The sequence below is a fragment of the Chaetodon trifascialis genome, chromosome 10, assembly GCF_039877785.1.
Source record: "Chaetodon trifascialis isolate fChaTrf1 chromosome 10, fChaTrf1.hap1, whole genome shotgun sequence".
Classification (NCBI taxonomy): domain Eukaryota; kingdom Metazoa; phylum Chordata; class Actinopteri; order Chaetodontiformes; family Chaetodontidae; genus Chaetodon; species Chaetodon trifascialis.
In genome coordinates this window covers 18,226,878-18,371,056 of record NC_092065.1, presented here as the reverse complement: position 1 = coordinate 18,371,056, position 144,179 = coordinate 18,226,878, and the positions used below count along the sequence as shown (strand labels likewise).

General features: G+C 41.7%; 5 protein-coding genes across 8 annotated transcripts in view; 2 read left to right on the top strand and 3 right to left on the bottom strand.

The window, feature by feature from the left end:
• Window positions 1–6,036, bottom strand: part of ptpn5 (protein tyrosine phosphatase non-receptor type 5) — a 14,448-nt gene extending 8,412 nt beyond the window's left edge. Inside the window, exons 1-3 of one of the 2 annotated variants that reach the window (XM_070972067.1) lie at window positions 5,680–6,036; window positions 1,870–1,979; window positions 349–625 (exon numbers count right to left, since the gene is read on the bottom strand). In XM_070972067.1, the coding sequence (XP_070828168.1) occupies window positions 349–618 (270 nt within the window). In that variant the 5' untranslated portion in view covers window positions 619–625; window positions 1,870–1,979; window positions 5,680–6,036. The other variant, XM_070972068.1, reaches the window with a different exon arrangement.
• A 17,808-nt stretch (window positions 6,037–23,844) lies between these two features.
• LOC139337035 (receptor-type tyrosine-protein phosphatase eta-like) lies at window positions 23,845–59,663 on the top strand. The gene is made up of 37 exons (XM_070971324.1): window positions 23,845–24,047; window positions 37,236–37,257; window positions 37,481–37,669; window positions 37,869–38,117; window positions 39,280–39,540; window positions 41,264–41,524; window positions 41,878–42,138; window positions 43,860–44,120; window positions 44,473–44,733; window positions 45,184–45,423; window positions 45,573–45,833; window positions 46,080–46,340; window positions 46,740–47,012; window positions 47,238–47,504; window positions 47,681–47,944; window positions 48,080–48,343; window positions 48,474–48,728; window positions 49,419–49,679; window positions 49,828–50,088; window positions 50,180–50,431; window positions 50,991–51,260; window positions 51,372–51,632; window positions 52,290–52,556; window positions 52,970–53,119; window positions 53,294–53,495; window positions 53,986–54,104; window positions 54,207–54,294; window positions 54,380–54,424; window positions 54,532–54,540; window positions 54,650–54,737; window positions 55,310–55,400; window positions 55,582–55,658; window positions 55,881–56,015; window positions 57,367–57,483; window positions 58,116–58,276; window positions 58,513–58,648; window positions 58,756–59,663. Exons 1-37 carry the CDS (start codon window positions 23,982–23,984, stop codon window positions 58,912–58,914), a joined length of 7,065 nt encoding a protein of 2,354 aa, XP_070827425.1. The 5' UTR covers window positions 23,845–23,981; the 3' UTR covers window positions 58,915–59,663.
• Window positions 59,664–63,216: 3,553 nt separating this feature from the next.
• Window positions 63,217–111,260, top strand: osbpl5 (oxysterol binding protein-like 5). Of its 3 annotated transcripts, XM_070971785.1 has the most exons (23): window positions 63,217–63,447; window positions 78,589–78,650; window positions 95,426–95,581; window positions 95,822–95,895; window positions 97,151–97,231; window positions 97,584–97,685; window positions 98,031–98,234; window positions 99,330–99,414; window positions 99,499–99,661; window positions 103,982–104,195; window positions 104,452–104,636; window positions 104,764–104,845; window positions 105,641–105,739; window positions 105,922–106,018; window positions 106,177–106,275; window positions 106,656–106,753; window positions 106,854–106,943; window positions 107,273–107,409; window positions 108,062–108,241; window positions 108,424–108,553; window positions 108,849–108,963; window positions 109,057–109,159; window positions 109,494–111,260. In XM_070971785.1, the coding sequence occupies exons 3-23, from the start codon at window positions 95,446–95,448 to the stop codon at window positions 109,627–109,629; spliced, it is 2,610 nt and encodes an 869-aa protein (XP_070827886.1). In that variant the 5' UTR covers window positions 63,217–63,447; window positions 78,589–78,650; window positions 95,426–95,445; the 3' UTR covers window positions 109,630–111,260. The 3 variants fall into 3 exon arrangements, with proteins under 3 accessions (XP_070827886.1, XP_070827888.1, XP_070827887.1); XM_070971787.1 differs by lacking the exon at window positions 95,822–95,895; XM_070971786.1 differs by lacking the exons at window positions 63,217–63,447; window positions 78,589–78,650 and adding an exon at window positions 90,070–90,088.
• An 18,458-nt stretch (window positions 111,261–129,718) lies between these two features.
• Window positions 129,719–130,769, bottom strand: phlda2 (pleckstrin homology-like domain, family A, member 2). Its single transcript, XM_070972623.1, has 2 exons — window positions 130,203–130,769; window positions 129,719–130,057 (listed from the first exon to the last, which is right to left on the bottom strand). The coding sequence occupies exon 1, from the start codon at window positions 130,657–130,659 to the stop codon at window positions 130,243–130,245; it is 417 nt and encodes a 138-aa protein (XP_070828724.1). The 5' UTR covers window positions 130,660–130,769; the 3' UTR covers window positions 129,719–130,057; window positions 130,203–130,242.
• Window positions 130,770–142,298: 11,529 nt separating this feature from the next.
• The window catches only part of nap1l4a (nucleosome assembly protein 1-like 4a), a 12,557-nt gene continuing 10,676 nt past the window's right edge, over window positions 142,299–144,179 (bottom strand). The window contains exon 14 of the mRNA XM_070972436.1: window positions 142,299–144,089. Within this exon, the coding sequence (XP_070828537.1) occupies window positions 144,051–144,089 (39 nt within the window). The 3' untranslated portion in view covers window positions 142,299–144,050. The remainder of the gene's footprint in view (window positions 144,090–144,179) is intronic.

The window sequence follows — 144,179 nt, the reverse complement described above, 5'->3', positions numbered from 1 at the left end:
TCCAGTTTTAGCCCCAAATTTTGTAAAGTTAGCTGTCGACTAAACTTTAGAGAATATCACGCATGTAATACGAACATATGAAAAGAAAATCCCTGTGGAAAAATAAAGGTCAAGTTGAGAGAATGCTTTGAGCTCAAGGTGTCATTTGCAATGCTAATGTTGCTATTGCACTACTGTGGATTTGTTGCCTGGGTCCAGACTTTTGAATCTGCCCACTCCACCGAGCTGACTGATTTGTCTGGCATCGTCACATGAAACGTCAGTTTCTTATCTGAAAAAGCAGACTATCTGATAAGAGTATCCGCTTTCACTTATTTTTCTGCTTAAATCTGATGTCCATTCACATACCATGACTTGGGAGACGACAAACAGTGCAGCCCAGCAGTGAATCTCAATCACCAGCGTGTACACCTTGTGTATAAACACTTCCTCTCCCTGTTGGCTTTGGCCCCCTGTGGGCCCGTCTTTGCAGTTTGGTAGTCCATCTTTTTTAGGGACTCCATCGCCTATTTTTTCATTCTTTGTGGGCTCATCCAGCCAGACGGGGTCCTCGTCGGGCCTCAGAAAGATGGAGTCCTCAGTATGGGAACGGGTGGAGCTGCTCAGCCGGCGGGTCATGATCCCCCTGTTGAATGAGGACCCTGTGTGTTAAAGGTATGCTTACATGTTTTGTCAACTGGATTCTGACTCTGCTTTTTGACATTTGCTTACATATCATGTGTTTGCCATGCACTCCTCCTGAAAATCCAACAGAATACTGAAAGAATAAGAGCATGTGATCTCAAAGAAGTTACAAAAAACACTGCTTGAATGAAAGTACAGTGTGTGCTTTAGCTTTAATGACTTACAAACACGAACAAGGCCAATGAGGGTAGTGTTGTTTTTGAGACCTTTGACACTTTGTGTGAACAATATTTAGCATTCATACTTGCCAGACATGTCTCAGACTTCACAAAATAAAAGTTTTTTCTGTTCATGTCACCATTAAATAATTGCATCTTTGTGATTTTTTCCTGTATCTTCATTAATAATACACGTGCACAGAAAAAAAAAAAATCAACAAAACTACATGTTGACTTCCAGTTGCTCGCTGTGTTTGTCAGGTTGTGTGTGTCTGTCTGATTGGGTTTTTAAATGAGCGTCTATGTGACAGAAAGAGTTGTGTTTATTCCACAGGCCTATTCAGATGTGTAGCTAAGCGGGTTGGAGTGGCTCTCCTCTCCGGATCCTCTTGTCTCCCCCAGATTGGACTCTATTGTGTGTGCGTGTGTGCGTGTGTGTGTGTGTGTGTGTGTGTGTGTGTGTGTGTGTGTATGAGAGAGAAAGAGAGAGAGAGAGAGAGAGAGAGAGAGAGAGAGAGAGAGAGAGAGAGAGGCTCTATTGTGGAGAGATGAGTCAGGGGTAGCGTGTTTACAGCCCTGTCCGTCGCCTTGGCAACAGAGTGGCTCTCATCCCTCTCATCCATCCTGAGCATTATCATCTACTGACAACACACACACACACACACACACACACACACACACACACACACACACACAGCCTCTCTGTATCAGTCAGCAGTGTATTCAAAGCCCTTTACGCCCGACACTTTTGTCCTTCAACCATTAATAAAGGTGTTTTGTACATTTGGCTGATTAGCACCACGTGGTTTGTGCGGATGTGTGAATGTGGGGGCCTGTGAGAGAGGTGGTGTGCTGTTTTGCGCACATATCACTTTTGTCTGAATGTGTTGCTGATGGCTAAATTTGTCACGAGTGAGTTTGGAAGCAGTTTTCATCAATGACCACCCACCAACAACGCAGAGGAAAACACTTTCCCAGTTAGCTTACTGGAATATTAAAACAATATACAGCCCGTCACATGACTCACCTATGATAGATGGCAGGGAACTGGGGAGGGGAGTCAGATCACATGATCAAGTTAAATCCTGTATCCTGTGGCAACCAGCCGTCGTCAGCCATTGTGAGGCAGAGTCAAATCTGAAGGACAGAAGACGACAGTCAAACATTTCCAAATTCAAAATCGTGTCCTGAAACGCTTTATATACGTTAGATACACCTTGTGACTCAAAGTCAACTGGCCATGCTGAGACAGGTTTGGTCATCTAGTTTCATCTAGAGATGGATTAGAGTAGCACCCTCGTCAGCTCCCAGCTGTGCTTTCATGAGCGGAGGATGGTGATGTAAGGTGACACAGTAAACTGTCAATATTTCTTCCCCTCTCTGTCTTTCTCTGCCTCCCTAAACGGCCGCGATGATTGGAGGCCGACCGAGCAGACGCCCTCAGAAATACATTCACAATGCTGGAGTCGAATCAGTATGCATGAAGTCAAGCCTTCCCCTCGCTCTCATCTCCCCTCCTCTCCTTCTGTGCCACTGGACCCTGTTGAACGAATGAGGTGAGCTCAGCGGAATATGAGACCACACCAGTAGCTGGAGCCATATGCATGTCTGCGTGTGTGTGTGTGTCTGTGAGCGAGAGAGACAGAGAGAGAGAGAGAGAGAGAGAGAGAGAGAGAGCAGGTGTTGAACAGAGGGGAGCTGCTTTGACTCCTTTTCTATCTCTCTTTGCTTGCTGCGAAGGTGGTTTTGAAGTGATGACGCCAGTTAGCCCGGCCCGTTGTTATGGCAACGTGCATACATACAATGTACACACACATATAAAGCACACACGCACGCACGCACGCGCACACATACAGATTGTGTTGTATAAGAGAAACTGCTTCCTTTTTTAAACAATAAATGTACATGCAGATGAGTGGACGGAGGGATGAATGGGAGGGAGAGCAACTCTTTTCTGCGTGAAGGTTGTCTGAAGCAATGACGCAGTGAGGTTGGCGTTTTGGTAGCTGTGGCAACCAACATACTGTAGCGTGCACACACACACACACACATACACACACACACACACACACACACACACACACTGCCTGAAAAATGAAAAACACAAACATTTATCTGCACTGGGAGAGCAGTGACAATATTCAGGTTTGTCTTAAAGCTCCTCTCTTTTCTTTTATTCTTTGAGGCAAACATCTTTGTTTTTCCGTCACTTCCTTTGGCTGCTGAGTGCTTGTTTGGTCAATTGTCTGATACATTTAACCAGGGCCCGAACCCCAGAAAAGTTCAGTTACATTGTCTGTATTTTATCTCCTGACATGCTGTGCCCAAGTCTTCTCTCACAGCCAGGAATGAAATATTGAATGAAATATTTTTTAATTCGTAGGTCTTAAGATAGCAGAATGTACATATGATAGTATTGAGAATACTGGAGTCAGAATATAGAACATAATGTCCCCCACGGACCAGAAATAACACAGAGGACATGACCTCAGTGTCTTCAGTGGTAAGTATGGCCCTGCATTTAACCCTTTAACAAGCAGGGTTTCTCTTGTTTGACATAGTCAGATTTGCCTATTTCAACTGTCATGTTTGGTATATATTCTGTCAGCTTGTCCTAACTCTTCATTGAAGCTATAAGATGTTAACATGGAAGAAAACATCAAGACTCCCGTCAAACCCGTCAAATGGAAATATTCTAGATGTCTTCTGCATCCTTTTTCACACATTTCTCCAGAGTTCAGCCTTATTATAATCACATTTTTGATATGTTTAGAAACCTCAGGATCCCCACTAGAGTTTAAAATGAAGTTCTGTGGGTCTGAACAATGTTTGTCATTGTTATTAATATCTAGATATCTATATTTATAATATCTAAAACTGGCCCTTTTTTATCTTATATGCAAGTTTTGTGGGAGACACATTAAAGTTATCATTCAAAATTTCAAAAAAACACAACCAAGCACGAAGTAGTTTCGCTTAAATAAAAAATAATGTACATGTGTATCAGGCAAAGTGGATTCATGGCACATAAGTCAAACCAGAGCAGATTCAGCCTCATTCCCCGCTGAAGGTCTACTGTCTTTGGGTCCTTACAAACGCCACCCCCTCAGTCTTCAAATAGACTATGTGTGTAGTGTTTCCATTAATTTGAGCCCATTCAAAGCACCCAACATTCAGCTGAGTCCAAACGGAGCGATACAACAAGCCTGTGGCCTCTGTCCCAGGAACGAGGGGAATTAATATGGTCTATTTTCATATTCTTTTGGTGAAAGCTGGCTTGTGTTTTAATGGACATTCCTGGCGCTTCAAGAATCTCTGCCTGTAAAAATAATGTGTTCAAATCTGCTTTTCCACTCTATTTATTAAAAAAAAAAAAAAAAAAAAAGGTTTGTCTGATGCGTCCCAATCGTTACAGCAAAATCTCAGGCACAACAGCATTTCCTGTTTCCAGGTGAATCAAAGGAGCGTAAAGTATCGAGCACGCTGCTGAAGTGCTGAATGTGGCAGGGAGACGAGGTGAGAGGAAGCTCTTACTGAAAGTGATGATGGGGTGGTAACGTGAGATGAAGTCACGAGGTCCAAGACCTGCCTCATCAACCTTCCTCTGTCACACACACACACACACACACACACACACACACACACACACACACACACACACACACAATATCGTGTTTCCATCATATTTGGGGACATTACATAAACTTAGATTCATTTCCTGGTACTTACCCAAACCATAACCTGCTTGCCTAACCTGAACCTTGACCCTAAACCTAACATTAATTTAACCCAAGTCTTCAACCTAAATCTGAAGGATTTAAATTATGGAGACTTGCATTTTGTCCCCATAAGGAAGGCAAGTCCCCACAATGTCACTGTGTAAACAGATTTGTGTCCCCCACAACATGAGTAATACACTTACAGTGTAGGCGCACACGCACACACATAATCTTGATATCAATCCACACATAAGCTAACAATGACCTTAAAATTAAATACCCAGCTCCTGTATAACACACAGACAGATAATCAGCTCCATTGTTTACATACACTCCTACAATCTCCTGCAGCACCTCCAAGGCCATTTTAAAGAGAAATTTCATTTTTTATAATTTTAACCTTTATTTAACCAGGAGAGGCCCACTGAGATTTACAATATCTTTTTCAGCACACGTATCAACTTACAATTCAACCAAAGATATACTGTATGAATAATTGAAATCTGCTGCATAGCGAATTGATTTACAGGCTGCTGGAGATAAATTTGGATTCCCGGTGACAAAGGATTATGTTACATGATTGCACTGCATCAAAACACCAGTGCAGGAATGGCATTCTCTGGCAGTCATTCATACTAAGACAAAACACCATTCATATCACGTACATGGCTACGGTGAGCTGGAGCGACCACACAGTGCAGAGCTAGATGGATTAGTAATGAATCACCCAGGGAGGTGGACTGTTGCATCTCTCTCTGGTAACCCCCACACTGTCACACAGACATGATACAACACAGAGGAAATCAAGCTTTGAAGGATAATAGATGAGAGAGGAAACGCATAGTTAAACCAGCATCGAAGAACCAACCTGTTGGCAAATGATCAGTTTTAAAACTGAAAATAAACACACACATACGTAGACTACAGCGCAGACTACAGCCTACCTTTTTCCAGCCAGGAAAGCGCAGCAGCCATATGAACCGTGGCTTTGCTGAGGAATTGGTATTCACCTCATGTCGCACGGGGAGGGGGGGAAAGGGAGAGACAAGGGGTGTAGAGGAGGGCTGGAACAGTCACTCACCCAGAGCTTTAAGTCTGGTTAGGATAAGTCCTCTTACCTGGCTGAGCCTGTCTTCACATCGCCATCTGCCGCTCTGCTCCCTCTGAGCCAAAGACCAGGAGCCAAACACCAAGAACCACGCCAATCCCTTTACTGCTCCTCTGTCTGGGAGAAGAAGGAGTGCGTTTGCATGTAAGGAGACAGACCGACAGTGAAGAGGCAGGGGACGTGTGTGAGGTTAGGAGAGGAAGGATGTACGAATGTGTGTGTGTGTGTGTCTGTGTGTGAAAGAGAGACAGAGGTAGAAAAGTCTAATGGGTTTTCTTTTGTTTGTATCCCGGTGGAAAGAGAGATCCACAGGCGGCAGCTTCGTCTAGGTATATGCAGCAAGAGGCTGTACGGTAGCCTTGGCAACAGAGCTAGAATGAGGGAGAGCGAGCAAGTGAGGGAGCTGGAGAGAGAGAGAGAGAGAGAGAGAGAGAGAGAGAGACACGGTGTGCGTGTGTGTATCTATCACACTGTGGGCACATTAATCTGTACATACAGCCACATTAAGGGGACTCATTTCCAAAAGATGGTCCCCACATGATAAACCATTACATTTTAGGGGTAAAGGATAAGGCTGAACAATCCATATAAAAATGCCAAAAACAATTTAAAATACCTAGCCTAGACCAGACCTTGATCAAATACCCCAAAACTATTAAGAACACAGCAGTCAGTTATAACACTACACTGGGTGAGACGGTCCTTCATTACCATGAACATGGGCACCCATTAATACCCAACAAATGTGTATTAATCCGCAGCTGAAAATTGTCCCCAAGAAATACACCAGTTATTTGTGAAAAACTAGCGTCCAGCTGTTCGAGGAAATTATTTAGTCTGCTTTTTGTAATGAATAAATGCATTACTCTTTCGTTCAGGGTCATGCCTTCAGTAAGACTGAATTGGTTTGGCACAGACAGGATACAGAAGACAGAAAGTATTCAGATGGTGATGGACTAACACATTGTTGGTTTTGCTCACAGTAAGAAAAAATGGAATATTTCCAGTCTTATCATTTAAGCTAAGTCCCCATCAATGCGATGTCCTCCTCAGTGACAAAAACACGCTAGTGTGTATGCAGGAGGGATGGGGGGGATCAGATCATAACACATCACTGAGCAGCGAACACCCCCCACTGTCACCTCCTCTGCTTCCAAGTTGTAGGCTCTGCCACCCACCTCCCTCACCCTGTGTCTCACTCATCTTCAGTGAGAAACACATCATCGCCAGGTCTGCACTCTTTTTCCGGTCTCCAACGTTTTTGGCGTCCCCATGCTGTCGCTGCTCTCGCTGATCCTCTCGCTTGCTTCCTACGCTCTCCCCCCTCCCCCTCTAATGCTCCCTCCCTCTCTCCCTCTCTCTTTCATTACTACCTCCTGTCATTTCTTTTCTCTTCCCCGTCAGTGTGTTATGCTCTCTCTCTGTCTCTCTCTCCCTCCTTCCTGTCTTGCCATATGGCAGCCTTTCCCTGTCAGCTCTCTGAACTGACCAGCAGGAAACAGACACTATCTGATCAACACAAACACTGGGGAACACAAACACTACGTCATTTTCTTTTTTTCAATTTCAAATTTGCTTTATTGGCATGACCATTGCAGCACTGCCAAAGCCCCTCCTGTTTGCAGGTTTACAAAGTAAATATAATAAGTCTTAATGTAAAGGGGGAAAACACTATGCTATATAACGTAGGTGTACATTATTAAAGTATATGCAGCATAGTAATGTTATGTAGTATATTATAATGAAAGAAAAGAATATGCAAATCATTTAAAGCTGAAGTAACTGATTTTTTTTGGCCACTTGGGGGAAGCGTAAACAAGCTATAAACACAACAAAGACATAACATCATCTTTGATTTAATATAGCAAACTACATACAGTACACACTTAGCACACACAGAGCAACACTAGCCCTCAAGTGGAACTGTGTTTTTGGTAACATGGTGAATCTCTGTTTTTGGGCTCCACCAAATATCTGTCTCTTTAGCTGCTACATGATCCACAGTGTTCACCAGCTTGTTGCTAACTTTGTCTGCTGTTTGGTGGGCAGGTAGCGTACAGTGGGATTTCTGAGCTTTTTTGGTGCCTGCTGTGTCAAATGAGAGCAGTAAGAATGAATTAAACAGAAAAGTTTGTAGCTGAAAAAACAGAGCAATGAGCTGAAAAAGGCTAAAAAGCTCAGTAGAACTGAGGGGGTTATTCTCTGTGGGTTTGTCACAATGACAAACTCAAAGTAAATTTCACCGTGATACAGCACTTACCAGACAATGCTAAGTGGCAGATAATCTGGGCACAATGAGTGACCAGAAATTAAGAAAGACATTAACTAAATGCAGACTGAGTGGCCATAACCTGAGCAGGGTGAGTGTCAGTTCTGCTGACAGCAAGTAGGAGACAGAGTAAAGCTTCACCTGATCTGACCCTGCAGGTTATGCAAAAACAAAAAAGTTAAGGTCTACTGTATATCAAAATAAAATTTCTCTCTCAGACCAAATCAAAATTCAATATTCACTTGAATGACAAAGCAGACATTAAAGTCAATAGAAGAGTACCAACACACCAGAATCAGAGCTACAGCTAAAGGAATAGTTCAACATTTTTGACACATCCTTTTCTTGCTGAGAGTTACTGGAGATGAGAGGATTGAAACCAGAAACCAATGTCAAACCACTATGTGATTTTTTTTTTACAGAGTTTTACAGAGCAAGCAATATATAACGTGTTAATCAGTGACCTTTAGAGCTGTGGGTAGGCAAATGTAGTTACCACTGGACAGAGCCAGGCTAGCTGTATCTCTCTGCTAACTTAAGCTAAATAGGCTCTGGCTCTAGCTTCATATTTACCATACAGGCAACAGGCATGAGAGTGGCATTTCACTCTCTGCAAGAAATGAGCAGATTTCCCAAAATGTTTATGAGAGATGTCTCAACCCAACGTAAGTCTTTTGCAGGCAAAGACCAAGTGAAGAAGCATCGCTAACAAAAACTTAAAGTCTCGGATGTGGATACAGCGTTGAAGCAGGGCTCTGTTCATCCCTACGAACGTTGCTCAATAGTGCATGATGCCAAAAAAGCCACTTGACCCAGGTAAAGACATTAGAAAAGTACATTCTGCACGTGCCCTATGGACCACAGTGCCTATAGAGCATGCACAACAGCAGAGTGTTACTGCACTGAATGGACCAAACTTAGATAAAGAAAAGAGTCATTTCACGGGGGTTGTGACGCTCCAAAAAATAAATTCAGTCTTTTTGGGTCATCACCTAACATTGTATTTAGGCCATATGTTTTGGCCACTATATCAAATGCCCAGCACACTTCCTGGGGGCCTATCTGATTCCACATATTTACATGTTTCCTGCAGTAACAGGAAGCCAGGGACTTGTCACAGATTTTGATTGGCATTCACAGTTGCCAATAGTGTTGACTGTGTCTTACACCCCCGCCACCATGCAGCTAGCTGTCCTATTAGCAGACTCTCTCAGACTACATGCCCTTCTGGGCCTGCTGTGGGTACATGTGAGTTAAGTGTGGGGCAGTGTGGACAGGGATGACCCCCACTGTGGGCAGCCCACACTGGGTTGCCCAATGAAAACCCACACGGCCTCCCCATAGGTTACTGGCTTCGGCTAGTCCTTGTCCTTTGTAAGTGAGGAAGATAAACATTCCCATGCATCTGACCATGCCTGAGTGTCATGGTCACAGTTTTTTAAACCAGTTTAATTATAGATTAATTATTACTCATTACTACTTTGTTAATTTTTAACCATTAGAAATATCCCCACATCTGCAATGACATCATGCTACAAGTGTGAGCGCACGCATAGCAGCTCAGTGCAGTCACAGGCTGTATGCAATATTATAGAAATATATATTATCTGTGATGGCAGATTTGAATTTTTCACTGTGAAACACAAATCTTGAGTTGATTCCCTCACACAGACTGCAGCCACAATCATGAACGCAGAGCTGAGTCAGTCCCTCTCTGGCATGTTTTCAAGTAGTTGAGTAAGAGAGTTTTTAAGTAGTGACAAAAGCCCTAGTGGGGCCACCTGGTTTTCTTTTGTTGGGTTTGGCCCCTGGCACCCTGGGATTGACTCAGCTAATAGGACTGCTAGCTGCATGGCTAACCAAGCTAATTAGCTAATTGCAGCTACAGTTTGCAGCAGTAAGCAGTCTGTCTGTGAGGAGATTACATAAATCACAGTGAGCTGAGGCAGCTCGAGGACACCAGTAGGAAAACCAGAAAATATTTTCTCCAGAATACATGATCCAGTTTCACCCATCTGTGAAGAAAGTTCTAACGTTGTGTTTCTGTAAAGCAATCAGTGAGGCCTGGCTCCCAGACACACTCCGCTCCAGCAGTGTCATAAAAATTTATAAAAGTTTGGTTTGACACAAAAATAGAATAAGCGTCTGAGTGCATGATGACTCAGTACCATTTTTTTTTTTAAATCTGAGGTCTGAAGTGCCATTAAGAAAACCTACAAAATGAGCTTTTTGTCTTATTGGGCCAGATACTGGCATAGAGATGACAATCAGCACAAAACACATGATAAAGAAGCTTAAACATCTGCTTTGATTAGATGGAAACTGTAAGAGAGCTATAATTCCAGAGTGTCGATGCTTTACTATTACTCATTTATTGGTTTAAGGAGATGCACACGAGAAGATGAATATGCTTCAAAATCCTATTTTTGATTTTTGAATGTATTTATCAATTCATTAATTTTTATATTATTTAGACTATTACTATTGAAGTCAAGTATTAAAATTTCATCTCATTACACACACTTTCCCTCCTTCTTTCTCCCTCCTTTCTTCACTATTTATGACCTACTTCAGAGTCCTCTCCGTCCATATATCTCCCCCACGCATCCTCACCTCCCCCCAGCTCCAATCAACTAAGTGAACTCCTCTGTCCCTCTTTATCTTCTCCTCCTCATCCCCTTTTAAAATGACCTCACCTCCACAAACACACACACACACACACACACACACACACACACACACACACACACACACACACACACACACACACACACACACACACACACACACACACACACACACACACACACTCAACACAAAGACAAGGTCACTGTCACACAGTGTAAACGGTGAGTGTGAAAGCATCATCTAACCTAATTAATGATACAGGAGAAGAGGTTGATATTCGGCGGCCTTGAGCTGTCTGTGTCCTGAGCAGCTACACTGAAACATCAAACTGTTACATCATTTCCTCTTTTCCTCTTGCTGCGATACACATTGGCATTTTTCTGATGTTGTTTAACTGAAACAACAGCAGTTTAAAAATAGTTACTTTAAAATTTTAGTCAATAAGAGATGGTAGAGTTACAATACATCAGTATCAAACACTGTAATGGGTCAAAATCAAAATGATTATTATATAAAATTGAAAAAAAAAATGTGTGCGTCAATGAGACAATGAGCAGCATTCCACTAGAAACAAATGGAGGCATCTGGCGGTCCTAATGGCTCACTGCTGGTTTCTTATGAACGACTAGAAGCCAGCTGAGTGTGTCTCATTAGCACACACCTCTGGAGTCTTTAGCAAAGCAATATTTAGTGCGGGGACTTTTAACAGGCTAATTGAACTTAAAGCTTTCCTGTCTGTTGCTTAACTGATGCCAATCTCAGATTTGACTGTGACTCATCACATCCAGATGAAGATGGCAGCTTCCAGCCTGCCTATCTGGAGGCATAAAACACAGTCTAACACAGACTGACAAGGCTAATCTTGCTGCACATTTGCATTGGTGGGCATCAGGGAGCTGTTCATCAGATGACCGCAGGCTGCTGCAGTCAGCTTGTTTCCTGTAGACACTCTGTGATATTACAGGGTGTTAGATCTGTGCGGAAACCGTATTTACTGGAATGCTAAATTTGTGCTATAATGAGTTATATTCAGTCACAGGGTCAAACTAAACACAAATCAGGCATCAAAAGAAAAGGGAAAAGACCAACTCATTGTCACAATGGTAACACAATACAGCAAGGCTCCAAATACCTGTGTGTTCAGCAGCTGAAAAGAAAGAAACAAGGAACTAATTTAAGAGGAACTCTCCTGATTTTACACATAAAGATCAGATTACTAATCCGGTCACGCAGAGACGTCGTTGGAACTATTTTCTGGAGGGCGGTGCTGTAAATATGGGGGTGAGGGAGCGTGGTGCTGCTTCACCCCTTGCACCACTATCACTTCTCTTGTGGTCAGTGTTGTCCAACACAGTAGTGCTGATAAGATATCATCATGAGAATACAAAATGTTCATATGAGCCTGTGTCATGCATGCTCACGTCAATCATGAATCAGTAGTCATTTGGTAAACCACGAGCCCCTCATTGTACAAATATTGAATAAACAATATCACAATAGACAAAAACACTGTTTGGTTCACTGACACTCCGTCCAACATCTGTGTACTACTGAGCCACTTTTATAGGTGAGTCCAGTTAACATTATCATCTCAGTTCAGTTAAATCTGAGATGATAACACCTGATGATAAATGAAAGCCTGACTTTGCAGTGCAGAGGTGAAATGTACATTAACAGGTTGTTTGCAGTTACATGACCTTAAATTCACATTAACTTACCATCCACTGAAAAATGAACTTCCAAGGCCTCTGCAATCACTGAGAACTTCAGAAAACACATCAAAACTTTCAGAAAATTTCCTCTTATGAGGTTGTGAATACCACATATGGACTCTTCCTGTGAACACTGTAAATATGACCCCGTTTGAAGACAGCATTAGCAATGCTAACAAATGAGCAATTGCTAATATAGTTAAAAAGGGCAAACAGTTGAAGTTATCTTTATTATGTTAGATGCAACAAAAAGAAAAGTCTATCTAACTGATCTCCAAACTGCAGCAACTATATTCAAGAATTCTTGCCAGACATCTTTGCATAATGAGCGCCATTGTCTGGGGACTGTTTTTTTCTCCTTCTAGCACAGGATCTTACAAGTCCCAGCTCACTCTTGTTCTCTAGTGCCTGGTTCCACAGGGTCTGATCCATGTTCCTCTGCGAGGAATGGGGTGGGGGCGGACATGATAGTCGGAGAGAGAAGTTTTTATTTATTTATTCTGCTCCTGTCTGATTCTTGAGTGTCCGGTATCCAAGCTGCATCACAGTCCTGAGTGGTCTTCTAGTTGACAAAGTTTGACAAGAATATACAGTATATTCGACAAATTCTGTGCAGGCAGCCCCTGTGTTTAAGTGCTCCTGATTATTTGTGTATTTATATTTATATATATGTCCATTATTCACTGCAGGTCCAATCAGAATATGCTCCCAAAAATTAGGGAATCAATACTAACAGCTTCTACTGAGTTTTGTGAGTCCTTCCAAAGAGGTCCATGACTGTGTCCCCACAAGAAACTGGAAAGACTGCCTTGTACACACACACCCTGTGCAGTGCTATAGGGGTCAACAAGCTGGTGCCCTCCGCAAGGGGAGGAAGCGAGGACATTTTTCCCAGCCATCTGCATGTCAATTGTCATGTGTCAGCAATGTATTTGCTGATACTGTATGCTCATATATCAACTCCTGTGAGCATGTCACATAGCCTTTTACACTATGTTTGAGAGGCTCCCTGTCACACACAATGATGGCCCACTGACTACGTCCCCGCTGTCCACCCCCCCGCCTTCACTCTCACCTTCACAGAGATGGACGTCCATAAGCTCTTCACAGAACGCCTCCATCCGGCTGCAGGTTTACCTCCATCAGCACCCAGCACCAGGAAAACCAGACACATCAGCTCTTGGTTCTAGACCAGCAATGTGTCAGTGCAGCTCTGGGACCATTTTTGGCTGAGAGCTACTTCTTTGGCTGTCGAAACACAAAGAACTGCCTCAAGATTAGGCATCAACTCTGAACTGGTCCTCAAACGTGCTGTCAAAGACTGATGCCAGACTCATTCATCACTTTTTAACATATTGGGATAGGGGGCAAAAGTTCAGATCCATTAAATTTAATTGTTTTTTTTTTATAAAGTAGGTTTCTATGCTCCCTCCTGCTGTACAAGCTAATTACATACTACACTATCACAGTCATGAAGGGAAGAAAATAAAACATTGTTGACTGTCTATCTAAATACTATTGTGTCATGTACAGGGTTGTTGCATGAGGGTGTGTGATGACATGAGTGGATTAATAACAGGGTTTCAGTTTGCTTTTGTTTATGTGATGTACTGAAAGTGACACAATAGTTTACGTCTGTCTTTAGCCGGGATTGAGTGAGGAAGTCTGTGGAGTCTCCAGACCAACAATGTATACATAAAGTGGGTAATGTACAGAGAAAGAGGAGTATGGTTCTATGCAAGGCTAATCTGGGAAGTAAATGACATGCCTTTAATAGAGTTTTTAATGGAGTGTGCAGAGATAATGTCTTTCCAGTGTGTCTCCACCCTCGCTGGAGGGCTCTGTCACAGCGACCTCAGCACCCCATTGTTGTTAGAAACTTCTTTTCAACATTGTAAGATCCCATCGTGGGACAAGACTCCAGATTGGACAGTTTCAAATGCGAGATTAGGAGTCCCTGTTTACTCCAGTGTTCAAATCTAAACCACAAGCTCTGACAGCGAAGATGTAAACACACATGTTCGGTCGTCAGAGCAGCAATTATGTCTATTTGTTTAACATAAACAAACAAATGATGTAGATGGAGTGATGGAGAGCAGAGTTACAGTAGGAATATCCTGCTCTGGTAGTTTTGTGCACAGGCATAATTAGAAAGTGTCTGTTTTCCCCAAATCTAAACACAGATTTAAAGGGAAACATCCCTTGTTCACCATTTATTATGATAGCATACTTTCAAACAGAGGGAGTGTGATCCATGCTTCGGTTATATGTAAATCCTCTGTAGTTCCAATTTATCCATTATTTTTAGATGCAATACCAGCATGGGGTGATAATGATAAATGTAGTATAAAGGGCCACAGTCTATCTGAGCCCTAGAACATCACCCATTGTTATTACCCAAAGTAGTTTTGGTGCCAAACTGTGACCTTCACCTAAAATGTTTCTCAGCAAGCTTTATTTTGAAGTCTAAGTGGATGTTGCATATTCATTATTGCTAACTTGCCTGCTGCATGGGAACCAAAGACTAAAACCTGACACATACAAGGTGGACCAGTGAGCCTATTACACAATTTGGTGGGATTCTAGGTTGCCCGATCGCTCCCTCCACCCTCCATGGCTACCAGTCATAGGTGAAAGTTAGGAAATTGGTGGGCATATGTAGATGCCAAGTGTTAATAAACCTTTTCAACAAGTTACAATGTCCGTGCTAATTTTATTTCTTTTAATGTGTTTCTTTGTGGCAATTTTGAGAATCATTGTTCCACTAAGGAAACACTAACACTTAAAAGGAAGTACTGAACTATATGGTTCACAGCATATAGCATTTACTTAACTGACAGTTGTCTCAGCCCATCACAGTCAACTGTGGTGGTGACTATCATGCTACTTCTCCTTCACAGTGCTCTGAATCTGCCAAAGAAATGCGTCACTGCAACATTATTCAACAAACTTTCTATCAGTGCTGTTACCAAAGCCACAAAGCTTTAGTACTTGTAATCGAATAACAACAGTCTAACATGGAAAAATGTGGAGAAAGAGAATTAATTGGGTATTTCCTTGGGTGTTTCCTTTGGAACCGAAGAGAAAAATAATCTCAATTGGCAACAGATTGTGTGAGCAAACTTCAAAAACTTTTTTTTTTTCTAATTCCAGCAAGTTTCAGGCCAATTTCAAAGGTGGTGATCATTCATATTAGAGAATCATCACTTTATCACCTACATAGCTGAGGAAAAGGTTTCACTTGGAATGCATCCAATGAAAGGCAAGGCAAGTTTATTTATACTGCACTATTCAGGCATTAGGCAATTCAAAGTGCTTTAAATGGGTATAGAAATACATTAAAAGTATAAAACATCAAAAAGAATCTAAATTGTATTTATAATACAATAAAACAAAAAGTCAAAATAAGCAAATAAAAAGATTAAAATGAAATTCCCCTTAAAAGCCAACAAACACAAAACCAAGCAAACAAATACTGTAGTTACAGATTAAAAAGAAGTTATGCGTCTAATTTATTGCAAAGCTATAGCAAACAATAGTGTTTTCAGTCCTCATTTAAACAGTTTTAGCAGACGTTTGGCATTCAGGAAGCTTGTTCCTCGTGTTGAGAGCATAAAAACTAAAAGCTGCTTCACTTTGCTTAGTTTTGATCCTGGGAGTAAACCTGTCCCAGATCACCTGAGGAGTCTGTATGTATTTAGGCTCGAGACCGTTTAGTGTTTTATAGATAAGTAACAGGAGTTTAGAAGTGGAGTATTCACGTGGCTGTTGAAATTCAGGTCCGAGTCCATCAGTACACCAAGATTCTGCCTTGACTTGTAGATTTTAGGGTCATGGATTCAAGGTGAACACTGACCTTTAATCTCTCTTGTTGGGGGCCAAAAACAATTATTAGAAAATCCTGCCATGTCCACTCATTGGTTTGTTCAGCGCACGAAATGTAAGGGACTGTAGTCATGTGGTGGACTGTGTATCATCCATACATAAGTATGGTAGGAGATGTTATAATATTCCATAATCTGAGCGAGGGGGAGCTTGTAGATGTCAAATAGAAGAGGCCCAAGAATGGACCCCACATGTGATTCTTGCTTGCTCAGATTCATGTTGACCAATTGATGCAAAATTGTCCCTATTTTGTAAATATGATTTGAACCAGTTATTGTCAAATGCAGCACTAAGATCCAGTAATACCAGACCCAAGACCCAAGAGATTGTTTCAGTGTCTTTTGACATGGAATAGAATTTCTCATATGCTTAATGATGTCTTGATCCCTATCACTAAAATGAAATAAAATAATGGCAAGTTTATATGAATGTAAAATGTCTACTGGGTCAGCAAAAGTGATGTATGTCAGAGATTGATTTGATTGATTTTGATACGTATATGACCTTTAACATGCCAAACGACCAATCACTCCTACTTATTATACACATTCTTGAAGTGGAGCACTTCACTATCTCTGATAATCACCTCCAAGTGGATTTTGTGGCTGACAGCCAATGTATATACAGGAACCGTTTGGCTTAATTCCTCCATTGTCTTCATTATTTAGTTTGGAACAAGAAATGCTTTGGTTTCTTCACTGCTTGTAACTTCTATCAAGGAGAGCAAAGATTCAAAGATTCACCTTTTCGGACTGATGTTTGAACTTGAACTGCGTCCATCTGTGTCTGCTTGTGTTGGTCTTTGAAGTTCTTCCAGCTACTCTGATAAAAAATGTGTCGTCAGAATATACAGTCAGTCATCATATAGACATCATCTTATGTAATCAGGCCATTTTGTTGTTCTTTTCTTTCCTTGTTCTTTGATTTTTATGACACAAAATCCAACATCGCAAAATGGCCATTGCAGCTACTTACACAGACATTCAACAGGTAGTGAGTCTTTAGATAAAAACAAAGCAGTTACAGACACTGTCCTGGACAATAGCACTGGATGTGATGTGTATAAATCGGCTGAAAACACAATTTACATAAAAACCGGACTTTATAACTTCATGTAAATGTAATGACTGTGTCTGTTTTGCATCATGTCACGTCACACATTGAAGCCTACGCTTGCTTTTATTTGCGGATAAGAATGAAAACTCAGGCACGTCTGATACAGGAAAAGAACAAATATGACATTCATTTGCATTTGGTTTGCATTATGTGACTAAATAACACAGTTTCTGTTCACATGAACATGATGAATGTACAATCTATTCCAAATAAAGCCGTCATGCAAATTTTATACCTTGATAGCTGTTATGCTTTACTGAACAGTAACGGATAGTTCAACATCAAGTCAAATTTTAACTTGTGCAGTATTTTGGTTTATGACTAAATACTCGTAAACCTGTTCCCACCGGCCTCACCTGTACTTTGTGTTTACTGCAAATGTTAGCATGCTAATATGCTAAACTAAGATGGTGAACATGCTAAACATTTAGCTGTAGCAATTAAACATCAGCATGTTAGCAATGTCATTGTGACCATGTTAGCATGCTGATGTTAGCATTTAGCTCAAACCACCATTCACACAACTGCTAGCATGTCTGTTGATAACTTTTCCTGTTGTTGCTGTGTAAATTCACAGCGTTCTCGTTCTGCATTGTTTGAATGTGTCTCACTTTATTTTGTGGCATCTTGCATTGCAAAACCATCAGTTCTGCTCAGTAGGCTTTCCACAAACCTTCATTGATTATCTGGAATGTGCGTGAATTAACAACAATCTCATGTATATCTAAATGCAACAGTACAATCAATGCGTAAGTATATCACAATGAGGACAAAAAACACAAGAGAGAGGGAGACAGAGACAGCGGAGACAGTGGAGAGGGAGTTAAGGGAGGATAAAATGCCACCAGGATGAGTGGAGCTCCTGATGGGGCAGTTACAAATGATACTCTCCATTATTTGAACTCCATCATTGACATTTTGGAGAGTTCTGTGGGAATGTGAGTGGCCAGAGCTTGATAGTGAAGTGGTGTGGAGTAGACTGCCGCGCTTATTTCTGCACACGTTCAAAAGGTCAACAAAAGCAAACCAGATGAATAGCAAATGCTTGTTCACAAACACTTGCAAAACCAATTCTGTTCGTAATGGATGTGTCTTGTCATCCAGTTGTAATACAGTGCACGTGCGGCTAAATGTTGAGACAAAGTTAAAAAGCAGCGGTGTCATGTCATGGTTTTGGATTTTAGTTTAGTTATTTCTGTTTTAAGTCGAAAGACTTTCTCCTAATTTTACTTCCTGTTCCACCTTTGCCGCTGACTTTCGGCATCGCCCTGGGGCCAGCCCTGCCTTCACTGCCAGTCTTGTCCACCTGTCCTGTTGATACTGATCATGGTATGTGAAATGTGTTGTAAGAGTCAGACACCAAACCAAAATTGAGGCTGCTGCTGTATGAGCAGCTCAGTACGCATGACCACAGTGTAGGCTGGGATGTTGAGGGCTCAGGTTTGAATGATGTGTGCATGTTTATGAAATCAAGCAGATAGCATAGCATTCCTTCCCCGCATCTCTGCCTGCACAATATCAGCATCATCTCACCCATGAAGCTATTGGACTCTTTCTCTTGACACATGAAGGTGAGGAGATGGCATGAGAAAAGCATTGGACAAACACAAAAAAAATATCTGGCAACAAAAGCACAAATGGAGAGAGCAGGCCTGCAGAAAAAAACAGACAAACACGCTGGAACCATCCCCAGAGGATTATTACATAACATTTCCTTGGAAGTGGTGGGTCATAGTGACCAGTTCATCTCATCTCTATCTCCATTAGCATCCATCATCAGCAGGCCTCTTACAACAGCCATTATGAAACTGTCTTTCACAGAGCGGTGGCAGCTTCGGCATCCAGTGAGCTATTTAAAGGTCAGAAAATCACCCACATCTTCCGCAAGGCAACACTAGTATTAAGAAGTGTTGATGTTGCATGAGCACATCAGAGCCATCCACAGCGAGATAAGGTATTCAGCACTTTGAAGTACCAGTAATTACAAGGTTTTTCCAATTTTGCGATACTTAAATATTCCACCCAAATGTTTTAAAAATGAAGAACATACCCCTTGCTAAAACTAAAAAAGAAAAGCTAATCAAAGTCTCTTCTATACTTGTATATCTTTTAATATGCCTCTAATGCTTTTGATAGAACATGTCTTAACGTTCATGCTTTAATTGTTCAGGAAGGCCGTCTTGTTGATATGCATCTTTAAATGTACTTCTCAATTTGCCTCTCAACAACTCATTCACTCACAAACCAGCGGCAATGAGCTACCATGCAAGACGCTGGTCTGACCAACAGGAGCAATTTGGGGTTCAGTGTCTTGCCTGAAGACACACGAAAGACACTCATGACTCGTGGATAGAAGGAGCTGGGGATCGAGCTGCCAACCCTGTGATAAGCAGGCAACCACAGGCTGGAAGGTGGACAAGCAGGAGACACCTAAAGCTAACGACCATCACCAAGTGAGGGGCTGGGTCCTGCAAATCTTTTGACTTTCTGAAACCAACAATCCAACATTCACCGTCTCACACGGTGACTGGCCAGGTGTGCTGAGGTGAGAAAGTATGCAGGGTTTGAACTCTCTCAGACTTTTTCTAATTCTTCACACAATTATTTACGTCACTTTTTGTGCACTGTTATCACCTTTTGTAAAGTTCAGTGATTCTTGTCCTTATCGATGACGGCTGTCCTCTTGCACCGCCCACAGACACCAACAAAGCAGTTTGTTTAATAAAGCATAGTTAACCCTTTAATGCCCACCTGCTTAGTGGTCATCAGATCAGACTGCGGTTGTTAAAAACAGTTTTTTCCAAATATTCATTTCTCATCATTGATTTTCCATCTTTCAAAACATTCGGTGCCTTTGACAATCACTTTTGTGATTGGCAGCAACTCACTGAAGTCATACTGCACTTCTTCTCAACCATGTTCTGCCGTTTATACCAGGGTTTCCCAAACTTTTCCATGGCCCCCCAAACAGCATTAGCTTCTGGCCGGGGACCCCCTTTGCAAACCCACCAACAATGCTATATGTAAAGAAACATCAACTTTTAGAATGATTTTCTTACTTTTATTCACTACTCAATAATTATTACATTTGTTTAGCATAAGAATATTAACCAACATGTTTTAAACACTGTATTATATTCCCACTGAATAATGAACTTTTCAACAAACTGTTGACAAACAAAAACAGAACAAAACAAATCAAACCTCTCTCAATTGTGTGTGTGTGTTCACTATTCAATAATTATTCAGTTTGTTTAGCGTAAGAATATTATTAACTGACATGTTTTGCTTTTTTTTTTTTCTTAACTTCCCTCCAATTTTCTGAGGCCCCCCTAGCGCCCCCTGGCAGCCCCCACTTTGAAAACCAGTGGTTTATACAAAAGTGTAGCATCTGGAGTTTACTTTAAGCATCCCTGTGAGATACATTTCTAACATACAGAGGCTGCTTAAATACTGGATCAAGATTTCTAGTTTGACTTCAAAGTGAGGTGATGATGATGTGAAGCTGGAATCCTGGTCCCGAGTCAACTGCTGCAGTAATAATCATGTTTTCACTTCCTTAGCAGCCATGGCTCTGCAGTGATAGATTAACAACGCACCCAAACTGAAGACAGATAAAGTCTGAAATACACTTTTCAGCTGTGCTGGAGTGGAAGCCAAGCAAAGCAAAAACCTACAACAGCAATCAAGCATGGGAGATGAGGGGACGGAACAAAAGCAGAATACCAGTTGAAAGAAGGAGTATTTAGAGGATTTATTGTCATAGTCTGTATATTTAAATTGAATGCTTGCACTCCAGCAGAGTTTCATGTTCACATATTCATTTTAACCATTGAAATATCACCACACTTTCGTATTTTCTTCCTTCTATGGTGTCACAAGGTGGATCCCCTGCTGTTTTTACAGCCAGCCATGCAACGACAGCTGCCTGTTAGTTGCTGTTTCCTGTACAGTGCTCTGTGGCAAAGATGATAAAAATGCTCTATAAATAAACTTAGCATGACGAGCCACATTTCGCAGGCCCCAATATTTTATTTTATTCCTAATTCTTTAATGAATAGAGATGAGGGGTCCTTTTAGTCCCTTAGCAGACTCTGAATCTTAACCAGCTGCAACACTGTCCTCGTTGAGCCTGACATCTGACAAAATGAAAACTACTTCAACAGAACTGTTGCTTTCAGTCTTATTTACAGAATTTACCCAGTGTTCAGTCTGGTTTTGAACATCCTGTGGTTGGAGATGTTGACTACCTGGGGCCCAAAGTGTCTAACTAAAAAAAATAAATAAATAAAATAAATAAATAAATTAGAGCAACTGGTGAATTATTTGGAACCAAGCAACAATCAGGATTCAAAAACTAAGTTCATATGCAGCTGAATGAGAGTGATCCACTTCAGCGCACATATAAAGTACAGTTGTGCCATACTTGACTACTCTCTCGGGCTGCTGATCTAATTTAAACAGGTGTTTTCATTTATTGCTGCTGATTAGACCTCTTTTCCTGTTGAGCGAGTTCTGCTGAGAATTTATCTAGCCTTAACCACATGTATAAGGATATTTTTAAAGGGTTATTTTCTCCCTAGTTTTAAAAAAAATAATACGTCCACACAACCTTTGTTTTATAACATGTCTCGGTACAGAAACGCAAAAATGACTCCAATGCTCAAACAAGCAAGCCCAGCAGTAGGTGACGTTAAGGTTTACATCAACAATCCATCAAATGTCTTAAGCTTATTTTACTTTGGTGACAGTAGCTTGATAACTTATTTGTAGTTTTTTTTTAACATCTTTCCGGCATATGGTCTCGCTCTGCAAACCAAACATAACCTAACCAGTTATCTGCTGCTGTTTTATCTGCACTGTTTCAGACTGACCGTCAACAGCTGGATTAAGGCTAGCTCGGGTGACTGTTCACACTCTGTCCTTACAGTGGAGCTACCGGGTTCAGATGTCCTCCAAGCCTGAACAAAACCAGCTGATTCTCGAATGGCAGCTTCAGGGCCACCAACTTTTTAATTTAGGTTGGAGTGAGATTTGTATTGGTGAAGTCAGGGCATTTTATGAGTAGGCCTTCATTACCCACTGCAGGACTCTGGGTCATTCCTCCTCAACTCCCAAGAATTTTGTTTGAAGATTTCAGCAGCCAAATATACTATTTTAAAACATTTACGGATGAAAACCTCAAGACATCATAGCTTAAATCAGGTGGCAAAACCTAGTCAGGGTATCTGTCCAGAAAATTGTTAATTTCTGGGGAAACTGTCCCACATTCTTGTTCTTGTAGTCATGTTGCAGAAATGTGGGGTCTGGTCAATGGGGGAAAGAGGGCATTGAGAAATGTGGCGCTTAAGAGAATCTGGAGTGCTGACAAAAACAAACAGTAACATTGTAAGATAAATAAATGAAGGAAAACGAGATGTTGCTCAAAGACAGTGGATCCTGTAGGACATTTTTGTCCAGAAAACAACAACAATTTCAACACATTGATGAGTTTCAAAGCTGCACTAAACTAATCTATTGAGAAAATGGTCTCATTTGCATGAGTCTCACAGTCAGTGCGTGAGAGTGGCAAATGTTAGCAAGCTAGCTAAGAAGACACGACATATAAGTACGACAACTTTTGAGCTAGCCGCCTCCCGACGTGCCAAGCTAACATGTTCCAGACAAGTCACTTCACTGAAGGCAGAGCGCAAACTGATATCAACCCTGAAAATAACTATGATGTATCCATAAAGGAGGCTTTTCAGTTTTCAGTTGTCCGTCTTGTGACCGTCTGACAAAAGCAAAACAGTGTCTATTTTAAACAAACCAGCTGTCTACGCATGGTCGTCTGCTCAAATATGTGGAAACACCTGTGTTGCATCAATCTCTGCAGGTGCAAACTAGCCTACAGCAAGGACAGCAAAGTTTAATGCAACATTTGTCAAGTTATTTCGCCTTGTTGTTGGTAGTCGTGAAACAGGAACATACACAGCGGCCTATGTGTGTATATAGACATTTTCACATTCATTTGATCACAAATAATTTATCTAGACAAAATGTGAAACCTTCTCTGGGTGCAGCTTCTAAAGTGGGAGAATTTTCTGTTTTTCATCACATTGAATGTGAGGAATGGGTTCTGGGAACCAGGAAGCCCCAATTTGTCCCTCTGCCTGCAGTCTGCCTCTGCTCATCACTGGCTCATCACTCGTTTGCAACAGCAAAACTAGGCCAGTAACTTAAGGGAAGTTCCCCAAACAACATTTCCCTGGACAACTCGGCTTTGTGTCACCAAAGCACTTTTCCACCCTGCGTGTCCAAGTTATGTCAAGAATGTGGGATGACTCTTTTTCATTTCTGCGTGACCGGGCAGCCCTTTGCTCCCTGTGCAGGGTCAGGCTGTTGAAGCTGTGTCACAGCGGTGGTGATACTGAGGCAGAACTGATGATGAGAGGAGTGGCAGACCTCACCAAAAACTTCCCGGAGTGACGCGTCCGGCCGCCGCTCCTCCCCGTTAACAGCGAGGAGGAGAGAAAAAGTTCTCCTCTCCGGCTTTAATTCTCCTGATGTAGCTGCCAGTCGTATTCCTGTTGTAAGCCGGAGCGGGTTCGGAGTGAGAAAGTTCAGGTTTTTGTCTTTTTCAAGCGAGAGAGAAGTGTGGACATGAAAGCGGTCAGCTGGTGAAGAAGCGACTTGAATCTTTTCGCCTGAGTTTGCGCCATCATGAAGCCAGAGCCGCGCTTCAGCGTCTGTCTGTGGACTCTCCTGCTCTTCAGCTCCCTGCTCGAGGTAAGAAGGCTGTCATTCATTGTACAGTCTGCGCAGAGTTAAACGGAGGTATTGTTTCAGCTCAGCTTTAACGCGCAGGTGTGACTGCACCTGTTGCGCAGGTAGCTGCTGCGCTGTCAGGTCATTTGCTTCTCTGGAACGAGGATTTGGTGCAGCGGACTTGAGAGAAAAGTTACAGAACACTTTGGTGTCAGCAAAGATCGCTCGGTGGCAGATAGAGAATGCCATGGCTTACAGTAAGATGAATGATGGTCCTTTGAGAGCTGCAATTGGATTCAAATTTATGTCCGCGCTTAATTAATCCGCCGACCTTCAGTTGGGGAGAGGTTTAACAATGGTGGGCTATTTACTGGAAGACATGGAGAGAAAACATAAGGTCTGACGACTCATGCATGGATATTCATTCTGTAGTAATCATCAATGCAAGCGCTCTAATGAGCTGCTTGAATGTTTTTATTGGTCACGTTCTTACACAGGACTGCAGGTCAGTATCCAGTGACCGGACCTGTGCAAAGCTTACATAACAGAGCATCCAGCAGACCCACCTGTCCTTGTTCCACTGGTCTTTCTGGAGAGAGAGAGGGACAGGGTGAGAGAGGTTGAGAATGGCATGTGGAGATATGTGTGGCCAACACAAAGGGGTCAGGAATGGAATGAGGTGCAGCAAAGTGTCCCTGTCACTCCAGCAGCCACCAGTCTAATTCACCGCTTTATGAGGTACAACTGTTGATGATTGAGTCCAGTGCTGCAGGACTGTTTGGATAACTACAAAGAAAAGTTCTATTAAAAGTTTAAAAAGTTCAAAATAGTAATATTTGGAGGCATTCCTTATGAATGATAAGCACAAAGCTAAATCCTATATACCTTGCTACGAGGAACTCTTTGTGAATAGTGGAAATGAAATGATGATGAGAGTCTTATATTGCGAGAAAATGTTTTTAATGTTAACAGTCACATCGTGGCCCGATCCACTGAATAAGATAAGCATTGACAGTGATATCCGTCTGGGGAATCAGATAGATTTTCTCCACTGTCAGTCAACTCAGCCTTTTGTGGCAGAAGTGGTGCGATGGTTTCGTACTGCATAAGGAAAGAGGAAGGAGGTTGGGTGGATATTTATATGCACAAAACATAAAGTTTGAGAGCAGAGAACATGCCTCGACTAACTTCAGTGATGGCTTCCTTTCACATATTCGCCACACCTCAACCAGAACTTCACTCACAGCTTTTAGGTGTGAGGAGAAAATGGAACATCTAAATATACACACACACTATAATTTTCAAACCTGGTAAAAACATCCTTTCAGGTTTTTACCAGTCAAATCTTGGTATTATCACAGTGGACAATTAAATAATTCTCAGTTTGACAAAAATAAACTCCATTATTCTTTGCAGCACCACCAATAATATTCCACATCTTGCACAGGTCAGCAGATATGAAACATACTGAAACATATTTATATTTTGTGCCCAAGCGGCCTGAAAAGTGCATTGTTTTCAGTAGGGAAGTAAAGCCGCACTGGCCTGTGAGTGTGGTCCACTTCTATGACGAGCACACATGTTGATCAGAGATGAACACAGGCTACACAACACCCATGCAAGTGTAAAGCTGCTACCGCACAGTGGCTTTTAATACTGTGACGAGAAAGCAGGTCAGCTGTAAATACGAGAATTTTCAAAATGCTGACAACACATTTTTAGGGACTATTAATAAATGTGGTTCAGGTAAGAAAAAGAATGCCTAAAGCCGTGATCAGAAGTGATTTCCCCCAAAGTTCAGAGACATGACAGTCAGGACTTTCTCGTTTGGAGGTGAAGCCTGCTGTCCTGCTGAGAGATCAGAGGTCTGACCACTCCTTTGCAGCTTTTGAACACTTGAAATTCAGCCCTCAGGGTATTAACAGTGTGTTTTTTTCCCCCATGGAGTGTTTGTCATTTTAAACGAATAAAGAGAAGAAAATAAGTCATTAAACACCTTTAAACAGAAGAATTAATATAGACATTTTCGACTTTTCCCAAGTTTCCTCCAAATTAGATTCCTGAAGCCTCACTGAGGAAGTGATCTCTTAAATGATATCATAGCAGTTCTCTGTGGGTGGGTGGGGGTTGGGGTGGGGATGGGTGGGGGGGTGTCTGAGACGTCTGACTTGAGCTATTCCTTTGTCATTTTTTTTTCTAGCAGCTACACTCAATATTCCAAATATTTTTTTTGTGTTCATGTTTAATATTGAAACCTAAAAGGGGGTTCATCCAACTTGAAATATTTTTTGTCCCAGATATTGTTCGATTCTAATGATTTTTTAAATAATAATTTACATGTGTCAAAGTGTTGTTTACCACACGCAAGAAAAAACCTTGAAAGGTTTAAACATCTTTGTCCTCGATCCTCAGTGCCTTGCCATGTCTCGCCACTGAGAATGTGTGTCTGTGTGTAGTTGTGGGTGTGTATATGTATATGTACATACGGAGAGTGGGAGGTATAGGTTTTCTCTGTTTCCCTTTATAATGTTTCTAACTGTTGTAAAGCACCTTGTGTTGCATTTTATTATGCATGAAAAGTGCTATATAAATGAAGTTTGATTTGCTTTGATTTGAAACAACTGCATGCCACAGACTGATTTAGAGAATTTAGAGAAATGATTTATTCCAACGTGGCCCGAGACAGGCATTTTGAGACGGGATCCTTTCGCGGTCAAAAGTTATTGATGCTGATGGTGACCAACACAACACAGCCATGCAGCTGGAAACATGCTTCCAAAGCTAAATGTTAAGCATGCGGAGCAGATAGGTGCAATGATATTCGGTGCTGCTCTCTGGGATGGCTGATTTTCTATCAGTGTTTTGTGGAAATGTTTTTTAATGCTTTTCTATGAGGAACAAGTGAACCATGATGAATATATCAAAAACTCTAAAGGCTATAAGGCTAAGCATCAGTGAACAGCTTCCCCATACTTCAGTGCTTCAGTGATTTAGTTTCTCACAGTCGGATCAAAAAAACAATGTACCTTTGGAAACAGAGTCTGGCTAAATGCACAAAGGAAGTTAAAGTAGAAGAAGGGGAAATATTATGCTTCCCTCAAAGGAAATTTTTTGCATACTGACATTTTACATACCGTACATGAAGTATTTCAACCATCAAAAACATTAATAGTCCACCACTACGTCACAGACTGTGTGTTAACTACGCCTCTAAAGCGAATGTTTCTGGTAAAGCTTCTGCTTTATTTAGTTTGTGTCTTGGTTTAAATTTCAGTTTGTTTCACTGTCGAGTGAATTTTCAGTGTTGTATTCATGCAATGATTATACCTGAGCCTGTCATACACCATCTTATGATATATGACAAGCTGACTGAATGAATAGAGTTTTGAGTGTATTACAGCTAATTTTCAACAAACTGGTACTGTAGCTATTATTCATCATGATAACAGGACACTTTACTGTTATAATCACATTGCTATATTCCCTTCCGTTACATGAATGTGTTGTAAAAGATGTCATTATTTGATGTACATGGATACAGTGTTATTTCTGTCACTTGTTCCATCCCCAATTAAACCTGTTGGGCTGAAATAATGTGAGGTCACCAAACTCCATGCAAAACAACATGCGGGTGAATGAAGAGTGTGCAGGGCCTTTAAGATAAAAACATCTGAAGTGGTCAGCTGAGCATCCAGCGGTTCAGACAGCAGAGTCTCGCCATCTTATTCCTGATATGAAATGAAACTTAATTCTTTTGTGTTAACAAGCCATTGTCAGTTCACAAGACATGCCAAACATGCTTTATGGAGAAAAGCTTTTATGATGAACACACCTGTTTTTGATTCTTTTTGCTGTCAGTGCTTCTGCCTCACTTTTATACAGCATAAATACAGTTTTAAGTTATATAGAGCTGGTGTGCTAAGATCTAAATTGTTCTCTTCAGAATTCTTTAATGATCCTGTCCTTTCCAGTCCATAGAGACACAGCTCTTTTTTTTTTTTTTTTTTATTTAATGAAAAACATCAGGGACAATACATATTAATAGACACTTTCGTGTAAATACATAGGATTGTAGCAAGCAGCTAATTTCCATCCTTTGTCCCTTGGCAGGTTGCTGTTAACATGGAGTTAATAAAAAAAAGATACATTATCAGTAAAAGGTGTAATGTACAATAACAATAGGAATGACAGGTACAGTACTTCGCATAGACAGACAAAAAACCTTGTTACTCATGACAGACAAATAAATTATTCCGCTTGGAATAATGTCCTCACAGTAGCTAATATGTTATACATCTTTCTCCTGTATTGAACAGCTTTTCATGGCATTTTTCCGTCTGAAATGTGAGTAAAAGTGGGTGAAAAAGTAAAGCGGGGCAATCTAGAGGCCGTGCGTGCAAATCCACAGCTTGGCCCTCACCCATTAATGACCCAGGAAAAGTACAACACTTTGCATGAGTTTTGGAACGGAGCCTTTTTCTGTTCCCATCCACTGTATCTGTGTCTTTGTCTTTCTTTGTCTGTGGTCTCCTCGCAACATGCCAAAATGAGAGGATGGTGACGTCGCTATCAGTGGGAAGCATCTTGGAACAAGGAAATGTGACGTTTTCTAACACTTACAAGAACTGGCCCGTCTGTGGCTATGGACTCTGTGTGATGAACACTGTCCTTCTGGCTAGCTGCTACTCTACTGCCTTGCACCACAATAAAATGTGGGTGATGAGCGATGACGTGTGCATCTGAACACAAGCGTCCATCTCCAAAATGTGTTCTTCTCGTTGCATCCAAATTAGAAAGCATAAGCCCTCTTGTGTCTTGTATCTCATTATTGATCTAAAGTGCAAAAGTCACAGGTCCTCCTTTGTGGAATGCTGCTCCCTCCACCCACTCTCAACCGCTCTGTATGAAGACAGTCCAGTCTCAAATGAACATCCCAGAACGCGCTGCCTTCGACCAGCGTTGCGAGTGGAAGCTCAGCATGTACACGATGAATTACAAAGAGTCACAGTTCCCCAGTCCATGTAAATGAGACACAGGCTCCTCTCCCGTCCTCAAAGGCCTTATTGTCAGCAGATAGCTATCATTTTACCTCCGGCCTCAGAGCGAGTCATGGTCAGGCAAGGCTGCAGTGGGCATGAAAGTTATTATTTCACTCATACTGTTTTTTCAGAGTGAGTGCGAGGGTGCTTTGAGCAAGATTTGTAATGCTGCATTAGTACAAAATGGCTGCAGCAGCGTGCCAGTGTCACAGTGTACTGGGGTGTCATAACTGATGCTTATCATACCATGTACATTTGCTTATCTACATTATTGGATTCTACCATCTTATTAAAGTCAGTGAAGTTGTTCAACTAAAAAGAGTTTTTTTTTTCCTTTAAGGGTCATTGTAACGGATAATAATAATAGCTAATAATTGTGTAATACCGGGATCCTCATACTGTTGCAACCCTAGTGCAAAATGACCATTTAACAGGCCGTCAGTGGCAGTTTCATCAGCTATTGCTCAGTATTCTGAATTCCGGATGTGGATCTTTCTCCTCCAGAAGATTCAGTCTCTCCTCTTGTCCCATGCTGTCCTTCTCGGCATGTTGTCCACACTTGTTTCCTTTGTCCTGTCTGTGGGAATGGTGTGCTTGAGCTTCGCCTTTGGGAGTTTGTCCAGGCTGTCCAGGTATCCATGGTGGAGAGGAGGCTGTGGGACTGAGGGCTGCTGATGAACACCTTAAGTTGCTCAGTGTCCACCTGGGGCCATATTCTTCCTATATGTTTACAATCAATGCAATATTTTGTCATTCTGATCGTCCACACTGCAAAACTACTCGGTTTGGTGGAAGAAAGGATTGATTTATGATGTACAGATTTACACTGGAGTAGAAAGACCAGTGAGTTTCATAAGTGATAAGAATCAGAAGTTAAAAAGTTAAAGTTGTCCAGAACAGATGAATCTTAATGACTTTGGAGATGTCCTGACTTTTCCTGAACTTTTCTTGACTTTTCCAAATTCCTGAACAACTATTGGATGGATTGCCATGAAATTAGATACAGATAATCATGTTCCCTTCAGAATGAATCTGATCACACTGTTAAGGGTCAAATGGGGTGGGAGCCTGTCCCAGCAAACACTGTTCTTCAGAGTCTAGATTCAAAAAGGGAAAGGTCGTGTAGAGTTTTAAACTCTGTTTTACTTTGTTTATAGCTTTAAGGCAGTAATTACACCCTTTGATACAGCACAAAGAAGCCAGTCACTAGTAAAATACAATTTACACTATGTTTTCTCTGCTGTTCTTTCCCCGCGGATGAGCTCACATCACACCCCACACTCCCCTTAAACACATTTCTAACATCACGCTGATCACTTTTCTGTGGTCAGTGTAATGGCCCAGCCCTCTGTGTCCCAACTCTGCTGTTGGCACGAATGCGTCCATGCACACTTTCCTCCTGTTGCATGGCCAGCAGCTTTAGGAGGAAGCGCTAATGTGCAAGTACATTGTACTCAGATGGGTATCTGCAGCCAGGAGCTCAGCACTCTGCACCACGCAGCACACTGTTGGGGATGGTAAATACTACGTCACTCATTTCCATAGTCTCTGATGTGGCCCATGATAGCAGCGGCAGGACTGTGGTGTGGGAGGCTGATACTGTACCTGGAGACAAACACACTCACAGCTAAAGCCATTGTGTGCGGGGAGTTTTTTGAGGCAGCGGATATTTTTAGATGTGGCTTTCGGCATTTTTTTTTATGATTCATGTTCCTATAGTATTCCACAGGAGGACGATAAGATTGAATTTTTCTTTCTGAGTTTTGTGCCATTGCTCACAGAAATACAGAATACAAATGTATAAAACACGTCGGGATGTAGAAAAAGAACAAACCAGCAGTAGATTTGGTCGAAATTACAGGAACCAATAGAAAGTTTTTGAAAGTTTCTATAGTTCATTTGTTTTCTCACCAACTTAGATGTGTATAGAGATGTTGTTGCAGTGTGTCAGTCTTGGCGCTTGACACCAGAAAATTGAAGACACCCAAGAAAAGTTTAGCCACGCTGGAGGTGTGAATGAGGACGTTTTTGTAATATGTGTGGACTAACCCATTGAGAGCTACGCTGCGGCACAGGTTCCCTTTAAGTGCCTTGTGTAGTCAACTGTTCATAGCCTTGTAGCTTCAGAGGTCCCCTGGTTCCCCTGACATGATGAAATTGTTTAATCGAAGGCAAAGATGTCAGTGTTGCATGGCAGAATCAGTCAGTTGATGCAATTAAACACAAACTTTAATACATGACCAGTTGTGGTAATATTTATTTTTTAGTTAATATAAGTGTATGACATTAAACCTTTTGTCTTGTAATTTAAATTACTATCCAAAACATCAACGGTTCAGATTGACGTGAGAGGATTGCATATAGAGAGGAAGGAACAGTACAGTCTGTCCAGTGATATGGTGGCTTTAACGGACCCACACCACCTTCAGTTGATTTATTAGCCAATGTCGTGTGGCTCTTGTCTTCCTTCATTTGACCTTAATGAGCCGGGGGTATGAAGTACAGCGCGAGGTCCTTTATGCTGTTCAGACCTGTTATCAGGGGTCTCTGGGTGGGCTCAGGAAGTGCCAGGAAGTTATGTTCGAACAGAAACAATGAGTAGGTTGACCATGAGCTACTGAGGCAATGCACTGAAAATAGAGAGCGAGCTGCCAATTCATTAGAAACGGACAAAAGAAAGTGAGAATTGCAACTTTCACAGATCTCACCACACATCTGTTTGCATCAAGACGTGATGCACACACACACACACACACACACACACACACACACACACACACACACACACACACACACACACACACACACACACACACACACACACAAGCAGTCTTTAAAGCTGAATGCAAAGACAATTGTTATGAACTTTAAAAAAGCATAGTTATGGAAATGAATCATTTCCTAATTCATCCTGCATTTTCAGTGCGTTCTTTGATTCAGTTTGACTCCACCACTTACATTATAAGCGTTCAGGGTTCAGATATTAACAGGTTGTACATACCTGTATGTATGTATGTGTCATGGGTAAGTTAATGCTGCTTGTAGAGGAGCGCACCAGATAGCTGAAAAAGAAATAAAAGCTACTACAAAAGACCGGAAAAGATAGAAGAAGGAAAGGAAAAAACAATAAAGTAAATGAGACAGAAAGAAAATGGACTATCAACACCATTACGCATTTCTTCCTTGTGAACTTTGGGTGTTTTGCGTGCACGTGCACACACACACACACACACACACACACACACACACACACACACACACACACACACACACATACACACACACACGCATGCGTTTTGGTTTGAGTCAGACAACATGATTTTGCAGAAATTCCAGCTGTGAGGGGAGGGATTCCACTTTCTCCACTCAGCAAGTCATCAAGTGCACCACCAGCAACTCCTCAACCCTGTGCAGCTTTGCGTAATTCAAGGAGCAGAGATGAAGTATCGTGCATTTCTTTTTTCTTCGTGTTTTTGTTCCAAGTTATCAGATCGCAAGGAGCTAAGGTCAAATAGGCTGATCCCTGAGCAAACAGCTTTTAAGGTGATTTCTGGATTGTTTTTGGGTCTGAGTGTTATTATGGAGGAAGGAACTGGGGCGTTATCAGGAGGCGAGCAGCAAAGGCAGACTGCTAGGAATGAAAGGGAATCAGAGAGTGGCAGGCAGGCTGCCTTAAGGGTTGATGTAATGTTTATATAGTGGTCAGTACAGCCATTTCCTCCTCCTCGTCCAGACGGGCCCAGTCAAAGGGCACAGATACAGTACACAGGGCAAAAGGGTCATGTTTCACACTGAGCGCTGAATATTGCTCCTCAAGTGAAAGTCGGCTACAAGGAGTAACCCTGGAGAGCGTCTAAGAACTGTATATCTTCATACTTTGAGCTACAGCTGGCTAAATTATCGTTCTCCTTTTCTTTTACTGGCTTCTGCGGACGAATAAGCTACTGATTTGAGTGATTTTAAACATAGTGAAAGAATAGAAATCTTAAGGAATTGGCCGATAATCAATGTGATCCTGTAAGGTCCTTCTAAAGCATGAGACCGAGACTCCAGCTGAGGATTAAAACAGGGAGGGAGGATGCACAGATGGGTGGAGCTGAGTCCCAGTGGATGCTTCGAAAATGATGTAAATCATTTGAACTTCAGCATTTCTAGGGCTGTATTTCCCAAATGGGACTTTGAGCTTGTGTTATTTCTGCTCTCTGAGTCAGCGCCAAGGCTTAATGGCCTGAGACATTGTTTTGTTTATTTAGTCAGGAGAAAATAAGTAAAACTTAGTATGAGCGCCAAGGGAAATAAAACATTTGAGAATCCCAGCTCAGAGGAGTCACAGCCCCGCAGGTCAGTTTAACATGACACTGTCACAGTATTGAGATGAAGCTTTCACATTCTGGTATGTGACCTTTACCATACTCTTGTGGAGCTTGAAGAGGGTGAATTTGTCAGATTCTGCTCAGACACAGACACTTTTATATCTGCAGTCGACAACAGCTGTTCAGTTGTAATGTGTTTACCGAGTTTATGCACGACTAAGTTAAAATGTCTTTTCCCGCCACAAAGCAGTTCTTATCACTTTAATGTCTTAACGTCAAGCTTCACTCTTTGACAGCATTACGACAATAACCTTAATCAACCAATAAGAATACAGATTTGAACTAAATCTCATTAAACAGGCCATGTTAAAAGAACAAAAGACAGAAGCAGATAAAAATATGATCAATGTGTCTAGGATTTAAAAATGTATGCCTCTGGTGACTCCCAGTGGTGATACTCAACACACCCCCTGCCATACAAACTGCATGAAAACACTTTGGCGACTCTGAAACACAGATGGATGTACAGACCTGTTTCATGGCATCTCAACCAGTAAACGTATTGTGGTCAAAGTCTTCCTGGGATAATTATGGTTAAACCAACCAAATGTTGGTTATTCATGGTAATTAATCAATGGATGGAGCAGTGTCGGGCTTCAGTATATCTGTTTTTGTGACAAAATGTTCAAAAACCTGAGTTTTCTCTCTCTCGGATGTTAAGATATTTGTTAGTACATGAAGGCTCACCATTTCTCCTTTTGCAACAGAAAACAGCTTGTCTCTCTTCCCCTCTCTCACAACAAGCACATAACATCTTCGCACACCACTTGGCGGAGCGTTCAGGGTTCAGAGTTTCTTCTGTTCTGACTTCTGTTGTGTTAAAACACAGAAGTTGAGCAGGCGGCTTTCAGAAAGTTCTTCCTTTATAACTTGGCTGGATGCTGGTCTTCAGCATGCTCAGTGTGGCTCAGGATGCAGTTGAGTGACCCACCCGGCTGGCAGTCGAACCAGAGGGTTGGGCGTCAGAGGGTTTTTTTGTCTTGTTCCAATCCAAGGAGACAGTGTGGCTTATTTAACATTGTGTGTTTTCAATAGTTATAGGACAGCAATGGATCTGTAGAACACACAGCTACACAGGTAATACATGTACATTTTAGCATAAGAAGCTCTGTCCTCACTCTTCACTCAACTGTGCATTTGGCATATTTCTGTCATTTTAGGTAAAGTTTGTCTCTGTTGCCTCATGGTCTTCTCCCCACATTAATGTATTTGTTGGCAGTGAAAAATGTCTAAAATTCAACAAAGAAACAAACTGACATCTGTGTAAATAAGCAGTGAAAATGTAGATTTTAATGAAGGTTTGACATTGACAGAGTTGGGGTTTGATTGCATTGATTAACTTTGTTAATAGAAATGCTACAGATAGTTTTACTTTTATATTATTATTTTATCAATTCGTAATCCAGCATGGAATTCAGTCATTGAATCCAAATCCTCTCAGTTCTCTGACTGAATCTAGTGAGTGTATTGCATGCTCAGCTTCCATGCACATATAAACATATTTTTGAGAACTAATTTTTAATAAGAAAAACGAAAGCGGGTGTTCTTTAGCACAGTGAGAAATACTCTTGTCACATAGAAGCCATCGAGTATGAAGGGAAACCTTCAGCGTGTCACTAAATTATGGACCACGAGAAATTATCGAACACCCATTTACACTCTCCCAGACAGGGCGATAGTGTGAAGCTCAGCTATGCTAACACCCTGCACAAACAGCAGAAGTATAGTCATGCAGATGTACACTTCCTCATACGCTCTTCCAGTTAATCTATAAAATCAACCTGAAGTGACAGGTGTGGTTTCATACGACCTGTCATTTAAAAGTAATGGTGGGTTGGCTGGTTAATGTTCGGAGCTTTCAGGAAGACTTTGAAGGCTTTCAAGAATCAAATACTGACTTTCATTAAAGATAGAAAAAACATAGGAGTTATATTTTGTTCAAATGTCTCAGTACAGTATTGTACTGACGTCCTCCTGTGTGAACACCCTTCACCAGAGTGCACTGGACCCTTGAACTCTTCATGCACCTCTCTGTGACACCGTTGTACTACAGAAAGAAGAATAGAGTCCCACAGGGCTGGAAGGAAGGGAAGGGTCACTGTTGTGAATAAAACAAGGAAAGTTGAGGAGAGGGCACTGTCTCCAGGGATGGGTGGGTGAACAGAACAACATGAAATGCAGATTAGAAATTTTCTTTCTTGTTTTCCTGGTCTGATAACTGTCCTTCAGCCTATCCTGCTCTTTATGAAATGTCTTATTTAAATTGCTTTAGTGACATGACTGTCATTAAGGACAATGTTGCCAAAACATGCTGAACAAAGCTTATGATATTAAGTGTAATTCTGAATACAGACAGTAAGAATTGCAGATGTACATTCAGCTGCTTAGCATAATTTATTAGGGACACATAGCTAAAACTAATTTGTAATAGAATAGAATAGAATAGAATAGAATAGAATAGAATAGAATAGAATAGAATAGAATAGAATAGAAAGGACACACTTTGCTGGGAATGTCTCTCGATTTACTCGCCACCATCTGAAATATAACAAATGAAATAGCCAACAATGTAACATCATGAGTAAAATCACTGAATGCTCCATGCTAGCGAACGGTCTTAGCAGCACACTTTAGCATGACAAGCTACACTGTTATACTTAATGTTTTTTTCCTTCAGAATAAAAGCCTGTACTTAGATACATACAGATACATAGATAACGGCACAGTTCACTCCAACATTGTCACACTGTATTTTAAAGGACAACCTGATTTGATGTTTGATGCTGTAAAGCCCATTCTGTCATTGTTAGGAGTTAATGATTGACCCTATTCGTGATCTTTGAGGGGGAGAGAATGATGCAGGTTTGAGCTATGATGCCATGTGTTTAATGTTTAGCTGTGCGGTAAACAGACTGGAAGGCGACGTGTCAGCGACTGACTCTGGGCTGTTGAAGTCTTGGCTAATAAGTAATGTGGAATGAGAGGCCTGATACCAGGATACAGACGATAACCTCAGTAGAAAAAAGAAATATGTGATATTAGTGTTTGCTGTAAGCAGCGTTTATTTGTTGTTGTTTTGAAGCACAAAAGATGTAATCCTGTGAGGAGGAAGAACAGTGTTTTCAGAAGACGTTCCCCACACACCATTAACCGAGGCCACAGAATGATTATACTCTGATAATAATACTCATTGGTTGGGGTTTTACCAGGGTTTACTTCCTTGTTTGTACAAACCGGCACCCAAGCACTTTCTTTTCATCAGTTACAATGGGACTTTATCCCGTCGTACTGAGCCTTTCTGTGTTCATTTATACCACTGAAAAGGAAGTGTCATGATGAATACTAAAGCTTAATCTTTAATTTTTGTCTATAAGAATTACAAGTTTATTATTAGCTGTGAGAACTTTAGATTTTCCAATGAAAAGCTTACACATGCTGGTTATTTTCACAGGGTGGTCCCAGTATGTTTACACTTCATGTATTTAAATTTAACTTCTTATGGGCCAACGACATGAATTATTAAAGAAACAGGGCTACATATCAATATAATGTAATATAATGTTATCTATGCCCTGGACATACAAAAAGCTGGTGTTCATGAAACATGGACTGTTTAACAGCAGTTCCATTTATTTATGTTAATTCAGCGGGCTTGTACTTTGAGCTGCTGCTACATTTCCTAATGCCCTGTTCATGGAACAGGTGGTTGGGTTTCGGCTTGATGTTTTGAAGCTGTTTTAAACTCAATACTGACCTCTGCTGGCTAAACATCATTTTCTTTGCTTTTCTCTCCACAGACCTCCCAAGCAGAGTGTGACGGTAAGTACATTTTGTTTTATGTGCTACAATTCTGTTGATTTGTCTCTATATAGTTCAAGAAACATAAATCCTCACACAGTGCCATAATTTGTGTTTAATATCAGCTTATTACTTAGATCTCTCCTGTCAGTATTTCATCTTTTGCAGAGACTTTGCTCTTCTGAAACCATTTGTGCTCATTTCTGATAGTTCGACTTGTTTTTCTTCATCCTCTATCTCTTAGACACTGAATGTAACATCACTGAAACAGAAGCATTAACAAGAACAACAACAGCAATCGCATTTGGATCAAACTGCACCTTATCCACTGGGAACGAAACCACTGCAGATGGGTCGATAACTGGTTTGATTCCTGGAACAGTCTATCAAATCGTCTTTCACTGTTTGAACTGCTGCAAAGAGGTCACAACGAGTAAGTCTGTCTACTGTGCTGAATCAATGACTCTATATTCCAAATCTTAACCATGTCTACAACAATGACTCTGTACAACGTAGTATGCTGCAGATTCAGCATGTCTGACTGCAAACAACTGACCTGCACATATCAAATGCACAGATGAAAACACTGTGTTTGTCTCTTCTTTCCTCCACAACTTCTCTCTCACTCACAGAACCTGAAGCAATCAGCGACCTCAGTGTCACTAATATCACCACATCCTCCGTGTCTCTGACCTGGACCAAACCCGAGGGAAACCTATCCTTCTATAGAGTACAGTGGACTGATGGAAATGCCAGTACGACTGAAACATCTATAACCATCTCTGGCCTGACTTCTGGGGTCAAGCACAATATAACTGTCACTGTAGTGGCAGGTGATGGCCAGACCGAAGGAGAGAAAGTCACTATTTCACAGTACACAAGTAAGTACACATTTTATTTTGGCTTACATTGTGAAATTATCCATTATGTTCTTAATGTCAAACTCTATATGACAGTGGAGTTAAAGGTGTGAAGATGATTTTCCTACGCAGTGCTATTCATGTACTTTGTCATATATTAAGTACATTGTGTAGCCATTTCTTCTCCATTCCATTAGCTCGGCAGGTGTTTTTACCAGGTCAGGTGCACTTCTACTGTGAATGTCACCACAATAATAGCGTCTTAAATAAAAATTTTACCACCGAAAATCTGAGCAGGAATCTGATCCGTATTAGCTTCAGCCTCACTGCCTAGTGGGCCAGTAGCTTTACAGCTTTGAAACAGCTTTTGTATCGTCTAAAACAAACGATTTAGTCTCATATGAGATTACAGCTTTTTGTCATTTGTACCTTTTTGTGTGGACAACTGTGCTCTCCTGCCATGAAACACACTCAGTTGTGGTTTGTGTACTCGCCACAGTGTTTTTTATAGCTCTAAATTATTATTATTTTTTATTTTTCCTCATCCTACAATTATCCTGCACTCACAGAGCCTGAAGCTGTCAGGAATCTCACTGTCACTCAAATCACCACATCCTCTGTGTCTCTGAGCTGGACTGAGCCAGAGGGAAACAGCTCCCTCTATAGAGTACAGTGGACCGATGGAACGACTAACGGGGCTGTCAATGTCACTGAAACACAAGCAAATGTCACTGGGCTGATTGCTGGAGTGCAGTACAATTTCACAGTGATAGCAGTGGCTGGAGATAACAAAACAGAGAGTGAAATGGCAGAGATTTTTCAGCATACAAGTAAGATGATGAATCACAGTTTTGCTGATGACAGTGCTCCTATTTGATTTTCTCGCCTCGTCCTCACTGTGATGTTATTCCTCCTCTTTACACTGAGGAGGGACCATTAGCAACATTAGCATGAATGATGGATGAGGGTTAGACAAGTGAAAAAATAGCATTTAATCTAATTATTAAACTGAAACAAATGATTATGTCTTATGTTAGATTGCAGCTTTTTGCCATTTGTACCTTTTTGTGTGGACAACTGTGCTCTCCTGTCATGAAACACACTCAGTTGTGAGTTTTGTACGTTTAGGTAATCATTATTATTTTTATTTTTTCCTCACCTGACAATTATCCTGCACTCACAGAGCCTGAAGCTGTCAGGAATCTCAATGTCACTCAAATCACCACATCCTCTGTGTCTCTGAGCTGGACTGAACCAGAGGGAAACAGCTCCTTCTATAGAGTACAGTGGACTGATGGACTTTTGAAAAAGACTTTAAATGTGAATGAGACACATGCACATATTACTAACCTGACTGCTGGTGTCCGGTATGAAATAAGTGTGACTGCAGTGGCAGGTGATGGCCTGACAGAAGGGCAGAGTACCGCTGTCACTCAATACACAAGTAAGTAAGCTTTTAAATATGGTTCACACTGTCAGAGAGTCTGCTGAAGACGTGCTGGAGGAGACTCTCCGTCATGATTTCAGCTTTTACCTCAGAGCTGCAGTGTACATGTGCTGATTTCACGAGCATTCGTTTTGGTTTGACAGAGGCAGGCTGACGTTTAGCATTTAGCTCACAGCCCCAGAGCTGCAGGAATAGCTGTAGTCTGTTAGTCTTGTTAAAGTGAATGAACCAAAGGGTTTGTTCAAGCTGTCAAAGAATTACACTGGTCAGTGTCCTCAAGGAAGCCCAAGACAATTTGCTGTAAAGGGGAGTTTAGCCAGTTGCCCAAGTTTCAGTTCCAGGTATGATTCGTCATGTGGCAGGCGCTTTTATCCAAAGTGACATACATATGAATTCACACACCGATGGCACAGCATGGGGTGCAGTTTTAGGGGTAAAGTATCGTGCCCAAGGATACTTCAGCATGTGGACTGCCTAGGCCAGGGATTGAACCACCGACCTCCTGATCGGTGGACGACCGCTCTACCTCCTGAACCACAGCTGCCCTTGCTCAGATTCAGTCTCACTCACAGAGCTTGAAGCTGCCAGCATTCTCAGTCAGAGATGGGCAGTACGTCAATTGAATGTATTTAAAATACGTATTTATTACTTTTGATTATTTAGTGATTTACATCATGCAGGGCAATTAAAATCCAATGTGATTTGTAACAAAGTACTTTACAAGGCCATAGTATGCTGATTTATGGGTTGATATTTTTAATTCAGTTGTCTACGAGAAAAGGTTTATATGCTTTAATGTAAAAAAAAATCGAACATTATTTTTTGACATGCTGCAGCATAGCTATTCTGTCTGAAGTGCTCAACTTTAGCTGCCGTTCTCCTCAAGGCCCCCCTCCCAAATAGCCGTCCGCTCTAATTGGTGAGCTCATGCAGGTCAGAGCAGGCACTGCTCACTGTGTTTCCCATTAGCTCGGCAGGTGTTTTTACCAGGTCAGGTGCGCTTCTACTGTGAATGTCACCACAATAATAGCATCTTAAATAAAAATTTTACCACCGAAAATCTGAGCAGGAATCTGATCCGTATTAGCTTCAGCCTCACTGCCTAGTGGGCCAGTAGCTTTACAGCTTTGAAACAGCTTTTGTATCGTCTAAAACAAACGATTTAGTCTCATATGCGATTACAGCGCTGCACGGTGGCGCAGCAGGTAGTGCGCGTGCCTCACAGCAAGAAGGTTGCCGGTTCGATCCCCGGGTCAGACGGGGCCTTTCTGTGTGAAGTTTGCATGTTCTTCCCGTGCATGCGTGGGTTCTCTCCGGGTACTCCGGCTTCCTCCCACAGACCAAAAACATGCTCATTAGATTAATTGATGACTCTAAATTGTCCGTAGGTGTGAGTGTGAGTGTGAATGTTTGTTTGTCCTTTCATGTGGCCCTGCAATCGGCTGGCGACCGGTTCAGGGTGTACCCCGCCTCTCGCCCATTGTAGCTGGGATAGGCTCCAGCCCCCCGCAACCCCGAAAGGGATAGGCGGTATAGATAATGGATGGATGGATGAGATTACAGCTTTTTGTCATTTGTACCTTTTTGTGTGGACAACTGTGCTCTCCTGCCATGAAACACACTCAGTTGTGGTTTGTGTACTCGCCACAGTGTTTTTTATAGCTCTAAATTATTATTATTTTTTATTTTTCCTCATCCTACAATTATCCTGCACTCACAGAGCCTGAAGCTGTCAGGAATCTCACTGTCACTCAAATCACCACATCCTCTGTGTCTCTGAGCTGGACTGAACCAGAGGGAAACAGCTCCCTCTATAGAGTACAGTGGACCGATGGAATGACTAACGGGGCTGTCAATGTCACTGAAACACAAGCAAATGTCACTGGGCTGATTGCTGGAGTGCAGTACAATTTCACAGTGATAGCAGTGGCTGGAGATAACAAAACAGAGAGTGAAATGGCAGAGGTTTTTCAGCATACAAGTAAGATGATGAATCACAGTTTTGCTGATGACAGTGCTCCTATTTGATTTTCTCGCCTCGTCCTCACTGTGATGTTATTCCTCCTCTTTACACTGAGGAGGGACCATTAGCAACATTAGCATGAATGATGGATGAGGGTTAGACAAGTGAAAAAATAGCATTTAATCTAATTATTAAACTGAAACAAATGATTATGTCTTATATTAGATTGCAGCTTTTTGCCATTTGTACCTTTTTGTATGGACAACTGTGCTCTCCTGTCATGAAACACACTCAGTTGTGAGTTTTGTACGTTTAGGTAATCATTATTATTTTTATTTTTTCCTCACCTGACAATTATCCTGCACTCACAGAGCCTGAAGCTGTCAGGAATCTCAATGTCACTCAAATCACCACATCCTCTGTGTCTCTGAGCTGGACTGAACCAGAGGGAAACAGCTCCTTCTATAGAGTACAGTGGACTGATGGACTTTTGAAAAAGACTTTAAATGTGAATGAGACACATGCACATATTACTAACCTGACTGCTGGTGTCCGGTATGAAATAAGTGTGACTGCAGTGGCAGGTGATGGCCTGACAGAAGGGCAGAGTACCGCTGTCACTCAATACACAAGTAAGTAAGCTTTTAAATATGGTTCACACTGTCAGAGAGTCTGCTGAAGACGTGCTGGAGGAGACTCTCCGTCATGATTTCAGCTTTTACCTCAGAGCTGCAGTGTACATGTGCTGATTTCACGAGCATTCGTTTTGGTTTGACAGAGGCAGGCTGACGTTTAGCATTTAGCTCACAGCCCCAGAGCTGCAGGAATAGCTGTAGTCTGTTAGTCTTGTTAAAGTGAATGAACCAAAGGGTTTGTTCAAGCTGTCAAAGAATTACACTGGTCAGTGTCCTCAAGGAAGCCCAAGACAATTTGCTGTAAAGGGGAGTTTAGCCAGTTGCCCAAGTTTCAGGTATGATTCGTCATGTGGCAGGCGCTTTTATCCAAAGCGACATACATATGAATTCACACTCCGATGGCACAGCATGGGGTGCAGTTTTAGGGGTAAAGTATCGTGCCCAAGGATACTTCAGAATGTGGACTGCCTAGGCCAGGGGTTGAACCACCGACCTCCTGATTGGTGGACGACCGCTCTACCTCCTGAACCACAGCTGCCCTTGCTCAGATTCAGTCTCACTCAAGTTCAGATTCAGTCTCACTCACAGAGCTTGAAGCTGCCAGCATTCTCAGTCAGAGATGGGCAGTACGTCAATTAAATGTATTTAAAATACGTATTTATTACTTTTGATTATTTAGTGATTTACATCATGCAGGGCAATTAAAATCCAATGTGATTTGTAACAAAGTACTTGCTGATTTATGGGTTGATATTTTTAATTCAGTTGTCTACGAGAAAAGGTTTATATGCTTTAATGCAAAAAAATCGAACATTATTTTTTGACATGCTGCAGCATAGCTGTTCTGTCTGAAGTGCTCAACTTTAGCTGCCGTTCTCCTCAAGGCCCCCCTCCCAAATAGCCGTCCCCTCTAATTGGTGAGCTCATGCAGGTCAGAGCAGGCACTGCTCACTATGTTTCCCATTAGCTCAGCAGGTGTTTTTACCAGGTCAGGTGCGCTTCTACTGTGAATGTCACCACAATAATAGCGTCTTAAATAAAAATTTTACCACCGAAAATTTGAGCAGGAATCTGATCCGTATTAGCTTCAGCCTCACTGCCTAGTGGGCCAGTAGCTTTACAGCTTTGAAACAGCTTTTGTATCGTCTAAAACAAACGATTTAGTCTCATATGCGATTACAGCGCTGCACGGTGGCGCAGCAGGTAGTGCGCGTGCCTCACAGCAAGAAGGTTGCCGGTTCGATCCCCGGGTCAGACGGGGCCTTTCTGTGTGAAGTTTGCATGTTCTTCCCGTGCATGCGTGGGTTCTCTCCGGGTACTCCGGCTTCCTCCCACAGACCAAAAACATGCTCATTAGATTAATTGATGACTCTAAATTGTCCGTAGGTGTGAGTGTGAGTGTGAATGTTTGTTTGTCCTTGTATGTGGCCCTGCAATCGGCTGGCGACCGGTTCAGGGTGTACCCCGCCTCTCGCCCATTGTAGCTGGGATAGGCTCCAGCCCCCCGCAACCCCGAAAGGGATAGGCGGTATAGATAATGGATGGATGGATGAGATTACAGCTTTTTGTCATTTGTACCTTTTTGTGTGGACAACTGTGCTCTCCTGCCATGAAACACACTCAGTTGTGGTTTGTGTACTCGCCACAGTGTTTTTTATAGCTCTAAATTATTATTATTTTTTATTTTTCCTCATCCTACAATTATCCTGCACTCACAGAGCCTGAAGCTGTCAGGAATCTCACTGTCACTCAAATCACCACATCCTCTGTGTCTCTGAGCTGGACTGAACCAGAGGGAAACAGCTCCCTCTATAGAGTACAGTGGACTGATGGAATGACTAACGGGGCTGTCAATGTCACTGAAACACAAGCAAATGTCACTGGGCTGATTGCTGGAGTGCAGTACAATTTCACAGTGATAGCAGTGGCTGGAGATAACAAAACAGAGAGTGAAATGGCAGAGATTTTTCAGCATACAAGTAAGATGATGAATCACAGTTTTGCTGATGACAGTGCTCCTATTTGATTTTCTTGCCTCGTCCTCACTGTGATGTTATTCCTCCTCTTTACACTGAGGAGGGACCATTAGCAACATTAGCATGAATGATGGATGAGGGTTAGACAAATGAAAAATGACATTTAATCTAATTATTAAACTGAAACAAATGATTATGTCTTATATTAGATTGCAGCTTTTTGTCATTTGTACCTTTTTGTGTGGACAACTGTGCTCTCCTGTCATGAAACACACTCAGTTGTGGGTTTTGTACGTTTAGGTAATCATTATTATTTTTATTTTTTCCTCACCTGACAATTATCCTGCACTCACAGAGCCTGAAGCTGTCAGGAATCTCAATGTCACTCAAATCACCACATCCTCTGTGTCTCTGAGCTGGACTGAACCAGAGGGAAACAGCTCCTTCTATAGAGTACAGTGGACTGATGGACTTTTGAAAAAGACTTTAAATGTGAATGAGACACATGCACATATTACTAACCTGACTGCTGGTGTCCGGTATGAAATAAGTGTGACTGCAGTGGCAGGTGATGGCCTGACAGAAGGGCAGAGTACCGCTGTCACTCAATACACAAGTAAGTAAGCTTTTAAATATGGTTCACACTGTCAGAGAGTCTGCTGAAGACGTGCTGGAGGAGACTCTCCGTCATGATTTCAGCTTTTACCTCAGAGCTGCAGTGTACATGCTGGATGTGGGTTGTAGCTCTGGACATCGTTGATGTCACAGTTTGTTCTAAGTCAAAGAATCACACTGGCCCAAGACAGTTTGTTATAAAGAATAGTTTAGCCACATGCTTTTACTCGATACGCAAATATAAGTTACCACAGGGGTGTATGTGATGGGTCAAGGTTTTGGCTTTGAACTACTTGCAGTGTAACTTTTTTTTCTGATCGTGTTTCTTATATCCTGCTTCACACTCAAACACTTTAGTTTTCTTAAATGAGAAGTATTTAATCTGTCTATTTCCTTACCTTTTTGCTGTTTTTCTCTCCTCTCCTCCCCTCTCCTCTCCTCACCTCTTCAGAACCTGGTAAAATTGGGGAACCCGTTGTGGACACAAACACCTCCTCCATTTCTCTGAAGTGGACTTTTAGTGGGGTGTCCATGTACCAGGTGGAGTGGCACAGTGATAGATCTCCGATAATGACAAATGATACCTTTGCTGTGCTATCAGACCTGATCCCTGGTACTAGCTACACAATCACAGTCACTGCTGTTGCTGGAGATCAATATGGAGAGCCGTACACATTCACTTCAGTCACAAGTAAGCTTCACTTTCTGCATCTAACATCTCCTTATTAGACATGCGCCGTTGAATGTCACTCAAGATACCACATATACAAAGCATGTAATCATTTCCACAGATGTTGCTGGAAAGCATAGTATCATCTTGTGCTTTTCTTGGATTCACAGGACCTGCTGCAGTGAGGAGTCTCACTGTCACTGACGTTACAACATCGTCTGTGACTCTGGACTGGACCAGACCAGAGGGCAATGCTACAGAGTACATAGTTCAGTGGACTGCAAGAGAACACAACTTTCGTAACACCACTCCCAACACCTCCTTTACTATCGTCGATTTAATGCCCGGATACCAGTACACCATTACAGTGGCTGCTGTTGCTGTAGATTCCTCAAATGAAGGAGAAGGAATTTCAGTAACTACCTTCACAAGTAGGTCCATACTTAAATAAACAAGCAATTAAAAGGAAGAGAAAACAAAATCCTGACTCCTGAATATATGGGTTAAAAGTGTATGAATTACCAATATATATTGATCACATTGCAATATGTTTTTAATCCATTAAATAGACATCTACAGCAAATATATATATATATTTGTTCTGCTTATGCCATGTTAAATGTCACATTATGAAAGGATATTACATTTTAACACCCTGTTATTTCTTTATTTCACAGGGCCTGACAAGCCTGAGAACATAATGATTACAGCACGAGGAACCGATAGCTTGACCGTCAACTGGACTTTGCCTGGAGGGGGAGTTGATCACTACCTGGTGACCATCTCAAATGTGGAACTGGAATATACTTGGAGCAATATAACCAATTTAACCACAACCCATTTTACTGGTTTACATCCAGGCAGAATCTTTGTCATCACAGTGACCGCTGTGGCTGGAAACTTCAGTGACACGTCTGATCTGTCTTCATTTGCCACTTGTAAGTTCAGTACTCTACACTGTAACTGCTCTCCAGATTCTGTTTTCAGACCTTGTGCAGCTCAGTATAAGATTCATACCTCTTATAATGTTTTGCAAGTAAATGTAGTTTATTTAAATGATATTAAACCATTAAAATCAATCAGGCCTGACTCACTTTTGATTGCAATTTCTCCAGACACCATGCTAACAAAATAAATGCTTTTTAGCAGCTGTTGTGTTTTGACCTCCCCACTTGCATCATTAACATGGTTGCATGTCCTCAGAATAAGTTATAATGTGTGGTTGAAAATGTTTATTTTGGTATATATTTTATTTTTGACAGCTATAAACAGCAATTATAAGGTAACATAAACTAATAAATGTGTGTGCACCTGTACCTGTTATTCATACCTCCTAGTTCCCAACCCTCCTGGTTCCATCATCATCAGTAATAGGACAAACTCCTCGCTTCATCTCGTGTGGGCGACTCCTGCATTGATGGAGGGTGCACCACAGATCAGCTACCTGGTCATGTACCAGTCAGAGGGTGGCGAAGTACTAAATAAAAACACCACAGACAATAGCACAGTGCTGTCCCTGCTTTCCTCTGGAACTTCCTACAATGTAACTTTAAGAACAGTTGGACCTGAAGATTTAAGGAGCACGGCTGTTTATGACTCTGCTTTCACCCGTAAGTTTAACAGGAAGAAACCAGAGGACATAGAAGTGTCTCCATTGCTGGGGGTGATTTAATTAATTTCGTACATTTTGCAGTATTTGTAGAACAAGCCATTATTTTGTCTAGCACCTGAGAACACTGAACTCTTTATTACAGAAGTGCTAACTGTTACATAAATCTCTTCTTATTTAACTGCTTTTTAATTAACATTTCTCTTTTTTTTTTTTTTTTTTCTAGTGCCTAACCCTGTGTTGAACCTTGTAGCCAGCGCTAAATCCACCACCTCAGTAGAAGTAAAGTGGTCATACCCGAAGGGAGCCCAGTCTTATTTCGAATACGTGGTTCAAATTGACAATACTACAGGAGCACTGTTTCCCATGATAATCAAGACTAACAACACTGATCTACAAGACCTGGAGCCGGGAACTAGATACAATATTTCTGTCACGACCAGAGCGGCAATAGGAAGTGAATCCACGGAGGAACAGACATTCAGTTACACAAGTAAGGTCATACTTTTAAATGCTTGTCAAACTGCTGAAGGGTTAATGGATTCTGTACTATCACAATTTTTAAATAGTCTTTATACTCACAGTGATTAAGGATCCCACAGAAATGTCAAGTACCATTTTCTGCTGTGGTCTTCGGTCTTACATAACCCTCGGCTTTGTTTGCTGCAGTGCCCAAAGCAGTGACCAACCTCACGGTGGAGAATGTGAGCACTACAGCCATCCAACTTTCGTGGCTCAGACAAGCCGATCACAAGCCTTCCTACTCCTACTTGGTGATAGCGCTCCAGGATGCCGTGGTGGTTCAGAATGCCTCTACCGAGACTGAGATGCATATCTTCTCCGGTCTGGACCCTGGAAGATTCTACACTTTTACTGTGTCTGCAGTTGTAGCGGGAGTGAAGTCAGCGGTGGAAAGCACACTAAGTTACACAAGTATGTCTTCAACGTTTCTTCAGTGTATTTTCTGCATGTGTTATACTGTGCTGCTGGCTAAAAATATGAATTTATCGAATCAAAATTGCAATCAAGGACTACCACAACTCACATTATTACTTTTCTTTTCTACAGGGCCTAAAGCAGTCTCTATCAACACAGTCATAGGAAGCATGACTGACCTCTCAGTGAGCTGGACAAGTGCAGTTGGGCAGGAGGTCTCCTACTCCGTCCTGCTGTACAGAGACAGCTATTTGGCAGGAACCCACTCAGATCTGAACAGCACTGTTGTGAACATACTGTTTGTGGACCTGACGCCAGGAGTGCTTTACTGTGCAGTGGTGGTCACCAGAAGCGGCCCTTTTGAGGCTAACAGTTCAAGTGTTTGCAACGCAACTTGTGAGTCACATCAGCATCATGACCTGTGCATGGCACGTGAACAGTATATATGTTCTGTATGCAATTTCACCTAGATTTAATGTTTGTCGAAATGTCTAGTGTTTGATACTGTGTCCCTTCTCGTGTTCAGTTCCCACTCCTCCTGGACCCATCACAGTGGAGTCCCAGACTGTGGAGTCCATCAACTTTAACTGGGCCCTTCCATTGGGCATGGACCATCATCAGTACAACTTCAGTGTTTCCAGCTTTATCGGCTCCTTTCTGATTGAAAACAACTGGTTCCTGCTGGACAAACTCCACTCTGGAACCCTCTACAATATCTCTGTTGTTACTGTAGGCGTGAGGGAGTATGAGAGCACAGCAGAGACAGCAGCAAGCTATACCAGTGAGTTATTGCAGTGAACGTTACGACGTTCTTTTTTATTGCCTTTTGTTTTTTATTTTTGGTCTTATTGTATATCAGTCAGCTTTTAGTATGGATTTGTAGTTTATTTAGTCAACTATATACACATGTGATGTTTGAGTTTTGTTTTGTGGTAGTCATTATTAACATCTTTGCAATATAGTGACACAATATCATAAGGCTGTAGGACAAAATTCTGTATATTTATACACAATTTCTCAGTTAGCAATATATAAAAAGTTTGATTTGACTTGACTCAGAACTACTTTAATGTTTTTTCTGTGGCAACAACTTTGATGATGAATTCTGACATTTGTAGTGATGGGTTTTATCATGTCAAGGCAAGACCACTACTTGACAAATTATGTGCATAATTACCTCATCATAGTAACTTCTGAATGCTTATTTATAAAAACTGTTAACTCCTTATGCCTGTGTGGCAAACCATAGATACTTGTTATTCTGTATAGCCCAAATCTGACACATCAAAAGACATACCCGGTCTGTATGTTCATTAGGGCAGAACAGTTAACGGAAATATTATCAAAATCACAAAAATGTGGAAATTAAAAATTAAAATTTACCATTCCCTCTGATATTTTGACTCATATTGCAAAATCTGTCAGAATTATTCCAATATGAATATCCTCCGCATCTGTCTCATTTCCTCAGGACCATATTCCGTAACCATGCTGAGACAGACAGAAATCACCACAGATGCAGTGACCTTGATGTGGGAGCAGCCGGAAAGCAAATCTCACTACTCTTATGTGGTTCAGGCCTCTAACGGCTCCATTTTTCAATCTAACAAAGTCTTCAACACCACAGACACAATGACTGGACTTCTCTCAGGGAGCAACTACAGCTTCACTGTCACTACACAGACAGAAGATGGCACTCAGGCGGCACCTGTGACGGTGTTCTTCTTTACACGTATGTACATACAGCATCCTGTCTCTATATGCTGTCTCTATAGCTGAGAAGTCGCAAAATGAATCCCAAACCAAATGAGCAAAACAGCCAAAGTAAATAAATGTGCTTTATGTTTATTCATAAGAGACACTTTCTGCTCTGTTTGTAGGGCCTTACAGTGTGAGACTGTTGGAGGCTGAAACCATAAACACAACTGCTGTGCTTCTGGATTGGATGGAACCACTGGAGGTCAAGAATGAATATACGTATTGGATAAACACTTCAGGCTGTGGCTTCCAAAACAAAATCCTCACAGGAAACATCACACTGATCTCAGAGCTCACCCCCGGGACCAACTGCACCTTCTGTGTTTCTGTCAGGGCAGCAGATGACATCGAAGGGGAAGCAAAGTGCACCTCTCAATACACCAGTAAGACTCTGAGCCGTCATTTCTGCCTTTTTATTTCAATTTGTCAGTGTGGTTGATGAGCTTTAAACCGTCCTACTCCGTATGTTAACAGAGCCTGAGACAGTGCAGCCCAGCATCTCCAGCCAGGGCTCCAACAGTTCAATCCTGGTGTCATGGACCAAACCTCCTGGGAATGTGGATGGTTATTGGATCCATCTAAACACTTCTGAACCTATTTCGGTGCGAGATGGTAATAATTCCTGGCTATTTGAGAACCTGTCAGCTGGAAGACTTTACACTGCCATGGTAACCACATACAGTGGACCCTTCAATGCGTCATCTGGATTCATGTCTAATGCAACTTGTAAGTGTGACACATTTGTTAGTTTTTAAAGTTTTCAGTGGTGTCATATTCAGCACTTGACAGCTAATGCATCAAACAAGTGGTTTTATGCACTTTCCTAATCGCAGCATTCAAACCAGTTCAGTGGTTTTTACTTAGTTTACTTGATTTAAAGCATGTGTGATATTGGGAATCCACAGTAGTGAACTACTGTTTGCCTTTATTTTTTTCAATAAGGTTTACACTTGTGGCTGTGGGGTACAGCTGAAGCTCAAGCACTGGTGGTGCTTTCAAGGACAAGGATGCACAATGAAATGATCATTTGTTTAGTCAAGTCAGCTGTTATTGAATAGCAAAAGAAATCCTATGTCTATAAGATCACATGTTGTAAAAGTTAATCTATACTTAGTGAAGTTTTAAGTGAGGACAAATGAAAAGCTATGTTTTGAAAAATGGCCTGCAATGAAAATCTTTGTGTTTTATACGTAATAGAAAACATGCAACACTATCAGCATGGCCCTTCAAGTATTCATATTTCAGTGACCAATTGAAGCTCACATTCTACATTTCCCTCCTCCAGTCCCGAATCCTCCTGGGTTGATTGAGATTGTTGCAAAGACAAACAGCTCCATTGATGTTCAGTGGGAGGAAGCTCCTCTGATGAGCGGTGCATCATTCCAGTACCGGTTGACTTACACATCAGCCCATGGAAATGACTACATACTTACCACCAATACCAGTTACACTTTTGCTTCCCTGCTTTCTGGGACTCCCTACAACATCTCAGTGACAACAGTGGGTGCCATGCATTTTGAGAGTGAGGAGGTTCAGATCTTCATGGTCAACACAAGTAAGAATTTTTAATTCTGTATCCGAGTAATGTGTAAGCACAAGCACTTTCCTGCTTCATCTTCGCTGTCTGCTGATTTCTGTATGTCTCACATCTCTTTCAACCAATCAGGACCGTTCAGTGTGAAGGACCTCAACACTTCTACAGAAGAGAAGAGCATCACGGTCATGTGGGTCGAACCCAATGAGTACAAGGAAAGCTATCGTTACAATGTGAGCTGGCAAAGCTCACATGGGACAAGTAGTAACATAACTGAGGAAACACATTACAATATTGATGACCTGGTTCCTGGCACCCAGTATTACTTTGATGTCACCACAGAGACCTCTGATGGAACACAGAGTGCTTCGAGATTGATATCCAGCTGCACAGGTATGGTAACAACACATTGATTAGACTCTATTTAAGAAGATATTTTCAAATGATTTTGTATTTTAACTGTGCACCAGTGACGTGTGGTCAGGGGAGGCACTGCCTCACCTATTAAAATATAATTTAAAAAAAACTTGCTGTGGTTTATAAATTAATTAAGAGGAGGAAATTCGGACTTAAGCTCATGACTGTTCTATAAATTTTATGTGTAAATTCTGTATGATTTCAACATTTCTATGGTCAAAATTGCTAAAATCACGCATTTCCTGTTCAAATACGCGGGAGAAGGGCAAGGTGAGGCAGTGATGAGCTGTGCAGCAGAAAGTACTGTGCCACACTGATGGGTGGAAGTGCTGAGCTCCATCGGCGCAATGCACGTCGCTGTGTGTCCTACAAAAGAGAGATCAGCCAAAAAAAACCCAAAACAAAATTCAATTTAAAAAAAATCAAATTTGACCTTATATTATATATTCTTTTGTTTTTCTTGCTATCGTATTGTTGAAGTGTGGAATTAATTAAAGCATAATTAAAAGCTTTTAAAACAACTAAATGTTTCAATTAAGGTCAAAATTGAAATATAAGCTTCCATTTTTATGTAAGGGGAGATTTTATTCATTTTTTGTTTTTACTGACATTGATTTCTGTTTGATGCTGCAGATGCAAGCCCAATGAAAAACATTCAGTGTGTGGGTCCAAATGAAATAAAGGCAGAAGTCATCCTGTCCTGGACCAGCCCCAGTGGTCAATACTCTGGCTTCCAGATCACTGTAGACGACAGAGAGATCCTCAACATTGCAAGCACCTGTTGTAATCATACTGTGTCCAACCTTCGTCACTTTACTACATACAAGCTGAGTGTGAAGACTCTGAGCTGTGGACAGCCCAGCACTCCAGTGGTTCGCTACTGCCAGACAGGCATCACAAGTAGGATGTTATGCTTCGTGAAAATTAGAATTAAAACCTCCATTCAATAATGGTAGATTGTAAATACTAATAATATGTCCAAACATAATTACATTCAAGTTTTCCGAAGTGTTCTTGTGTAACAAGGCTCAAGGACGTCGAGTCATTTTAGATGCTCAGTACATTTCATCACATACTGTGTCTGTGGCAGGCTGTTGGTGGTTTTTTGCCAGCTCATCCGTTACCATTAGCATTACTTTAAAAAACAAGCAAAAAAAGAAACAGAATGGTTAAGGTAGCAAGCTCAAAAACTTCCTGTAGTGTTTAGTATTTATATAATTTTTAGTGTTATGTTTGATATTTCCTCAATATTTGAGTTAAAAACTTCTCAAAATCTAATATTTTTCTCATTCTTTCTTTTTTTTTTTCTGAAGCTCCACCCATTTCAGAGGACTATGAGCAACTTGTGGTCGTGACTAACAAGGTGTTCAACAAGTTCTCCCTTCAGATTAACTCCACACTGCTGAACAGCACCAATGGGCCTATCAGAAATGTTGGGGTGCTGGTGACAAATAACCTCCCTGGTAAATTTCTTTCTTTCCTCTTGTCAGTGCCACTCTAGAGTGTTGTAATGATGTCATGATATGGTAATCCAGTAGTGCTGAGGTGACCAATTGTTGTGCATGGCATCAGTTGGTTTCTGTCTAGTCTACGCATTTCTTACATTTGTCTTTATTCTATAATTCTGATCCTTTCAGGTGACACTTCTGATTGGGGAGGGTTCTTAGGAAAAACTTATGATCAGTGGAAAGAAGGGGATACTCCAGTATACCTGGCAACAGTCGCAGAAAACAACTTGGAGTCACGCAGTGGGGAGAGTCATCTGAACATAGAAGTAGGAGATGGATCCGCATGGAATGGCTACACTAATGGTGGTCTGGACAGCAATGGAAAATACCAGTAAGTACACAGACCATGTTGTTTGGACTGTAAATAGGTGTGCAGCAGCAGATAATGTACAGTAGCAACTTCTCAATGATACAACCCCAGTTCTAAAAAAGTTGGGTGGCTGTGTAAAACATATATATTTGTGAACACATGATTGTATGAAGGAGATTTTACAAGCGTCCCAACTTTTTTGCCATTTGGGTTGGAGAATAATTTGTAAAAATGTAATGAGATTACCTTTTTTATGGGTTGGAAGTGGTGGAAAGTAAGTACATTTATTCGAGCACTGTGTTTAATTACAAATTTGAGACACTTGTACTTTAGTACATTTTGGAAGCCAATATTGTACTTTTATTAGTTTTATTAGTTTATTAGTTATTTTGCAGATGACATTTTGATTTTCTCTCAAAAAAAAGTTGTTGATGAACTGCCAACTGTTAAAAAATAAGATATGCATATAAAATAGATTTTAAATCTCTTATTGGTGTGTTTAATCCTGCAGATATGCGATAGTGCTGTTCACCAGTCTGTCTCTACAAAAAGGCCTAGTGAGTGATAAGATGTCACTGGTGTCAATAACGAACTTCTATCCTTCTGTTCAACTCCCAACAGACACAGCAGGTACCACATTCACAGTCACAGTTTTTATTGATACTTTGTTTTGCTAAGAATGCTCCCATAATGTGAGAAATGCTCATGCTCTTTTTTAATCTCTGTCACTAGTCAGCATCGGCATTGCTGTCGGAGCAACATTGGGAGTTTTTGGGGTTCTCTTCATCATCCTCATCGGCTTCATTATTTGGTGGAGAAAGTGTGTCATTACTATTACAGCATTACATACTATTAAGTCAGTGTGTAAAGGACTTAACTCTAAACTCACTCTTCATGTGTTGTAGGATAGCCAACAAAGAGCAGCCAGACATCCAGATTCATTCCATCAGGTGAGTGTTTTTCATGTTTATCATGCTATTATAAGTTTAAAGTAATTACACAACAAATGGTGTTATAACTGTATGACGACTTTGCTTTTTTCTCTTTCTTTTTCCAGAGCCAAAGTGTAAGTATAAATCCCTTATGATCAGATCTATCAAGTGTTGCACATTAAGACAGAACAGATTGAACTGTGACCTCATAACTCATCTGACCTCTGGTGTCTGTTGGAGCAGAAGTGTGGCTGTGAGGGTGGAGGACTACGAGGCTTACTACAGGAAGCAGAAAGCAGACTCCAACTGCGGCTTTGCTGAAGAGTTTGAGGTGAAACATAGATTAATATTCAAGGACTCCTGATGCATAAATTATATTGCTAAGAAATATTTAATCGTCATTGCGACCAGTATCAGAACTCGCTCATTCGATTTGATCGTTCTGACTGCATGATATGTCTAAATGGGACAGCTGCTCATCATTTCTTAAAATTCAATGTTAAATATCTAACTATCTGTGCGTTTCCAATAACTGATGTGATCATTGAATGGAGAAAATTGAGGCAACAGTGTAAGAATCAGCATTTTACAGGGGAGCTTACAAGGATTTGGATGTGGTAGAAAATAACAAGGCAACAACAAGCACACTTGACAAAGTGGAGCCAGAATAAATACAGTAAGAGGTTTGAATTAATTTGTGCTCGTCTCCTCCAGACATGCCAGACACTTTAATGGTGTAATGTTTAGAAATAATGAAAATAATGTAAGTCATCATAGTAACTGGTGATAAAAAAGAATCTGTGATTGTGCATCCTAAATAATTTGGTACGGCACATGCACCAAATTTTGGTCATGAAATGAGCCATCCAATCATCAATGGTGTTTTTTTCTTTTCTTTTAAAGGACCTGAAACTTGTTGGTACAGCTCAGGCGAAATCAAATGCTCTGACTCTGGAGAACAAGCCCAAGAACCGCTACAACAACGTGCTTCCCTGTGAGTCACCTTCACTAATCCACCTCTGCTGCTTTCAGTATAACACTCCTCACTCTTTAAACAGTATCATCACCTGTCATACTGTATCTGCTACCACTGTCCCTTTTTTAATGGACATTAATTCAAAATGATCAAACACCTTTCAGTTTCTATTCATTTATGCTCTTTTCTCGCTTCCTAGATGACTCCTCTAGAGTGAAACTCTCTATTATCCATGGAAATCCATATGACGACTACATCAATGCTAACTACATGCCGGTGCGTACTGACACTCCTGAGAGCAGCTCTCAGTTGTTCATTGCTTCAGTATCAGTAAACACCACTGGACAACATAACTGCTCATCCTCTTGCTTAATGTCATGCTTTTTGAACGATTCCACCATCATCCACATCGATGTTTCAAATACTTGAGAATCTCCTAGAAGACTGAACAGGATGCATGTTTTGTGTTGTGTTCTGGCCGGGTGTTTTGTTTGGCAGGGTTACAACTCCAGGAAGGAATATATTGCAGCTCAGGGTCCTTTGCCCGCCACAGTCAGCGAGTTCTGGAGGATGATCTGGGAGAAGAATGTACAGACGCTAGTCATGCTGACACGCTGTAATGAACAGGGACGAGTGAGTACCATCGCACGCACAAGGCCGAGCAGCAGCATGTTTACATAGTTGGGAACACTGTGTCCTCCCTGCTGTCGGCCACAATACGGTTGTGCCTGAACACTGGGTATCACATCCTGGATGTAATCAGTCACATATTCCATGAATGCAACCTCCAGTTGCCCTATCATCAGTGTCAGATGTTGTGGTGTAGTAAATTCAGATCTTTTACTTCAGTAAAAGTACCAATAATACTCTTTGAGAATACTCCACTATAAGAAAAAGGCCTGCATTCAAAACCTTACTTAAGAAAAAATATGTAAGTATTATCAGCAAAATGTACTTAAAGTATCAAAAGGTAAAGTACTTAATGTGCAGTAAAGTGATCCTTGCCATTGTTTAACTATGATATCTGATGTTTTGGGGTTAATATATTGCATGTTACTGCTACAGATGTTTAAAGTTGGTCTTATTGTAATTATTTTTACACTGTTAGTAGTTAGGGTAGTTTAATCTACAGCAAGGCATCATATTCTTTTAGATTATAATATGTTGGTAGCATCACTGTCCTGTGAGAGCAGTCTGTCTCAAAAAAGTAAACTTTTAATGAGCTCAGAAGAACAGGCTGTTTTTAACTTTGTGTGCATTTACCTGCTAAACCCCAAGAGGGTTTTTAAATAGTTCATGTAACTGTAGGATGAGAATTTTCTCAGCCCATTATTGAACAGCTAATCCTTCAGGTTACCACAAACATTCACCACATTTTCACACACGTGGTTTTCACAGACAAATGCAGTGGAGTGAAAAGTACAGCATTTGTACTTATGTATAGTACTTGAGTAAATATACTTACATTCTATGAGTGTAAAGCGGTTAATCTCCATGAGCAGGGATTCATGAAGTGAGCAACGTGTATGAAGCATCTATGACCAGACCACTGATAGGTTAACCCAGATAATAAGAGAGTGAATAATACCGAAGGTGTAACAGATGTCCATATTTCACACAGTGCATTCCTAAACATTGTAAATGGGCTAAAGCAGAAAAAAAAACTTGACAAGCATTGGTCCACCAGAAACTACCTGCTGTGTTTGCAGGGCACAAACATTAGTCTTTTTAAATGAAAACTAAAACAAAGAGGAAAGCTGCTGACTCAAACTACTTCATATTTCACACAAACCAGGTGTGTGAGGTGCAGCAATGCTGGTTTGAAAGTAGCACATGAAATGAAAGTCATTTCCTCAAGATTTATAAGCTTCCTTTACAGTAAATACTGCTGTTTCTAAATGTTATGTAACTTGAGTATGGATCATTTCTATATTCTGAATAAGAATTCTGAGCACTTCACAGAATGATTGTCCTTATTTTCCAGATAAAATGTGAGCAATACTGGGATTTTGGCACCAAGCACTTTGAAAATATCACCGTGACAACAACCTCTGATATACCACTTGAAGACTGGACCATCAGGGACTTTGATGTTAAAAACGTAAGTGTCGAGAGCTTAAACACGCCAAAGAAAAACTCTTTTCAGAGAATCAGCGCGGTATCTTCAGAAGTTTGTAAAATTAGACAAGCTTTTAATCAATGTCTGTCCCATTTGACTGACCTCGATCAATATGAATGCATGTGTTAACCTTGAATTGATGTTGTCCCTTATGTTAACATCCTTGGCCTGTTTGTTGTTGATGTATACTGTAACTTTCGTGTGCTTTTATTGACTGTAATCAGGGCAGTCTTGCAGAATACAGATGCTCTCAATGGCCCTCTTAGATAAAGTTTAGAATGATAATACTAATATTAGTACTGCTGATATATAATAATAACAAGGCCTTGTGACACCAGTGATTGTTTTATTAACTTAAGTTTGGAATACTTGTTGTAGAAGAAGAGGCACGTTACATTTAAATATGAATCCTTGCAACCAATAAATCACAATTTATAAAAGCTGTCAGTTCCACTTACCTTCCGTGTCAAACAACTGACTTGGCAATAATTGTGAAAAATTGTTTCTTGGCATCACAACCTGTGTGTGTGACTTCCTAAAATCATATACTTCGTACATATGTGAGCATTCACACACGCAACCATTTTGAGCTTGTGTGCACGTTGGCCCTTCAGGTGAAAACTGCAGAGACCCGATCGGTGCGACACTTCCACTTCACAGCCTGGCCGGATCACGGGGTGCCAGAAACCACTGAGCTGCTCATCAGCTTCAGACATCTGGTCAGAGAGCACATGGACCAATACTCCAGACACTCTCCCACTGTGGTCCACTGCAGGTCTGCTAGAGCACGCATACACACACACACACACACACACACACACACACACACACACACACACACACACACACACACACACACACACACACACACACACACACACACACACACACACACACACACACACACACACATACTCACACTTTTAGGTTGAGCTTTCAAAACTGTTTCAGAAATGACAAGAAGAAATTGATCTGATGTTCTGTGTTTCTGTCCTCCCTCCTCTGTCTCAGTGCTGGTGTTGGGCGCACAGGTACCTTCATAGCCATTGATCGTTTGATCTTCCAGATTGAAAGGGAAAATATTGTGGACGTGTATGGCATCGTCCATGACCTGCGCATGCATCGGCCCCTTATGGTGCAGACGGAGGTAGGACACAGTCACATATATTTTTTTTCATCACAATGCTGCACATGTTGTTTGAAATGATGAGTGTGCTGTAGCTTAGTGGACTTTTTTATTTCATGTCCCTGCAGGATCAGTATGTGTTCTTAAACCAGTGTGCCATGGACATCATCAGATCAAGAACTGGAACCAATGTGGATCTAATCTACCAAAACACCGCTGCACTCTCTATTTACGAGAACGTAGAACCAAAGAAAGGTTTTTCCAAGAACGGATACCACAACGCATAGACCCGAGAAACTGCTCAGGTCTCCTGCTTCTCTCTTTACTCCTAACAAGAGGCTGAGTAGACATTTGTGAAGAGAACACCTGTAACAGATTGTGCTGTATTTATTTTTTATACCTGTCACGCTTTTGTGAAGAATCTTGTAGCTTCCTGAATGAGATGTTGAATGTCTGATAACAGAGGGGACTGTTCCTATCAATAGCAGACATAATTACTGACCAAAACCTTTGGATTCTGGATTTTTATGTAAACTTTAACTTGGATTCTCTCTTATTAATGCAGATTTTGTATTGCATCACAGTTTTTGTTTTTTTTAATTTTTCTGCTTGTCAACTACTGAATGTGACTTACTGATGATTATATGTTTTGCTCAGGTAATATGTTGGATGCTGTATAGGTATTATTACAGACACTTTTGACAAAGGAAAATCTGTAATTAACTGAACCCTTAATTTAAAAAAAAAAAAAAAAAAAAGCTGGTATGAATACTGTGCCTTCAAAAAACTTGTATGCTTTAACACCAACAGGTGGCACTCCTCACTCCTTACACTGCCTTGTAATAGGAACCTAAAGATTTAAGTGTCTCAATATATCATATTTTTCTTAAAGTTCGTCAGATTATCCAGCCAATTCTTTTTGCACCTCTTAAGCCAATTTGAACTGTGCAATGCCTTTCAATGAAGGAGTTTTGTTGTTTGTCACAGAGACTTTTGTACTTGTATGCACTGTGGTGACTAATGCACTGGATGCATTTGCCTTTCTACACTGTCCATTTTTAGAAACATGTTTGTTTTTTGTTTTTTTCAATTGTCAGTGTCCTTGATGACATTTTGGCCAGTGCTTTGTGAAGCTGTTTTGGACATTTTGCTGTTCCCCCCACATTTGATAAATGATTGTTAAAGTTTTACTTTGACTTTTTTAGATGAAAGAAATGTGTCACATTAAGCAAAAGCTCAGGAAGTCCAAACAATGAAAGCGGAACATTTTACTGCGAGGTATGGTGTTAGAACACCCATACTTCACCTGTGTGTACCTTGAAGATCTTTAGAGGTCACATCCTTTGTTTGTGTTTTGTTAATGTTCTTCTTTACATTGTACATTCCTCAAAGAAACAGCCATGTTATGTCACTTCCTGCTGCATCGATCTGTGGACATTTCCTGAGATGTTAAAATGACCAGCAGAGCATGGCCTTTATTTTCTGCCTCTAAAGGGCACAACCTTCCATGAGGCAGGTACGTGTTTTTTTTGTTTTTGTTTTTGTTTTTTAGAATAATTGATCGTGTGTTTGCGTGTAGATGTTTTTAAGTCCATGTTTTATTTTTTATTGTAGCATAATGAAGGGAATGATTGAAAGCACTTAATATTTTTAATGAGAGCAAACATTCACACTGTTTTAGGATGTTTTTGAAATGCTTTATGAGATGCTTGCTGGTACAATGCAATAATGTAAATAGAGCAAGGAGCATCTGTATATCCTTCAATGTGTGTAACCAAATGGGATTAAATTTTACCCCACATTTGTACATGGCTATGTTTGTGTGTTTGAATCCGTGTGAGTGCGGCCCCGTCCTCTCCTTTTTGCTCTCACCTTAATGTTATCACTCACTCAGAATATGCTCGTTTTGTATCGGGTAAAATTTCACAAGCTAATATCATTAAAAACGTGCAGCTTCTCCAGACGCTGTATTGCTGATCCATCCATTATGCCAATAGCTTCTGAATTGTTCCAGTCAAATGAAAAGATTACAAAGAGCAAACAATGGGATATGCTGCATGCTGCAGAGGAGGACTGAGCTGGCACACCTCTGCATTATTCACAGCAACTTTATGGTTGCAGGTAGCTAAGTGCACCCTCAAAGGATGAATAAATAATGCCATTTCTGTTTCTTATTTCATGAGGAAAAGGCTTTTTACACAGAGACTTCAAAAAGTTCTAATTTTACAGCTCACATCAGGCCTACACTCGGGGGATTTTGTACAATATGGAGGTGTTTTTTAGAGCAATCACTTTCACACAGTGCAGGACACTCCTGGCATGGTGGTAACATAAGACTGTCAGCATGTCGGCTTCAATAAGCCTGATATTCTCACATCTCATACAGTATGCTCCCCACCCACATCCTTTTCCCCCATTTCTCCGTCTCTCCCCTGCACTCCTCCTCAGCATCCTTGTTGCATGTCTCTCAGATCCAGAAGTTGGATCTAAAAATAGATTTTGCATGTGAATGCCTCTTTCCTATGCTGTGAGTTGCAGTCAAAAGTATACAGAGCACTGGAGCTGCTATGACAGCAATCCAACCTGCAAATGCAAAATTAAAATAGGACAAAAGATAACTGGGTGATCCAAATTTAATGATGAGCTCAAATGCTTATGTGCCAGTAAATCCACCATAATGGATTACACAGGGATTTTTCAGCTTCTGATAAAGGCGATAATAGGGTTTTTTTTTTTTTTAGCTGTCTTTGAAAGCATTAAAAACAGTCGCATATGAGGATTTGTGCCCTGTTACAGTAAGTGGAGGAACACACAAACACTCAGCTGCGTAGGGGTATTGCCTTGATCTACTTTAAGTTAAGAACCTGTAAAGTTTACACTATAGCTGTATGAAGACTTTCAGACTTGACACGACAGAACTATACAGGATGAATAGGCTAGATCCATGAAGAAGTTTGTCCTCATTTCTAAACAATTTTGTGCTCTAGTAAACAATTTAATCATAATGAACTGGCGTAAAATGTAAAAATGCCCACAAATAATAACAAATAATGCAAGATGGAGTTTAACAGTTTACAAATGGTCAACTTAGCTAAAGTCAAATTAATCATCAATGATAGCTTCTGCAGTAATATGTTTGCTGTCATGCGTCGATAATAATAAAACTGTGTTTGAACTAGTAACTGGATAAGATAATTGTAGTGGATACGAAGCTGGTCCTGATCTCTCTGCGGCCCTTTACAAAATTCTTCTCACAGGCCCTCGTACCCAGTCTGTGGTAGACTGATATAGACCAGAGTGTGGTATAAACAAGCAATTAATGTTCATGTAATTTATTTTCTGCATACAAAATGTCCCACTGCATGCTCAGAAATGCTCAGAAATGACACCAATATAATTCCATACAGTACACTGAAAGACGGTTGAAGTTTAGTAACGCGGTCAAAGCTGTTGAAAGATGTTGCTCCAACCATTGTGTGCACTGAAATGCCATATTAATGTATGCCTTGTTCTGTTTTCTTACATTGAGTTTTTTTGTATTTTCTATGTATATGTTGTATTTTGCACATGGTGGAATGAAAACTCAGACTTTGTATCAAACAGCTGTATTTATTTTATTGTCATCAAAACCATCATCAAAAAGGCTCAGCAGAGGATGTACTTCCTGCTCCAGATCAGGAAGTCTAACATGCTTCAGGAGGTGCTGATCCAGTTCCACGCTGCTATAATCCAATCTGTTCTCCGGTCATCCATCACTGTCTGGTTTGTAGAGACGGTGATGGATGTTGTTGTCTGTTCCTGTCCAAACAGGAAAGGAACAGACTACAACAGACTGTCAGGACTGCAGAGAAAATCAGTGGTGCCAACCTGCCCTACATTCAGGACTTATACACCTGCAGGAAAACAGGTAGAAAACATTACTGCAGACCCATCACACCCTGAACACAACCTGTTCCAACTCCTCTCCACTGGTAGACACCACAGAGCTCTGTACGGCTTCTTTCTTCTTCCCATAGGACACACTGATGAGCAGCTAGATCAGCCATAGTGTCAATGACCCTCTATTAGCAAAACACCCACTTACCTCCATTATAAACTATATTTTTATACTTTAAAATGCAGTTTTATATATATATATATATATATATATATATATATATATATATATATATATATATATATATATATATATATATATATATATATATATATATATATATATATTATCATGCATTATCAAGCTTTTCTTTATGTTGTTGGCCATTGGTGATTGTGCACATACGCCCATTTTTTATATACTTCATGCTTTACACACATAACATTTTTATCTGCCATTGTTTACTGTAATTTGTTCATCTTGTCCTGTTCTTGGCTGATTCCTGTGTTAGTACTTTGAAAGCAGAGTCAAATTCCTCTTATGTGCGCTCATATTTGGCCAATAAATCCAATTCTGATCCTGAAGCAAAAGAACAAACAAGAGATTATGAAACTGTGGGGGGACACATTTTGTCTTTGTGGATGCAAACAGTTTGTAAAAACGAAGGAAGAAGAAGAGGGTGTTGTACGCTGCTGCGGCCACAGGTGTCGCCAGTGCTCCCTGTGCAGCAGCAGCAACATGAACCGCAGCAGGAGAATTCAGTCCGCTCCACGCTCTCCATGTTGAAACGGAGCAATTTCTCCTCCAGCCGACTCCCACCGTCATCCACAGCCCGCCCGCTTTACCCCTCAACCCAGCTGTCTCTCTCAGCCCCGTGCTATGACGCTGGACTGGGAAGGAAGCTCGAAAACAACTGTATGAGTGCCACGCAGGTCGACACAGAGTAAGTTTGCATTTAACTGCTTCCTTACTAACTTATAGCACGCCAACACAGCGAGGAAGAAAACGGGACTATTTTTAGCGAGCGTTTCTTGTGTTTTCTTCAACTAAGGTGTGTTTTATGTGCTAACTTACGCTAGCTAGCGGAGCTCTAATAGCATTAACTGCTAACTAAAATGAGGAGGATTTGCCTTTTTCTCGGATACAGACGATAACGTTAGTTTAGAGCATCATAACGTCGCAATATTTGGAGGAATTTGGCCACTGGTGGTATGAACGTTATCTATCGTGTGTGCTCGGTTAGTCGCCTGGCTGGGTAGCGGCTAGCGTTACAAGCTAGCTCCAGAAAGTCACATTAAACCCTCATCACCACCACGTTAGCGGACCATGCCCCATGCGGCTGCGGCTTGGCTGTCACTTGTTTGCATGGCAACCGTGAACCGACGTCTAGGGTGGAGGTGACAAGCAAGGGCAAGTACATCTGTAGGATTTTCTCAGATTTACTCGTTTTACCCTCCTGCTGTCACATGCTTCAAGTGTAACGGTAAACCGGATTGATCATTTGGGAAACGTTAACCTATATGACAGTGGTTATGGCAGAACAGTCATCGGAGGAATAACCAGAGGCATTAACTGTACTTCTAAACAACCTCCATTACTCAGATGAATCGTGGACTTGACATGTTGCGTACAGTATGTAACGTTGAGTGTGGTGCTAAGGGTGATTCAAAGGAGAGAGGTGAGGCTGGCTCACAATTAAATGTCAAATATATGCAAGGCAGGCCAAGACATCTTGGATGGTTCAACTTGTTCATGTTTCCACTTCAGTGTTTCTTTTCATGACAAAGCCTTTATGACCTGAATATGACTTAGAATTACAGTTAGTCATTTGGCAGTCCCTTTTATCCAAAGCGACGTACATATGAATTCCCATACCGATGGCACAGCATCGGGGACAGTTTTTGGGGTTCAGTATCTTGCCCAAGGATGCTTCGGCATGTGGACTGCCAAGGCCAGGGATCGAACCACCAACCTCCTGATCGGCGGTAGTAGTGTGTATGCGTCAGATGATAAGTTACAAGAAATTGCACAATATGTTTGTGTCTTCATTACAAAACTTGTCCAGAGCAACAAGAAGTGTATTTTTTAACTTTAAGATGTCTTGTTTTGTACATATCTAGGTCATAACATTAAAAAAAAAAAAAAAAAAAAGGTGACGCATACGTTATGCATTTATAAGGCATATAATACTTTTTTTTTTTTTCTGACAGAGTGACAGTAGTGTCAACCTCAGAAATCCAGTATGGGTCTGGCTATACTTGTGATACTTCATCTTGAAGAGATAATGACTAAATGTGGAGATTTTAAAGTGCCACTTCGCCTCATCCATCTCTTTCCATTGTAGACAGAGATAGAAGAGCTCATGATCTTTAATCGTGTGGTATTATGTGGAGTTGAGCTTTACTGGAGATGAGAATAGCACAGAAGTGCACTTTAGTTAATAGTTAAAAGGGTGACTGGAATGTGTCATTCAAAATGCTGGAAAAAAAACCAACAAAAAACAAAAATCTCAAGAGATGGCAATCGAAGCACAAGAGGAAATGATTACCTTAGTGCTGGAAGTGAATGTCAGGTGATATTTGGGAGAATTGCAGCTGAGTGAGAAAAGACAGTCTAATAGTCTGCCTCTTTTTTCCCCCCACTTTCTCTTTTTGTCAAAGCTCTGCAAAGTCCTGATTTGCTTTGTTGTCTCAGCTGACATCATTCAGAGTTGGTTATACAGAGTAATGAAGGCCTGACCTGATATGTAGGGTTAGGATTCCCTGCCGGACTGGAACTGAACAAAAATTGATCTCATATTGACTGACCGCAAAATGTCACACTGGAAACGGTGTCAGTAGCGAGGATGGTAACATACTGTATAGGCATTTGAAGGTCATTAATACTGCAAGGCCATTGGAAATAGGTCACAAGATAAATAACTATAAAGACACTACTGCAACAACATTGATTGTAAAAAAGCAGGGATGCTGTGTAAAACATAAATAAAAACAGAAAGGAATGATTTGTAAATACTTTCTGAGCTATATTCAGTCGTACAGTACAAAGACAAGATATTTAATGTTCTAACTTGTTTTTTTTTTACAAATATACACTCGTTCTGAGTTTGATGCCTGCAACGCGTTCCAGAAAAGTTGTGACTGTGGCCTTTTTGCCGCTGTGTTACATCACCTTTTCTTTTAACAACACTCAGTGAGTGTTTGGGAACTGAGGACTCTGATTGTTGAAGTTTTGAAGCTTTCTCTTTCTTCCTTGATATACGACTTCAGAGCGACTGAGCCTTTCCAGGATGCTCCTTTCATACCCAATCGTGATACTATCACCTGTTACCAATGAGCCTGTTTACCTGTGGAATGTTCCAAACAGGTTTTTTGGAGCATTCCACAACTTTCCCAGTCTTTAGCTGCTCCTGTCCCAACGTGTTTGAAACATGTTGAATAAGCAAATATTTTCAAAAATCAATGAAGTTGATGAGGTCAAACATTAAATGTATTGTATTTGTACTGTTTTCAATTTAATATATCAAAAAGTATCAGAAAGTTATTACATTCCATTTTATGTATGTTTTACAAACATTTTAAAATGACATTGTGTTTCTACATCTGGTTGTAATCTGGTGTGTGTTGCTTTAAATATTCTTTCTAATGCCCTTCATTAGATTGAGTTTCAATCCTCTACAACCAAACAAATTAACACCCTTTTTCACCTTTAAGTTTTTCCAACCTAGCTTTTATAATGATGTTATCTGTTAACACCCAAAGTCTAGTCTTGCCACGTGACAGTCTGCCTTGCTCTAATCAGGTGGGGATATTTAATGGTGTTGGTCCCTAAGCCTATCAACTAGAACTGTGGCTTTGCTCTGCTGTGACTGACAAATGGGGAGAGAGTTGTCGCGAAAGAAGGAAAGAGAAATGAGTGGTGGTGAGAATGTGAGGAGCTTTTTCTGTGGGTGGTTAGTGCTGTTTTTTTTTTTTTTATCAATGCTTTTTCTAGCAGGAAGACACAGCAACAGATGTCCCAGCTTCCATGCTGTGCTGTGAGGAATACTCATGTCCAACCGCATACTGTAGGTCTGAGTATAGGAGACACTTCCCTCGGGTGTTCTGGTGGCCTACGGGTTCTGGTGGCTGACTGTGTAACTGCACAGTGTCTCTGGTTAAAGTCCAGCTGGGGACCTTTGTGACACGTCATCTCTCCTCTGGTTTCTAGTCTAACCTCTTAATATCTGCCATAAGAAAAATTCATAATCTTTCTTTGGAATTTCAGGTGAGCACGGTCAGGATTGTTGATTGTTTTTAAATGGCTTATTTGGAAGTATGACATTTTAGAAAGACTGGAAACAGAGAAAGAAAGTATGACAGGTGAGACCCTCCTGCCTGCAGTCAGTCTGAAATGTTGTGGTTAGCATTTCATAGTAAACTCTTTAAACCACTTGATCACCAGAATGCCTAAGCAAATGCATCATCAGGTTTATCTGTGGCCATTTTTTTTTTTGCCCATCGGAGAAGCATGAAGGCTGTCGCTGGTGTGCAGTCAGCAAATGTTTGGATTCGGGGTTTTGTTATTTTTAGGGTATCAGTGGAATTAAATGATAACAAGTGTCAGGCCGCAAATGCCACAGTCTCCACAAATAGATCTTAATCTAACTACTGTAAAACACTTTTGTGTCACTCCTATTTTACTGTGCTTCCTATTCATTCAAATGATTGGAGCATCACTGCTTTCTCTTTAACTCATTACATCAGAGTTACATCAGAGCTGTAATCAAGTTTATTATGTCCCATGTAATATTTCAGATGTTTGCTTACTGACAGAAGATAACAAGGCAGTTGACTTAAAGCTGACTGTTCTGCTGAATTGCTGTGTTGTCATCCGAGTGTTTCCCACAGGTTGATCGTTTACTTATGGCAGTGGGTTGCACAGCGTGTGACCTCTGCAGCTTGCCATGGCAAAGCATTACCAGCAGAATCACTGCAAAGTTTAAATTTAAAATAAAGAATTTGTGGACCCACCCAGCTCAATGAAATTCATATTTTAGCTACCTGGGTGGGTCTTAGTCTTCTTGGGTGGGCTACCCAGAATGCTGAAAAGTATATTCATCGACCATCATCAATCTTTTTATACATTTATATGAGGTGAGAGCTAAATTTGTATCGTTCACCTCTCTTGCATAAACATGCAGGCCAAAGTCTTTCGTTTTCAGTCGTACAAAAGTGTAAGATGTGTTTATGACGCTGTGTAACTGGTGTTGGAATGCAACTCTGCACAACCCCGCTGAGACACTGGATTAGAGTATTTTTTTTGTACATAATGTGTGTCTTAAAATTTGAATCAGCAAAATGTCACTAAAAATGCTGTTCAAAACAAAATTGTTACTGTCTACATAAGATAAAGTAATTTTGTATGAAAGCCCACATTTTTCTTAGTCATTTTCCTAGAGATACTGAACCCTATAAACTAGTCATTTGAATATGACTGCTCTTAACAATGGTTTCCTTCTCTAGGGTTTGATAAGTGGCTCAGAGCTGCTCCGGTTCCCCTGGGATGTAAACGCTTTCCCCGACATCTAGTGGGGGAATCTAGGCTAACACTGCTCCATATTGAATCTCTCTCTGCCCCCAGAGAGCAAACGCACTTTTAGCAGCCTCTATTGTGCCAAGATTCCCTTCATCTCCCATGGTCTTACAGAGTTTTTTTTGTCCCAAGTTATTTTACAGCTGCAAGTTGGCCATTATGTCTAAAAACAGGTCCCTTTCTCAGAGAATGTCACTTATTTCCCAGAGAAAAGTCATCCGTGTGAACACAATACAGCAGTACTGACATTTTCAAGGTTGTGATATAATTGCATCATTAAATGGGGAAAAGAGAGCAAACATGGTGACATATACTGCATGCTGCATGGCCCCATACATGTGAAGAAAGACAATTAAAGCTTTTAGCCAAATGGTTGCATTTATTTATACAGATGTCACACTTTAAATGCCACATTACATCAATGTGAATGCTGTTACAGTTAAGGGTGTGCTATATGTCGTTCATGAAAATTAATATCAGGCAATCTTCCTTGTTGATGTAATGACATCATACCGTTATGCACAACAACAGGCATGGCTGAAAGCGAAACAATCATTGCTGGTGGCTCCACAGTGGAGGAGTTGGTGTGAAAAAGGGGCAACCACTTCAGTAGCGTGGAAGTGGTATGTTCACAAAACCTCAACCGTGGATGAACTACAGAGCGCTATCTAAGCCTGATGTGCACTACAGTACAGCAACAGCCAATTGAAGCTCTATCTGGATGAGACTGTCATGCTTTGGTCAATGTCTTCACAATGCCATCGGTAAGTTTCATTGCATATGAAAAATTGATTCAGATGGGAAAGTATCACATAGCCTTCCTGTTGCTTTGAGGTTTAATAGAGCCCCCTCGATGTAAATGATGGTAAAGGTCCAATGTGTAGGATTTGATGATATCTAGCGATGAGGTTGCAGATTGCAACCAGAACCAGAACACCTCTTGCCTCACCCTCCCCTACCTTGGCTGCTAAAAATACAAAAAATACAAAGCCTTCGCTTGAGCCAGTGTTTGGCCTATCAAATGAACTACAAAATTCTAGAATAATTTTCACAAGGATGTCATATGAATATTACTGCTATACAATACAATACAGGAAATTCAGAAAATATTGCAGATAGGCTTATAGGAGAGAAAAATACCATAGCCCATGCTACAATAAGGTAACTATAAGGTAAGGTAATTCTATATTCAGGCATCAAATCATTGTAGTAATAATATAGAAATACAGTATATTTTCAGTAGGTAGGTGTTCTATGCCTAAGCTAATGTTGATATTGTAGAAATGTGATTTCTAACTGCTTAACTTCTCCCTCTCTTTTTTGCTGTCTCACTGCAGAAAGAAGTGTTCAGGACATTAGGGTTGACAGAGCTGTGGGAGTTTGCAAAGAGATTGTCAGTGCTTTTTCTCACAGTCGGAAGAGGCAACAGGCACTTCAAGATGTTCAAAAAGACATGGGCCTGCCTCAACACAAACTTACAGGATAACAAGAGATGGTGATTAAGGCAAAAGAAGATCCAGCAGCCAGAATGAGAAAAGGTCATCACACAGGTCTTGGCTAGTCCTGATGTGGCAAGAGGTTCCTGAGTCTGTTCGCAACGCCTGGAATTCACAGATGCTCTGTCTGCTGACAACCATGTTGCTGTCTCATGCTTGAAGTCTGCGCTTAATTGTTTAACAGTGACATACTACAAGTGAAGGAGAACGACAGGGACCTCACCAAGACAATAAAGAACTCAGTACTGGAGTACTTGAACAGAAAGTATGACGACCCTCAAGTTGAGAAACTGATAAGTCTGGTAACTATGCTTGACCCGCAGTACCACACTCAGTACATGGGCCTGGAAGAGATCCAGGTCATATGAGCCAGAGCAGTTTGAGAGAAGGAACATCTGCCTCTGAAACCCCTTGTAGAAGCTTCAGGATCAGCAGAAGACACAGCAAGTCGTGCAAAGAGACCAAAGAAGACTCTTGGAAGCTTTTTCAAGAGGACAGCAAGACAGGGTTGTCTGAAAAAGAGAAGGCTGAGGCTGAACTACAGCTGCTTACAGTGTCCACCAGCAGAAGCTCATTTGGTGGAAGCTACACAAAGTTAACTTTCCTCAGGTCAGACGTTTAGCAAAAGAAAATACATGTGCATCCCAGCCACCAATGCAGCCTCATAAGATATGTACTTTTGTTGCACTATTTACATTTTATTTTGTTGCAGTTGTATGTTCTTGAAATTAATAATAAATATTTTTTTAATATATCCGGAGTATTGTAGTTGCAGAAATACCTAAAAATATCATATATTATTTTTGGGCCACATTGTCATATTACACCTGTCTGTGAGATCTAAATCTCTGCCATATTATTGGCTGTTTTTCATGGTGACACCAGCATTATAACAGGCTGTAATGTCTGTAAATGGTAGTCTTTTGTGTTACGACCACGTCAATCTAGGGAAGCAGCTTTTCCATTTCTCATAACAGAAGTGAGACAAAGACAAACGGTTCCTTTTTTAAGACATCTGAAACAATATTTATGACTCACATGCAACAGTTTCAGTAGAAACTCGATTTTTCCATCCTGCGATTTCCATGCAGATTGTCAAAGTGCCGGTGATGTTATTTGCATAGTGAGTCCTGTAATACTTTAACTAATCATCTTTGTTGCTGTAACTTTTTTTTTACCATCACTTCTTTACTAAAAACCCCAAATTGCAGACTTTTTAACTCCATACTAGCTTGACAGTATATCCCCAGTGTTGTTATGCTGTGTGAACCCATATTGTTACTTACTTGTATGACCTTAACACTTGTTAAAGTGTGGTCACATGCCTTAGTACTGCAAGAAATATTCTGGAGATAATCTGCTAAATATTTGACTGCAGTTGAAAACGCAGGCTTTTTTTTCATCTCTGTGATGATCTTAAGATTTTAGTTTCACAGAATTGACATCACACACACACACACACACACACACACACACACACACACACACACACACACACACACACACACACACACACACACACACACACACACACACTAACCTCCTGACCCCATGACGTTTGTTCCTTGACTGCTGGTAGCTGGTGTGTGTATTTATAGAGCAGGTTTAACACCGTAGAGCCACCGCTCTTCTTTTTACAGAAGCAGCAGCGGCCGTGGTGTTTCCACGGCAGCTTGTGCCTCTGCAATCGATATCCACCTCTCACTCATCTCTAGCTTAATGTATGGAGCTGCTGCTTGTGTAAAAGCTCCCAGTTTTACACAGGATCTAGTGCAACAATTTAGCAAATTACCTGCAGTACAAGAATTAGGAGGGTGGCACATAAGTCTTTGTCATGATCTACATTTGTTTCAAAGCTGTTTCTGAGTGGCAGGCCTTGCACAGGGACTTTGTCCAGTCCCTGAATGTGATTGCTGCTGTGTGCCACCCATGTCAAATGCTGATAATCTGCAGTTTGAAGGGATAAGCCGTAGCATCTGTGTGAAGTTTACAGCAGGGTTGTATGTGTTTGTTTTTTTTTTTTTAACATCCTTTATTACATTGAGTGTATTATTATGAGAGATGTGTTGCTGAGAGGCTTGATTACGTCACGGTTTTAACGTCAGCCTGTTAAAGCCCTGTTTGGAGGGCCATAGTGGTGCTCTGTGCAGATTCTGTCAGATTGGCTCTAATTTTTGGCACCTGCATGCTGTTTTCATGTCATGGCATCTTTACTACAGACAAATTAGTTAATATCTCTTAATATTAGGGCTGCCCTGACTTGAGATTTTCCGAATCGACTAGTATTTGTTAGTTCCAGCCATTAGTTAACTATTTGTTGCACATTTTATTATTTATTTATTATTTATGGTGCATCAGAAAATGGTTTGAATTCCGGGGCTCAGAAAGCATGTTTTGGGTAACATTGTTAACATTGTTACATTGCAGAAAATTACAAAACGGTCATAAAGAGCCTATTAAATATACATTTTACAAGCTCATGCATGAAGTGAGTCGCCTGGTAACAAAAGGCAAAAGCGGGAATGATTCTGAATGCGTCGCAACAACCAGGAGACCACAGAGATTGAACATTGTGTTCACTGATTTCAACACAGTGTAACGTCACACAGGTCTCGTCATTCAAAACACAGAAACATATAACTTCTGACTTCATGATAATAAATGCTTGCGGACTTAACAACATGATGGATCATGTACACTTACAAATTCACTCTCCTGTATTGCTTCACACCTCTGCTGTTCCCATCTGAACCTACCGTGTGTTCATCGTCCCTGAAGTCAGAATCCTGGTCATAGATGTTGTAAATCACCTCTATACTGTATTCCCTGTTGTCAAAGTGGCCTTCATCAGCCTGGGCTGTGTTCCCCACCAGCATTCCCTGGACCTGAAAACCTCCTTCTCCATCCACCTGCCCAAAGCTCCCATGCTTGTGGTGTAAACACCAGCATGCCCCGATGCTCCAAGCTCACACGCAGAGTCAGCTAGCTGCACGGCTAACAGAGCTCACTACATAACTACACTACCTACCATTAGATAGCAGCTGCTACAGTTATCAGCTGACTGCCATGTTACAAGAGAACTGATCTGTGTTCAGACTGTCCCCCCAATACTTTTGTCATGGCCAAACGACAAGGCCCAGCTCCCAAATGGAGTTTGATATGATGTCAAAACTGTGTTGCTGATGCATGAGCTTTGTATTTATGAGGCTGTGTAATATGTGTAGTCTCTGTTTTCCTAATGCAGTAGTCAGGCGACTGAAGAAAGTGACACTGTTAGATTACGCTTGGAGGAAAATTGTGACACTCAGGCATAGCTGGCTTTGCCAAGTAGCTCCAAGAAAGCAAGCGTCGCCTCAACCTTTAAGAAACAACTCAGGTTTCAGAGCATGAACAGTTTCCATGACATGGAACGTCAGTCTTAAAGTGATACTCTAGCCCAAATCCATCTTTTGGCTATTTAATCCTGGCACTCTGTATATGAAACTGTAAAAAGGGTGACTGTAATTGGGTTTTAGCTCTGACTTTTCCCAATGATTGTGGTATTGGACAGCAAACAAATCAAAAACTTTCATAGAAACTTCTATAGAGATGGGGTGAGTCATCCAGGAGAACAGTTGTTGATATTGCTATCTCTACTTCACAATGCGATTGCATGTTAGCATGCAAGATTTACCGTTTCTGTTGCTCCTCCCCTGCGATCAAGAACCGTTTGGTTTTTTCTTTTTTTCCCACCACACACACACACACACACACACACACACACACACAAAAGCTAGCAGACCATGAGGAGATATTCACTGATTTTCAATTCCCAGTCATTCTGGAGAATGACATATCTTTCTCCAGAATGACTCACCCACCTTTTACCACTGCAGCAGTCATTTCTCTGCATTCTCTCGCTCCAGTGTTGGTGTCTGTCTGTGTCTGGCACTTACTGAGATAAACACATCTTGGTCTGATCTGTTTACTGAATTCAAATTGGCATTGAACTTCACATCTAACTGCAGGAATGTAGGCAAACAAGTATATTTTTCTAAAATGTCAAAGAACTCCTTTAATGGTGATAGTTTTGTTGATGCAGCGTTGCATTTGCTTATTTTTGCTGCTGGTTTTGACGAATTGATCTGTGTCATCTTCCAATCAGCACATGATTTCCACATGCAGCCAACACATTCATGGTTAAGTGGCTGTTCAACTAACCTTTATGTAAACGAGGGACATGATGAGCGATGGCATCTCTTGTTTTTCACTAACAAGTATATCCTACTTTGACGCACATGTTCGAATAGAAATGTCCACCAGTATGCAGAAGAAAACCCACATGCTGTGCATTTGTTTGTCTGTGGCCACATATAACATCCTGTGCTCACCACATGTGACTTGTCAGTGGGTGTGCAGCAGTGCAGCGGAAAAAAGAAACCTTATCTACCCCATCCAGATCGACACAGCGAGGTGGCTCAGTGGTTGATCTGATTGGGTCCACGGCTTTTCTACCGTCCTGGGTTGAATGCAGCTCAGACACTACCAGGCTTTGGCAAAAATTCCAAAGCAAGCTGTTTTACCCATGTGACATAGTAGATACCTTTTACATTTACTAGAACCAAAGCTGCACAAGGCAAACACAATGTCACTCCCCCAGAGTGAAGTTTGCAACTTCAGCTACATAAACATTACCATTTTCTTTATGTATATTCCATATCAGTGTCGTGTTTACAAGCATAGTAATTTGTTAACAACCAAGTTTTGGGACCTTGGCCCATTTTAGATGGTTGCTGCTGACTGTTTGTCCGATAGATCAGTTGCTCACCAGTTTTATTGTGGCCACCCAGAGTGGAACCTAATGGCACGGATGACAGGCCCCGGGGTAGGAGGGCATGTGATGAGCACTAATTAGTCTGTAAGACATTTGAGTGCACTTAATGGTAAGCACCCTTAGACCCAGTACTATTCCTGTAAAGTCTAATCTGCGCTCATTATGTGCAGTGAATGCACACTGTGTGTCCCTGTGTCTCATGCTTCTGTTTTTTCTGCCTTCGTGCAGGGAGAATGATTTTGTTTATGGTCTGTCTCTGTTTGTCTGTGTGCCCTGGCTTACCGTGGTAACCAATCCCTGTGTACCTAGGGGCACTTGTAAATATCAGCCTTCATTATCCACTTAGATCAGACTGTCAGATCTAGGAGCAGGTGAAGGACTTTGTCTAATCAGTTAATTGAAAACACTTTCACCACTTTCAGCTTTGCTCAAGATTAAATTAAGCAAAGTGGATGTACATGGGTGGAGATGAAGGTAGATGTAGATGGAAGTTTTTCATTTGAATAAAATCAAGGCATCTGCATATGTTTTGTTTCTGTTTGCACACAATCACTTTATTGTCCAAAATTTGGTTTTTGAGCATCTGTGTTTTTGAGATTATCGGTGAAATGCCCACAATGTAAAGATACAAGAGAGGAGGAGTAATAAGTATTTACCCTTGGGAAAAATAACAATCAATAAAATATGTGTGAACAAGTTTGACAAGTGAAGAAAGAAAAAAATGAGAGAAGTAAGATTGCCTAAGGAGGCGAAGGATCTAAAGGCCCAATCTGAATAGTCCATCCATCCATCCATTTTCTATACTACTATGACTATCCCTTTTCGGGGTTGCGGGGGGGCTGGAGCCTATCCCAGCTGTCAACGGGCGAGAGGTGGGGTACACCCTGAACCGGTTGCCAGTTGATCGCAGGGCAGCATATATAGACATACGACCATTCACGCTCACACTCATACCTAAGGACAATTTAGAGTCACCAATTAACCTAATGAGCATGTTTTTGGTCTGTGGGAGGAAGCCAGATGATGTGCAGAATTTCAAACACTGTAGATGGACAGATATGGATGTGCAAGGACTTTGTGTCATGTTTGAAGTCTATGCTATATCTTAAATCAATAAAATCTCTTGGCTGTTAAAAATATCAACCAGTTGTTCTCACTAATCAGTTTTGGCTCAGTCTCTTGCCACTACTGTATCCTGTATCCTAAGTTGGAGCACCCACTTCCAGCCTCAAGATATTATTCACGCTTCCCATTGTTTCCCTTAATTGAGGCAGAGACACAACTCTGAATCAGTGGGCAGTATCTGGCCTGGACCCCTGCTATGAGTCAGTCTTGGCTCTCTGCTGGGAAAGTTGGCGAGCTTAAAGTGTTCTTATGTAAATGTTACCTAGTTGTGTGCTTGAAAAGAAGCATGCAGAGCACTAGTTGTGCAATATGCATCGGCAACGTTTCAGCCATCCATAACCATATAGTTTTCTATTTCAGGCTGAGTGTGGCTAATCTTTCTCTTGCTCTATTTTGGCCCAATTACTTGAAGCTATGAGTAGGAAGCACAGGACTCTGGCAAACCCACAAGCTTCTGCAGTAAGCTGTACATCAGCTCTCACAGTGACAAGTACTTTCTGTAAGTCTGGCTCAAGGTGTTGTCAAGTCCATATGACAGTGGTATATTTGGTGTGTTGTTGTACAGCACAGTGGAGGTAGAAGAAATGCAATGCAGGTCATGGGGTGAAAGCACTCTCCTAGTCTTGCAGCGTTACTTTTACGTGGCATTGGGTTTATTTTAATGTGCTCTGAATTGGTCTCAAGAACAGATACTTAAACATCTGTTCTGAATGAGAAAATGTAGGACAGTGAGGAGTGTGTATTAGAAAGTGCTGTAGTTCTGGACTCCTTCCATCCAAACCATGCCACATTCTGGGTCACAGTGTCTTCCTCCACTTCTCAGTCTGTGTATGTGCACACTTTGTACATTTTACCATTCTAGTGCCATACATTTAAATGTCATACATCCATCTTTTATTTGTACATAATTAGAAACTAGTTCTGTTATTTTGAGGATTCCATCATCCTCTGAGATGATCTTGAATTTTTCCCTTTTCTTCCCTGTTTTTCATGTTTTTTCGGTTTCCTTCAGTTGCGCCCTGTGTTTTGCTTCCATCTCCTCTTCACTGCCTTTGTATTTGTCCCTTAAGCGCTTCGAGGTCAGCTCAGGGATTCTCTCAGTTCACTTCTTATTTAGGTTAGATGTACTCAAGTGTTATGGCTTCCTCCATTGCTCAGCGATGGCATTTGAAGGCATAGATTCCATCTTTGCTGCCCAACCCATTTTACACTTGTTGGTTTTCCAGGAGATCATTAGCTGGGTTGTTATCCACAGAGGTCCGTGCCAAGAACGTTTTATGAACTGCTGAATTATTATGTTTATTTTTTGCAGGTTTGAGGCAGTTACTGATAACCTTGGTGAAGTCAGGGAATTGGTGATACTGTATCTTTGAAATATAGCTCAAATTTCATAGAGCCAACCTCTACTGTGCAAATGTGTTTTCCTGCAACAAGACATACTGAATTGTTTTGGGTTCAGTGATTGCGCTATTGCATTTGTGGATGTGACTCTGCATCTGTTAGGGATCATATTAATGTTCTTGTTGTATATTAGGGGTGTGTGTGTGTGTGTGTGTGTGTGTGTGTGTGTGTGTGTGTGTGTGTGTGTGTGTGTGTGTGTGTGTGTGTGTGTGTGTGTGTGCTTGCTACTGTGTGAATTGATATGTGTGTTGTTTTAGTTTTTGGATTTGTGGCTTATCACACATCCCAGCTGTTGGAGAATGCATTGTTTGCAAAGGCAGGATTAAGAGGCATTTCAAGGAAAAACAAAGTCAGACCAGAATCGGGTGTTGAAAGCAGCATTTTTAGCTGCGAACAATACAATATAATTATGCCAAGTACAACCAATTAGAAAGATAAGTGGGGCTGTCAAAATTGGCCAAAAGTAACATTGAATTATTCGGCTAGAAAAAAAATGGGTTCCAACCATTTGAATAGCTATTTTAGCGCAATATGTGCATAAAAATAGTACCAATACAGTGAGACGTAGTACTTGTATATGTAAACGTAAACATGTCCTTAACAATATTTACATACATACACATTTCAAAGCATACAAATAAAATAAGGTGTTATATATTGTTATGTATTGTTGCGTTACTATTTTTATTTTGTTATTTGATAAGCCTACTGGATGCTGTAGGCTGTACTAATTTATTTGTGCCAGAGTGTAGCCAAAGATGTGTTGTGAATTTCATTTGTATTTATTTGTTTATTTATTTATTTACGGCTACTCGCTGTATTTGACCTAAGATGTATATTTGTTGTCAGTAGTTGTCAATGTTATTGATTAATATTGTATTTCTGATGTTCAGAGAATAAAAAGCTGAAACATGTATCACATTTTTGTCATGTGAAAGTAATAATAATAGTAATAGACTTTATTTGTGTAGCATCTTTCATACAAGAAATCTTTACAGTAAAGAAATACATGCACTGAGTGCTTCACATAAAGATAGACATCACCAAACAAAAATGTTAAAAATGTCAAAAATGATAATGTAACATAAGATGGAAAATCACAGTTGAAGTGTATTGTAGCCACCTTTTGGCACGAGAGGGTGTAGCAGTAATACCGTATACTGCGGGAGTGTTTGGGGAAGCTTTAGCCCAACCCTTGTCTTTAAACAAATATTGGCAAAATTACTCATGTCATGCACAAAGTGGATGTCCTAACTGACTTGCAAAAACTACAGTGGTTAAAAATATGTTTTAATGACGTAAACAAACGTGTATTTATATTTCCGACTTCAGCTGTATCAGTCACAGTTTTACTTTCAGTTACCATATTTATTGGATTGTATCCAAGATCAACTGTCGTTCTTTTGTCCCCAAATCTGCATTAGCTGGAGACCACCTGTGATTGAGTGACATTAGTGTGTGTGCAGATGGTAAACAGATTCGGGTGTTCGGCCCAAAGACATGTTGGCAGCTCCCTCTGGTCTGGGACTGGGTGGGTTGGGGCTCCACCCTCCTTAGCACAGTGGTGTGACCAGGAGGAGCATGGGAAGGAGAGACACCGGGAGTGAGCCAGTTTGTCTGTTTGTACTGTGCGAATTAAAGTGAAACCTTACTCTGAACTTCTGTACCCCTGCAGGTGAGACAGGTTGCTCCAACAAAGGCATCTGGATGCGGTGTCTCCTGCGACTCAGGTGAAAGGTAAGCTGAGCTCTCAGCTGCTGGCCTGCTCTTTAATGCCTTAATAATGCATATGCTCGGTTAAACCTATTTGTTTTTGCTTCAGTTAATCAAAAGGTTTGCGTGTGCCATTCCTATGTTACAGTCCAAGGTTAAGCTTTAATTTGTGGACCTTTTTTATCTCAGGCGTCAGTCTACTTTCAAAATTTGACACAAATGCAAGTACATTTTTACCCAGTGTTGCCAGGAGGGATAACTCACTTTTTCAGCAGAAAAGAGAATTAGGGCATGTCTCTTAAGGTGTGCAATAGATGTACTTTCTGTTTATGTCAGTTTTTATTACACTGTAAGTCTGCTTGCTTTTTGCAGTTATTTGATCACAATGACAGTTAAGTTTACCTTTGTGCTGTTTCGGTAACTTCTGCATTTCCACCTTAGCAATTGTGCGTCAGTGTTCCAAAGTTGGAGCACAGTGCAACATTGGAAGAACAGAAACAGTTTGACAGAACTGAGATCAACAGCTCACAGGGTGTGTCAGATTCATTTGGGTAAGAAGGGAGTAAATGTTGGAGTTGCACAAGGACTGTTGGCTACAGAATAATACTTCAGAGATATATGCAAAGCCTTAAAGCAGGCAGTTTGCCTGGAGTACATGTTGATCTTTCATACAGTGGCAGAGGAAGTGTAATGACTAGTTACGGTTTCTTTTTTCAGCTTCCCACCCTTAGTACACTGTATATTTTAGTCTGCCTTGGAAGGATAAGTGTGCCAGTGTCTTTATGCATGTTGGTTAGCTGTATAAACAGCACTGGAGACAGTCAGCTCTTGAGCACATCTGTCCATTGGGCGTAAAGATGGAAACCAGGTGTTCTTCTTACACTTAGTCAAATGAATTTAGTTGCCTTGCTGTAGAAAAGTTCCCTTTGGTGTGATGGAATCGCAGAATAGATCTGTCTCTGTCTCTGCTTTTGCTTTTGCTTTCCTGAAACTGTGTTGGTGTTACTTCAGTTAGAAACTTTCCTTTGCTATTCCATACAGTCCTAAGATGGTACAGTAGCAGACTGAACTGTGGTGGTTGTGAAAAAACACTTGCCTGCTCATATCAGTCAGGAAGCATTTGGATTCAGCCTTTCCCAAGATGTTTATCTTGGCATGTGTTTGCAGCACAAAGACGTATGAGATTTAACAGCAAATTACACATTAACTGGGAAAAATGTCTCAACCAGCACCCAGTAGTTCACACCCAGGCTGCCCTTGCTTCATTTTTTTCATCTGCCTCAAAACCCACACACTTTCAGACTGTCTGATGTACTATTAAAGATAATGGTTATGAATAGTTTAGACTTTATGTTTTTGTCAACTGCCAACATAGTTTCCTTATCTGTTTTGTATTCCATTAATGAGGTTAAGTATTGTGCACACAGTGTAGACTCCATCACTCTGGCTTTGTTTGTTTTAGTCAGCCTATACCAACAGTTTGAAGTTAGCACTGTGGCACAATTTGATTTTCACGGGTAGAAAGTATCTCCACTAACTCAACTTTAGCTTCTTTTCACTTGTCTGTGTTAATAAAGGAGGTACTCAGAGTGGAAACTGTTTAGAATTTGAACTAACAGATAAATGTTCAAATTCACTGCCAGTCAATAGTAAATCATTATTTTGTGTTTGAAATCTACTATTCTACCAGCATTTGGCTGGTGGCTGGTGCTAATTTCTACCTGATCCTGTTGTATGTTGCAATGGGGGCAATGCGCATTTCCACAAGTGCAACAAGGATTTTGCATGTAAAGGCAGAAGCATGAACAATCTTTCACATGCAGATGGAGAAATGCAGTTTTTGACTGTCTACCTTTTAGTTCATCTCCCATAGCCCCATTCACCTCAGGTATGTTCTGTATGCTAGCATCTTAGAGCCCACACAGAGTTAGCTAAATTATACATACATGGGCTAATGACTAAAAATAACCATTATCCTAATGATTGTTTTAGCATTAAATATGGGTGTATCACAGTATAGCCTGTAGTAGTAGTGATTTATTCAAAACAATGCAGTTACTACCAGAAAGTTAATTTATATACAGTACATGTGAGAAAATACAGAAATGCTAATTTCACATAACCTTGAGACGGTTCATGAAAGACTACTCAGACAGTCAGGTCCTGACCTTGTAGTAATGAAGGAAAAGTAAGCCCATATTGGTTGTCAGGCAGAATAAATTAAAGGGAGAGCTAGTAATGTTAAATAGCATCTTCACGAGGTATTATAGAATTCCATTGACAGAAAATACCCAGCAGTCTCTTTTGATTAGCAAAGCAAAGTGTCATTTAATGAGATCGAGACTGAGGGAGCCGGTGTGAGATTTATGTTTATTTACTGTGTTCCTGATAGTTAAAGATTGGCAATATCCATCTTTGTGTTGGATCTGAGAATCCCCCAGTTTATTAGTGACACATGGAAACCAGTCTGGACTTATGATTCTGTCTAAAACATTATATTGATACCGAATGTAACACACTACTATGGAAATGTACATCCCAGTTTTACTTGGTTGGCAGTAGAAGTCTATGTGGTGGAGATCCCCAACCTTTATGTGATTTAGTTGCTTCAGAGTTGCTAATTAGCACCACTGTAAACCGACCAGATACGGGTCAATTTGTGACGTAACAAGTGAGTTTGGACAATCTGCCAGCCACGGTGATGCGTAAACACCAGGGGCATTAACAAATGATTGAATCATTCAGTGAAGAAGTCAACTCAGTCATCAGGTGCACAGTCGCACTGGGAGATATTTTGGTAGACCATCTGATCTGTGGGCTGGGTTGACTATAGATTATCTTTACCGCCATTACCAGTCAAATCATCTGAGTGTATTGAGCCTGAAGACACGGGCAGCAGAGGGGAGAGAGTGCAGTCCATTGATATCATTAATTTCCACTACTGTTGTCTGTCTCTATGTGTTGCCTCTGTGATTGACTGTTGACTTGTCCAGGGCAGACCCTGCCTGTCCCCCAGTGTCAGCTGGGATCAGCTCCTACCCTCTCTATGTACTCCACTGACTTGAGTATATGCTTAGCACTCTGGCTAGGATAAGCCTGTGTATCTATCAGTGAAAAGCCTTGACCAGCCTCAAGCATTAACATGTCTGTGAGTGGGGGATTGGATTGATGAAGGAACAGAAGGAGGGCAGGAAGTAGATACAAATGGAGGAGGATGGCCATGCTGTGGGAAGCCTTGATCTGTTACAGGCGCACAGTATAAGTGAAAGTATAGAGCAGATCACAAATTCTAATCTATAGAAAAGTCTAACCTCATTACATTACATTCATTTAGCTCACAGGCTGGTTTGTGACACGACTATCAAGTGACTGTTTGGATAAAGGGCAGAACTTGCACTCTTAGCAGGTTGACCCAATTACCTCCCATTCAGTGTTTTACAAATCATGAGCAAGTCTTGTTGTGGCAGTATCCATTCATCTCTGGTGTGTTAGCCCCCAGCAATCCAGCCAGCCAGTCAGCCAATTTCTTTTTTTTTTTTTTGTCTCTCCAGATATGAGAGGCTTGGAGTTTGGAGAGAAGTGGTGTGAAGTTGGCTTGTTTGCTCTCTCACTGTCCCTTGCTGGGAAGGAGAGTTTGGGGAGTCCCATGCTGAGATCAGACATGGGAGAGGAGGGTAGATGCTCATGGATCTCACCTAGTATCTCCGTTTTGTGAAGATGCTTGCAGCTAACGCATTTGTGTGGATTCATTTAAAATGTCTGCATGTATGCTGCATTGGCATACTGGTGGAGACTCTGATGTCTGTTTGATTTTGAAAAGCATTTTGGCTTTTTGTTGGAAAATTAAACCTGGAAGACAGTCAAAAACCGATGTACATTGTGAAAGGCTAATGTTTCTATTCATAGCAGTGCAAAAATAGAATGACTAGTAAAATGGCTTTAATGTATAGAGCAGAGGTTACAGGGACTTATGTTAGATATGGCAGTATATTTAAAGTTGTGTTCAGACTGTAGACAATTTAATTTGATTTATTGCACTAATATGGCTACTTGTGTTTTTGCCATCCAACTTTATTTTCGATAAAGTGACGATGCAACAACAATACAGACAGCTGTATAAAGCCAGCAACACACGCCAACCTTGTGTGTGCTAAATGTGCCTGTGTAGGTGTGTGATGGCTCAGACTCTGACTCATTTCAAAGCTCACCAGGAACTCTAGTCTTTTCACCAGTTTGTTCATTCAGAAAGTTCTATAGCTTTCTATTGCTTAGTTAAAATATGCAGTCAGTATTTGAGCAAAGAGCCAGCTCATGAGATGATTGGAAGGTAGAAGCAGCAGGTTTTTGTTGCCAAATAGGATGCTGCCACAAAATGCAGGACAAAGAGACAAATTTGCTTAAAGATGCCAGTTAAAAATGAAAATGGTACTTCAGAGACTACATTAACCATAATTTCTGCATCTTTGGCATCTGGCCATTGATTAAATGGTATGTTACTGTCTGAAGCAGAAATTATTATACTTTTTGTGTCTGCAACAAGTGTGTGTGTTCGTGCCGGTGTAACACATCAGTCTTAGCTTAATGGAATGACTGACTAATGTTGATTAACACAAATGGCGTCCTTTTGCCTGAATGATTATTGATACGACAAAATAATATAGTGAGGGTTGGGAACCCGAAGATTTATGCATATTTGTCCTCGCTGCAGTTAGTGTTGCTTGAAATACATGCATTTTGAGCGCAGTTCAAAGGATTGTGTGATTGTGTGCTTCTGTTCCAGCAATAGAAAATGTCTCATTTTTGGGAAAAGTATGAAGTGTAGGGCTGCAACTAACAATTATTTTCATCATACATTAATTAACTAACTAATTTATCGTTTAGTTTGTCAAAGGTAAAAAAATTGTTTCTATTTTCCAACTCACAGTCCAAAAAAACAAAAAAACAAAACAAAAAACCCCCCAAAAACCTGCAAATGCTTGCTGGAACCAGTAAATTTTTTGTTTGAAAACAGTGAAATTCAGCCATTCTTCCCACTGTTTTTCATACTGTTTTCTATATAATCTACAAAGCCTCTAACATTGACTTTGTATCTTTTTATTGTCTATTTGTTCTTTTTTCTACCACTTTTTTCTTTTTATTCTCACTGTTGTAACCAGTGAATTTCCCCAGCATGGGATCAATAAAGCCTTACCTTAATTGATTAATCAACTAATCATTGCAGCTCTATCCTTATGAACACAGCTGTCTGTGTTCATGTCCATTTTGGAGTATATTCAGGCCTTGAGGAGTCTGTAATTGACTCCTACCCTCTGTTCTTTGTTTTAGCATCATTAATTAAAGTCATATATGCGACACCTTGCCATCCACCATCCTTTGCTTAATGACCCTCCTTCTGTCCGGTCAGGATAGGCAGCCTCCAGGTCTCTGCTGGGAAGCATCTTTCTCTCCCAGCACACCTCCTGTATCTCCAAGAGCCCCTGCCCTCAACACACTCACTCCCGTGAGGACCACTCTTCACCCAGCCCATAGCCTGTGCTGGTTGAATCAGACACGAGCTCATTCACTGCTCCTTTTCTCTTTCTACCAGCCTCCGCAGCTTATTATTTCCTTTTCTGTCACAGAGGTTTTCAGCTCCATGAAAAGGCCTTGTCACGATGTAAAAGGGCCTTAAAATTGCTGCAGCGACTTGAAGTAGAGCGCAAGAAAGAATCTGATTTGTATAGCTGTTATATGTAATTCAAGGTGCAATGTGGAAAGTCTAATTGGCTGATGCATTGCTTTCTCATATCTTGACATTTCAGCTTTGGGAGTGGAAATGCAGGAGTGGCATTTAGAGGGAAGGTAGTTATGAAACTGGGGTGCCTTAGCATGAAATTCATAGATACCATCAAACTCTAAGATACTTGAATACTTTCATAAACTGCTCTTTTATGATGTGTTACCAAGACATACATTGGCATGTAAATGTTCCGGCAGCCGGGTCAAATCTATTATTATTTATAATTACTTTGGTTTTATACAATAGAGGAGTGAAAAAAGGAAAGCAGCCCAAACTCTAAGAGTTTTGAGCTCTCTCACCTTAATCAGGTTGATCGTGCTGCAGCTTGTTCACAGTCATTGTTTGGAAAGGCCAGGTGATGTAGATTTTAAAGCAGTATAAAACCTCAAACCTTGTCCCAACAGCCAGCAGCCACAGACTCCTCTAAGCAGCTGCTAGCACTCTGAAAAGTAAAATAATTGATGCCCACAATGCAGGAAGGCAAATCAGACCCCCCGCTGAACTACAAAAGACCTTCAGGAACATTCTGCAGACTGTGGAGTGGCGGTGCTCTGTTGTACTGTGCAGCAACACCTGCACAAACACCACCTTCAAGGAACAATCATCAGAAGAAAACCTTTCCTGCTTCCTCACCACAATGTTCAGCATTATAAGTTTGTAAAGGAACATGCGAGTGTGATGCATTTTCCTACATCAGTCCTGTGGACTCCATGAAAAGGCCTTGTCACGATGTAAGAGGGCCTTTAAATTGCTGCAGCGACTTGAAGTAGAGCGCAAGAAAGAATCTGATTTGTATAGCTGTTATATGTAATTCAATACCTGTGGACTGATATGGATTAAATAGAACGTTTTGGCTCCGACTGTAAAGCACAGGGGTGGATCGATCATGATTTGGGTTTGTGTTGCAGGCGCTGGCTGAGGAGCGTTTCACTGGTAGAGGGAAAAATGGATTCAATTAAATAGCAGTGAACTTCACATTTCTGTAAAAAAGCTAAAAATAAAAAGTGGTTACTTCTGTAACAGTGAGTCTCTAAGTCACTTAGTAACAGGATTTTGACCAAACTTTTGCATGCCACTGCATATTACTTCTCATGGATTCTCTTCTCTTATAGCAACATCCTTCTAAGGTCTCAAAGGAGTACACAATGGAAATTGAGGGTGGCTTGTAAATACAAGGAAAATTGCAGTTGAGCCGTACACTGTCCTTGCTGTAGTTTGGACTGAAGTACTGTGCCGAAGGGCACTTTGTCAGAAAATAGATTGGACAGAGAGAAAGTTACCTCTGTGCCTCTCTGTCAGATTATTACAGGCAGGCAGGAGATTCTGATCATCAGCTTTGATGTTGCCAGCCCACTTTCCTCAGTAAGTCATGTTACTCGGAGCTATTGTTTTCACTTTCTCATCCAGTTTTGTCCTCTGTTCTATCCCACCAGTGATAGGAAGAGAATTTAAGGTGATTGAGCCAAACTGTGATTGACATAGCACATACCACTATTTGATTGCATATTCCAAAGCAAGAACACAAAAATGCATATAAATAAACAAATGCAGGCTTGATCTAAACCATAGAGCCGCCCTGACTTAAGATTTTCTTGGTCAATTAGTAGTCGTTAGATCAAACCATTAGTCGGCTAGTAGATGCAAGGTTATTATTTTTATTCAATTATTTGAGTAAATATCATTTTGTGCATCAGAAAATCCTTTGAATTTCAGAGACGCATCAGAAAGAATGTTATAAATGCTGTTAATGCTGTGCTACAGAAACCAAAACTGTAATAATGAGCCTAAAAAAAATCCAAATTTTACAAGCAGCCACATGTTGACGAAAGGCAAAAACGGTTATAATTCTCAATGTGTCGGAACAACTGGTGAGGAGCCTGGAGATTTTGTTAATTCATTTCAGGACAGTATAACATCACACAAGTCTCGTTGCTCAAAGCAGAGGAACAAATAACTTAGAAACAAATACTTAGACTTATTGACATGATGGATGATGATGATGATCATGATGATGATGGATCATTCTTTGTTGATGAGTTGGGGCAGCTGTGGCTCAGGAGGTGGAGCAGCCATCCACTTACCAGAAGGTTGGTTTTTCAACTCCTGGCCCCTGCGGTCTACACGTTGAAGTATCCTTGGGCAAGATGCTGACCCCCAAATTGCTCTCAGTGCTGTGCCATCTGTGTGTGAGTGTGTGTGTGTGAATTGTTACTGCTTGTAATGAGCAGGTGGCACATAGCCACACTGTATCAATGTGTGTGTGAATGGGTGAATGCTGACTCGTGTTGTAAAAGCACTTTGAGTGGTTGTTAAGACTAGGAAAGTGCTATATAAATACAGTCCATTTACAGTCTGTAATGACTGTTTGGAAAGAACGTAATGATCATGCTGCTTAGTCTTTATTTTTTGACTGTGTTTCAAAGCAATTGTCGATTGTTTTACAGGATGTGGCAGTAGATGAAAAACTACATGATGTTTCGGATGCTTCAGGAATAATGAAGGCATTTGAACAGGTGGATGTTTTTAGGACAGAAACAATGTCTATGATCAATCCCACAGCAGCAGTGTAAGAGCCAGTGGTTGCAATGCACTACACACGAGCAAATGGAAGAACTAATGTCTGCACATCTTTCTTGTGTGTGTGTGTGTGTGTGTGTGTGTGTGTGTGTGTGTGTGTGTGTGTGTGTGTGTGTGTGTGTGTGTGTGTGTGTGTGTGTGTATTCCCACTCTCCCCATTGTACCATTTTCACTATGTTGAGGTGTGCATTTTTGATGCACACACTACTTGGCAACAGCCTATTGGTGTATATCTAGGTCATATGGCCATCCATTAGTCCTGCCGCGACTGGAGACAGGGGGTTAACAGGGTTGGGGGTGATGAAAGGAGGACAGATGGAGTGATGGAAGGATGGAGGGAGTGTCTGGACTTAATCTGTGCCATCATATTAGCAACAGCTGGCTTGATGCTAGCTGTCATTTTTGCAAGGCTCTCACACTCAGGCACAAGCTGAGCACTTACTGCAGTGTATTCATGTAAACACACACACATGCAATGGAGTCTCCGTTTGAGACAGAATTGAGGTTCTGAGAGTGGGTATTGCTCTTGAATCAAGACTGGCATACTCCTATACCTATTATACCCTTTTTTTTTTTTTTTTTGCTTTTGAACAGGACTGTTATACGCTAGTTGGAAAAGTTGGGGTAGTGGTTAAGGATGTATGTTTTCTAATTTTGATGTTTATGATAAATGTTAGTTCTCACATCATGTCTAAATGTGTGTCTGTATGCTCTCACATGAATTTGCATTTTTGAAAAAACGTGTCCAAGTGCATCAGTCAGGGCAGAACTTTTTGAATTATTAATATGCATAATATCATCCCATATAGCTCCTGGCAGTGCGCAGCAAATGGCAGTGTGTTAGCTCAAGATGTGTAACCAACCCTTCCCAACCTATTTTGTTGTCACAGGCCATTTTTATATCGACAGAATTACTCCAGCCCTGCAGGCTCGAGGGAGGTCAGGACTGATATAAAGGTTAGGTCTAAAGTAGGTCAACACACATTACACCTTTTATCTCCTTTCCTCCTCTGAGGAAACTGTTAAGCTCCAATTTTTGTCTCATGTAAACGAGGTTGTTGCAACAGTCATAGGGACACAACAGATGCAGATAAATAGATGATGATGGAATGATCACTCTGCTTTATTTTGAAATCAGTATGCTCTTGTTGTGGGCGCGACATGGAGTCATGAGGAAATGTAGCAGGGACAGACTGTGCCAAGTTCATGGTAATTGCCACAGAATAGCTTATAATAGCCTGTTAAGTAATGTAAGTATTATTCACCTTTTTTTTTTTTTTTGCAGAATCATACCATGTCCTTGGTGCCCAGAATAAAATCTTGCATGGTCAGTACCCGTCTGCAGACCGGTGGTTGGAAACCAGTGCTATAGATTAGGTTTATTGTAGGCAGTCATGGCTAAGTTGTTGATAATAGTTGAACAGATCTTTACTTGTTTGTTGCTCTGATTCTATTTGGAGTTTGAATAGTGTGTGTGTTGTCTTTATTTATTCATTTATTTGAAGAAAATATTTCATAGTTTCACTTGGAAGAGTTTCCTTATCAGCCTGTCTGTTTTTCACTCTGATGTCAAAATGTCAAGAATACCATGCTACTTAAAGAGAAGCAGGATAATAAGACACTGGTAAAGCAACAGAAAAGCACAGTCTGTGAAGCCAAGGGTGAAAATGATCGAATTGAATTTTGTTTGATTTCATGGACTGGTAATACTTGAAATGTTTTTTTTGTTTTGTTTTGTTTTGTTGGACATAAATTTCTTATTGAAATACATTCAGACTCATTGCATGTGTGGCAACAGAGAGACATAGGGGGTATGACATCAGGGACAGAGGGAGAAGGGCCAACATGAGCGCCAAATCAGGATACTTAAACTCCATATAACATTTCCCACCTTAAATAGCACTTGTGTTGACAGATTGAGTGTCAGTGTATAATTTAGGATTACTGGACTGTGAAAAAAAGTTTCCTTCTTTTCAGTGTGAAATTAACTGGAAAAAAAAACTAAACGTGTACACACTAGTTCGACCTCTTTGACCCAAGATAAACAACAAAGTTATACTTTACAGGAGTGGGGCAGATCCTCTCTGGTTAATCTGTTTGGTTTGGTTTTTGTGAGCTACTTGGGGCCTGTAAGATCCTCACAAACTACTATTTAAATCTCTGTGTTTCAAGATTGATGTCTCAATCACAGACTATTTACATTATTCATACTGACATATTTTTCTGTTTCGGTTGTCAGACAGAACCAGTATAAAACCATGATTTGATTAGCAGATAAAGACGCTAACCATCAACCCCACAGTAGCTCTTGAAGTGCTGCATTGAGACTGCTGGTCTGATCAGTATTTTTCTTGAGATCATCTGAACATTATGACATATAAAAGGTAATGACAGCTTGTATGTGGAAGGATTGGCTGCAGGCTATTGGTTTGTTGCAAAGACTGTTGAAGATGACACAAACTTTGCATGACAGCATTATCTGTAGAGACCACCAAACAGTCTGTGAAGGCATATGTTAAGGTTTTGGGTAAAGCTTCCACATTCATGAAGCATGTGGCTGATAGTTCCAGATTTATGCACTGGGATAGGTTTTGGAAAACAGTTTTTGGGTCTGAAAAATGATCACGTAGTGTGAGTGAAAGATGAAAATGGACAGGAAAGGATGCATTTTCAAATTTAGCTGCATTAGTATGATACCATGTTAACCGCTATGTATGCAACCGGTTCAGTAAAGGGCTTCTTAGCAGATTCTTATACAGTGTTTTTGAGTAGAATTTAGGACAATGTGAAGCTGTTTGCTTGTAATGTCCTCTTGACTAAACCTATGGAACATAATGCCAGCAGGGATTTTTTTCCTGGGACGGCCAAGGCTACTAATAGACATTACATCTGCAACCCAGCCTGTGTTGTGTGTGCTTGAGAGAAACTGAGATTTACGCTAGTTAAATCAGTCAAGCATGTTAACAATATGCAGGTTAAGACATGTCAACATGCTCTTTTCCATACACCTCCCTCTGTTTCTCTCCCTCCTCCCAGTTGGTGTAATGATTACTAAAAGCAAGCATGCCCCATGTGACGGCAAGACAAGTGCTTTCACCTCAACAAGGTAACTGTGGGTCAGATGCTTTTGTTGTTGTTGCTTGTCTGTCCTTCTCATAGTTCAAGGTTAATGTTTGACACAGGAATGTGTGTTATTGACTGGCCTGGTGCTGCTACCTCACAGTTATCTTTTCCACAAGATCTTCCTATCACTGGGTAAATATTAGCCTAGCACCTGTGTGGCATGACTGTGGTAGATGAAGTTAATGCGAGCCTAGCCTGGCAAACTTTAGGCACTGTGTACAGTGAGTTGTGAGAGTTGGGGTTTAGCACGATTGCATGATGTGTTTCAATATTAATAGGTCAGTCAAAGGGTAGAATGACTGCTTAGGGTACTCAGTGGCGCTTGAATTTCTCCTTGGGCTCTCACTGGATAGGTTCTGCTCACATTTTGTCCTTTTGTCGCACTGATTGGTCCCACTGATACCTTATCTGAATGTCCTTTTGCTGTTGATGTCGAGTTATGTTTCCCCTCACAGTAGCACCTTCTCTATTACACACAAAACATCTACTCTTACATCTCTAAAGGCCAACTGAACCATTTAACCTCAGAGGACAGTAGCCCAAATGTTTTGATTTATATTTAGACATGAAAACCACACACAACAGTGTGTTTTTGACTGGGTTTGAAATATACTTCTTTGTCTTAAATTCTGAGTGTATGAAGGCATATTGCAATAAGCAAATTTATGAGATAGGCCATCTCTGATGTAGTAAGACAGGGCTGCTCGATTGTGGCAAAAATCATAATCAAGATTTTTGTGGTCAAAATTGAGATCACGATAATTTAACATGCTTACTCTGGAAACATCATGGATTTACTGAACATTTAATAAACTTAAAAAAAGTACATGTCTTACAGTGATGATGTATTATAATAATAAAATAAATATAAAGACTTATTTAATATGTGATATGCTGCATAATGTCACTTTTATTTGGTATACAGCACGTGAGAGAGGATTGCTCAAACGCGTCTCTCTCTGCGCCGATAGACGCCCTTCAAAATTCAAGCGGTGGCTGGCTGGACCGGGTTTTCGGTAGCGATGGCTCACTTGACCGCAACGAGCTGAACTAGACATGCCACAGCCTGGCTGAGAGTGAGTTTGAGCTTTTAGGGAGTGCCAAAAGCACGCTGCTGTAAAGGAAAGGGATGTGCAGGATTTATAACACAAGACAAAACAAAAGCGTCATTGTGAAACAGAATGCATTTCATCTCAATTATCTGTTCATAACTGTTGCTGCCAAACTCGTAATCAAAATTAAAACTCAATTAATGTCCCAGCCCTAGTAAGACTGTAACTCACAGCAAAACTGCTGGTGTGTGCATGTGATCTATGCACTCATCGATGCGTTTCTGTGAATAATGTGCACTGGACGTGGCCTGGTCCATCACTGCTGCTTGGATTGGCTAGTTGGCGAGGAGCATTTTCTCTCTGCTTTGGCACTACATCATTTTGCATGCATAATCCTCCCTTCAGTCTGCAGCAACAAGGCTGGCACACACACACACACACACACACACACACACACACACACACACACACACACACATACACATACACATACACACACACACACACACACACACACACACACACACACACACACACACACACACACACACACACACACAGTGATGACATGCACGACACACTCATCTTTTACACTTGCGTCATTCACCACACAAACACTACTGGATTGGCCTCTACAGTATATACTCAACTGACAGACCCACACACAACACAAACATATTAAGCATGCATGGATTCCACACCCATGTTCAGTCTAGACTGCATAATGTGCTCATACACAGTCTTTCTCCCATCAAATCCCGCCCTGCAGCTGTGAGAACCAGCTGTGATTGGTTTGTCCCATCAGTCCGCTTGTCTGCCCACATCTTGACCTGCCTGAGGGCCTGTACTGTACGTGGTATTAATTCTCTGTGTGTGACTGTCCTGGTACAGTGTGCCAGCCTGTTGTTTACTGTTATGTAAAGGCAAAAGCTTCATGCTCTTTCCATGTACTGCGCTGTGGGTTCAGCACTGTACTACACATGCACACATACACTGCAGCAACCGAATGCTATTTATAGCCCCACAAGGACAAATAAGGCTCCTTGTCGGGAAGAATAAATTTACCTTTTCACACTCATATCTTGGTCTTACATAGCTGCCTCTTTGAAAGGACAAAAGAGCAGAGGGCAGGAGGAAGAAATGCACAGAAGATATTGCAAGATCAGAAACGAGAAGGGAGTCAGTGAGGGAGAGTGAGTCACAGAGGCAGGGTTGAAAACGGAGGGAAGCAGGGAGTGGTGTGCTGAGTATACGGATGTGATTGTACTTGTGTATTTTTAATATGTACGTGTGTACTTTTAGAAGGAGGGAACAATTTGTTAACTGCCAAAACATGTGGGTTCGAATTTCCAATTCACAGTCCCTCCTCTGGCATTGATTAAACCACTAAAAATTCATCTGTTTATCAAAATAATCTTTCCATTAAAGTCTTCAAATGGCTTAGATGTAACTCCACACACCCCCCACCGCTTGCTTGCTGGTGAAGCATACCTGCTCACCTCAGACTCTACTAAACAAACACACAAACCTCTGCCGGTTTTATTTTTCTACACAATGATAAATGGAAATTTAGGAGTAATTCGGTCATACACGTTCAAACTAGAAGCCCATTCTGAAGAAGAGTGAATTGTACAGACTCGTCAAGTCAGAATGGTTATCTATTTTATGCATGACAACATTATCGGGATTTGGAAAGTCCCACCATACAAGTTGATGGGTTCCTTGTGAAACCCTGGCTGTCTGAATCTGTCTTTTTGAAACTGTAATTCAGTGTCAATTCCGGTCCTCGTGCCCCCCTGCCCTGCATGGTTTAGCCTACGTTTACACTTAGGGAAAACGCATATGTTTTCATGCGGTTTGACCTCTCATTTACACGCAAACAGAGTTTGTTTTTTTTTTTCATGGAAAATGTTGATTTTTAAAAACTCTGGCCAAAGTGGAGATTTCTGAAAACGGCGGTTATGTGTTGGCATGTAAACAGGGTTAAACGGTGTTTTAGGTTCCGGAACGTCACAACATGCAACTGAAAATACTTGGTTTGGCATAGTTATGGTGCGCTCGATGGCAGATTTATCAACAACATTTTTGAAAACAATGTTGTGTGCACAATGTTATTTTTGAAAACAGAGGGGCCAAAATAGCCGTTTTCCAAAATACCCTGCTTCGTGTAAACGTAGGCTCAGACACTGCTGTAATTGATACAGCTCCAAGGTGGAAATTCTCATGCGTGGCGTTGACTGCTTATTTTGCTCACGATACTGTACGTCTTGTAGCATACAAAAAACATCCCATGGACATGTTAACAAGAGTAAAAACGTTCATCAACCCACAGATTTCCCTTCTATAACAGTATATGTAGGCTTTGACATACTGCACTTGCTTCATGCACCAGTGAAATCACAGTTGAATAATGTGGGAGAGTGAAATCGCTCTATGAATGAATTTTATGTAACACTCTGTTCTTGGATATCATAATTGAGGACTTGTAGGCGAGACTGTTCTGTAGGCTGAGAGTCAGAGGGTCTTGTCTACTGTATGTGTTTGTGCACTGAAAGAAAATGAATGGGATTATATTGATCTGAGCAGAGCACAGTGTGGCCATCCAGACAGACCCAGGTGGTAACAGCTACGCTCCATTTACCTCAGTGTTTTACCATCAGCTTTGATTTGCTATGATCAGCTCACTGCTTGTTTGAACAAGCATAACGATCTGTCTGGAAACAGCTGTGACCCTCAGCAGTTGTTAATAACATGCTATGAATAGTTTGCAACTTGTCAATAGTTACAGAGCTCAGCAGAGAGGAAAACGAAGTATATGAGAGAGGAGAGAACAGGCAATTTTAGGCTAAGTGCTGCATCATTGTCTCTCTGGTTATCAAAGCAAAAAGACTTAGTCTCGACACACCTTTGTTCTCTGTACGTGTAGACTTGCATACAGTATGCATTTGCCTGTACGGTTTATTTATATGTGTATGCCTGTTTACATCTCCTTCATGTGGGCATGGTTGCCTGAAAATACAGTAGGACTAATCCACTCACCGCTGTTAACAATAGCACAATGACAACATGAAGCTGCAGAGCCGCAGCTTGATCCTGCCACACATCTGCAGTAGCTTCATTTGTCCCGTTTTGTGTGCAGAGATGTGCATCTCATTAGCAGATGGGATCCTTGTGGATATTAAGCAAATGACCGAAGAGGCTGCATTTTCTTGGTGTAGCAAGTTGTGGACTGAAGCCTGTTGATGCAAGCAGACAGGGAGGATGGAGGAGCAGTGGTAATGGTGGTGGGGGTAATCTTGGACAGTGGGTCTCTGTGGGCAGAGCAACTGAACTTGGTCGGAGACGCTGTGTGTCACATGTACTGACAATGTGCAGTCTGAACTGCTTGTCACGGCCACACACAGTGCTATTATGTGGACAGGCTGACACGGCCTGGTACAGTAGGTGGGGATGCAACATTACCACGTCCGTTCAGACCAAGTATAAGTTATTACATTTGGGTACTTGCCAATATTGACAGTGCTAATATGAGTACTGCCATTACAGTTACTATTATTTGACATTTTCTTAATATTTTACTGCAGTACCAACATGCTCAGTACACACACACTTTAGCTCAGACTGAGTACAGTTGCAATGCAGTAGAGGGGTTTTTATGTGTCAGTGAAACGTCTCTTGACAGCTGCAGCTAAGTCTCTGAAACATGGTCACAGCAGGAATCACATCTGATTGGCTACACAATCAAATACAGTTTCTGTGATGTGGTGACAGCTGGGAATCCCATACCTTGCCTGACAGTTGACAATTTAGCAGTGTGTAGTTTGCCGCCTGCTATACTTTTGTCATCATTGCTTACCCTAAAATATCTCCGAACTGCTGACCAATTGCGAGTATGTGAGTGCAGTGTCAGACCCCATAGTGGTATCTACATCAGTCTGTCTGTGATAGTAGGTCTTTGCTTGTGTTCAGGAGAAAATGGGCGTGGGTCTGGACAGACTGATAGATACACACAAAGAGAAGGAGTGGAGATGGAGTTTAAGGGCTCAGAGTTGGTGAGACGGGGACAGACAGCAAGTAAAATCATATTCAAAAGAAGAGGAGATACAAAGACAGGATGAATCGCTTAATTTGTTTCTAAATCCTGATATTAGATTAATAAATGCACAAATGCAAAAATCTCAACTGTAACATTTTGTTCTGATCAGAATTCTCTTTCTTCCTCTGTTCTGTGCTTCGCCTTCCCTCCTTCTCCATTTCTCCCCCTGCAGAGGACAAGCAGCTTGTCAGGATGAAGGAGGAGAATTTGTTCCATCGGAGGTTTTCTTTGTGCCCCAATGCCACCTCCCCACACAAGATTGACCCCCACACCCTCACCCGGAACCTGTCTTATGGAGGAGACAACGACCTCTACAACCTCAGTCCAGGTAAAAGGCCAAGAGGTCAAAGCTGGCAAATTAAATGTGAATATGACAAAAAATATGGTATTTCAGTGATTCCAGTGTCTGAAATGATGACGTGCTGTACTGTTTTTATTCCATCTAAATCAGCCAACCTCAGCTGCTGCTTAATGGCTGCTTTTGGGGCTGCCATGCTTTAATTGTCTGTCAGCAGGTTTATTTGCAGAGTTCATTTGTATGTGACTGTGTGTTGTGGGTTCCCACCAGGCAGTGAGACAGACAGGAACGGTCTCTCCATGCTGAGTAATGAACTTAGTCCTGCCCAATCACCAGGCAGCAAGGTAAGAGCACAGTTCCTGATTGGGCAGTTCCTCCACAGCTCACTCTAACCGACGGATTAGACGAGCTGCACATGTTTTTTTTAGTCTGTGACGATTTCTGATTCTGATTGCTCGCAGTATTAGCAACCTGAAAGTTGAGTAATTGTAATTTCCACCTAGCTTTAAAACATTTGTGCATTTGAAAGGAAACCAGATTATTGCTTTTTGATAAATAAGCATGTACCACACCAGGAAATGACAACATTTTAAAGTCATGACACTGCGCCAGTGTGGTGAAGTCATGTAAAAGCTGTGGGATTTTATGTCAGGGCCATGGTGGGAACTGTGTCTTCAGCACCACAAGGCATTTATTTGGCAACCCAGACCTTTATGGTCCTGATGCTGTCTCTTTTGCTTAAGTTTTATTAGTCCTAACAGTCTGTGTCCATTCTTCAGCTATACTAATTAAGAGTGGTCCATAAATGTTTCAAATGGCAACCTGGTTATCTCATCTTGTCATGTCTCCTCTCTTCTTGTCGCTTCGCCTCACCTCATCTTGCAAAAAATTGCCTATTTACTGTACATGTGGAGTAACACGCAGGCGCAGCTGCATCCCCGGCCCTCTGCCCCTTATTCCATGCTGAAAGTCTTTTTGGAACAATAATAATAACAATAATAATCCTTACCTTTGCATGTTGTCGTTTATACAGAGCTTGTAATAGTGCCACTTTAAGAGTGGCTTCTTTTAACACAAATAGATAACACTAAGCACCTGTGTGGGCTCACCAAATAATATTGTGAGTCATAGTGGTTTAGTGCATACAGAACAAGTGCTTATGTAATTACATATTGCAGTGAAATTACATTTTAATTTGCCACTGAGATTCTAATAATAACTAAATGATCAGAGGAGCCCATCAAAGAGTCAGTGCCCTTTGCTGTCTAACCGAGGAAGTCAGTGGTTTTGTGGTCACATCAGAGGCAGGCAGTCAGTTTCCTTGCTGATTGAAAGGGCCACCCACCTGCCTCATACACACAAGTGGCAGATCAGATGTGCTATTTGGAAAAGGGAACAATTAGACTGCAAAGTGTAGACTGTAAAACTCTGTCGTGGTTGTTCATTTATTGATTTAGATTTAATAATAGACAGAAATATTTTTCTGTCTTTTCTGTACTGTCTTTAGTTTGTATATATGTATATAGATGAATAGATATAAAATCTTCTCCCTCCTCTTCATCCCCATTGACGCTCTCCTCTCCACCCCACCTCCTCCAGTCTGAGTCCAGAATGTTTAATGGTGTTGAGAAGGACTGCCCCTCCCCCACAGAGAAGCTGGCCCGGAAGGAGTCTCTCAAGGTACACATCACTTGCTGCCATGAGACACTTGTGCAAAATGTTGAGCTTTATTATGCAATCGGATTTATCATAGTCCATATAATTTACCTCTTCAGTATCTCTGTCAATCAAAGCTCAGTGGGTTAACTGTACACAAGCTGTTTGGGGAGCTAATGAAATTGTACCTTTATGTTTCAAATGATCAACAATCAATCATGTCACTGATAACCAAAGGCAGCAGGATCACAGTAGGATGGCAAACATTTGCTTGACTCTGCTTCCACCTAGTGTTGGTGCTCTCAGATCAGTCCTGTGACCAGTAAGACTGATGACTCATTCATGTGTTTTTATTTTGCTTTCTTCTGTTGTGCAGGTCCAAAAGCAGAATTACAGGCAAGAAAAGAAACGGGCAGCGAAAGAACTGTTTAGCGCACTGAAGGATCCCAGTGTTGTCATCATGTCCAACTGGCTAAAGGTGCGGCGATGTGTGTTTGTCAGAGCTGCGACATTGACTCCCTGAACAACAATATCTCTGCAGTCACACTGACAGCACACTATTCAGACTTTGTCTCATTTGTCATTTACACCTTTTGCTAATTGTCATCCTTGTTTCAATTTGCACATTCACTACAAAAAACTGTGCAACAATGGAACAACTCAGAATGTGTTCATGCTCATCTTCAGTTTGCTAAACATAAAGTCAACCTTTTTTTTCATCTTGCTTGTCAAACCTGTTGTTTCATGTTAAGTCATATGTCCTCTGTCCTCCATTATGTTCTGATACTAACATTTCCTCTCATCATCGCTTATCCTTCTTTAGATCCGTGGCTCTTTGAAAAGTTGGACCAAGCTGTGGTGTGCCCTGAAGCCTGGAGTTCTTTTGATCTATAAGACCCCCAAAACGGACCACTGGGTGGGCACCATCCTGCTCAGTGCGTGCAAGCTCATTGAAAGACCCTCCAAGAAAGATGGCTTCTGCTTCAAGCTCTACCACCCACTAGACAAATCCATCTGGGCTGTTAAGGTCAGACATGTTTGAAGGCCCCCTGGCTCATTTTTATGAACATGGGATTTAACAGATGATGAAGAAGACTTCAGACTAAGATCTAAATAGAACTGTGCACTCAATACTAGCGTAATTCCAGCTTGATATAATTGTAATATTTAAAGGTTAGTCCTAAGGCTGATTTAGTTTTTTGCAACAAGCAAGGACTTTTGCTTACGCCTTGACTGATAATGCCCCTGTGCGTAGGATTGGAAATTGGTCACTTTAGTGCCATCTAGTGGTGGTATTGAAAAAAAGAGACTGGCTGATGGTAATGCATGCTGGAATTAATTACTAAGTAGAAATTAATAACCATGCATGCAATGGTCTAACTAAGATTGAAGCTGTAAAAAAAAGAAAAAGCTTTGTGAAGTGAGGTCTGTTTTTTGTTAAGACTTAAAGAGGGAATCTTTTCACTAACATTTGGTTGAGCAATGCTGAATGAAAGTGCGGCGTTTACTTGTACAGCAGGATTGAAACAATTATCTGTATTTCTATTTAATTTCAAGAAATTTTGTTGCACATGTTGATGGTCGGGCTGCACGGTGGTGCAGCAGGTAGTGCGCGTGCCTCACAGCAAGAAGGTTGCCGGTTCGATCCCCGGGTCAGGCGGGGCCTTTCTGTGTGAAGTTTGCATGTTCTTCCCGTGCATGCGTGGGTTCTCTCCGGGTACTCCGGCTTCCTCCCACAGACCAAAAACATGCTCATTAGGTTAATTGATGACTCTAAATTGTCCGTAGGTGTGAGTGTGAGTGTGAATGGTTGTTTGTCCTTGAATGTGGCCCTGCAATCGGCTGGCGACCAGTTCAGGGTGTACCCCGCCTCTCGCCCATTGTAGCTGGGATAGGCTCCAGCCCCCCGCAACCCCGAAAGGGATAGGCGGTATAGATAATGGATGGATGGATGTTGATGGTCTGTTATGTTGGTGCCATTTATTTTAGTTTTAATTTTTAATTGACAGTCCTCCTCTTACTCTATAATGCCTATAGCTCTTCAGAGAGCCATTTGTTTCTGTTGGTACAACATGACTAAAATGGCGTGAAGCGTGACTCACTGTTTCATCCATATGCTCAGGGTCCCAAAGGAGAGAATGTTGGCTCCATCACGCAGCCTCTACCCAGCAACTACCTGATCTTCAGAGCAGCATCTGAGTCTGACGGTGAGGTTTATGTGTGGCTGTTTTAATGAGCGTAATCTATTGAAGGCGCTCCTTCCCATCTCTAAAATGCACCTGTCTCTCCAGGTCGGTGCTGGATGGATGCCTTGGAGCTATCTCTCAGCTGCTCCAGTCTCTACAAGCTGACAGCCAAAGCTGGGAGGGAAGCAGATATCAGCACGTCTTCAGAGTCCTCCCATATACTCCACCTGCTGCAATCTACTGCACTTAGTGATACAGAGCTGCTGCAGTAAGCAATACGTTCATACAGCTGCACACACTGAGAGCTTCTCACATATGATTGAGCACCATCTTACCTTTCTGGTCATTAACAGTCGTGTGTGAGTTTAATCATAGTTGTAAGTAGAAAGCTGCATTTAAAAACAAATAGCAAAATATGGAAGAGCAGTCAAGAGTGTTCAAGCAGCTTTTTGCTGTGCTGTGACATCAATACAAACACACGGCAGCATTATGGGAAAATAGGTGGTCCTGCATTTATTATTCATATTCAAGCCTCGAGTTTAACGGTTGCCCTAGGTAACCAGCTCTGGATTAGTCTTCTGGCCCTGTTGAAAACCATGTTTCCTGTCTGTGCCTTTGGTGTAGAATAGAAAGGTACATAGAATCTTGAAGTCCTGATTAACTTAGTGAAAAGATGAAAGATGCACCACCGAGTCCTCTCTGCATCTGCTCGTATTATCATGTAGGAGGCAGCCACTGCAGCCACTCTGCGTATTGTAGTTGATATACCCTTGAAAATACACTACCCTGCAAATGGAGTCTAAATTTAGCTTGCTTATGCTAAAATTAGTCTGTCACTGTTTTATTTTGCTTTATAAGTGCAGCTGAGCCACGTGTGTCATTCATGCATATGTGTCAGTCTACCAGCATGTATTCAGTGTATGTGTGTCACGCACACATACACATTTGTGGCGCGCCGTTTTTCATTGATGAAATGTGGCATAATAGCATAGCAGCAGTGTGACGCTTCTCTGCTGTGCTGGAACAGTGTGAGCATAGTGTGAATGTTGCCCTACTTTAAGCCCGTCATGTAATAATTTTTTTCCCCACATTTTAACATTGGAGCCTTTGCTTTGTGGAGTGTATGAAGCAGTGCCTTGTGAGCAGGGTAAAAGTCTGCTTTGCTGGTCTCTGGATGGAATATTTATTGTAGATAGATTATTTGAGTGTAGAAATATCTTCCAAACAGCAAGTTATGTTGTCAAAGAAACCACTGAGGCGTTTAATGCCCTCTAAAACTTTTCAGTCTTATTTTGTGTTTACATTTAAATGACCTAGAAAAATATTCAAAATACAGCTTTAAGAGCAGAGTCTTAAAGTGACAGACTGCCAAATAGTCGCCTGAAGAGTGACAATGCTGATGGAGAAAGGGAACGCAGCTGCTTTTCATAACCAAGGCAGCCAACGCCCATCAGGTGGTGCACAGTAGGAGACTGTGACCTCTGAATGTGGAACCAAATGAATGTGATGAGGAGCATTACATGGGAAACAGATAATGTGGACGTTTGTGTGTGTGCATGATTCAGTTGGGCAATCCACTGATGGTTGCTTAACAAGAATGATATAAAACTATCAGCCACACCAAATGTTGTAATGCAACCTGCATCCCATCCAGGGTGTGTATGTCGTTTCTATTAATAGTTAATATTTGTCTGCTTCTGCTAGTGACTCTGCATGTTTGTATTTTTAACAGTCTTGTGTTGTTATTTATCCATCATAGTTATTTTCTCATTTCGTTTTGAAAGTGTGCATCCCTGTTTGCGTTTAGATCCTATATGAGATATCCCTTGCCTCCCCACCCTCCTCCTCCCCTTACCTCCCCCGATGGCTGGACCCGCCCTCTGGCCATCCATCCCAGCTTGCCCTCCTCTCCTGCTCCTCTCCCGGCCAATCACGGCAGCCCGTAAGATCATGTGACAGACAGAGGAGCAGGAAGACGGAATAGAGTGTGAACCATACACCGCCCAGAAAGAGACGGCAGCAGCGCAGCCGTTACAAGCCAGCACACAAACACACACACATACACACACATGGGCACACAGACATAAATATGCACACACACATTCAGGAAGCAGGCGTGCCAGAGTCGAGGAAACAAAACTGCACCTTTTAGCCAGTGGATTGAAAACATGTACGCACACAGAGGAGAGGAGAGGAGATAAGGACAGACTGCGCCTGTGCTTGGATTCACTGGTAACATCATCGGTGGTGTTTTGATTCCTGAGGAAGAGTTGGTCTGTATGCTGTATGTCTCTTAGGTAAGGAAAGCTGCTTCTGTTCCAGGGCGTGTTTGGCTTAATAAATAACATCACTGGTTAGTTAGTGATTCACAGAGTGTGCAGGAATGTGACTCTTCTGGTCTGTCGAGCCCTCTGGCATTTTGAAAATTGAGCTCTCTTCCATGGTTGTTGCAAATAAGCTGCTTCCTTGTTTTCTGTGACCATGAGCCCATTACTGAATGTTGATTTGAAAGCATATGACACTACCTTTATCTTCCACTATCTTAATGCTTGTCTGTATTTGTTATGGAAGATTTGTGAAATATCTGACATAAAACCGTTGAGTATGCATATGATGATTACTTGCTTTAGTGTCTGTCTGTTTTTGGACGAGCGCACCCGCCAGACACGCAGACGTCCACTGTCTGACTTGTAAAATGGCTGTGGGATTGAATCCATGATGTTCCTTTTTAACTATCGATTTCACCCTCCCCTCTCTCAGTCTCACTTCTCTTTTCTTTGGCCATTTAGAAGCTGATGCATGACTTTCTTCCCTGTGATTCTCTTTTTTCTGCTCTGTTCTGGTTGTTAGAGTTTGGACAGATCTGAAAATTAACATCCGCCAAGTGCCAAATGCGAGTAAATTATGGGTTAGGCAGAAAAATAAATTGGTCCTCAGCCAGGTGGCAGGTAAATAATAGGAAATCACAGTGCAGGTGAGGTTTACTTTGCTGTGTGTTTTTATGTGTATTGGCTGAGACTCATGTGAGCCTCACTGTCCGCTGTGCCTATTGTGGTGTCAGCAAAGCAAATCAAAGCAGCTTTGCACACTGTATTGCATCGACTCTGCGCGCTGGCAGCAACACGTAACCTAAGACTGTCACAGTTCTTTGATGGACCCTCACTGTGCGCCATTGCTACAGTTATCTAGTATCAGTGATTGTGCTGGTAGCATTTATCCGTGGTAAGCAGCATTTCACACAACTGTGCTCTGAAGAAAGCAGGAAGGTGCTGTAGTAACACTGCATGAACTGGGGCTTTTTACTTCTCTGTGACAGTGAACACAGTCCTCGGCCTTTCAGTTGCAATTGTGCTGATCTAGCCATGCTACAGCTGGCTAAAGTAGCTCCATTACCCCTTATAGTTCACACTTTCAGGCAACATACTGATACTCTCACATGCTGGCAGGGGGAAGGCTTGGACGTGTCTGTTTACCTCGATAAACAGAGACAGGCAGTGTCTCCATTTATCTGTTTATGCATTATTTATGCTTTTAAAGGCATGATTTTATTTTTTCACTTGACTGAGATGGAGCTCAGTTTGAGCCATGTTGTATAGGACTGCAACTAATGATAGTTTCATCACAGATTCATTCGCTGATCATTTTTTCCATTAATCCATCAATTGATTGTTTGGTTTGTAAAAATTCTAAAAAAAAAAATAGTGAGAAATGTTGTCGCACCTACCCACAGTGACGCCTCCACAATGCTTATTTTGTCCAACCTAGAGTACAAACCTCAAAATTAAGAATTTAGATTATTAAAGCAATTAAAAGGAAAGGTGTCAAATCCTCACATTTGTGAAGCTACTAAGCCATTGGCATATAGAGCAAAAAGTTGTAAATTGTAGCTGTAAAATGATAAATGAGTGTGTGCGTGTATGTAAAGTGCATACATATGCACACTTTTCCCTGTTTGTGTCCCCCAATCATAGTCACATACAGACCAGGTGAATGGGAGGTGTGGGATGAAGGAAGATAAGGATGAGATGAGGTGGTGTGGTCTGGTTGTCCTGGCAACCAGATATGTCAGACTTACTAAACACATCCAGACCCTCCAGGTCAGCCAGGTTTTTACAGCGGATAGTCTGTAACACAGTGGGCTTCCTCATCACAGCTGTGAGGAGGAGGATACTCGAGAACATCATACATTCAGTCCACATTTAAAGGCCACTTCAGAGCCTGGAAGCTTCAAAGGAATTAAATTCTGCACCATGTTTGAGCTGTTTGTAGATTGCCTGACTGGAGAGGCAGTGATCAAAGCGTTGACAGCACAGAAGTAAAATTAAGCAAGATGTTTGCAATGCCATGTGACATTTCTGATCTCTAAAGCCTAATCATGGTTATTAATACGTCCTCAAGCTTCCACACTCATTTAGATTATCTCTAGTAATGAGATAATGCAACCATAAGTCAAACAACAGCTCATGCACATATTTACAGAAGCACCTTATTTCAATCGTGTTATCTGTCATCATGCAGTAGGAATGAAACAGTTGAAAGTTGCTTGATGTTGTTTTAACCTTGGTGTTCTCTTCTCTTTTCATTTTAGGTTAAATGACACTGTGCTGCTGGGCAATCACCACATGGAGCATGACGGCTTTTCAGACAAATCTGAGCGCGAGGCTCATGATGACTGGGACACTACGGCCAATGAGAACGGTGGAAGGCTGACGGAGGAGAGCGACATGGACCAATCAGACGAGCCGTCCCCCGGCCCGCAGGCCACAGCCTATGTGGAGCAGAGCACAGAGGAGATGGCTGAGGTGCGGTGCTGAGTTTACAGCTGCAGTGTTTATTAAGGGAGCTCTGTCTGGTTTTGTTTGAGGCATAGCCACCATAGCTCATAGCTAGTAAGCACTTCCTCTCACTTGCTCTGGCCCAATATTAATTAAAACTTATCTAGTTGCCTTTGAGAAATTCTCTTTTTGCTTCTCCCGCTTGTCTTAACTGAGGTTTCTGACCAGAGAGCCACCAATGTGACTTTCTGCTGACCTCACTCGTGTGTGTATGTTACTCCAGGCTGGGGAGGCGTCCCAGGTGGAGACTGTATCAGAGGAGAATAAGGGTCTGATCTGGGGGCTGCTGAAGCAGCTCCGGCCAGGCATGGACCTCTCTAAGGTGGTGCTACCGACCTTCATCCTGGAGCCACGTTCTTTCCTGGACAAGCTGTCTGACTACTACTACCACGCTGATCTGCTCTCACAGTCCGTAACTTAACATCACTGTGCTTTGTTTGTGTCCATTGAAATGTGCACATATTAGTATTTTCCTTCGATGAAGACTGGAATTATTATCTACGTTCTTCTCTCATCATCTTCTTTCCTGCCACAGAGCTGCGCTGGAGGAGAGTGCATACGGTCGGATCAAGCAGGTGTTGAGATGGTACTTGTCTGGCTTCTACAAGAAGCCGAAGGTAAGATTCATTCACTGCTGTCCCACTTGGCTCATTGTTATTATAGTAGCCCAAATATAGGACATTAAGAAAATACTGTAAAACAAAATAACAGTGACATAGACAAAATTTTCAAATGAATGAATTAGTATTATTGCTAAAATACAGTAAACATAAATAGCTGTAGCTTGGTGGTCTTTCTTGCCTGCTTTCAAAGCTTTTAGCTGAATAACAGCTCTGTTCATGGCCATTCCTCCATGAAGCGGTCATTTTGGGGGCACCGGAAGATTTCCTCTGAATGTTTGCATTTTTCTGACTGTCCCTTTGGGGCTACCATCCTCTAACATGACATTCTGGGACACTGTATTTCTTGGCCATCTAGACAAATGCTGTTCTAGACAAATGCATTAAAAATGTCAGGAGACTCTTCCCATTTGTTTCCTCCCATAAGGAATTTATTTCCTCAGCAAAACACCAACCATGAGCCAGCGGATAACGCCTGTAGATTAATCTACGCTTACTCTGCACTTTTTGGGCCGGCAACCTCCAAGTGACTCGCTGGAGATGGATGGGTTGAAACTTATCATTTTTAGGACATCTGCTAAACTGCCTGCCTAGAGTGTTGTGCATTATTTCCTGTTGAATTATTGAGTCCAGACAAGTCCATGGCCATGACTTAACTTTTTGAATCTCAGGCCAGTTTGCTCCATTGATCATCTGCATTGCAATTGGTCCTCAGCAGCAGGTGTTGGTTAAGAAACTATAACTTCTAGCTGTAACAGAACTAACACTGCTGTGTGTGTGACCATTTTCCAGGGTCTGAAGAAGCCTTACAACCCAATCCTGGGGGAAACATTTCGCTGCTGCTGGCTTCATCCTCAAACCGACAGTTGCACTTTCTACATAGCTGAACAGGTTAGACCAGACTCACAGCTAGACTGTGTAAATACACAGGACACGATTCATCCGCTGTGTGAAAAATTTCTGCACAATTTAACAAATGCACAGAGCACACACCTGTGAAATGCAGCAAGGGTAAAGTTAATATGTGCGAGAGGGTTGACATTTCTCTCTCTGTCTCTCCCCCCGCCTGCCAGGTGTCCCACCATCCACCCATCTCAGCCTTTTATGTCTGCAATAGGAAGGATGGATTTTCTATCAGTGGGAGCATCTTGGCCAAGTCCAAGTTCTATGGTACACAGCATACATGTGTAATTTCTTTGTCATAGCTGAAGGATCGGCATAGACCAGCACACACATCATTGGATTCCTTTGTATATCTTTGTAGTTATGAGGAGAATTGATTCTCCAGCTCTTTGATCCACTGTGTCTCTGTTCATGTGCTCTTGTAGGTAACTCTCTGTCTGCTATTCTGGATGGCAAAGCCAGGCTGCTGTTCATGAGCAGGGGTGAGGAGTATGTCATCACCATGCCCTACGCTCACTGCAAAGGTAATGGATCGACTGTGAATGATGATAGCTGTCACTACTAATCTATTCATGTACCTTGTTGCTATGTTAACGATGGCAGTAGGTTTCCAAGTACTGTACAGAAAGGATAGGGTTGAATGATCACTCAGCAGTCTCAAGGAGCCAGATAGGACATTGTAGCTGAGTGGATGAATGAATGAATGACTGCTTGAGGTTCTTTATGGATCTCTGACCTGCCTGCATAGACTGTTAAATAAGTAAGTCAGATAGTGGTCTGATCATCAAATCTCACACATGGATGACAGTCTGTCAAGTCTCCGGACTTCCAACAGGACCATCTACATTCTGTTAATTGATGTGCTGTTTATCCAATGCAGTAAGACTGTCTGTGTCTCCTGTAGGTATCCTGTATGGCACTATGACACTAGAGCTGGGTGGGAAGGTTACCATTGAGTGTGAGAAAACCAAATGTTTCACAGAGCTGGAGTTCAAACTCAAGGTATATTTGACTTTGTTTCCATCTGTACTGTTTGTAAATTGATACTGTACATCCTGAGTTCGACAGTGGTTATAAAGGTGTTGCACTTTGCTCACTGCAGCCTTTCCTTGGAGGCTCCTGCTCTGTGAATCAGATCAGCGGGAAGATCTCTGTCGGAGAGGAGCTACTGGCCACCGTTGATGGACACTGGGTGAGAACCTTTATCCAGCTTTTTTATCCGTACTGCCAACTAACTCACTGCCACTTGGTATTCAGTAATTCTCTGTAGTTATTGGATGCAGAACTGGTAATTTGAGATGTAGGAGCAGCAGGGAGACAGAGGGTTTGAAAAAGCAGAGAGAAGTACGCGGAGGTTTGAAAATATGTTCATTTTACATTCTGGGAATTGTTAACAGAAACCATAAATATTTTCCAGTGTGTCTAGAGTTGCCAGGAGGAGACAAAATAACAAGAGACCGGTGTGGTGAGTTGCTTTGATTGATGGGACTGAACTTTTTGTTGCCTTTGTGTTGTATTCAGGACAGTGAGGTGTTCATTCATGAGAAGCGCTCGGGACAGCGGGAGACATTGTGGAACCCGAGCCCAGACATTCGCAGCAGCCGCCTCAAGAGACAAGTGGTCCAGATAGACCAGCAGGGAGAGTTTGAGTCTGAAAGGTAAATCATGTGCGATTACTTCCTAATTTAATTCATGTGTCACCCATACTGCATCTGTCAGTATTGTTAAAGGTCCAGTGTGTGCGATTTAGGAGGATCTATTGAGAGACATTACATTTTCAGTAGTGTACAATCACCTATAAATGTGGGTTTTCATTTAATATTTTTCATATTTTCATATTTGTACAGTAGCCCAGAATGGACAAACCAAGCCCTGCCTCCAGAAAGCTCCTTTTGCATTTTTTGCACTTTTAGCTGCCACTGCACATTCTCTCCCACGCTTCAAAAGAAAGTGTGAGAGGATGGGTACTCAGTTGGTTGCAATCTACAACCTCACCACTAGATGCCACTAAATCCCACATACTGGACTTTTAAGCTGATGGTAGTTAATTGGAAGTAACAGGATAAAAGATCCCTCTCACAGCAGAAATCTTTTGCGGTTAAACACAGGCTTAATTAGTAATTAGGAATAACATCCATTTAGGTGTGTCAGTGTGTCATGTCAGTGAGCCACAATATCCATGGCTCTGGGACTGACACACCTAAATGAAATGCTGCCGTTACTGTGCTTGACAAGGTAAACTGTCCACTGTGACCCGTGTACAGTATGTCTGCCCCTCGTGTTCATGGAATTTGAATATGCTCTTGACAGACTGTGGCAGCATGTGACCAGTGCCATCATGGATCGGGACCAGCTGCGGGCCACCCAGGAGAAGTTTGTGCTGGAGGAAGCTCAGCGGAAAGAGGCCAGAGAGAGAGGAGACAAACCCTGGAACCCCCGACTTTTCCACCAGGACCCCGTCACCTCCGAGTGGACGTACAAGCACATAGAGTATGAACACACACTCACACCAAGCAAATAAAACATAGGACATGGCACATGCTGTTCTCTTATTAATTTACTTCAGGTCAGTATAACAAGCTGCTAGAATAAGAGGAAAAAGATTAAATTACACCACACCCTCATTTTAATATGTATTATATATTATATCAATATATTGTTCTGTTTGGCAGGATGCGGGCATGGGACCCTGAGCGCTGTCTGGTTCAGTTTGAGAAGGATGGAGTGATTCAGACACATGAGAAAAGCCAGTGGCAACACAATGGACTCTCCTATAGCCACAGCTGGGCCAGCCAACAAAAGGTTAGCCAGACCGATCACACACCTCAAAGCTAGAGCTATAGTGATATATTATTAATGGATGTGTCATTGACATTTAATCAAAATGAAAGCTGCACTCCTTCCTGTCAAGCCAGACTGCACCGGTTCCACAACCACTGACTTCTTTCTCACTCATTACTCGCTGCAGTGACACCCAGACAGCTAAACCCTGTCTTTATTCAACTGTTACCATGTTGTGTCAGCTGGCAGCTCCCTGCCTTTTAGTCTGCAGTGATGTTTGAATGACCTAATGTAAGACTGTTCTGCCTCCTCCCAGGCTGAGGTGAATGGGAAACGTAGGAAGGCCAGCAGCCAGCCATCCAGCTGCAGCCAGAACACCGAAAGCAGCAGCACCACACCTGAGCCCACACATGAGTCCTCAGACAATGAAGGTGAGTCACACACATGCACACACACACTCAAAAGCAGACAGAATCTTAAACTGCACGACCTGAGTCTTCTGTTATTGCCTGTCATGTGCCCAGGGTTCTCAAACCAGTGTGCACGGTGCAATAAAGAGGTGAAGGACATCGCTCTGATAGAGGCCTCCATCACATCTATACAGAAGACACAGCAAGACATCCAGAGGTGAAAATAACGCACTCGTGTGGGGGGATTTAGAGTAGCATCATGTCTTCACATGGCCCTTGAATATGTTGATTTTGGACCCTGTGTCCAAGACTTGAATATATATGTTTAGGACAGGGATAGTGTCAGAGAGTTTAGAGGTTATGACATTCATTCAAAATCAGAATCACAAAATAATATCCACAGTTAGTTCATATCAGTGTCAGTTTGAGAACTGTCAGATTTCCTTAAGAGGGATGTTTCTGATGTATTTGAGGTTTTATTTTGATCATTTAGACTTAATTCCTGCATTATTTAAACACACGCTCACTCTGACCCTTCTCTCTCCCTGTAGGAACCTGGTGGCTCTGAGTCGTCAGCTGGCTCATCAGAGGGCGACAGACGACGGCGTGTCGTTGACAGGTCGCCACTGTCTCATCCTCTGTGTTCTGCTCCTCTCACAGCTCCTCCTCAACTACGTCTTCACCTGAGCCCCACTCCTCAGCGGGGAAGGAGTTTCCCTCCGGCACTGATCTGGCATAGGCTCCCCCCAAAAAGCACAGACTCTAATCAGCAGACGAGGGCAGAGAGCCCAGATCAGTGGTAGGAGGGTAACTTTACCCCTTTTTGTTTCCTCTAAGAGGGGAGGAGCACAGACATTATAGCAATAAACACAGCCACCGCCTGTCAGTCATCTGCAGAGAGGAACGGCACCCCCTAGTGTAGCCAGACTGAAACAGCACCGGCACCCATGCACTTTGGACAGGAAAGGAGGGATGAGATACAAGCACGGCTCAAAAAGATTTTGAATAAAAAAGATGAAATGGAAAATGAAAAAAAAAAGAAATGACAGAGAGGATGTTTCACCATTCCTTAGTGTCTTTTTATATTACCCTGCAATACTGTCTGTCTGTTAGTGTGCCATGTGTGTTGTTTGTACCTATAGTACAGTAGGCCCCATGGGCACAGGCAGATCACCGCTTGGACTTCTCCTACTCCCCTTCCACTCCAGATTTTTGGGCCTTAACGCTGAAGCCAAAAAGAAGAAGAAGAAGAAAACTACGACGCGTATAAGCGAAGAAGGAATATCTTCCAACAGTGCAATTCTGTGTGTTTTGTATTGATGTACGCTCAAATACACTCTGTCTCATCTTTTATTGATGATGATTTTACCAAAACAGTATTTTATAATCCGAAAGGACAAAGAGTACTTGTTTACAAGGAGCACTGTATGTGTTTGTAGTGACACATGGGAAGGAAGGAGAATGGGAATGAGGCAGGGCAGAGAGCCAAACAGAGTGTCTTTGTATTTGTGTGCCTGTAGTGCTGTAACAGAAGGGATAATAGCATAGCACTGCTTTGGTCTAGACCATGACACTAGTGTGTACAATCAGTTACGTAGAAAAGCAGCATGTGGAGGACGGGACAGAGGGAACGAGTGGGGGGGAAAACAAGAAAACAATTGAATACTTTGGCCTAATAGAAGGAGTTTGTGTGTACATCTAGGTCCACAACATGTTCAAGTGACTGTTTTAAGATGTAAACACTGTAATGAGTTTTTTCTTTTAATCAATTTGTATATATTTCTGTGTTTCCAAAAGAGATTTCAGAATGTATTTATTGGGTGATTAACCTTGACTTTCCTAATCTAATTCAGCTTGGAGGACGGAGACCAGGGGTGACAATCGCTCTCCCAGGGGTGTGTATGTGTGTGCGTCAGTCAGTGTGTGTGCGTGTCAGTCAGTGTGAGGGAGCACATGTGTGCGAGTAAGCCATTATGGTTGTGCTATACGAAGCCATGCCTGTGATCTTGGCTTTTACTGGTTTTAAACCCTTTGATTTTCAGTCTCCATTGCCAGTGCTAATCTACCCAATGGGAGAATGGGAGAGACTTGGGGAGCACAAAGAAGGAAGTCGACTCTTTGAATGCTTTTATTTACACCTTAATCTGTTTATTCTTTTCATTCATTTCCTGTTTTCTACTCTACTGCCATGTTGTAGGGATTCTACATACCAGATATTTTTGTCATATGGAATGAAACTACAGAGAACATGACGTTGCCCGATGTTTTCATTCATACCTGTTGCATACTGTATCACTACAGTAAACATTTTAACCTTGCCTTTGCCTTTGGATCTCATTATTGTCTTTATCATAGAAAAATGTATCAGCTGCTGTACAAAACAAGAAATACTTCGCTTAACAGAGGAAAACTGTTTCAGCTGAGGTCAAATATTCTCCACCAGAGGGCGGTGTTGATTTGGGTAAACTAAGATCTCTGAACTGGGTCTGTTCTGGGTATTTGTCACATTTGTAACTGTAAAAGTAATTCTCTTTACAGAACCCGACTGCAGCAGTCAACCTGAAAACTCTTCCAGGTGTTGAATGCAAATGTTAGATGAGACAAAACTAGCGGGAACTGGGAACTGGGAACCAGGCGACAAAGATCCTGATGGTAGCCCAAACACAAGACTTAACAACGTTGGTGGCAACATTTTTCTTCAAACTACATGAGATTTGAGCTGAGTGGTTGACATTAACTGCAGAGCCCTATCACAGGCCTGAGAGTTGAACCTGAGCAGGTGAAAATCTCTTAGTAGACACCACATGGATCAACATCTCTGCCACACACACAGGCTTAAGCTCCTGTGAGGGGTCAGATCGTGTTTAGGAGCCTCTTCACAATGCAGGAGGCCTGCAGAGTGACAGACGGTCAAGTGCTATGAACATACAATGCAGTCAGTTACTCTTATGTTTTAAGAAGAAGGAAAAGCATTCACTGTAAAGGTGATCTTATTTATTTATCTTTTTAAAGAATTACACATTACCAAGGTTTTAGAAAAGAGCAGAATGCCAATAGTTGGAAATTTCAAAATATAATGCTAAACAATGAATAACAAATAATGTCAATTTTATAGTTTTCTCAGTTTAATCGCAAATTCAGTCTGTTGTGTCAGTTGCCAGCCTGTTCATTCCTCTAGCTTCTACGTGAGCCGATTTGAATGATGCCATCGTGGCGACGCAGACTCCTGTCTGTGTGATGAGGCGAATACCCGGCATTTCAAAGCGTCAGGTCTATCCAAACAGAGATTAATCTCCAGAAGTGGAATGTGTTTGTGGTTTATTGCTCACTGTAGCTACCTACAGCCTTTATGTGTGACTCAACCTGATCTGAATCCCCCTTCTGTCACTAATAACACTCAGTTGTTAGAAACCGCCAGCCCTGTATTACACCAAGAGCTATAATGATACTCCAGATATGAACACCGCCTGTAGCGATGCCACATTGCACTGCAGATTTTGTCTTAAAGTCACTATGAAAGCAACCAAATGAGTTTCCTGTAATGCCATAATCTTGCAGTGAACAGGTTTAGCAGCAGAACAAGTACATGAAGGTGGTCGGGATTTGGGGTCCTGCTCAAAGACCCCATGGCAGGGCGGATATTTGGACCCGAAATGTTCTCACTGTGTCACCCTGATACTTCCTATGACTGAATCACAGCAGCTCATGCCTAACAATGGATCTAAACCAGTAAATCCACATTTCTACCATCTCTTCCTGAAATCTTAAGGTAGTCAAATGTTTTGATTTCTGTTCTGAAACAGGGTGATGAATAGGGTCAACGCAGCAGAGTGGGCTGATTGGTAGCCGAGTAAAGATCAAGGAATAATCTCCTCCATGGCTTATTTCTATTCTCCAGTTAGCTGGATGTTTGAGTGGGTGCACACTGGACCATTGTATTATCCGACTGGGGGTGACGGAAGGAGCCACAACCCAAATTAGGCCAGAGGAGAGTGCGTGTGTGTGTGTTTATTTTCCAGGCAGTAAGCACTCCATCAAAGCAGGTTCCTCTCCATGTGTGTGACTGAGCCTGTAACAGTTTCCCTGCTCTGGATCCCTGTTTGTCTGTCTCCATGTGCGTCGGTCTGTGTTTGTTTCTCCTGGCACTGGATGAGCGAGTGCTGCTCTCTGATCAAATACCCGCACACCGCCAGCATCAACGAACACACTGGGGGGAGCATTCAAACAGCGCTGAGTCACATGGAAGTGGAGGAAAAATAGCTCAAGAAGACTAAATTGGTTTTTCAAACGTTTATTTTCTTGTAGTCAAAATGTTTCTCATAATTTTGTTCCTGATATTGAAAAAAAAATGAAAGGAACAATTCACCATTTTCAGAAATATGTTTTTTGTTTTTTTTTTCCTAGCAAGCACTTAGCTTAGCAATGGTTAGCCTACTCAAGCACAAAGACTAGAAAGAGCAGGGGAAAGCTGGCATGGCTCTGTTCAAAAATAACAAAATCCACCTACCAGCAACCCTAAAGCTTGTTAATAAACACGTTATGTCTTATTCATCTAGCTAATTCATGAAAAAACAAGTGTAAAACCATACCATTTGCTAAACAACCAGTGGAGACTAGAAGCTACACATTACACATTTTTAACATTTTTACATGTTAGTTTTTGTCTAGATAAAGAAAACAAACACGACATTACATGTTAATGAGCTTTAGAGGTGCTGGTGGCCAGATTTTGTTAACTTTGGACAGAGCTAGCCCTCTGTTTCCAGTCTTTATGCTAGGCTAAGCTAGCCTTAGCTAACCATCTGCTATCTGCTAGCTGCTTTACTGTGCGTGCAGATATAATAGCTGTATATATATTATATTATTATATTTTTTCATCTACATGAAACTCTTGGTAAAAAAAAGTGCATGTAGAATTCCCAAAATGTTCCCAAAACTATTCTTCTAAAGTTAAGATAACAGGAAACTGATTGGATTACGTAAATTTTTTTCTGTAATGGTTTATTTTCAGATATCATTTTGAATTGCTGTCATGCTTTGTTTTAAACTTTCATTCATCTAACTTTCAACATCACTGAGGCACACTTAGACAAAAATAATCCTTTTATTCTCTGAATATGATCCATGGCCTCCCCACTCTCCGCTCTGTGCTTTCTCCCCAGGTAAGAGAGCGAGCGGCCAGCTGCACCGAGGCGTGTCCTGCTTGTTTTGGCTGAAGGGCAGCAGGAGTCAGATCGGATGTTTGCTCTGTGGGTTGCCTCTGTTGCAGCTCAGGCCTGTCCTGAACAGGCAAGAGGGAGGCAGAGACAGAGGACTTGTCTGGACTTGCCTTTCAGAGAGCAGAGGAGAAGATGGAGAACAGAGGGGGGGAATTTGGCAGTCTGACGCAGCCCGAGGCAATGTGTGTCATGTGTCCACATCTTTGTCTTTGCTGTGCGAGATCACATGCTGTCAAGTTAAAAGGAAACCTTGGGGTTTTTTAAACCTACATCCTATTTTCACAGGTTTTTGTGTTGATGTTCACACTTAGTGTTCAAGCCTTGGTGCTCAATTCAGATTTATTGCTCAGATCTGAGCTGCATGTGCAGAAGAACAGTAACAGGTCATATGGTGTCACATGCAGCAGGCTGTTGTATTGAAGTAAGCCACTGAAGTCAGCGTTAATGGTTTCATTTATAATCCAAATTTTTTTATTGTGCTTTTTGTGGAGTAATGGCTGCTTCTTCTGAATGGCCTCACAGAAACAGCTTTCATCCAAAACTTCATGATGATGATGATGTTACTTTTAACCACTTTTGTCAGCGCCTTTCCACAAGAGTCTCGTGGCAAGACACTCAGCTCAGATCTATATGTGATTTAGGACCACATATGAAAGTGGCCCAAATCAGAGTTAAAATGTTTAGGTTCAGTGAGATTTACGCTGTTAACACTGTTAAGAAAAAAACAAAAAACAGGTCTGAGTCATATGTTCCGGCAGTCTGAACGTAGCATAAAGGGGACAACAGTTTTTGAAACTGGTCCAGTTTTGAGTGACAGTGCGGCAGCCAGCAGTGGGCTGCAATATATATCCAATAAAAGTGAGGGCCTGCCGGCATTATGCAGAGGACCCTGCAGAGAAATCAAACATTTCACTGCTGAAACAAAAATCCTGTTATGTAGGTGAACTTCTTTGCCAGCTAGTCTTTGTCTGGCTTTGACATCACTGGAATGTAAGTACAGTAGCTAAAGTACTTGAATCAAATCTCAAAGTACAAGTATTTTAACTATTTCTCCTTAATGCTACTTCATACTTTTGACAAAATCGTCTCCACTCAAGGTCCACTTTCTCACTTCTTTTGGAGCTTTCGACACTATCACCCAAAACACAGAACCCCACGGTGACTCTGCTGCCACTGATGTGCATGAAGTGGTGAATGCGAAGCACATTACAAAGGGTTTGGGTCAAAGCTCCTGTAAATGCAGTCCATTTAACATTTTACTGGGTCAAAATTTAAACTTTTGTACTTTCAATTGTGATTTTGAATACTGAGCTTTTACTTGTGCGGTCTTGCTACTTCTGATCATTTCTTCCAGAGTCATCTGACTAATGTTTTAAAGTTCTCACAATTGTTTTGGATTTGTTTTTAATCTTGTCATGTTTGAATGCCAGGGCTAGAGTAAAGCCAGTGCAGTAGGTTTATGATTCAACCTTATTCAGTTTTATGGAATTTAATCCAATGATTCATGTGGTACCAGCCGTCCTCCGCATTTGATTGCAGACCCTGATATGGCTCAGTATGTGATGATCTGTCAAACTGAGCCTGACCATCTCAGTCTCCTTGAGGGGATAATGAAACCAAACATTTTGTCTCCTAAATGAACCAGTTAATTTGCCGTTTGATGATTCAAAGGATGAATCATTGCATTTCACTATAAAAGCAAAAACGCTTTAAGACGAGTACCGATTTGTTGGCTGTACCAATGCCTGTCTGTCGGCGCGCCAACCACCCACAGCCTGTGATGTAATTGTAAGGGAAAAAGGATGTGGGGTGGTCTTCTTGTGCAGACAGGTAGACATGACCTGTTAAAACACAGACAGGAGGAGGAGGAGGAGGAGGAGGAGGAGGAGGAGGAGGAGGAGGAGGAGGAGGATTCAGGGAGGACCTTCTTCTTTTTTTTACCAGGGTGAAACATTCTCATGAACATTCGAGGTGACAAATGTCAAAAGGTGTGATAACGATCCGTCTCCCACTGAGTTCTAGTGTACGGAAATCACTACCAACCAGCAATTACATAACTTTCAAATACAATCATTACCGGTTGCACTGTGTAATACTGTGATTTGTTACCACAGTGACGGCGCTACCCGCCTGTCGGGTTTCCCAGTAGAGCTGCTGCTCTTGTCGAGTCTTGTCCCGCAGCACTCAGCCCATCCTACAGTTTCATGAGACAAACACACACTCGCTTTGAGGAGATTTATCACTACACACCCATCACCACCTCACTGTAACTTAAACTCTCCTTAAAAAAAAAAAAGGCCATCGTGTTCTGTCTGTTCAGACACAAAAAGAATGGATGTTACTCTGAGAAGAGAGAGGAGTCGAACATTTTTATCACCTCTCTTAAATATTTATGAACTTATGAACTAGAGGAGCGACCTTTGACCCATAGAGCATCTGTGCAATTATGCAGCCACATGAGGATGTACACTATCTATATATAGTTGTGGCAGCTATGTATGGAGCGTAGTGCTAAGATTGTGTTTGATCCTGTCTCTCTGTGTGTTTTGTTTACTTTTGTAGAAAGCCCATATTGACTGATCTCTGCTTCCTGCTTCCTGTCCGTGTCTGACTCTTTTGTCCTTTCAGCATTCGTCAGTTCCCCTAAATCGGAGAGGCTCGATCGTTCTGCGAACCCTCTCATTTGCTATCCAAGTTATTCTTTCCCTCTTCTCGTTTCCATCCATCAGTCAAACAGTTGCCAGTTGCTCATGATCTAATAAACAGGAGAGTGAAAGCTGTGACATGAGGTCACAGCTGGTGTGTGTGTATATACGTGCGTGTGTGTGTGTGTGTATGTTTGAAATCCTATACAGATGTCATGCTTGCTACCAGGATCATCGTTGGCATTAACACAGAAACACAGAGATGTGACTCAGGGGAGTTTGTTGCCAGTAGGTTGTTGTTTTATTCCTAACAAACACACTCCGGCCTCTGGACCGAATTTCCACATTGAAGACTGATGGCATGAAAGCCAGAGGAAGGGACAGTAAAATAAAGAAATCTCAGACACACAAAACCTTCAGTTTCCAAAAAACTGAACCTGTGCTCAGCCCTACACATGCAGACATGCAAGCCTCACTTTTACAGTGTGTGTAGCAGCTCACTATGGAAAGATAATAAATTGCATTGCACTCATACAAAGTACAGACAAGCACACACTGTACATGCACCCTTCAGATTTCCTACAGTAGAAGCCTTTGTTGCAGGCTCCACATCCTCTGAGACGAGATCCTGACCCTAGTTAGAGAGACAAGAAATGTGCGTGCATGTGTGTGTGCGCTGTCGTCCATGTGTATGCACACTGTATGTGGCCGGCCCACTCAGCTCTTCCATCCATAGGCCCAGATTCCAGTGGATCTCCCTGCTCGGGTGTTGGTGTGGGTTGTTGGGGTTGAGCAGGCTTTGAAGGAGGCTCCAGTGACTCATTACCCAACAATCCACCCACCCTCCATGTCCTCTACACCCCTCAAACATCTCCATCCTTGCCCCAGTCCCTGCCCCTTGTCCTCAGGCACAGATAGCCAACACACAGCTCCCTGCACACATGCATGTGTACACACACACACACACACACACACACACACACACACACACACACACACACACACACACACACACACACACACTCGTCAATCGTTGACTGAAGAAAAGAGATTCTGTTTCAGTAGAACGGGAATTGTGTGGACCGAACCGCTGTGAAAGACTCCTCTGTGTGTGTGTGTGTGTGTGTGTGTGTGTGTGTGTGTGTGTGTGTGTGTGTGTGTGTGTGTAGCAGAGGTGTGTAGAGTAGCCAAAAAGCTGTACTCGAGTAAAAGTACCGTTACTTTGCAAGTACTCAAGTAGAAGAAGTCATCAAAATAAGTACTTGTGATAGAGTACAAAAGTATTTACTGAGAAACTGACTTGAGTAGCAAATTAAATAAAAAAAAGAGAATGAAAAAACAATATTCTCAGTTTGAATCTCTCACCTGTGACGACAATAATATTGTACTCCATTACGTTCACCATTAAGTCATGATTTAAAAAAAAAAAAAAAAATCACATTCCTTGCTTGATATCTCCATCACAGACAGTCACAGATCAGGTGTGAGTCATGTGGAAGCATAGCTGTGGTAGGACGACAGCGTGTCAGCAGGCCTGGGACCAGCCGACCACCTGCCTCTTAACAAATATTTTTCTCTAAAAATCCATGGGAGAAAGAGTAAGATTAAGAACAATTTACTCAAAAAAAAAGTTACTCAAGTAAATGTACTTAGTTGTGCTGTGTGTCTTCACAGCCTCTGCTCAGTCTTTACAGCATGTGGAACGAGTTTTATCAGGCATCTCAGTTTTCATATTTAATGCTCTAACCTTTCATGTATAAACCTGACATCCTAATCTCTGCCTCCATCTGTCCTGTTGGAGGGATTTCTTCATGTTTCCTCAGGGGTTTTGTAAACCTACACCACCAACTCCTGTTCCCACAGCTCACACTGGTCATACCCCCACCTTTGACTGGTGTGAACACACATCTGCGTACCTCGTGGGGACCAAACCAGACATCTGTACCCATGTTTTAGCAATTGGTCCACGAGATTTGTATGTTTTTAACATACTGCTGGGTGTCTGCATACAGTGTGGTCATTAAAGATGACATCTGTAGGAGATGACATCATTTGGTCTTCCTGTCTGGAGCACAAAGAGCAAAATTAGATTTTGAAATACATACTGATTCACAAAACATTATAATAATTTGCCTCTGTATTCATGGGAAAAAGCTTCAAGTCGCTTCAATAGACTGTGTTTTGAAATGAATATCAAATGCAATGTGAACATTCTGGCTCACAGTCTGCGCCCAGACTCGTTCAATGTGAAAAAGGGTGGAGAGAACAAATGGAGTCAGTGAGGCTGCTGTGTATTGCATGAGAGCTGAATGACACATTTTGTGACTTACTGTGCTTCCAAACCTATTTAGCTGATGGTCCCACATTTTTACTAGTCAAAACAAAAGCCAGTTTTAAAGTTGTGATTGAAGGTAAAAGTTGCAGGTTTTCCAAATGAAAAGCTTCAATAAACAGCACAACTCAAGATGGGAATCTGTTTCTTTTGGCACGTAAATTACACCGCTGTGTGATATGAGGACTGGAGATTTGTGGATAGAACAGGTCCATGTGGTCTGTGTAAATGATGCGTTTACATTGTTGGAGTGTGCTCATGCTGCATTTTAAGTGCACTGTCTAAATTGATTAATGCTGACCTCCAGTACAACCGTAGCCTTTTTGGCAAAAGGTTGCCACTGTGCTCAGACTCGGGGCAGCATGTGGACAGAGAGGATCATTGTGAGTTGCCCTGCTCCTTGGGAAAGACCCTTGAGCCATGACAAACAGGATTTCCTCTTATTTCAGGCTTTGGTCTTCCCATGCCCTTCTTCTGTATGTGAATAATAAAGCAGCTTCTTACAGCTCTCATGTCACATAAATTCAGCTTCAGGCAGCAGCAGGTCTGATGGGGCCGGGTATGACTTTGTCTTGTGATTGACAGTTTGACTTTTCAGACATTTTGACTTGTCATGGCATGAAAAGCACAGGTTTAATTAATGACAGAGGCTATCATTTAGTTCCAGGAGCTCCAGTTCAAAGGCTCTGGTATTGAACATGATGACTCAGATGAGTCATTAAGGTAATCTGTTCCACCTGTGCCTTTCCTGCTATGACACACCACAATGTCTGCTGTACAAAGGCCTTCAAAAGAGGCTCAACTATCTAACTCCGAATCTAAATTTCTTCTTTCTATTCAGACTGTTCACTGGCAGCACTGAACTTATCAGCTGATATCTGGATTTTGCAATTTGTTTCAAATTTAAATAATGTTAATGTAATAATAATGTTTAACTGACAATCAGCAGCTACATTTTCAGTTGTGCTAGCTACCAAGCAACCATAACCACACCCTACTGCATTAACATTACCTGCACACAGATATTCTACCACTGGACAAGTTAGTAATCAAGTAAGTGTTCAGTTTTAATAATAAAAGTCCAGTGTGTAGCATTTAGTTGAATTTAGCAGTGAGGTTGCATATTGTAATCAACTGAACAGCCCTTGCCTCACCTTCCTCTACAATGGCCACAAAAAACATGAAAGGTGCTCTCTTGAGCCAGCGTTTGGTTTGTCCGTTCCGGGCCACTGTAGAAACATGGTGATGACATGATTGACTCCATGGAAAAGGAACTGTTCACTCTCTAGATGTAAAAGGCTTTTCTAAGGTAACAAAAACACAACAATTTTTATTCTCAGGTGATTATACGCCACTGAAAATGGAATTAAGATTATTATCTGGCAACAGATCTCCCTAAATCCTCTACACAGTGGACCTTTAGCAATGGTTCAAATGTTTGTAATGTGAAAGAGACGCTTAAAGTTCTGCATACATACACATGTGTGATCTTTCAGTTCAGAAAAACCTTTCAAGTAACCTGAGCACAGAGACTTTGAGTGACATTGCATTTCTGGCATGATTTAAGGACTCTACAAAGACCTTGGAGGCATCCAAAACCCCAACCATTCACCTGACCGTTGTGTGGATAGAGCGCCTCAGACATCACCCGCTACCCTCTTCCACTGACATTTTGACAATGTCACCGCTAAAGGAATAGCGCTTCAAATTCTGTCCAACAAATTCAAACTGCATCTCCTGCATAAGCTTCTCGGATCCCAAACTGAAAAGCCTGAAGCTGCAAAAATGTCATAGATAGGCCTAAAGGTATTGAATTAAGCTCATTTAAGCAGTTTTCAAGAACTCAAGGAGAAGCGTTGAAGCCCTCTGCAACATACCCTGGACCACCAGAGAAGAGAGCCCGTCTGCGATCAACAGGTGATGATTTAGCCGACATGGAGGACTCCAGTGACGAAATTCTGTATCTTCGGGATGAGGTGGCTGCCTGTATTGATTTCAAGACACCCAAGGAGGGTCCTTGAGGCTTTGACCAGGGACTGTGCATGAAATTCTTCCTCTGTGCAGCAACTTCAAGGCCAATTAAATGTGAGTATAGTGAGTACAATCATAGTTGGTAATTGATTCTGCCAAATGAATTCATGTTTATACATGTTCCAGTTGTGCAAGTGAAAGTAAAGCAGCTACTCTTTTCAGCAAAAAATGACTGAGAAATCTACTGAAAACTACCTGCCAGCACTAACCTGACACACATGCAACACCTACGTCATAATTACGTTTTCCTTTACTGAGAGGAAAATGAATAGGAGAGCACACAAGTGAAACTTTTTGAATTGTGTGTTTCTCTGCTGTCTTTGTTTTGAGCCCCCTGCCCTTCATCCAGCCTCCATCTGTCCATTCATAAATCATCCCACACAGGCGTCCAGCTCCTGGGTGGCTGCTGAGAGATCACCTCAGCGAAGGTATGCAGACTCGGAAATACAAGCCCACACCCTGATCAGCAGTGTTCAGACAATACACCCCTGTTGTGTCCCACTATGATTGATGGAGACTTTTGTTGCTGGGTCAATACCACACTGCTGAAGTGATCAGGGAGCTGGAGCCAAGCAGTGAAACAATACATAAGATCTGGGACTGCAGGAATGCATTGTGTGAGAACCTGTGCTCTTATAAAGGGACTTTCCAGCCTCCTTGACCCGCTCCTTGTGGCGCTATCACACTGAGAAAGACATTTTCAGAAAAGCAGCCTAAATTTCCCTGTTGTGCAACACTAAATGTTAAGTAAAAAATAATGTTTTCCAAATGTTTCCCACAAAACTCTCTGAACAAAGGTACCTATATGAGAGCTAGGACTTCTTCATGTAATTATGGAATACTGGCTAAATATTCTTCAGAAACAGAAGAAACATAGATTGACTAGAAAGTCATTGATGTTTGTGGTTTTCTCCAAGGTGAATAGGGATTTACTGCACCTCTCACCCTGACTGTTTTCTACACAAAATTCCCAAACTTAAACGTCCCACAGAGGAACCGTCACATGTTCCCTCACTTTATGACTCAACATTAACTTCTAAATATTCCTTCAGTACATTATGGATGAAATGCCACGATATCGGCTTATGGAAAACACTGACACTGAGGTTGTTAATGAATAATAAGGAACCAAAGAGACTGTAAAAACCACTCTCGTAAAGGTTTGTCTTACTTCATCATGTGTGATTTCTTTGCTCATGTTAAACCATTTCATAGAAGTAAAGACAGAGTAAAGGATAAATTGGAAACCATCGAGCAGGCAGGATCGAGTCCCTATTGACTTGCCGGTTGATTAGATCTGAGCTGATACGCTATTGGCTTTGGTGTGACACAGGAGAATTCCTGCATCCATTTTTTTTCCTCTTGGCAAACTCTTCATCTCTGACCTGTAATATTCTCTGCACTGTTTTCTGTCCTCCCGCCCTTTATGTGCTCATTTATCTTTCTCTCTCTTTTCTCTTGTGTAATATCTACAGTGAACTAATTTCCTCTCGTCCTGATAACGGCTCTGGACCCGGGGTCATCATTACAGGTTATTACAGCCATTCATTTCACCTTCAGTTTCACGTCAGGCAAAGCTGATCATGCTGTTGCCTTATTTGCAGCTCCGAGAATCTGATGTAACTCACTGTAAGTCATGTGGTTGATGATCAGCTGCTGTGGAGTAATTAAGTGGCACTTTGAAGAAATCACGCAGCTATCACACAATCTAACCATCACTTTGCCCTCCAATTTCCTGCTGAGTATTTTCTCTTTTTTCTCATTTGTCAGCAGCTACAACAAACACTGCTCATGGCAGCTGCTTTTTTCTTCCTGTGTTGCTGTTGTGTTTATCCCAGAAAGACACCAGCAGGTGTAAAAAGGATATAAAAGCTTCAACGATGTAGGTACTGCTGATTATATCACGATTACATCTACATAATGAACATCTGGAATTTGTAGAACCTGGAGGGAATGAGACATTATTTCCTCATTTAATCAAAAATCTCATCCAAGGATTTGGGTTCAACCTTTCTCTTGACTTTGTGCCATCATGCATGAGTGATATTTCACACACACACACACACACACACACGCACGCACACACACACACACACACACACACACACACACACACACACACACACACACACACACACACACACACACACACACACACACACACATGCTGTCTGCAGAGATGGTCGAAACAGACACACTAATGTAAAAGTCCTCTGTATTGCCTTCCAGGCAGGGAAATGTAATGTTATTGTAATCTGTTCTTGGTCATATCTTCACACACCCACTCAGGCAGCTGCCGGCAGTCCGCCTCTCTCTGTTACTGACAAGTTAAAGGATCAGATCACCAAAATCAGTTTTGACATCCATCCATCCATTTTCTATGCCGCTTATCCCTTTCGGGGTCACGGGGGGGCCGGAGCCTATCTCGGCTGTCAACGGGCGGGAGGCGGGGTACACCCTGGACCGGTCGCCAGCCGATCGCAGGGCACAAACAAACAACCATTCACACTCACACTCACACTTAGGGGCAATTTAGAGTCACCAATCAACCTAATGAGCATGTTTTTGGTCTGTGGGAGGAACGGGAAAAACATGCAAGCTTCACACAGAAAGGCCCGACCCGGGAATCGAACCGGCGACCTTCTTGCTGTGAGGCATGCGCACTACCTGCTGTGCCACCGTGCAGCCCAAGTTTTGACATTAGTCTGAAAAATTTGTTTTTGAGACTAATGTCTGTGAGATTTCTTCCTCCACCCCAACACAATAAAATGACATTTATATTTCAGAAGTAACGTTTCTTTTTTGTTAGCTGTGGATATAATCCATAGAACACTTCTCTAAAGTGAAAAATGTTGACATTATGGTTTGTAGATTATCTGCAGTTTATGGAAAGAGTTCTTCAGCTGGTATTACACTCCCTGTAGAGCCACGCAGTCAGGCCACCACGCTGGTCTTGAAATATCTCACCATCTATGGCACTGACTGCCATGAAACTGACATACAGGGTGCTCAGAGGAAGAATCCCAATGACTTTTCTAGCAGCTCAAAGTTTTTACTTAACTTGTAAAATATCTCAACATCTACCAAATGTATTGGCACAAAATTTGCGGTTCCCAGTCAGTGAATCCTCTAACCTGACTTTTTTTTAATTTAATTTTTTAGTGCCACCATGAGGTTTGTGATTTTAAGTGAAATGTCTAAACAACTTTTGGATAGATTGGAATTACATCTGTGACAGTTATTAATATCCCCTTTCAGGATAATTAGTAATAACTTTTAAAATATTTTTGGGTAGGTGGGAAATATAATTAATGTTGTATTAAAATGATTTCTCAGGGCTGATTTTAAGTCTTTGAGGCAGTCAAGTCAACAAATGGCACATTAAACTACGCGTCTCTGAATACTGACCATTAAAATGACACTGCAGTGGAACGATTTCTTTTCAAAGCAGTGCCGATGGAGTCCTCAAGTCTCTACTTAGTTCCAACTGGAGTCCAGGTCTAAAGTTTGAAGTGCACTGTATGTCGAACTAATCTTTGCATCGCCTCTTTCCTCGGGCCACGGAGTGCATGTGGAGCTCCCTCGTCCCCAGTCGTCCGCCCCCTCACTGCCTTGTAGACATTCTTGACAGCGTCTTCTCTCTCTGTCTGAGGCTTCTCTCTGGACAGCTGGGTCTTAGGCAACATGATCCCTGCTCAGTAGTGCAGCCACTTTGAGTGTATATACAGCATGTGTGTGTGGCTGTGTATATCCAATACACACGCATGTCTTAGATATGAGAGGTGCCACATTCATAAGATTCCCATTGAAAAACAGGTCTGCAAAGAGAGAGGCTCCTTCTATATTTGGGAAAATGTTGCCTTACTCTGTTGAGTCTGCTTGTTGTTGTAAACTTCTTTTTAATATATTTACAGAGTCGCAGATGTGGTCTGGACATAGAAAACTATTTAGTTACATCAGAGGAATGTCTCCCAAACAGAAAATGAAGAGTCGACGCTATGTTGATGTTCTGGAGTCGTAATCTCCGAAAAGTGTCACTGAGTCCATTGATTCCCAACGAGAGGTTTTGAAAATCGACGAGTCCCAGTTCGCAGATCTCAACATCTGCATGATTTACGGGTTTGTGAGCGACAATCACAGTCAGAGAGTGGGAGGATAGACCTGAAGATGTGGATCCAGGGAGCTCTTTCTCCGTGACTCAGCACATAAAAATGGAAGTCTGATCAAAACAAACACGGTTGTCATGACTACAGACGATTAGGAGAATGACCCCTTTGTGGATAAGATGAGGGGGGAAAGTCATCCATTTTATCCGTGAGACCAGATCTGGGAATCAGATGACCTTTACTTGGATGAAGGAATGACAAATGGGAAACAGCAGTGTGCTACGCAGAGACACTCAGACTGATTTTCCCCTTTTATGGCCCAATTTTGATTTTCCTGGTTGCTCTATGTTACCTCAGCCGCGGCCTGGGGGTGTGTGTCAAGGTATGTGCTCAGGTATGCACTCACCTGAGCCATGCGTCACAGAGTGAAATGCCGAGAGAGGTCCTTTCCGTAAAACAAGCCCATGAATAGCACCTCCGTGAGACAATCCCATTCCTATGGCTCTACGACACTAAAGAGCAGGTCCACCGCTGCTGATTGTTGGAGATTGTTGCGATGTTAGAGGCTCATTAAGGAGACACATGACACAGATCTCAGAGGTTGTTAGTAATCGCATGAACTCCCAGGGCCTTGCTTAATATCCTGGTAGTATCTGCTGTTTGGGTTTTAGGAGGTTTTTATTTACATGAGGCACAAGTGTTGTGTCCTGCGGGCCTGCTTGCGTCAGATTGGACCCTGACGGGAGGAGCGAGTGAGGAAATGACACAACAGATTAAAGTGAAACAAAGATACAAGGTCTGACATTATGGTGTCTTACAGGAAACAGAGTGACACCCTCGTCGAGCGTGGGGAGCTGCACTGGGCTGTTATGCATACCTGAGCGAACGCGCAAGTTACGCTGTGAGGTCAAGTGGCGTTAACATGTCGTCAAGCTGTGCGAGCAAACCCTGAAGTGCTGTTACCTTTCAAAAAGCACAGACGTGCTCTTTATGAGTTCTGAGACCACACACGGTACGATTTTATGTAAAAACAGACGTCATCATAGCCTGAACCACAACTTGTCCATAGACTCTCAAAGCCCCAATTATTAAATTGAGAGCCTTTCATTTTCCAATCCAGAGAGACGATTCCACCACGGTTAGAGCGTTACCTCTTTCATCCTTTGCCAGTAAAGTAAATTGATCACATTTAACAAAATATTCTGAGCTTAAATGTCTGCTGATTAGCCTCTCAGAGCTTTGCACCTTAAATCTACAAACGTATGGAGCTTGAAGGTGTCATCATGTAATCTAAGTTAACTTTCAGCCCTGGAAAAATAAGACAGTGAGAAGACTGAAGACGGTTGATGAGATGTAACTAAAAAATGTGAAAAACTAGTAAGTGGACCTTTGTAGTTATGGAATATTTTGTTCCACATTGACAACGATGAACTTCTATCCATGAATGTGACGTTTGGAGGAACCAGCACGTAAAAGATATAATGAGGTAAAAATTCCAAATCCCACTGAGCCACCACACATCCTGAAGAAAGGTCTGACTAGCCACCAAAAATGTGTTATTTTAATTATGATCATTTTATAGGGTCACTGTTTTTTTTGTTTAACTATCGTTAACTGTAACTGGTTATTTGTGTATGTGGTTTCCAAGCCTTCTCCTCATGACCAGCTTTTGTCTGAAAACAACTGGAATGATATTTTGTCTCAAGAATATATTAAAACCCAGTAGGTGTAGTTTGTGTTGAACTAATGAATGTGAACTACAGTTCTCAGACACAGTACTGAGGACATGGACCCTGCGTGTGAAGGAAAGGAAGAGCTCACAACAAGATAAAACATCATGTCTACACAATTTCATATGTTTACTCTGACTTTTCCAGGGGGATTTCTGCCTTTATTTAATCAAGCCAGATGAAGAGGCAGACTGGAATCAGGAGTACGACACAATAAAGTTTCTGATAGCACGCTGTAACCATTCAGCCATTTCTCAAATCACTCCTAATTTTCATCCTGAGTAGTATTTTCCCTCCTGGCAATGCTCTCCATACAGTACAGTGCTCTGGTGGATAGAGCCACTTTTCACATGAGGGCAAACTACTCCACGAAAAGGACAATTTAAAAGATTTACATCTGCGTATCGATACAGATCGATGTCCTGAGACAGTGCAGAGTTAATGCTGCCGTGGATGTGAGAGGAGTTTGTGTGGGAGTGCTCTGAGGTTAACTCCAGATGGTGAAATGGGAGTGAGGCATGTTTCTTCTGGCCTCCAACCTTCACCTCACAACACCCTGCTCAGCTGTTACTCCATACACGCTGCCACAGCTTGTCAGCACCGCATCTCCTGTTTACGATAAACGCCTCCGAATCGGAATCATTTCGTCCTGCTGTTTAAAAACTGAATATTAACTGAAGATGTGTGTGGGTCACGGCCCCGCGCACACCTGTCTCACATTCTCTGCGTTTATTGCGTTCATCTTTTTTCAAGAATGTAACAATGCATTCACTGTCGCGCAGCCATGCTGCCTCCACATAATGACGGCCTATGGAGCTATGACGCCAAGTCCACAAGTAAGGCCTGAGTGTGTGCCAGTGCTGCGTCAGAGGATGTTTATACAGCCTGAGATCAGAGAGGAAGACACAGTGTGTGTGTCTTCATCTCGCTGGTGGTGTGTTTGTGTTGTAAACCTTACATTTTGTGGCCAGACATACAAGTGGATTATGATGTCTTTTATTATTATCTGTTATTGTTTAGAGTAAGTCTAATGCGTGGCAGGAGTTGCTTAAACAAGAAGCATTTTTCTCCATCAAACTGTTCAGCAAAGAATCGCATGCACGGGTGACAAAAACCCCTGTGTGGCCCTTGGCTCGGGGCCCAAAGATCTGTATGTGTGTGTGTGTGTGTGTGTGTGTGTGTGTGTGTGTGTGTGTGTGTGTGTGTGTGTGAGATTAAAGTGGTGCCAATTTGTGAAGCAGTATTTTTAGAAAGGAGGCCCGTCCGCTCCGGTAATACTCCTCAGATCAGTCTAACCCTTTGATGCGTTCATTGTAGTGCGATCCTACTTCAAAGCTGCACACAGAGACGGGATGGGATGGGGAGGTGGTGCGACTCTACTATACACTTCATTACTGCGGGCCCTGACATTCGGCTCTCTGTCACCTCTGACCTCTGGGCATTTGTGCTCATAACAAACTTCCACTCCACAGGATCTACAGCCGGAGGTATTTATGTGCAGGAGGGCTCAGAGAGGACTCGTGTTCTTAACATCCGCACGGTTTTCATGTGCTGACTTCTTGTGGTAGTTGATGTTCCACTGCTTTAGCTCCAACACTGTGGATCAAACTCCTCCTCAGTATCAGATCATCTGAGTCTTTTAATAACTCATCTGTATAGACTGACATTTCATTTATTAGTCCAGTCTTGGATTTAGCGTTGGACTTTTTATTTAGTTCCCAGAAATACTTGTATTTCATGGTACTATATGCACATATGAAACACTTTGTAACTCTTATTTTGAAAGGTGCTCCAGATACTTACTTATCTAAAGTGAATATATATGAATCGTGACCTTGTGATTGTCATGGTTGTATTAAACGTCCAGTTTTCTGTCTTTGTAGACTCGTTCTGTAGTTATTAACATAACCACCCCCAGGCTTTAAAGTTTAGTCTTTATATCTACTACAAATATAAACAACTGCATAATAAAGTGAGAAATTACAGAAAGACATATACATAAATGTGCCCAACCAATATGTGTCCACCTCCAGTCTCTTGCTAAATTGCCATGAAATTATCTCTCTTCTCTAAGCCTTGTAGGGTTTACTGAGTATGACTAAATCCATGCTCATTCACTTTATAACAGCAATTAAAAAGGTGCGTACCTGGCGTCATATTATATCCATTGAACATGATAACAGGGCAGTAAAGTGGACTTCTGACGTGTTTCCTCTGCTTTGTAAAGAACAGAGACCGTGGAGGAATTTGTCATCTGAACTCCTCTTAGAAAGTCACCTTTGACACACCACACATATTAAACAGATTAAAATGCCACCTTTTATCCCCCCCATCCCTGCAGTGGATACCTATAACCTACCACACCTTGGAAGCAGTTAAGGTGTGTTCAAAGGCACCTCTAATGAAGTATCCCGTGCTACTGACTGAACTGCTCCGCTTATCAGTTATGACTCAAGCCTGAAACCCTCCCAGTGACAATAAAGACACATTCCACCTGACAGCAGAGAGGAAAGGGACTTTCCTGTCCTCCACTCCCTTTTTACTGATGTATGTCTGGCATTTGCTCAGAAACGCTTCTTCTGAAGTGTCCCGGAGTGTCAAATTTACTGTTACTTACTCTACGATCATGTAATAAGATACTTCCAGACCCTGACACCATGTAGAAAGGTTTGTAGTTGAGGAATGAAAAATGAAAGTAGAGGAGTACATAAAGTTATGTGAAAAATGAATGAATATTTATTCAAATAAATACACGCTGAACACAAATTGAAATAGCAAATAATTTAAACAAGACAAGCTGTTTGCCAGTAACACCATACCCTGGAAACAAATAAATTAACATCATGGTTTTTGGAGTCATTCCTCCCTGGAGAGCAAACTTGAAATAGTTTTGATAATTCAAGGGTTCAGTCCTGTGTGTGGAGCTTCTGAAAATCTCTCTGTTTGTCTCCCCTCTCTCCGAGAACTCAGTCTCGAACAATCCTTCATCTCCGGACCGGATGACCTCGTCTTCCTTTTGGTCCGCGTATTATTTCTGTGTGGTCCACATTGACTAGAGAGAGAGAGAAAAATAAATAAATTTAAAAAAAAACATGCAATTGGTTTCAAGATTCTCCCACTGCTGCGATTAATACTGACGTATTTTTCATTTTTTACTCATATATCATGTCATCTATACATCATGGTCTGCGCCTCACCATATTAGGAGCGGTTAACTGCTGGAGTCTCCACAGCGGCTCAGGGCGCCCTCGCCATGCGCCTCTCCTGCTGTCCGGGCGACGTGCTCTCGTTATCCTGCCGCGTTTTAAAGTCCTGGATGGCCTTTCTGTTCTGGTAATCAATCAGAGCCATGGTGATCACTGCATTCCAGCAGTTCTCCTCCCCAGAGCACCGGAAATCGATCTCCTTATTGTCTGTGGTTACGATGGTGAAATAGACGAACTTGCCGGTGCGCTCCACGCAGTCCACCTTCTTGATGGACTGCAGCTTGAGCTCCTTGCCCTTGGAGCGCTTCTGCGTGTCGGCGTAAATGTTGAGGCTGTCCGTGGTCAGGACGCACGTCTTCCTCTTCCAGAACTGGAGCAGGTTGTCGCTCCTCTTCTCCAGCTCTCCCTCCTTGAGGACCTGGCTGATCTCCTCCGCAGACATTTTCATTGTTTATGGCGGGCACGCTTGAGAACTCCCCGCTTCCCTGCTGCGTCGTCCGAGGAGCCCGAGGAAGGAGCTTCTCTACAAGAGGCTTTGGTAATCCAGACTGGCGTTGTGAATGAACCGAGGTAGCAGAGGACTTTTATAGTCCACTCTGGCCTGAGCCCTTCCCACTTGACGTCAGATGATATGGGAATGCATCAACAGTTGCCAGTGGAGTAATTCAAGGCTGTGTGGGCGGAAGCTGTGGCGCAGGCAGGGGGGGGAGAGGGCAGAGGAAGTCCTAACGAGGACCAAATTACACCGCCAACATGTTAATTACTAATCCACATCCTGCTGCGGAGATTACTCCAAATATTTGCCCACTCCGCAGTAAGTGATGGTTAATTACCAGATGTGTGCAGAGTGAGCTGCGCACATGCGTAAAACTCAGCCTGGCCCTGTAAGATCACCGTTCATTTCAGGGGAGCCTTTGAATTCACGTCCAGAGTTTATGATCCAGACTTTTTCCATGACAGCATGGTAATTCATTCCCTTTATAATCCATCACTGTGCCAAGTGGGTGCTGTGCCACCCTGCTTCCTGGTGATTCTTTAAAAAAAAAGGTACTTCAGACTAAACCTGCTTCATCTGACTGCTGCTTTTACATAAACCGTGCTATTCCCGTCTGTGGATGTCAAGCCGCTGAAATGCACCCAAACAGCCCACAAGCACAGTTTCCAATGCTGAGCAGAGGATTCATCAGACTGTATGGCAGTGGTTGCAGAGAGAATGAGTGACTGTGTTTAGAAAGCACAGGTAGTTATGTAGCTTCTCTGCAGTTACAGAGAGCAGAGAGCAGAGAGCGGGCTTTCAATGCACTCGTAAACACACTTAAGCTGGTTCAACATATAAATGTTCCCCTGCTGCCCTGAAATGTGTTAAGTGAACTCCAGTGTGATTATTTAGTTCAAAGTCATCTCATGAGAAATGGATTTTTGTTTAATTTTCACAGTTGGGATTTTCTTAATAACTTTATTTACTTATGAACTTTATTATTTTATTTACTTCTTTATTAAGAAGTTAATGAGTTGAGTGAACTCTGAGTAGGAAATTAATTTGACTTTTCAAGACAAAAGACTTCAAGTCAGGTGGATTCATGTTTATTAGTTCTGAAGTGGTCTGAAAACAGAGAATGGAAATGTTGAGTTGAATTCGGTGTGAGTTCATGAAACGTACTATTCACATTAATGACAGATTTGACTCCTGCATGTCTGACGGAGTGTTTAAAGAATGAAGGGAGGAAGGAAGAGGAAAGGTCAGCTCTAAATATGTCCTGTGAGTGATCAAACATAAAAGCAATACTGAAAGAGTCAGATGCCCTTTGACCTTCATAGGGTGTGTCCAAGTCTGATATCACTGTCACATCTGCCACTCCCGTGCTGAGTCCCTGCATGGAGTCACTCAGTCAGTCACCTGACTGCCTCAGTCCTGGTTCTTCATGGCTGGCTGATAGCAGCAGACTTAAGATGTGAATCACAGAGCCATGCCAAAAACATGGATCCATCACAGGTTAGATGATGATGTTCTGGACACATGAACATTCTTCTTAACGCTGCATGTGTGCAGTGACCAGTCACATAATGAACACTACCATCACAACTCTCTTGTGCTTCGACATGCATGTGTTTAGTTAATTTACAGAGAATAGTAAAAAGAATTGCCTCATGTTTGGCAAATTATTTATTAAAATATATTCTGAAGTAGAATTGTGGTAAATTCGGACATATTTCACTACCTTACATGATAGTACATTAGCTGCTTTTAACAAGTATCCATACTGGTATTGACATCAGGGGCCCTGGTATTACTATTAGACATAAGAGCATTTGGTTAGGGTGGGGAAACGATCATGTTTTGGCTTAAAAGACCCAGTTAAGATACTTCAAACACAGCGAAGGAATGTCCTGCCACTACCGCCACCCCCCGCCGGTAATCTGAACTTTGATGCCCATTGTAGAAACGTTGACATGATACACATGAAATATACAAATTCAATGTATCCATGTTGCAGAAAGATTTTATTGTGGTCACTGGGTTGTGATATCAGATCAGATCCAAACGTTGTGTCATTGACCGTCCCTGGCCTGTGTGAATCCACAGGAGGAGGTGGTAAGACGGCAGATGTACTCGACTTTTCCCCTCCGGCCTGTCCTGCCCTGCTGGGGGGAGGGGGATCATCACCCACACAAACACTTGACCCCAGTGTCCGATTCAGATACACCGGCTGTGGGGTGCATCACTCACTTCAGGCTCTCCTGTCTGCCTTGCTATCAGTCTTCTCTCACAGACATTTTGGAAACATCCCCCTTACAGTTCACCCTCAGGAAGTGAAATGTCGTTGTGGACCCTCTACAGCGCAAACATCAGCTCTGCAGAGCTGTCCACTAATTATTCAAACATCTGGGTGACCTTGAAGGAATCAAACCACTTTGTGTCCCCATTAGTTAGAGAGAACCACACATAAGACCTCACACATCAACACCATTATGATCACAGCACCCAAGGCGTAACCACAGTGAAACACCTCGAACTGAGCGCCGCTGAGCAGCCTCTGCCTGAGTTTTGACCATGTTGATGTGACGGCCAGTTTAATCCTCTGATCTCTAAGAAAAGGAAACCACATGTGTGTACTGAGTCACTCAGCATGCCGGCCTCTGCTGAATGAAGAGGTGCACCACCTTCTCTTTACCAACCCCTTTGTTTCAGCAGCTTATCTCTCAGTTGCCTGGCAGTATGTGCGTGTGATATGTACATGTGTGCATATATAGGCTTTTGTTTGAAGGAACATTGCGGTGGAGACTGGCAGACATGCCCAGGCAGTGACTCAGCATGTGGTGGAGCGCCTTACTTTGGAGGAGTTTGCTTGCCAAAGGAGGGCCAGGTGTGTGTAAGATGGAGTGTGTGCACATGTGTGTGGATGAATATGTACGTGTGTGGGAGGATTAAAATTTCTTTTCCTTCTGAAGAGGGATAATGACTTACATGCAGCAGTAGTAATAATGTGTGTTTCTGAGAAAAGTAATGTTAACATGAGGAAAGCAGGGCTCACCAGTTAAATGTAAGAATAAGTATGATCCACATTCAGTCAGTACACCCTCAGATTCCTTTGAATTAACATTATGTCCTAATAAGCTCTCCACACATCACACACTGTAGACACAAACCGCATGGTGTGACTGCAAGTTGCCACAGCTGCAGCCACTGTGTCCCCGTTTTCCTTGTTTTTCAGGCTTGTGGGAAGGTACACGTATTTCTGGAGGGAGTCAGGCTGTGTGATGGATCTCAGGAGGTGTGTTGTGACAAACTTGCCTTCAAATTAGCGCCCTCTGGTTCTCGCTGTCTCCGCACAGACAAAACAAACCCCCAGACACGCACACACACACACACACATACGCAGGAAGTACGATAATGTGCCATCTGCAGCAATTGAGTACGGTTTCAATTTTACGAAATGTAGAGATAAAATGTGGGTTACTGAGCACGAGGGTAAAAAAAAACAAAAAAATAACAATTACATGCTGTTCTTTTCACACCTTGTTTACTCCAGTGTGATGGAGTTTTGGAGCCATGGGCACATGGGTGTGACAAGACAGCAGGTGGAAAGACCAGAAAGGCCCAGAAGTTTATTAGTCGTGTCAGGGCATGAAGCTGCTGAGTGTTTACTGTGAGGCACAGCACACAAAACGCACACATACAAAGGAAGCAGACTCACTGAACTCTGCTGCGATTCATTTGTCTGGGTTGAAAAGAAGTCATCATGTGATAGAGATGAATCTATTTATAATGATACAGTATTTTGCGATCACATAAAACAGGACTGTGAGACTATGATAGAAACAAAATAAGTCTACTGTGTTACAGCCACTGAGAACAAGAAGCAAAGATTAGAACAGGGTGTACTTTTTTAAGGATTTGATGATTCATTATTGGACAGTTGAAATGCACTTTTTTAATTCATGTCCTTGAACAAGGCTGACATCTTGTCTGCTTTTAAGCTGATATAGCAAACTTATTAACAAACAGTTTTCACATAGAGCAGAAAAGCAGCAAGCGAAAGCAGTGTCGGGCGATAATGATCTGTATTCATCTTTGAAAAGGCCAACCTAAAAATATCAATTACAGCTGCTTTAACCTTTAAATTGTTCTAATCAAGATTTACAATCCCTGATGACAGAAAGAGAGACCTGGCCAGGGCAGCAGCATTAAAGGCATGGCCTATTAACCATTAACTAACTGTCACCACACCCAGCAGTTAAATAGATGGTCATAACCTGAGCACAGTGGTTGCATAAATAACCTCACATTACTACAAATATGTGGTCATGTGTATATATATATATTTATATATATTTATACACATGACCATGTATATGTAGAAAGTTATTTCTGTACAATCATGCAGTTACATGAACTCACACACTTTATGTTTATGTAGGTTGTGTTAGCCGGTGAATCCTCCCCCAGACAGTGAACTATACTTAGTCAACCTAACAATGGGGAGTAGTATGGATGAGCTGGCTGTGATGGGCCACTGACAAGTACAGCAGAGCCGGCAGGTAACAGCTGCATACTGCGACACGTTTATGACTTTGGCCTGCCTCAAACACACGCGCTCACGCACACACGAACACACACATGCACACATCCTCTTCTGCTCTTTGGTGGCATGCCCTTGTGAAGAGACTCCGGAGCTATTTGAGGCATTGTTCTGATAAGCCCTGTGTGTGTGTGTCTGTGGCCATGCTGGCATTCAGCAGCGTGGGAAAAAGAACAAATGGTTGATGAGGGCCGTGCACAGTGAGATACAATGCTGCAGGAGGAACTGCTGGAGAACAATGAAAACAGACATGGCTGCTGTCATACAGACTGTACTGTCGTATGAGCCAGTAGGTGCACAATAGCAGCATTAAAGATGGCAAAAGGCTCAAATCTACATCAGCCAGACACTTATTTAGTGATGTAAGACCTGTTACGATCTTTAACTTAAATCAAAGTAGCAATACAAGAAAACACTCAATTAGAAGTAGAAGTCTTACATTGAATGTCTTTGTAGAAAAAACAAATGCAGAAACACTATCAAGATTTTGTATTTAAGCATCAACGGTCAGAGCATCACATATATTATGATGGATCATTATTGTTGCATTGACATAAGTAGCATTTTAATATTTCATCTACTCCTAAGCTTGTAGTTTAATCTAGAAAATGCAACATATTTTCTAAGATGATCATATCTTTTCATTTAAAATAATAACCCGCAAAACAAATAACAGATAAGTGCAGTGAAAGCAAAAAGAAGATTTCTCCCTGAAATAGTGAATTAAAGTGAAGTACAGTACTAAATGTATTCAGTTACATTCCTTCACTGGCCATGTATTTCCAGAATGCTGTCCAGGCAGGGGGAACTGTCTCAAAAATGTCACAGCATATTAAACACAGCTCTAATTGTTGTATCCCATTGTCATTAACACATACTTCAACACAAAGGTGTGTGAACCACGCACTTTGTTACAACCACAGTTCCTTAACACAACACATGAGCCATGTGAAGAGAGTCAGGTGAGACCTATGAGATGTGATCTAGCGAGTCGCTCAGAGACTCCAGCGCTTCATTCTTGCCAACTTGACTCTGCGAAGAATGGCAGGTATGTAGGTCTGCAATCCTTCTCCCTGCCAGGAATGTAGCATTCACCCTGCTCTCTGCGTAGCTTCACCGCGGCTTATATGATAAACCCAGAGTCTTTCCATAGAAGCAAAGCTAATCTGTGGTGGGAGCAGGGCCTATACCTTTCAAGCCTGTCCCATTCCACAGCTAAAAGGTTTGCTTTAATGACAGTTCATCCATCCGGTCGTGGAGAAACAATGCGGCCTTGCAGCAGAACACTAAAGGCCTCACTGTCAGATAATCCACATAAAGCCACGATGAACAGTGAAAAGATGATTAATTAGTCGGGAAATTCTCCTGAATGTTTGCTCACTTCTGCAGAAGTGCTTCAACAGGTCTGAATCTGACTGGAAGCCATCAATCAGAATGAAATCCTCAAGATTAATTTAATGATTCCCTTGAATCACGTCTTTGTCCTGATTTCAAGATTAGCCACAAATATGTGAAGCAATTTTTTTACATTTTTTTTGTGAGGGGCAGCCAAGCATACAAGTCTATCATTACAGAAAAAAATCTTTCGTTTCTGTCATTGCTGCCCAGCATGCAGCATTTATATATATTCAAAACCAGCCGTGCTTCTGATTCATTTTCCTGTGCTCACTTTTATGTAACCTAATACCTGTTCAGAGGGAGCATGATTCAGGATAAACATGCCACACCTCGTTCCCTGTTCATTCATTGATTCATTCATAAATCCAGACAGAGGTGTGTTGCCGTGTCGCTATGTAGTGTTTGGGTGTGAGGCTTGCTTTCCCACACATACCAGGCAGAAAAGTAACTGGTGATAATGCAGTAAAGCCAATAAGATTAGCATAGTTACAGAGACCATTGTTTGCAGTCATTCTTATTAAGCACACATAGATAAACGTAAAGGAATAAAGTGTGCCTGGTTGACAAGTTACTTCACTGTTGCAGATTGCAAAATCAATTTGGCGCCTTTGTCTCCATTCTTCCAGCAGCTCTTTCTAATGTTTCCACAGATGTGGTTTTAGTGAATCAGTGACTTAGTGGTCAGCTGGGGTTTGATTCCACACCCTCGTCTCCTCCACAAAGAGCTTACACATTCTCCCCATGCTGCTTTTTCTCCCACATGTCAATCAGGTAGACAGGACACACTCCACCCTGAATAAGCAGGTCAAAAAAAAAGGGCCAAAAAAAAAGAGACATGGATTGTGTTTTGGCCAACAGCTGTCAAAATCCCTCCATATTTCCATCGGTGGAAAGACCGGAACATTAGAAAGAGCGTGGGCCTGAGATGATGGAAAAGATATTGTGAAACCCAGTTTGTGTTAGTCCAAGCCTTGCTCGGTCTCTTTCCTGGTTGAGATTGTGCAGCGCTCTCCCCAAGGACACCGCGCTCCTTTACATGTTTATCACTCATTCATTCGCTGACCTTTGATTTAGTACTACAGCGCATAATTTAACTCACGTTGAGCCTTGTCTTCTTTGTTGTTTATTGGTTTACGGAATATTTTAGTCATTACCTGCTCACATTTTCCACAAAAACTCCACAGAAGACTGTGGGACCATTAACACTACAGTGCTGCAGGGATGAGTCTTGAAAATGGAAATTAGCATGGTTGCACTTCTGACTCACTTGTCTCTATGTCAGTGGACACCTGCAATTATGTCTGTGGTTAACCCACAGAGATTTTCATGTTTGGTGCTACAAAATAAAATAAGTGAATTCTGAAGCTTTCACATGTCTTATGGTTGCTAACAAATGGCTAAATGACACTGCAGAGGTTGTCGGGGACATTATCATCACGCTCAGACTACTCTCACGCAAACTTTCCAACTTGTAGATTTCTCAGTTTATATAAAACGTGTGTAGTCCAGTGCAGCGGGAAGCTTAGTGGTGGTGATGTTGCAGTCATGTGACTACTACTTAATGTAGAGTTTATGTCATGTTAACTTTAGCTTTTTCTTTCTGCGGACTGCATTTCCACTTCCAGAAGTGGTGTTTATGTGTGAAGAACATCTTTCTGAACAAAATGTGTATCCTATCCTGAATGTCTCTTTGCCACAGAGCTTATTTTCTGCCATAATGCAAAATCCGGTGGAAAAATCCCATCTGCGTTTTGTCGAGGAAATCAACCTAAAAAAAACGTCATCCCTGCAGCCCTCTATTAGAGAAGAAGAGTAGCTCTTTGGGCTGCACGGTGGAACAGCAGGTAGTGCGTGTGCCTCACAGCAAGAAGGTCGCAGGTTCGATTCCCGGGTCGGGCCTTTCTGTGTGAAGTTTGCATGTTCTGGGTACTCCGGCTTCCTCCCACAGACCAAAAACATGCTCATTAAGTTGATTGGTGACTCTAAATTGCCCCTAGGTGTGAGTGTGAGTGTGAATGCTTGTGTGTATGTGCCCTGCAATCGGCTGGCAACCGGTCCAGGGTGTACCCCGCCTCCCGCCCGTTGACAGCCGAGATAGGCTCCAGCCCCCCCGCGACCCGAAAGGGATAAGCGGCATAGAAAATGGATGGATGGAGAAGCTCTTTGAGTTCAGCTCTCTCCCTAAAGATTGAGTGAACCGGCTCGCCTGTCTTTTCACTCCCTGAATGCATTACATGTCCATTAGGAATGGCACAACAAGCTTTTGCAGCATATTTGAAACTGCAAGGTTAACATGCCGCTAATTCTTCAACCATCAGTGGAGATCGAAGTCCCTTCTGGAGTGACTTCCATTAAACCAGACAAAGAGTCTTGCTAACATGCTCACAATGACGATGCTAACTGCAGATGTTTATCAGTCTGCTAAGTAGCACAACACACAAAGTGCAGCTGAGGCTGATGGGAATGTCATTAATTTGAGAGGTAATTAGTGTCCTACAAATTAAAAATCTGACCTCATGATGGAGCTACATTAAAAGCTAGAGAATCACCAAAGTTAATACCATTCCCCATGAACATCAACCAAATCTGAAGGAAATCCATTCAGTATAGTTGTTGAGACATTTCAGTCAAAATCATAAATGTCAACCTCAAGGTGGCACTAGAGGAAAAAGTCATTGGATCACTAGTGTCATTGGGGTTCATCCTCTGGCTGCCATGAATACCTGCAACATCTGATGACAATTTCAGTCACAGTGGGGGGCTGACCAGCTGGCGTTGCCATCCGTGGAGCTGTGCTACCAACGTGGCTAAAACAGAAAATAAGGAAACAACAACTTCAGTTTTGTTCTTCATGCACCAGCTCATAAACTGATAAAAGAATCAAAATGTGTGCAAAGCTGCCACTTATGGTGTCAGTATCATTATCAGATCTAAGGGGTCTGGGGTCTGGATCCCGCTGCTGGTTGAACTCTTTCAGTTGTGCAGACCAGCCCGGCGTCAGCAGCATAAAGCGCCTCTCTATTCCCGTCTTTCTCTGGAACTCAGTCTGGCTCACACCACTTCCGACTGGGAGATGATCACACAAAGGACCCCACACAGACAAACCCGTTCACGGACGCTCGTGTGTGTGCTCACGTACACTCTCAGGCTGTGCCAAAAGCACCTTGGGGCCAAGACTGAGACAGTGGGTGCAGCTGCAGCTGGGACGAAGGTCTGAAGATGGCCGCACCTCTCACACTTCTGCTGGATGAGGATGAGAGGATGGCAGAAGGCGCCATTTAGGGATAATCCCGGCAATCTGAATACTCTCCTTTGTTCTGCTGCTCCAGTCGTGTGCACAGCACAGAGATCATCTCCCTTTGAGGCCACCAAAATGATTTCTTCTATCAGTGTTTCTGTCCAGTCAACCATGCACACACACACTTGACAAAACAGCTGAGGAATAGTGTGCAAAGGAGGTAAAAGAAAGCAAAGCCTCGCTGTAGTTTCTCTTTTTTCATTCTTTCAACAGGAACAAACGAGCTGACTTGACATTTGCCTTATGAATGGCCGGCTCAGTTTCACAGATCCCTCTCACTCTCTAGGTCTCACACTCAAATGCTGCAGCTGCTGCTACACCTGGGTTTACCTGTCGTCTCAGCGTCTAAAGACAAATGTATTTCTCGTGGTATACTTTTCTAACGGACCTTCAGGAGGCAGAAACACACTTTACTGCTTTACTGATTTACTTTTCTAAATGCAGATGTGCATCTATAATAATTTGCAAGTACTCATTTATACTATGGATAGCAGCCCCACAGTGTGGAAATACTCAGTTAAAAGTAAACGTTCTAGCAGAAAGTACAAAAATACTACTCTACTACTTAAAGTACCAAAACTAAAAGCGCTCATTATGCAGAACGACTCATTTCAGAATAATGCATATTGTATTATAACAACTGATGCATTGATATGCACATCACTTCAACATTGCTGCTGGTAGAGGTGGGGGTACTTTTGAATTGAAACTAACTCAATACATTCTGTACTCTGATATATTCTTATATCCCTTGATTTCTCTGACAGATATGTGCGACTAACTGTAAGCAGGCAAGTGCATCAGTCCAGCAGCACAGTGCGGGTTCGTTTCCCTGGCCGTGTTGCAGAGAGCACAGAAATAAGTTAAGGCACAATTGGACTTTTGTTACAGTGAAGCAATCCTCAAACCCCCACACAGCAGCCACAGTATGAATAGTGTCTTGTTCAAGTCTGTAAAGCAAAATTGCAGAAATTACAGAGACTGGAGAGACATTTCAGTTTGTTTTGTCTGCTGTGAGGGATCAGAATCCACTGCTGCCTACTTATTTTCTCCAAACTATCAAAACCCCTAATGCACGCTATCATTACAAACAGTAATTATAGCCTTAGTGTTGACAGTGAACTAGCCCTTAATCATAAACTTGATCTAATCCAGACTTTTGTTTTCTCACACCGTCACGTTGTCACCTCTGTTCCCATGAAGACAGAAGCTCAAACGCTGCTGGAAGTGTTGCTGGATGAGCTGACGGGATAAGCGAGCACCGGTCTTTCAGCACTCAGCAGAAAACCTGAGTTGCTAGGATACAGCGTCGCCATCCTCCTCCAGAAACTTCAGAGCACTCAGCCATTATCTCCCACAATGCATTACAAGGGTCTCTCAGAGGAGCGTACATGCTTTCTCTATCTGCAAGACTGAATGCCAGACACTCTGGTTGCCTTGAGTGATGTTGGGCAGAGCGTCAGTGAATTCCTCCAGCCTGGACGCCACCTCGCTGTTACAGAGGCATCGTGGTGCTGGCGAGGAAGGAAAGGGCCAGTTCCTACGTTCTGATGCTGTTGCTTCACTCTAAGCTCTTGCTAATCATTTGCACATCGTCTACCTGACACTTAATAGTCCGTGTGTGTGTGGCTTTTCAGTGTCCAGTCACATTGTGCTGTCAATAGCATGTGCATTCAGCCAGGGAAAGTTATCTGAACACATAATCTGTCTACAGCTGGACAGATGTGGAAGGCTGTCCAGCAAGACCAGTCTGTTACTGGTGACCATGAAGCTGTAAAGGACAGTATGTGCCTCTCTCAACAGGCCATTTTTCACTGAAGACATTTTGACATTTCACAGTGGGAAAAGCAGATGTAAATAATAAAATGAATGATAGCTGAAGTTTTCAGGGTCGCGTACATGTCAGCTCACTGGGAGACATTCATTTTATTAGTAACACCTGTGCTTTTTCTACTGTGACAAGTTAAAACGCCTGCTGTGAAAAAGGATGACAGGTCCTTAAAATTTGTTTGAAGAAAATCTTTTTTTCTTTCACAGCCCTCAAACTCTTAACTAGGATTTAAATCTCTACACCAGTGGATTACAACCTGGGGAACATGACACCTTCAGCAGGTCATCTCAGGGGTTTGTGGGATACTTAAATGGCCAGTAAATAAAAACTGAGCATTTATTGTTTTGAACCTTATCACTAATCTTATGTTAATCCATTTTTAATCTTTAAAGAGACATTCCGGCCGAAAAGCTTGGTTACATCTGCTCTACACGAGTGATACATCCACAAAGGACAGAGGACACACACAAAAACACATCTCCATGTCGCACAACTTTAATAGAATATTTTAACTAACTCTGTACAAATCGAAAAGAAATATTGCGCAAGTAACAAATTGTGAATAAGAACCAGTTAAGGCCATTGCTAGCACACGGTCCAATGTGGTAGATTTGAAGATGTCAACCGTGGCTCTGAGAGATCTGTCCAATAAGATCTACAATCGTTCTTTTTAAAAAGAGAGAGGGATGTTGGGGGGTGGGTATTCATTTTGCTGTGACTGCTAACGCTGGCCAGTCACCAGGCAAAGGTGTCCAACCAAACGGCCAAAATCCAAGTGCAGTATATAAAATACATTGGCAACCTCTTCTATTTGTTTTCCACAGACATTCTACTGAATCATTAGACAATAACAGAAATATATATATATATTCTTTAACAACTTTAAATGCAGAATTAGATTACACTGTGTTAATGACAATTGGCAAACAATTAAATAAAAGAGGACGGTGGGTTTCGTCTTTCATTTTGGCTTGTTGGCAGCAGAATTAGCATTTGATCCAAATACCCGCACACTGTCCCGTCACTGACTTTAAATGACATTTGTTAAGAACTAGATATATACCAGAAGTGATAACTTATAAACAACCACAAAAGGCTGCGGGTTAGCCACTGTGTCTGCTTACATGCGTCATCTTTTAGGGAAATATTCACCAGACTGGATGTGATGCTCGGGCTGGGAAAATCCAACAAGCTGAAACCAACCTATGTGGACAGAAATGTCTGCTTTTCAAATGTCTCCATAATGGAAATTGTTCTCATTATCATTGTTAAAAACAAGTTCAAAGAGCATTTTCAGGGGTGGTGGGGCAAACGGAGAAGAGCAATATACGACAGTGCCTAAACATGACCTCATGCTTGTTAAATGATCTCAATTAGAGTTGTGTGTCCACTCGAGCGCTCAGTTTAAATGCTTGTTAAGCCCAGTGCACCTGGGCAGAAGTGAGCAGTTCTAAAGCAGAACACGTTTGTTCAATGTTTGAGACTCATTTTGAGAATAAAAAAAACACAATTTGGCAGTATTCGCATTTTGATGACCAGTTAGGCCCAAATAAGATTTGAGCCAATGATGCTTGAGCCTATTACTTGCGGCTGGGCCTTAAAAGTTCCCAAAATGCACCACTTCATACAGCTGCATGACACCAGAATAAATAGTCCAATGACATGACAATGAATATTTAAAAAAAAGTAAATTAAATTCAAAATGATACATTGTATGTCTCTTAAAAAACACCCTAAACAAAAGAAAAACACTGCAGCGACCCCAGTGAAAGATTAAGTCAGACTTGTTCAGCAGTTTCCTGGTAAACTCACACTTCTCTTGTTGGCATTAAAAAACCCTGAGTAACTGATTTATTTCCATGAAAACTAAAGTTGGGAACCATTCATTTCCTATCGTTTTTTTTCCATTTGATGTTCTGAGTTTCTTGGCAGTAGTAACCTACTCCAGCTTACCAAAAGAAGAAGACCGTCCCTGTGGGATGCTGTGGTACTTTAATTAGAGTCACTTCCCGCTTTGAGTTCGAATGAAGCCAAATAAAAAAGGGGATGAGATGGGCGCAAGACAAAAGAAAAAGAAGTCATGCACATAGTAAAAACACAGTTTGGTTTGCGTTCTATTGCGTTCAGATGAGTTCATAAAAGGGCAGAGCCTGCAAGAGTAGGAGGACTTGCTGATTGGCTAAGAACTGATTTGATGGACAGCAGGTCTCCGCCTCCCCTGATCACCCCGGTTACTGCTGTTTGCATTCGGCTGGCTGGGGCTGTTCTTTCTGTGGGGAGCAGACAGACAGAAACAAGATTAGAAAACACTAAGACAGAGAGCTGATGAAACCACTGGGCTTTAACTAGCAAGAGGCTAC

Excerpts from the sequence above, each read along its gene's own strand:
- LOC139337035 (XM_070971324.1), top strand. The coding sequence starts at position 23,982 with ATGAAGCCAGAGCCGCGCTTCAGCGTCTGTCTGTGGACTCTCCTGCTC. Across the intron at positions 46,341-46,739 it reads TCTGTCTTCATTTGCCACTT|TTCCCAACCCTCCTGGTTCC; the intron begins GTAAGTTCAGTA and ends CATACCTCCTAG. Across the intron at positions 47,505-47,680 it reads ACAGACATTCAGTTACACAA|TGCCCAAAGCAGTGACCAAC; the intron begins GTAAGGTCATAC and ends TGTTTGCTGCAG.
- phlda2 (XM_070972623.1), bottom strand. The coding sequence starts at position 130,659 with ATGAAAATGTCTGCGGAGGAGATCAGCCAGGTCCTCAAGGAGGGAGAG.
- osbpl5 (XM_070971785.1), top strand. The coding sequence starts at position 95,446 with ATGAAGGAGGAGAATTTGTTCCATCGGAGGTTTTCTTTGTGCCCCAAT. Across the intron at positions 108,242-108,423 it reads TGGACGTACAAGCACATAGA|GATGCGGGCATGGGACCCTG; the intron begins GTATGAACACAC and ends TCTGTTTGGCAG. Across the intron at positions 109,160-109,493 it reads ACACAGCAAGACATCCAGAG|GAACCTGGTGGCTCTGAGTC; the intron begins GTGAAAATAACG and ends CTCTCCCTGTAG.